Source organism: Malaclemys terrapin, chromosome 6 (assembly GCF_027887155.1).
Source record: "Malaclemys terrapin pileata isolate rMalTer1 chromosome 6, rMalTer1.hap1, whole genome shotgun sequence".
NCBI lineage: Eukaryota > Metazoa > Chordata > Testudines > Emydidae > Malaclemys > Malaclemys terrapin.
Window position 1 is genome coordinate 9,528,240 of NC_071510.1, and position 136,426 is coordinate 9,664,665.

The 136,426-nt window shown below is 45.5% G+C and overlaps 3 protein-coding genes and 1 long non-coding RNA gene across 10 annotated transcripts; 1 reads left to right on the forward strand and 3 right to left on the reverse strand.

The window, feature by feature from the left end:
• The first annotated feature begins 6,895 nt into the window (after positions 1 to 6,895).
• GNE (glucosamine (UDP-N-acetyl)-2-epimerase/N-acetylmannosamine kinase) lies at positions 6,896 to 82,121 on the forward strand. Of its 4 annotated transcripts, XM_054031925.1 has the most exons (13): positions 6,896 to 7,020; positions 36,264 to 36,285; positions 41,607 to 41,809; positions 57,949 to 58,400; positions 60,102 to 60,254; positions 60,954 to 61,166; positions 62,000 to 62,087; positions 62,668 to 62,878; positions 66,439 to 66,568; positions 75,075 to 75,296; positions 76,369 to 76,551; positions 76,791 to 76,907; positions 79,417 to 82,121. In XM_054031925.1, the coding sequence occupies exons 3-13, from the start codon at positions 41,646 to 41,648 to the stop codon at positions 79,650 to 79,652; spliced, it is 2,169 nt and encodes a 722-aa protein (XP_053887900.1). In that variant the 5' UTR covers positions 6,896 to 7,020; positions 36,264 to 36,285; positions 41,607 to 41,645; the 3' UTR covers positions 79,653 to 82,121. The 4 variants fall into 4 exon arrangements, with proteins under 4 accessions (XP_053887900.1, XP_053887897.1, XP_053887898.1 ...); XM_054031922.1 differs by lacking the exon at positions 36,264 to 36,285; XM_054031923.1 differs by lacking the exons at positions 6,896 to 7,020; positions 36,264 to 36,285 and adding an exon at positions 7,140 to 7,205.
• On the reverse strand, positions 46,309 to 47,728 carry LOC128839176 (uncharacterized). The gene is made up of 2 exons (XR_008445379.1): positions 47,469 to 47,728; positions 46,309 to 46,631 (listed from the first exon to the last, which is right to left on the reverse strand). It is a non-coding gene; the product is annotated as an uncharacterized LOC128839176 (long non-coding RNA).
• Positions 82,122 to 85,660: 3,539 nt separating the features above from the next.
• On the reverse strand, positions 85,661 to 107,778 carry CLTA (clathrin light chain A). 4 transcript variants are annotated; one of them, XM_054032149.1, is made up of 7 exons: positions 107,468 to 107,778; positions 96,523 to 96,560; positions 94,120 to 94,237; positions 91,966 to 92,077; positions 88,662 to 88,715; positions 87,188 to 87,223; positions 85,661 to 86,138 (listed from the first exon to the last, which is right to left on the reverse strand). In XM_054032149.1, exons 1-7 carry the CDS (start codon positions 107,691 to 107,693, stop codon positions 85,967 to 85,969), a joined length of 756 nt encoding a protein of 251 aa, XP_053888124.1. In that variant the 5' UTR covers positions 107,694 to 107,778; the 3' UTR covers positions 85,661 to 85,966. The 4 variants fall into 4 exon arrangements, with proteins under 4 accessions (XP_053888124.1, XP_053888126.1, XP_053888125.1 ...); XM_054032151.1 differs by lacking the exon at positions 88,662 to 88,715; XM_054032150.1 differs by lacking the exon at positions 87,188 to 87,223.
• A 6,492-nt stretch (positions 107,779 to 114,270) lies between these two features.
• On the reverse strand, positions 114,271 to 116,092 carry CCIN (calicin). The gene has a single exon (XM_054032868.1). The coding sequence runs from the start codon at positions 116,059 to 116,061 to the stop codon at positions 114,286 to 114,288; it is 1,776 nt and encodes a 591-aa protein (XP_053888843.1). The 5' UTR covers positions 116,062 to 116,092; the 3' UTR covers positions 114,271 to 114,285.
• Positions 116,093 to 136,426: the final 20,334 nt, after the last annotated feature.

Below are 136,426 nucleotides of genomic sequence, written 5' to 3' on the forward strand. Positions count from 1 at the left end.
CCTGCACCAGGAGGCAAGTATCCTGCGCCTGATCTATACCAACAGCTGATTTCTCCCCGGCTTCCCCATGCAGACCAGCTCAGTTGTGCTGGCCTGGCTCCGCCATTGCCCACCCTTTGCACATCCACTCCCCAGCCACCTGTGCAGGAAGGGGAGTAGCAGCCCTACAGAATCTGCTGTCTTCCCTGCACTGGGACCCACTGGGTGCCTAGCCCTTAAATTGGACGGGAATAAGAGGGTGGCCTTCTGCTTCTTTATTTCCCTCCATGGAGCCAGTGTGATGGACCAGCCTGCTGGTAAGTGGGAGTTATTTTTTCCCAACTGACAGTGAAATCTGGCTCCCGGCTGGCAGGTGAGGGTACATCTGGGAGGTGTGATTCCCAGCAGGGGCAGAGGTACCCACTAGCTCTGATCAAGCTAGACTCTGAACCTAGAAATAGCAGCGTGGCCCAGTCAGCATGGGTGGTGGGAGTTATTTTTGGTGAGGGTGTGCTGATGCAGCCCACTGATGAACATGTATGACAGGTCCCCCTCTGCCATTCCACGGAAGATAGGAGTTGTTACAGGCCCCAGTTACAGAGCCTTGGAGGTCACCCGTCCAAACCCTGGTGGACAGTTGTCACACCAAGCCTGTTACCGTCCCATGGCAGGCAGGCAGCCATGCTGCAGGGCCAGCTAGGGTTCCTTCCCTCTCTGCATCTCACCACGCTGGTGGTGAGGGACTCCTGTTCTTCTTTCCTTTGTCCTCCCAGCGCTCTCTCACTGGGACCCAGGAAGCTCTGTTGTTCCACTTGGCTGGTGTTGAGATGAGTTCCTGTCTGCATCCTGTAAAACTTGCCCATACTGGTATTGCCCTGGCCTCTTCTTTTGTCATTCAGTGTTGCACGCATTCTAAAACAATATGCATTTCCTCACTTTTTGGGGGCGAAGCCAGACTTTGAGGCACCTGCTCCCCTACTTGGTGTAAACTTTGCTTGTGCCAATCAGAAACGAACACAAACAGGTTTTGGGCCCCGTCCCCTATGACACTTCTATGATGTCATAGTTGGTACTTTATGGGCCTGCCTGCCATGTGCAGGCAGGGAGAGGAGAAAGAAAAACGAATCCTGTGTATCCTGTGTACACTCGTAACCGAGCCTGATCACCTCGAAGCCTCTCTCTCAGCTCACGTGTTTCAAACAGAGTTTCTACGTTTGCCGGTCGTTATGCGTTGGTTTGTATTTGTAAGTATCAGTTATTACTAAATGCTGCATCTTTGTTTATAAATATTGTTAGTAGATATTTTAGTCATTGTGTGCTTTAAGTTTCATTAACTCTATTAGCTAATCAAACACTGCTCCCTTACCCCTTGTAATTATCCCCAATTAAACTTTAAATTGATTAATTCTAGTTCTGTGTGTGTCTGCAGTTTGCATCGTGACCCATACTCTCCTTGCATCCCTTACCAATATAGTCTATTGCCACGTGCAGCCTGGTAAATAACAGGCCTGCATTTTCTTTCGCCCCTGCGTGCCCGTGGCAATCCACAGCTGGGAGCCCATTGTGCACACGAGGCATATTTTCACTTTCCCCAGCAGAACGGACCCTTCCATGCACAAAACATTCCTCTTCAGTGAGCCTGTAGCCCCTGTCTGAACTGGTTTTACCGTCCGCTGTGAGTGGCCAGCTATTTACAGCTTCCAGTGAGCTACAACCTGTCCTCCTGGACAGTCCATTGGTTTTAAAAATACAGTTTGTCCTTGGGACTCTGCAGAAACGGGTTTTTCTTAATGAACCTCTCCCTGGCTCTTCCTGGAAAAGCACCAGACATGACACGGTGGTGGAGCTGGGATGTACATCCAGGGATGTACACGGGTGGGACGGTGTGAGGAAGCTGGCCCTGGGTTCTCACACTGCACCATTTGCTGGCTAAATAGAAGGCTACATTCTCCAGGCCCACCCATCTAACACCATTCATGGGCAATAAATATACACCACATGTGTCCCTTAAAGAGCAACACTGATATAACTATGGCATGTGTGAAGCGAAGGAAAGCCCAGCTATTACACTGAAAACAAGAAAAGACACAGAACAGAAGCTGGGGCAGGTAGACATCACCTGCAGACACACAAATTTGCCTTGGGCCATTGAATTGTACCTCCAACATTTGTCGGTACTTCTGTTTGTGTGCACATCAGGGGGCACTGCATGTGTGAACAGGTATTAAAGTGTGCAATTCCCCCATCTGCATATACCAAGAGGAGGCTGGTGCAGAGACACAAAAACATGGCTGTGCCTGGTAAGTTTTGCAAAAGCATTTTTTTTTATGCCTGTTCGAAACGCCGTTTGATTGTTTTTGTTCGATGTGAACCTGAGCACATTGAGAAAGAGACTCAATCCATGGCCAGTGCCCTTTGCGTTTCCTTCCCCTGAGTTTTGCTTTTCTTGGATCTTTGCACAGTCATTCCTCTGATTCAAAGAACACCAGGAGGCCTTCTCCAGGTGAGCTCAGGCTAATATGGCACGGCTCCAAGGATCAAGGGCTGAGTCGCTGGCAAACTTACAGGGCAGTGTACATTACGCAAGCATTCAAGACAGATGAAAGAACTTACATTGAGGCAATAACTTCAGACTGATGTAAATCTCCTGTAGGAGACAAATCATTGGAATGGCTGGAACTGAAGTTCCCATTATGTCATATGAACGCTCAGTGACCTTTGGAGAATAGGAGTCTTAACTCTGAGCCAGGGTGGGAAAGTATGTTGATAAATTAGGGCGAATGGGTTTGTTTGTTCCTGTAATGCTCTGCTGGAAAACCTGGGCTTCAGGAGTCCTGAAGTTACTAGATAGATTAAATCATCCTCGTGGTCGAACCGTAATGGACACTTTTTACCAAAAACCCACACTTTTTAATAGATTGTTTGTAATGAGTCTGGGTTCAAATGCAGCTGTAAGTCTATTACACACACACAAAAACTTTTTAAATTACATAAACCTCAAAATACACACATGGGCGTATGTATATGTGATGGGAGGGGGAAAAAACAGGGGTCCTGTACTTGGAGGTGGTGACCTCTAGGAGAGTTGCAGACAGGTGACAGGGGGTCATGAAGCCCTTGCCCTTCCCATATTGCTAAATGGGAGGGCAATCCTGGCTAGATCCAGATAGAAAAGGGGGTTGTGGTATAGAATAAACTGAGAACCACTAAACCTCCCGCAAACATAGGTGCTGGAACTAGGGGTACTGGGGGTGCCACGGCACCCCCTGGCAAGAAGTGGTTTCCATTATATCCAGGGTTTACAGTTTGATTCAGTGGCTCTCAGCACCCCCACTCTACAAACTGTTCCAGCACCCCTGCCTCCAAATCATCGTCCTACAAATCAAAAACTTTCTCTCTTTATGCCGGAGATCCTGGCAGCTAGGTGCAGTTTTACAATGGCTGTTCTACTCTGGGCCAAACTAGCTTTCGCTCATAGGTGAAAGAAGTCTTGGGGCCCCATTGAAATAAAGGGGAGTTTTGCCATTGACTTCAATAGGGGCAGGATTTCACTGAGTGTTGGCAAGAGATCCCCATTGCCTGTTGGTTTGTTGTTGGTTTTTGAGGAACATATTTAAGGATGCTGAGCAAAATACAGTTTTAATGTACACAGTATATTATGGTCTGCCGTCTTAATCTACATAATTAGGTGTGGATTAGTAAGTACTATTCATATGGGATGAAATTCACTGGGCAGAGAGCCCATTCATGTGCACTTAAGCCCCTTTTTTGTAAGGGCTTTAGGATTTAAATGGTGCATTGTATGTAGTATTCATTGCACTACTGACCTTTTCTTGATATGTATTTGTTCTTATATTATGAATAATTCTGTCTATGTTTTATTAAGACCATTAAAAACAAGTGAACAAAGTTAAAGTTTCTCTCTAGCACTTCTTATGAATCCAGATCCTTCGAGAGAAGGGAAACAGGGTTTGTGACATTGGAGCAGATCACATGACTAGTAAATCTGGGATCCTGCCTGGCCTGGTATATTGATACCTCAAAGGAAGAAGATTAAAAAATAATCAACAAGTTCCCAACTCTCACTCAAGTGCATAGTGAGAGAAGGTGATTTCCTATTTATTAGCCTATGCCACAAGGGCTTGCCAAGATAACAGCTGGAAGGACACATGTCATTCACATAAGTACAAGTTATTTCTTATTTGCCACAAGAAAGGAAATCGGTGTGCTCTGCACTACAGCAATGAAGATGTCGAGATGATCAGATGGTTGAACGTTCCGCGACAGGAAATGGAATCAGGTTGTAAGGGGCCTAACCTGGGTTGCTCCAGTTGAAGACAAGTTGAGTGAGGCTAGGTTATGTTGGTATGAGCATATCCAGTGGAGACTGGAGGGTTCTATTAGTAGGATGGTTCTTGCAATGACTCAACAGAAGATGAGCAGGGGGGCACCAAAGACTTGGTACATGGACTGGATATCCAATGTGCACAACAGCCTGGCATATGAGCATGAGTTTTGGAAGAAGGCTATAAAAGTCACTGACGCTGACTGGGTCAGTGGCAAGAAAGAAGAAGACCTATATTGTAGCGTCTAGGAGCTGTAATCATGGACCTGTACTATATGCAGTACAAACACAGAACAAAAAGTCCATGTGATTAATAATCATAAAAATAACCCAGAGACAGAAGTAATAAAGCCCCAGCAAACTATTCCATTAGACTTGGACTGGCTCAAAAGGCCCTAGAACAGCCAATCCAATTCCAGTTCAAAGCTCTCTCTAGTCCACAACAATAATTACTGTTGTCTAATGGTCTCCTGTCAGCGCACAGATCCAAACCCTGCTCCTTTGCACAAAGCTCTGAGTAGCACAAATGGACCATAGCAAGGCATGGGATTGGGAATGGGTCTGAGCCCAGACTTATCAAAATGATTGTCAATCCACACAGTCAAGAAGCATTAGAGCACATATAGCATCTCAGGGCTGTCCAGCTTAGAAGCTCTTAGGAAGAGGAAACAGCTCAGACAATTATACCAAAAATACCCTTTAGCATCCTGATCAATGGCGATTCGAGTTCCTTTTGATGATGGAAAGAGGAAGCAAGACTAGCGCCGTGTGCTATGATCTCACAGTCCTGTCTGCTACTATGGGAGTTGGGAGCCAGGGTGCCTCTATCATTCTGAACATAGTGCCCTGTCTAGAGCAGCTCTAATCAGCGGTATGAAAACAGCGGTGGAGCTGAACTGCTAACAATGCTGGGCATGTCTCATAAACATTTCCCCCAGGTGCATGTGGTCAAAAACATCATGGATTTTCCTTCACAACTCCTTCAGCTTTTCCTGTCGCACCCTGACCAATGAGCTGGTCTCTGCATTCATTGAAAACGTTTGCACAAATGCAAGATCACAGCTGCACACTCAGTAGCTGTAGCTTAGGGTGACCCTATGTCCCGTTTTGGCCTGGACAGTCCCTTTTTTAAGCTCTGTCCCGGCTTTTTTGGCAAAAGTGGACATTTGTCCCGTTTGCTCTTGCTGACTTGATCAGTTGGCAAGAGCAAATGGGACAACTGCCCACTTTTGTCAAAAAAAGTGGAGTGCAGGGTGGAGGGGGTGGCAGGGCTCCAGTGACAGCCTCTTGTGGGGGGCAGGCAGAGTTCCAGCCTTGCGTGGAGGGTGGGGGACTCAGGCCAGCCACAGGGCAGGCTTGGGCCAGCCCCTTCTGGTGTCCCCTTTTCTCTTTAGGAAATATGGTCACCCTATAGCTGTGTGCACACGGGGTAGCTATGCATTCAAATGGCCAGTTAAACATCTAGGTGTCCCTTTGCTGTGTCTGCAGTTGCCTGATTGGCGCATCCTGGTACTGGCTCTGAATGCACAAATGTGGGCGTGTACCTACACATGGAGTGTTGTCTGCAGACCCCCCCACACACATCCTCCATTTTTGAAAATGGGGCGTTTCAGATTTCATTGTCCTCTCCTGGGACAGCCTTGCCTCAAAGGGAGGCACTGTTGCCTAGTGGATAGTGCACTGGATTGGGACTTGGGAAACCTGGGTTCTGTTACTAAGCTACTGTGTGACCTTGGATCACTTGATGATTCCCTGTTCTGTTCATTCCCTCTGGGGCACCTGGCACTGGCCACTGTCGGAAGACAGGACTCTGGGCTAGATGGATCCTTGGTCTGACCCAGTAGGGCCATTTTTATGCTCTTATGTTGAGCCTCACCTCCCTGAGCCTCAGTTACCCATCTGTAAAATGGGGACAATGAAAAGTGCTTTGAGATCTCTGGATAAAAAGTGCTCTGTAAGAACTAGGTATTATTATGGTGTCCTGATGCCCAGCAGAGTATTGTTTTCTCTAGGTTTTTAGACGATTAGAAACATGTGTAACAACTGCTGAAGATTCAACATGCCAACGACAAGCATTGGCCTGGAAGTGGCAGATAGGGCTGAGAAAGGGGGGAAGGGATAGCTCAGTGGTTTGAGCATTGGCCTGCTAAACCCAGAGTTGTGAGCTCAATCCTTGAGGGGGCCACTTAGGGATCTGGGGCAAAAACAGTACTTGGTCCTGCTAGTGAAGGCAGGGGGCTGGACTCAATGACCTTTCAAGGTCCCTTCCAGTTCTAGGAGATAGGCTATCTCCATTAATTAATTTATTTAATGTACAAACCAGGCGTTCTCAGCCAGCCAGCTCTCCGGAAAAGGCAGCCTGGCATGAGTTGCTCCTTGGCAGCTGAAGAAGCTGCAATGATTTCAGTGGAAAAGTAAAATCAGCCTGTTTTTTTTTTTTTTTTTTTTTTCCCCTCCCCAGAATTGGAAGGGGGAAGAAGAGACTGTCCAGCAGGAATCTGTGAATGACTCATAGCCCCAGCCTGGCTGGCAGAGGGGCGGGGCTTCGGGTTCAGGATGGAATTCAGGTGGCAGCTGAAGCCGGAGAGCAACCAGCGGCTCTGCTCAGTGAGTCGGGACGGGGGCACCGAGCCAGGCTCGGCAGCATGGGCTCGAACGTGCATCCTCGCCGGCAGCAGGGCGTCGGAGGGCCGCATGTAAGTGAGAGCTCGCAGGAGCAGAGCGAGCCTGGAGGCGAAGGGGGATGGGGGGCGGGGGACCACAGGATAACGTGGCTTCTCTAGCTTGACTGGGCGGTGGAGCATCTTGCCTTTCTCAGCTATTGCGGGGAATCCAGGGCTGGCATTTGCATTTCTCCAATGGAGGCGGAACGTGTAGAAAGGTTTGGTGGGGGGGGTTTCTTCCCCCGTTTGCAGCCACACTGGCAAGACATGACTGGAGCGGGCTTTGTCTTACTCACTTTCCTCTTCTCAGCCATGTGAGGCAGATCTCTTTCCAAACAAAGGAGCAATGGCCAGGAATATAGATAGATAGATATACTAAAGTAGTGGGATCGCTTTAAAAAAAATACAGGAATTTGGCTTGCTTGTTAAGTTATGCGGCTGCTTTCTGACCCTGGTGTCTTTGCTTTCTTAACTGAGCAAATCTGACACAGGTCACTGGAGTAAATTAATCCCCAGGCTGCAGAAAGGGGAAGCTCTGCCTTGTGCTTTGTGCTGATTTGTGCCGGGTTGTTGTGGGTTGTTATTTTAAAAAAATAGTTTTATTATAATCTGTGGAAAGCAGGAGACTTGGGAAAGTCACCTGTTTTTGTCACAAGCCATTTCCACGCAGCAGCAACAACAAAAAGTCGCAAGCACGAAAAATTCCGAGTGTTGCTGTTGTGTCATCTGTCATTCAGGGAGATACATCTTACGGAAATGTTGTTAGGAAGTGTAAATATTAGGGGAGGAAGGATGGTCCTGTGCTTAAAACACAGGCCTGAGAGCTGGGAGAGATGGATGAAATATCAGCCCTGGTGAATTAAATCAGGTTCCCATTGACTTTCATAGGGCCAGGATTCTGCCCCCGCCTCCCCCCGGCTCCTGTCAGACTTCATGTGTCACTGGCTCCTATCAGACTTCAGGTGTCACCTTGGACAAGTCACTTAGCTTTCGTGTGCCTCCGTTTCTTCATTTGTCATATGGTGACAGTGATTAGCTGCTGTGAGGTTCAAGGTAGCTGGTTTGTAAAGCACATCGAAATCCTTGGAAGAAAGGCACTGTGCATGTGCAAAGTAGTAGTCTTTTTATACAGCATCTATTTCCATCTGTTTTAGTCTATAGCCAGACGTTGGGACATCTGGCAACTTCCTAAAGCTGACATTTTATTTCTTTATCAAATGATTCCCCCCGCCTCTGTACTCCTTGGGTGGAAAAGATTTCAGTTACGTTGCTCTGTTGGTAGCACTTGGAGTGTAGGAGACTCGGATTCCAAGCATGGTGTTAATAATAATAAATAGTAATTATGTTTGTTATGGCAGTGCCTGAGGCAGAATGGGGCCCCATTGTGCCAGGCGCTGCACAATAGTAGATGGTACCTGCCTGGAAAGTTTACAATCAAATTCAACCAGACGGCCCGGGTGGGGAAGGGATAGACAAATCGTGTAAGCTATATTAATGCCACAATTTTGGGGGGTGGGGGTTAGTTCGGAGGAGATCAGTTAAATGGGAAGGGAAGCGGGGTGAGGGGACAGAGGAGAGGAGAAGAAGGTAAGAGAGGCAGGAGTGAAGTCAAGCTGAGATGAAGAGACTGGGGGAAGGGGAAGGAGAGAGTGGGAGCAAACAGCCAGCCAGCAGAGGGCAGAAGTCTTTGGCTGTTCAAGACCCCAAGAGGCATTGCTGTGCCTTCCCTGGGATGGAGGTGCTAGGGCTGGCTCTGCTGCTGTAACACCCGGATACTTCTCTGTGCCACGCACGGTGTGAACTGTACTGTCCTACTGAAACAGACACTGCTGTGCCCACGCTCAGCGGACTGAGGGTGCCATTCCCTCCACCCGTGTAGAGTCTCTGGGCTGGATCCGCAGCTGGTATAAACTGGCATCGCTTCCCTGACATCAGCGGAGCTACACCAGCTGAGGATCTGACCCTAAGTATTCGGGAGCTGTGCGGGGAGGTCAGGGAAGTGACATTCACACCCACCCCTGCAACTCTGTCCTCCCAGAATCTGAATGTTCGAGCCTAGCCCCTGCTCCGTTGCATTAAGAGCATTTTCAGCTCCTATAGTGTCTGGCAATAGCATTGGGAATTTAAGCTAAGACAGCTAATTTGATGTAGGTGTTATACGTCAGCCTCTGGCTAGTGCTTGGAGCAATATTTAGGCCCTCAGGAGAGCTAGGTCCATCCCTTTTCATTCGCAAGCAGGACAACAAAAATACTTAGCATTTTAGGACTGGGGTAGGGAGGAGGCCCAGGAACTCCCAACCTTCCATGAGAAACAAATGCCCCGTATGACATGTGTTCTAACATAAACAAACCGTGTGTCTACGGCCCAGGCTCCCACATCAGAGCCTGTACAGCTGTGGATTTCCACTATATTAACACTAGCCCACTGGAGGATCAGGGCTTATCGTAGGACACGTAGTAAGTCAGGTGGGGGCGTGTCTGCTAAATACCTGCCATTGCAATAATTCTTTTTAAGATCTAAACAAAAACCAATCTTCCTTTAAAAAACAAACAGAAAAGCCTGTTTAACTTGATACCGGCTTTGATGCAAAGGGCTTCAGCAGGGTATCTGTCATACAGGGCTTAATCTGTGCCAGGGCTGAGCCCAGCCCCTAGGGGCCTGGCAGTTCAGAGCCCCGGCCCCTCAGTCCTCAGAACCTACTTTATTTAACATAGAGTATTTCCCGCCAGAAGCATCACCAGCCTCTGTTGTTTTGTTGATATTGAGAAATGTATTACTATTGCTTCATGCTTTATGCTGCAGCTGGACCTAGATTCCTGGTTGGCAGCATGCTCAAAAGATAACACTAAGGTCACTAGCACCAGAGAAGATAAGTACAATTCCACAGAAAAAAGCTCTAATGTGGATTTAAGGTCTGTGATGGCCTGTAGCGTTCCTATTGTTTTCAACATAAAATGAGATTTAATTTTTGAAAAAAAGGTTCATGACCCTCTATTTGTAAAAACTGAACTTCAATGGGAGTACGCACATGCTTAAGTGGTTTGCTGGATTGGGGTCCAAATAGATAAAGGGTAGGGAATGGGATACAACAAAAAGGATATTATTTATTAGGCACAGATCAAGAGCTGCAATCACGGACGTTACGCGGGTGCTGTACAAGCACAGAACAAAAGCAGTAAAATTGAACTGCTTCTTATTAATTCATATTGGAAATAACTTTTTCTTTTTAGAGTAGCAGCCGTGTTAGTCTGTATCCGCAAAAAGAACAGGAGTACTTGTGTGGGCTGTAGTCCACGAAAGCTTATGCTCTAATAAATTTGTTAGTCTCTAAGGTGCCACAAGTACTCCTGTTCTTCTTTTTGTGGCACCTTAGAGACTAACAAATTTATTAGAGCATAAGCTTTCGTGGACTACAGCCCATGCATCCGAAGAAGTGGGCTGTAGCCCACGAAAGCTTATGCTCTAATAAATTTGTTAGTCTCTAAGGTGCCACAAGTACTCCTGTTCTTTTTCTTTTTAGTGTTCCTCTTATGTGAGAGAATAACTTTGAACTCAGTGGAACTATCACATCCATAAAGCTACTCATGTGCTTAAGTTTTTGCCAGATCAAGGTCTTAAGAGACAAATAGCTCTTTATAAAGCATATGGTAATGTTTTTAAATATGTTTTTGAGTTAATTTGTTTTTTAAAAGTCCTGCAGCCTTTCCCCAAGTTCCCATAGAATCTGGGGCAGAAATTCCATACATCCTGCTCCATCTGAAATCAGTGGCACCAATGGATGGAAGATTAGGCCCATTGACTGCAGTCTTGATGCTTTTTAAAAAATAATCACACTTCTTTCTCCATTTTTGACATGCTGTGGTTTTAACCCAAGTCCAAGGACCCTGGTGTCAGACTTCAGGGTGGGCAGCAGAGCACTTTAAGCATATAATGTTGTTCATTTTGAGAGGCAGTGTGTATGATGTAGTGTAGTGTTCAAGATAACAGCAACTGAAAGAAAAATATTTCTGTTTTTCAGTTCTCTTTCCACATTTGACAGCACTCTGTACCGTTAGTTTCACTGATTTTCCTGCGCTGTCAGTTTCCCCTGTTGTGTGACAGACCCTTACGTTCAGCAACGCCCTGTAACCCACTTTTTAAAAAAAAAAACTGACTAGATTCCAACCCGTTCAGTATCGGCTGAAGCACTCCTGCAAGAGACAACCAGTTCAGCAAGAAGTGGAATTAATCACCTGTTTACAAGAGTAATGTCAAACCCTACTGCTGAGCTCAGAAAACAGAGCTGGGACGAATCCCCTGCTTGGATCTGATCTGTACACAAACCCAGCAATTCGCTCAGGTCCATATTCACACAAAAGTCATCTGAAAAAACAAGGATTGATGATGGCCACTGCCATGAGGTGAAAGCCAATATGAAGTATGGTCCAGTTCCTCCCACAATCCCCTCACCTGCCCAGCCTGCTTCCTGCACCCCAACTCCTAGCACTCATCTTCCACCTACCCCCGTCCTTCACCTTAGCACGCATGTTCCCTCCTGCTCCATTGCCGTAACCAGATTAATTTGCTTAGAGAGATGACGTAGATAGCATGCTAGACTGGAACTTAAGAGACCGGAGTTCTATTCCCACTTCACGTCATCTCTTCCCTCCACTTTTTGTCTGTCTTGTGTATTTAGACTGTAATCTTTTGAGGGTGTGGACTATCTCTCTCTGTGTACAGCCCCTAGCACAATGGGGCTATGAACCCAGTTAGGGTCTCTGGGTTCTATTAGAAGCCCCGATTCAGGAAAACACACAAGTATATGCTTACATCTATCTCTGTTCAGCAAAGCACACGCTTAATTTTAATGCTTTGCTGAATAGAGATGGACGTAAGCATATGCTTAAGTGCTTTGTTGAATAAGAATGACATCCTAAACTGCCACAATACCGATAATAATTCTCTTCGCTGATAGATACTGAGGTCTGATATTTGGAATTGGGTAAAGATGATTATCCCACCCCTACTGCATGGACAAGGTCTTGTTGGGTATTTTTGCGGGGGGGCAATCTTAGTGCCAGAGTCCAGGCTACATTATGGATTTTGGGCAATGTTTTAGGTTGTAATCATGTCAGTTTCTCAGAATTGAGTTGTATTAGCATAGAGCTCTTATTTGGCTTTTGTCCACTGCATATATGCTTTGAGTAAGGACAAGTAGCTCCATTCCTTCCTGTGTGGCTGCAACTAAAGATTTATTTTGCGTATGTTTATTTTCTAAGCTGTGTAAATCATAGTTTAAACAATGAAACAAGCAGGAAGTTTTGCTAAGTCAACTGCAGGGTGATGTTCTTGTAGGAGTATACCCTGGTTTGTTAGCCAGGCTTACGTTAGCTGTACCATTCAGGACTGAGCCAGGGTTGTGGATTTTGACTCCTATGTTTACCAAGTTTATTGAAGCTAATGAAAATTGAGGCTCTAAGAATATTGGTGTGGGTCAGGCAGAGTGCAGGCAGGTGCTGTACATCCTTCCTCACAGAGCAGTAGGGTGACCAGATGTCCCGATTTTATAGGCACAGTCCCGATATTCGGGTCTTTTTCTTATATAGGCTCCTATTACTCCCCCCCCCCCCGTCCCGATTGTTCACACTTGTTGTCTGGTCACCCTACAGAGCAGTGCTAATTCACCTCAATAAGTGCAACACACTGGCAGTGCAGTTAAAAAAAAATAAAAAAAATAAAATAAAATTAATGGAGATATCCCATCTCCTAGAACTGGAAGGGACCTTGAAAGGTCATCGAGTCCAGCCCCCTGCCTTCACTAGCAGGACCAAGTACTTGATTTTGCCCCAGATCCCCAAGTGGCCCCCTCAAGGATTGAACTCACAACCCTGGGTTTAGCAGGCCAATGCTCAAACCACTGAGCTATCCCTCCCCCCCAGTTCTACAACACCTCTTGAGCAGATTGGCAGTTCTGTCCAGGTGGGTTTTTGACATGCACAAATGAGGACAGGACACGATAAGACCATCAAATCCATCTTAACTTGTAACCAAATGAGCCAAGGGTTCAGAGCTACATGCCTTGAGTGCAGGGGACTGGACTAGATGACCTATTGAGGTCCCTTCTAGTCCTACACTTCTGTGATTATGGGCCTGATTCACAGCGCAATGGGAGCCTGTTAGCTTCAATGGACTTTGGATCAGGTCTCTATCTCACTCTTCCACCCATGTTAACCCCCACAATCAGGGTCGGCTCCAGGGTTTTGGCCACCCCAAGCAGCCAAAAAAAAAAAAAAGCCGCGATCGCAATTGCGATCTGCGGCGGCAATTCGGCAAGAGGTCCTTTGCTCCCAGTGGAAGCGAGGGACCGTCCGCCGAATTGCCGCCGAATACCTGGACGTGCCGCCCCTCTCCGGAGCGGCCGCCGCAAGCACCTGCTTGCCAGGCTGGTGCATGGAGCCGGCCCTGCCAACAATGGGAGTTGCTTTTTCTTTATGTCCGAATCAAGATGTCACTCTACAGAGTCAGTAAACGCACCTGGCTTCCTTGGATTGTACTTCTGAAATTTTTGATGCTTGACTCAATTTAAAAATTATATTTGATTTATCAAACACTAACACACACTATTTTAATAAAATTCCAAAAACGTCTGATTTTAAAAAAAACATCATGGCCAGATTCTAAAGGAACTGGTGTGATTTGTGAGTTAATGTTTGAATCCAGACTCTCCCTTCTATCTGGGACTTTGATACATCCTGAGACTTTCACTACTGTTTATGCTCTTGTGAGTAAGGGAAAGCGCACACAAAGGGCTCTAGACTAGAGCTGAGCAAAACTTTTTTCAGTGGAAAATGTAGGTTCAGGTTGACTAAAATGTTTTGTGAATTCATGATGATTTTGTCATATTGTTTTGGTTTAAAAAATGATAATATCTTGGGGAGGGGGGAAATCAATGTTTTTGTTTCAACATTCCTAAAACAAAACAAAACACTTGAATTTTTCAGTTGGAAGCAACTTTTCATTTTGAAATTTCTTTTGATTTTATTTTAAAAAATTAAAAATACATCAATGCTCACAATTGAAACACGATTCCCTACTAATATATTTTTTAATTTTCAAAATTTTTGATCAAAGGAAACGGTTTGGTTTTGGGTTGTCCTGAACCAAAAAATCTTATTCCCACAGCGCTAGTCTATACTTTCCTCCTGTTGGCACAGAATACGCCTAGTGCTTAACTTCACTTGTGCCCATGCCTTCCTTGTACTGGAATACAACCCTGTGCAAGGAGTTACAGGATCGATTCTACACTGAGGGTAAGAAGGAATAATCCCAACATCTCCTTTCTACGTGGTGTAGTAAGGCACAAATGGACTTGCATTATCCTTCCCTTCCCTTTCCTCTGAAGCATCACGTATAATCGACTACCAGAGGGGGAATACTGGATGTGACAGACCAGTGCTCTGTTCGGATATGGATAGTTCCTTTGTCATAAACAATTGCTCACTGTTTACCTGGCAGTTTTAACTAGGAAAGAAACCGAAAAATGTATTACAAGATGATCACTTCCCTCCCCGCCCCCCCATTGCATGTGCTTGCTCTAATATTTTTCTTTGGTGTTTATAACAAGTAGTACTTGTTGCTTGGTATGTTTTAGTAAATTCACACAGAGTACATTCATTACAGCGGTAATTCACAGTGACTGTACCCTAGGGACAAGACTTTCAAAAGTGACTAGTGATTTGGTCGCCCAACTTTAGATACCTTGCAGGGGCCTGATTCTTAGACAGTGCTGAGCAGCTGTCCTTTAAAGTTCAGGCCCCTGTTAAGGTGATTTAAGTTGGGCACAGCATAAATGAGGCAGCCAAACATTGCTAGTTGCTTTTAAAAATCTTGGCCTGAATTTTCACATCCCAGTAGTTAGTTAGTTCTCAGTTTCAGTATAAATACACTTAATGCAAAGGAAGAGTTAGTTATACAAAGGAACGTGAAGTAGCTCCATATTAGATGCAGTACATGCTGACAACTGGCTAGTCCTATGCTCTTTACTCAGGCAAAACTCTCAGAGCCCCATAGCGTAAATGAAATATATGTTCAAATCACTTTTATAATATTGTATTTGGCTAGTACAATCAGGGCCGGCTCTAGGTTTTTGGCCGCCCCAAGCAAAAAAATGTTTGGCTGCCCCCTGCCCCAGCCCTGGGTTCTCTCTTCCCCCTCCCACCTGCACCCCCTGCCACCCCAGCCCTGGGCTCTCTCTTCCCCCCACCCACACCCACACCCCCTGCCGCCCCAGCCCTGGGCTCCCCCCACCAGTGATGACTCTGCCCGCTCCCCCTTCACCTCCAGCCGGTCCAATGCTGGCAAGGTCAGGGAAAGCAGCGGGGCTCCTGGGCCGCGCCTCAGCCCAGGGTCCCTCCAGCCAGGGCTCCCGCCTCCAGGACCAGCCGGGATCTGGGAGGGCAGAGCCGGGGGACCGCTCCGGCAGGGGGCTGAGGAGCCGGGGCAGGGTAGCCCCAGAGGCAGCGGAGCCCCGGAGAGCGGGACGCAGGCCCCGCACGACAGCGCCCCGCCCTCTATGGCCCCGCTGCTGCTGGCCGCCATGCCACAGTCCCTGGGGTACTCGGGCCGCTTCACCCAGCCCCGGCTGCAGCACTGGGGGCAACCGCCCTGCGGCACCTGCAGGCGGCTCCGTGTGCCCCGTGGGGTGTCCCCCAGCCTGAGTGTCCCCCGCTCGAAGCCTGCCCGGCCCAGCCACAAGGCGTGGGCGCTGCTTCCCCGTGGCACGAACCGCAGCGCCTACAGGGCGCCCCCCGCGCACAACGCGCTGCTGCTGCCAGGCTCTAGGCGTTTGCTGCCGGAAGCACAAAAAAAAAAAAGGCCAGAATGCTGCCCTTGAAAATGTGCTGCCCCAAGCACGTGCTTGGTTTGCTGGTGCCTAGAGCCGGCCCTGAGTACAATGGTCTCCATAGCCATTAATTATTACTGGTAATACTGTAACTGACCTTATTGAAGATCAGTTGTGGTACTCCCCTAGATGTCTGGTAGCATGCTGAGTTCACCGTGCGCTCTGAGGCACTGGAGTTGTCTATTTTTTTGGGACATATTCCTGAAGGTTTCATCACATGACATAATCTTTAGTTACATATTAATCTTTAATTCCTGGAGATTCCATGACAATCCTAGAGGGATGGCAACCCTATGAAGCACATGCCATTGTAGGTACTCCAACTGCTAGGCCTTTCAGGCTCTGGCCCTCAGTGGGTGCCCATACTCACTTCCCAGAAGCCGATGTTTAACAAAGGAGGCTTTTCTAGGGCTGCTGGAAATAAATACTGCAACTTCCCCAGGCACCACTGCTTTGGGTTACCAACAAAAAATGATACAACCCATAACAGGCCCCAGCCCCTAAGAGCACTCCAGTCCAGTCGGATGAAGGTGGGGGTCTGCCAGCCCAGTGCGAGGGATGCTCAATCCAGGCCACCCCTTGCCCTGGAGGCAATCATGCATCAACCTGCAGCTCCCCTGGACAGAATCCAGTCCTTTTATCCCACATCGGTAGCCTCATTCGGGCCCATCCACACAGCTCTTTATTTGTAGGCTACTAGGTTATCCACCAGCTGCAGCTACCAGGGGCCCCCTTGCCAGCAAAGGGCTGCATCCCAGGTTGGTTCTCAGCCCTTCAGTCCCAGCTCCTAAACTGCCTGGTTTTGTTACTGCTGCTCCCACTCTCTCTGGTGCCAAATCCCCCTAACTCCCCTTTCCCAGCCTGGAGCCGTTATGGAGCTCTCTGCTAACTGGATGTTGCCTGGGGGGGTTAGTGCAGTACCCAGTAAGGAGCCAGCCGTGTTTCATTCACAAAGAGGTAGCTGAATGTAGGTTAACTAGAACAAGTGTAACTTTATTAAGCCCTGTGATGTGATTTGCCACCTCTGAGATACAAACCAATGGGACATCTGGGATGATCCTGAGCTGGACTGCTGGCCATGTGCACTGAGCACCCATTCAGAGGTCCCAGGACAGCTACCTCAAACAGGATGATCCCAGGACAACCTGGACAGGTGGCCATCCCACCTGTGGACTGCCCTGTCCATGTGGCTGAGTTGCTGCCAGCCTAATTCCCCAGGTTCCCTGTTCCACTGGTGTCCTGTCAATAACAGTCCCTCCAGGAAAACTGGCCCTCTTGTCCCCAGTTCCACAGATCATGATACAAGCAGGTTCGTTACGATACTTTTCATATCATTTTCTGCTATGGCTTGTATTAACAAGGAGAGAGAGAGAGAGAGAGTATTCACTGCAAAAAAATTGTGGCTAGGAAAGCTAACATTAGATGACAGGAGCACCCTCCAGTGCCTTTTATCAGTAACATGACAGTGTTTTAGGATGTTAAACTTATTGAATGATGCAAAAATACTGTAGCTGTGTTGGCTCTGCCTCGTGCCAATTGTATTATTTTCAGACTACCTTGGTAAACCTCTTGATTCTCTCTCTCATATAATTTCTGCTGCACTACAGGTCATGGATACTGGACCTGCAGTAAATTAAACAGAGGATTGCCTACTTTGTAATACCAAAACCCCTCTGAGCGACTGGGGGATGCAAATCAAGAACTGGAGAGAAATGTTGCGTAAATAAGGTCCCCACCTCCTGCACTCTCCTATTCCTTGTCCAGAATCTGTCCCTCTTCCCACAACCTCACACTAGGGCTGCAAGAGTTACTACAGCTTTGCATAGGTACAAGAGGGGGAGGAAAAGTCCAACTGTCCTATGTCCTCCCTGAGGCCTCAATCCGTCAGGGAGCCCTGTGATGGCCCCACTGCAGTCAGTTGGGCTCTGCGTGGGCACAGGGGTCCATCTTCACAGAGATCATTACAGATTTGGAGTGACCAAGGCAGGGTAGAGTGTTGCCTCTGTCACTGCCTAATCTTCAGTGGTAATAGCGGGGTTAGCAGGGGCCTGCTCTCAAATGCTGCGGAGATGTGGCGAGAGCTCCCTCAGACTTTGAAGTAGGAGAGGATGCCTTGGTCCACATACCTGATGGGGGGGGGGAGGGGGAGGGCGGCAAAGCAAGAGGGCAAGTGTTCATCCTTATAGGATTCTTTCTTCTTTCTGTTTTAGTATAGGTTGAACTGTGGACTGCTGGAAACATCATTATCGTATAATACCTCTGTAGACAGTAAATTAAAAGGCTAAGGATTCTGCATAAATAAAGCCCTGCAAGTCCGCAGATATCCACGGACCGTTTTTGTGGCGCACAGCTCAGATGCAGATACAAATGTTATATCCACGCAGGGCTCTATGCATAAAGGATCATTAATCCCCAACACACTTTCAATCCAAATTTGCATTTCTTGTGCAGCCATGAGAAACATTCAAAATATATCTTTAAAAAAAAAGGCTAATTAACTCTGAAAGATCATTCAGACTTTTCATTCCAGTAAATGCATTTTCACATACTATTAAAGAAATCATATCAGGGACCTAAGAAATGTGCAAAGGACACAGTGCACTAATCTATAGTGACATTTTAAAACACGCATAGAGTTTTAAATAATGTGCACAATATACATAAGTATTCACTGATGTGCAGAAAATTATGAAAACAGCTTAAGTCTGCCAGGAATTCAGTCCAGGGTCCCTCCCGGCTGCTGCTTCTACCTCCGATCAGCATTTCAAGTTACAATCTCACGGTTGTAATGGTAATCTGAGAAGAGGGCATACTGCAATTATGTATAAGTCACTGGCGCTTTGAGAGGCCATGACTCACTGTTGCAGCACAACCCATTTTGGGGACTTACTGTCTGTCATACAACATTCTTTTGCTTTCCACAAAACTCAGTGAAGTGAGACACTGGAATCTTTCTGAAGACAAACCCTGCAGTCGTTATTCAAGACTGACTCAGGCAAAACTCCCCTTCAAGTAAATAAAGATTGTAACTAAATAAACACTTAATATTTGTCCCGTTAAAGCCTTTATGTTCACAACTGCTAAAAAGTGCACCTGAGAAAGGATAGGTTTCAGAGGGGTAGCCGTGTTAGTCACTACAAAAAATAATTTTCCCTCTGCTAATACTCACACCTTCTTGTCAACATGGGCCACATCTACCATGATTGAATTGGCCTCGTTAGCACTGACCCCCCCACACACACACACTCGGTAAGGCAACTCACATCTTTTCATGTGCTGTATATTTATACCTGCCTACTGTATCTTCCACTCCATGCAGCTGATGAAGTGGGTTATAGCCCACAAAAGCTTATGCCCAAATAAATTGGTTAGTTTCTAAGGTGCCACAAGGACTCCTCGTTGTTGTTGTTTTTTTGAGAAAGGGTATGCTCTTTCCCTCAAAGAAAAGATAAGAATGCGCTGGTCCACATGCTCTCCCTTTACACATGCATCTACCCTTTTCTAGACGCATCAAGCAGCAGGCGCAGAAATTAGTGCTAATATGCTTGTGATGGAAAGAGACAAAAGTGGAGGGGCACAGAGCCTTCCCACTTGCTATATTGATGTGTGTTCATCACTGCAATTTCGCTTGAGAAAATACCCCAGAATGCAAGTACCTGATGCCCACATGCTAGACAGGATTGATATTTCGTTAGGACCAGATCATTTGCCACAGCAAAGCAGACTCTCGGCTCACCTATCAAGTGCAGTAGCCAGCCTTTGGTAAAGGCCAATACGTGATCCATCAAAGGAAGATTCATAATCATAAATACTAATCCTAGCCTACCACACATTCTTTATACATGCAACACAGCAGCAGAAAGATTTTCATGGGGGTTGTCCCCAAAGCAGAATTTTGCAGGACATCGATTATCGTTATTTTAATTACAGTTCCTGCCTAAAGACTCAAACCAAGACCCCATTTTGCTAGGAACTCTACAAACACAGAAGAGACAGTCCCTGCCCCAACTAGTTTATAACTCAAGAAGACAAGACCACTGCAGGAAGTATTATCTCCAGGTTACAAATGAGTAATTGAGGCCCAGCGAGATTAACCACCTGATTCTGCAGTTTTCTTGATTGGGCAGTGTCAAAGTCAGATTCAGGACTCACAATTTGTCAGACCACTCTGTTTATTAGCAAAGCGCTCTGCTAATACACCCAGATAATGTGAGCACCATGCAAGACTCAAACTATCTTATTTATACAGATAAAAGGGTGCGAACTTAAGATAACAAAAGGAAGCAGAACTGATAAGTTTACTTGGGGCTAGATATACATATCTTATTTCCTATTACCGATCTCCTGTTAATGTCCCACCATTAGCTAAGTGGACCCATTGTTTCATACCTTAATGTTTCTCTTCCTGACAACTATATTTCAGCATTTCTTATTCCTGCTTAAAGGAACATACAGCATTTCTTTAATCCATTCTATTTTTACAATATAATTCATTCTATTTTCACAGCAGTTAAGTCCCTTTTAAGTCAATCACATTTAAACATGTGCTTAGGTGTTTTCCTAAATTGGTGCCCAAAGTTATGCAGAAGTTTGTGGCAGAACTAGAAATTGAACCCAGATTTCTTGAGTTCCAGTCCAGTACCTTAATCGAAAGATGCTCAGCTCAAGCGTCTCTCCAGAGTGACTATAGCTCCTTCACCCACTCCTAATTCTGGGACCTTTTTTCATGCGGTGCCTTATGTTTAGTCCTGTGGCCCCAAAGCTGAGCCTGGATCAATTGACTTGGGCTCAAGGAGCTTGGGCTGCAGGGCTAAAAATTGCAGTGTGGACATTGGGGTGACCAGGTGTCCGGTTTTCGACTGGAACACCTGGTCGAAAAGGGATCCTGACAGCTCCAGTCCGCCCCACTGACCGGGCTGTTGACTGTCCGGTTGGCTGCGCTGCGCAACAGGACTGGCAGGCTCCCTGCTAGCCTCCGCACCATGCGGCTCCCGGGAAGCAGCTAACATGTCCCCCTCCAGCTCCTACGCGGAGGGGCAGCCAGGAGGCTCCACACGCTGCCCCTCCCACCCTCCAAACCCTTCGATCCCCTGCCCGGAGCACTCTCCTGCACCCCGAAACCCTCATCCCTCAGCCCCACCTCTGATTCCCCTTCTACCCTCAAAACCCCTCGATCCCAGCCCGGAGCATCCCCTGCACCCCAAACCCCTCAGCCCCAGCCCGGAGCCCCCTCCTGTGTCCCAAATTCCTCATCTCCAGCCCCACATCAGAGCCTGCACCCCCAGCCAGAGCCCCCGCACACCAACCCCTTATCACAACCCCCTGCCCCAGCCCAGAGCCCCTTCCCGCACTCTGAACCCCTCATTTCTGTCCCCATCCCGGAGCTCGTACCCCCAGCCCTCACCCCCTCCAGCCCCCTGAGCCAGCCCGGTGAAAATGAGCGAGTGAGTGAGGGTGGGGAGAGCGAGTGACAGAGGGAGGGGGGATGGAGTGAGCAGGGGCAGGACCTCAGAAGGGGCCTGGGCAGGGCCTCAGAGGAGGGCGGCGCAAGGGTTTTCAGTTTTGTGCAAGTAGAAAGTTGGCAACCCTAGTGGACATTCAGGCTTGGGCTAGAGCAGTGGGTGGGAAAACTACAGCCCGCGGGCCAGATCCGGCCCCTCAGGGTTTTGGATCCGGCCTGCGGATTTGCCACCCCTGTGGTGCCGTGGGCCCTGTGCTGCTCCGGGAAGCGGCTGGCACCACGTCCCTGCGGCCCCTGGGGGAGGGGAGGCAAAAGGACTCTGCGCACTGCTCTTACCTGTGGGTTCCTCCCCCGAAGTGCCCATTGGCTGGGAACGGGGAACTGTGGCCAATGGGAGCTTTGGGGGAGGTACCCACGGGCGCGTGGAGCCCTCTGCCCTCCGTCCCCCAGGGACCGCAGGGATGTGGTGCTGGCCGGTACCTGGAGCGGCGTGGGGCCAGGGCAGGCAGGCACTCCAACCCCCTGCCCTGATCTCCCTGCTGCACCCTGCACCCCAACCCCCTGCCCTGAGCCCCCTCCTGCACTATTGCCCTGAGCCCCCTCCCGCACTGTGAACCCCCTCCTGTACCCCAACCCCCTTCCCTGAGCCCCTTCCTGCACACTGCACTACCTCCGGCACCCCAACCCTCTGCCCCAGCCCTACATTCATGGCCCAGCAAGCAATTTCCCCACCCCAGTGTGGCCCTCGGGCCAAAAAGTTTGCCCACCCCTGGGCTGGAGCATCTGCGCTGCAATTTTTTAGTGCCGCAGCCCGAGACCCAGTCAGCTGACTTGGGCCAGCCATGGCCGTGCCACAGGTCTTTTATTGCAGTGTAGACATACCCTTAAAGTCCAAGCAGTTTCCATGAAGCATTCTTGCTATGCTGAGTATGTCCCCGTGTGTATCGAGCTGTATTCTACCAGCTAGTTATCCAACTTGTAAAATGACAACTATCTGGGGCATTATTCATTCTGTACATTTTGCCGGCTTACTAGCAATGTGAATCTAGTACAAGGTATTCATAATTATTATGAACAGCCCTCCAGCTCCAGCCCCTACCTCCATGGAGATCTTTAAATTAATGCAAGTATCAGGGGGTAGCCGTGTTAGTCTGTATCTACAAAAACAACAAGGAGTCTGGTGGCACCTTAAAGACTAACAGATTTATTTGGGCATAAGCTTTCGTGGGTAAAAACCTTGCATCCGAAGAAGTGAGGTTTTTACTCACGAAAGCTTATGCCCAAATAAATCTGTTAGTCTTTAAGGTGCCACCAGACTCCTTGTTGTTTAAATTAATGCAGTTTCTGTTATCCTACATCACAGAGGTAGAGAGATACAGTAACACCTCAGAGTTACGGACACCTCCGGAATGGAGGCTGTTCATAACTCTGAAATGTTCATAACTCTGAACAAAACGTTATGGTTGTTCTTTCAAACGTTTACAACTGAACATTGACTTAATACAGCTTTGAAACTGTAATATGCAAAAGAAAAACGCTGCTTTTAGCCATCTTAATTTAAATGAAACAAGCACAGAAACAGTTCCCTTAGCTTGTCAAATCTTTTTTTAAGCTTTCCCTTTTTAGTAGTTTATGTTTAACACAATACTGTACTGTATTTGGTGTGGGTTTTTTTGTTTGTTTGTTTCTTTTGGGTCTCTGCTGCCGCCTGCTTGCATACTTCTATTTCCAAACGAGGTGTGTGGTTGACCGGTCAGTTCGTAACTCTGGTGTTCGTAATTCTGAGGTTCTACTATAGATGCTTCTGATACTAAGAAACATATGTACACTATTATTATAAGCATTGGTACAATTTAGGATCCTGATCCTGCAATTTAATCCACTCAAGCAGACCCTGCCAAAGGGCCCAGCCAGGGCCGTCCTTAGGCATACGCAGCTGCGTAGGGCACCATGAAATTTTGGACACCAAATTGCCCCAAATTTCATGGTGCCCTAGGCAGCTGTGTGCTGCATACGCGGCAGCACCAGCCCCGGCGACCAGCCCTATCACCCGGCCGGCACCCCCATGGGCTGCGCCCACTGCAAGGGGCAAGGCCATCCCTATGGGGGTTGTGGGGCCCCACCTCTTACCCTTCCCCCTTTCTCCGCCCCCATTCCACCTCTTCCCCCAGCGACCCGGCACTCACCGGCAGCGGCGAGAAGCGAAGCAACCCGGCCCTAGCCTGCTCCACTCTGCCAGCTCCCAGCTGCGTTGCTCCGCTTCCCGCTGCCGGTGATTGCGGGGAGATTGGGGAAAGGATCGCCCCCCCCCAGCACGGGAAGCAGAGCAACTTGGCCCCAGCCTGCTCCACTTCCCTTGCCTCGGCCCCAGCCGTGTCGCTGGGGGTGGGGGTTAGGGAAAGATTCCCCCTGGACTCACTGGCGGTGGGAAGTGGAGTGCCGTGGCTGGGAGCTGGCGGAATAGAGCGGGCTGGGGCTGGGCTGCTCCACTTCCCGCGCTGCCGGTGAGTGCGGGGCGGGATCCCTTCCCCCAAGACCCTCCCCTGAGTGACACAGCTTGGGCTAGGGCAAGGGAAGCAGAGCAGGCTGCTCCCAGCCCCCCACTAATCCCCCGGGCCCCTCTGGGCCTGTGGGGCTTCCAAAAGTGCCCCCCCCCCCACAGCTCCTGCCTCCCAGACTCTGGTCGAGGGGAGGACTGGACTGCTTAGGACATCCAAATGGCTAGGGATGGCCCCTGGGCCCAGCCCTGTGGATCTAATTGCAGGATCGGGGCAGGGTTGTGCTGCAATGTGGTACAAGCTCATTTTCACCAGGCAGTGGAGAAGGGACTGTAGTGACATCTGCACATGGGCCATCCCCAGGCCTCGGCTTGGTGACTGAGGGTCCTATCTGCACGCCACAAGAGAACGGCCACGTCCTGGGTGACAGGGAGCGTATTGCAGTGGGGGCCTCCTATGACATTGGTGCAGATGGACCCACTCACAGCAACCTGGTGGGCACCAAGGGTTCAAAAATCCTGAGAACCCTGTGATTTTAAACACAGGACAGCTTGGGCTCTTTCTGGCCTCCGGCCTCACAGCCTCTCCCTGGGAGCCACGTTTTCAAGCTTCTCGCCACAGCGGCGAACGCTAGACGCTCTTTTTTAAACTGGGGGCCAGGATTCCCCTGTGAACACAGGACGGCTGGGGCTGGGGCTCTTGGAGGACCAGCAGGGCGAGGGCTGCTGGCCCTGCCAGGGTCCCGTCCAGAGGACAGGGCCTGGGCAGCTGGGCCCCAAGGCTTCAGCGAGGGGGGGGATCACTGCCTGCCCCTCCCCAGCCAGAGACATGGGGGGGGAGGAGCTGGCTTGTGTGTGGAGGGGGGGCTGTGCTCCCCCTGGGAGAGGGAAGTGGGTGAAGGTGGGGGCCCTGTGAGAAGTGTCCCTACCCCTCCCAGCATGTGTGAGGCTGGGGAGGGGGCGTGGGGGGGCGGGGCACCCTTCATAGCCCCTCCCCCTATCTGGAGCTGTGAGAGGACAGGCCGCGCGCCCAGGGCTTGTGGGCGGGGCTAAGCTCCCCCATGCTGGGGGCTGTGAGAGGACAGGCCGCGCGCCCAGGGCTTGTGGGCGGGGCTAAGCTCCCCCATGCTGGGGGCTGTGAGAGGAAAGGCCGCGCGCCCAGGGCTTGTGGGCGGGGCTAAGCTCCCTCATGCTGGGGGCTGTGAGGGGAGGGGCTCTCTGACGAGCCGTCCTCCCCCCTCCCCCCCCGCAAGCCCGGCGGGTCGATGACGCGCGGCGCGCGGCCTGAACGTGCCGAGGGCATCTATCGCGGCCGAGCCGGGCGCCGGGAGCGGGGTCAGAGCAGAGGTGAGGCGCGAGCACGGGCGGGCGGGGAGTGTCCGGGCTCGTTCCCGCCCGCGCTGCGGGGCTCTGGCGCCATCGCAGCCGGGGGCAGGGCCCGTCCCCCGCCGGGAGATAGCCCCTCCCCTGCCACGACGCGTCACGTCACGGCCCCGGGCGGGGGCGGGGAGAGACCCCCACACACGGCGGGGGGAGGGGTCCCAGCCCCTGCCGGGGGGGGGGTGTAAAGCGAATGACCCCCCCACACACATACACACAGGATAGGGGGGATTCAGCCCCTGCTCTGAGGGGAGAGATAAGGGACGCCCACACCCACACAGGATAGGGGGAGGGGACTCAGCCCTGCTCTCAGCGTGTGTGGGGGGGAGATAAAGGGACCCCCCACACACCCACACAGGATAGGGGAGGGGACTCAGCCCTGCTCTCAGCGGGTGGGGGGGAGATAAAGGGACCCCCACACACCCACACAGGATAGGGGAGGGGACTCAGCCCTGCCCTCAGTGTGTGGGGGGGAGATAAGGGGACAGACACACACACTCAGGATTTGGGGGTAGGGGCTGATGTTTCTCCTGGGCCCAGTTTCAGGTTGTCTATTCTTATTTCCAGCGCCCTGGTGTGATTCCAGAGGGCATGAAACTTGCCCCGTTTCCCTCCTGTTTTCTCCCTGGGCTAAAGAGCCACCTGAGTCTCTTCCAGGAGGTAGCGAACCCAATGCAGGATAAAGCACAGCGGGGCTGTCGTTTGTTTGTTTGTTTGTTGAATATTAACAAGGGGGTATCTTTCACTTCCTGATGAAGGCCAACAGGCCCAGACTGGCTGCGGTCAAGGTGGGATGAGCTGATTTCTCACGATGAGTGCTGTCTGACTAGCTCGCCCCGATATTTAAAAGAGGGGGCTCCATTGATCACAGCCTGGAGAGAGAAGTGGTCATTCAGATATGAAGATCCCAAACCGGTGAAGACTACATAGCACAAAGCCAACGCCTTACATTCCACTGTTAATAATTCATTATGAAAGGTGTTATACACTGAAGGCACGGAGTGTCCACCCCTCTACTTGACTTATGTGGAATTGAGCATTTTCAGAATTGAGCATTTAAGACCTATTTAATTCAATGGCAGTTTTCTCATTGATTTCAGTACTGCAGAATAGACACTTAATGCATAAAGTAAAGCTATGTAAGGTAAAGTATAAAGTTTTACAGGTTTTTACCTATGCATCCCCTGCCAAGATAGGTCTACATTCCTTGGCAGAGGTGGCTCCATTTTAATAGTAGGACAGAGAGCTGCTTCAGAGCACAGTGCGAGGAAACAGTTAAAAAGGTTTTTGCCTATATCTTCATTACCAAAAAAGGTGTTTTGTTTTTTGTTTTGTTTTTTTTTACAGAAAGAGAGCTAAGGCACATTAGTTATCTCGCTGTAAAATCCTAATAGAGACAAGGTTCTGGAGTTTTTACCATGGTGGAGCTAGGTGAGGTCAAATCCAGGTAGGGATTATTGTGTTGACCTTGGCTAGCTACATCACAGTAGAAATTTCCTGAGAGAACTTCAAACACACACAAATCAGATCTCAACTCTCATCTCTTTTGAACCTATAAGGGAGAATAAATTCTGTCTGTGCTCTTAAATTGCTCCCTGCAATGTGTCACCCAATTGAAAGATTCTATTTCTTTAGAACTCAGAATCTGAGTACAAGGCCACCACTTACGTACAGACAAGCTTTAACTATACTGACATAGCTGAAGTGGTGCAGCTCACCTAGTATCATTGTACCAATAACTGCCCACATGAGGGTTTGTACTGATACAAGTATATGGGTTAAAAATAATCATACCCCTAACTGAAACAGTTATATCAGTACAAAAAACTGTTCAGATCAGTCCTAATTGTTGTTGTTTCATTGCTGAATCCAAACATGTTACAGAGGTTAAACTCAAAACTAAAAATAATGCTGCTGCGGGTTGATTGAAACTTATTAACACTAAATATAACTAGAATGCTCTTCTACAGTACGAATGCCTTTTGTTTCAGAGCAGGTGTCATAACAATCTGCCTTTGATCTCCACTGATACTTTACAAAACTATTTCTAAGAGGCCATTGCTATAGCAGGCAGTAACTGATCATTAAGTTTAAAATGTGTTGCTCTGCAGATGTGCAATCTGTCTACTTAGTTTTCTACAGGTTGGTAATTATTGTGTATCTCGAGATTCTTTGACTTCTGGCATCCTCAGGGTAAATTCTTTCCTCATCTAGGGTGGGTGATCTTATCTGGATCTTAGTTGAATGGCCTTAGGATATTAAAATACGAGTTTTTTCCAGAAGGGCCTGGAAAGACAGAATACTTAATTGAACCAATACTACTTTTTAAGCCTATTTTGCATAAATAAGCAGATAAAAATCTTGTCTCAAGGGATTTGAGACATCTGATGTTTAGAACACATAACCTGGAATAAGGAGACCTGGGATCTGTTTATGACTTTGCCACTCCTTCTCTCTGTATCCTTGGAAAAGTCGGTTCACTTCTTTGTGCCTCAGTTTCTCCAACTCTAAATAGGGGAATACAGATTCACTTTTATAAATCACTGTGAGATCACTGTTTGAAAGGCTCGATGTATTTGTAATTTATTAGTTAGACCAGAGGTTCTCAACCTTTTTCTTTCTGAGGCCCCCCCAAACATGCTATAAAAACTCCATGGCCCACCTATGCCACAATAACTGATTTTCTGCATATAAAAGCCAGGGCTGGCATGAAGGGGTAGCAAGCAGGGCAATTGCCTGGGGGCCCATGCCACAGGGGCCACCATGAAACTACATTGGTCAGGCTTCAGCTTTAACCCCGGGTGGCAGGGCTCAGGGACCTGGGCTTCAGCCCCATGTGGCTTTCTGCCCTGGGCCCCAGGGAGCCTAATGCAGGCCCTGCTTGGAGGACCCCCTGAAACCTGCTTGAGGCCCCCCAGAGCCCTGTTTGAGAACCACTGAGTTAGACAATATCAGAGATAATCTTGTAATGACTAAAGCGCTTTCATAAAAATTGCAGATTTTGAGCATGTTTTTATTTTTAACTGTGACCTCTGTTTTTCATAGATGAAGGGATGTTGTCCTTCTTAGAAAAAAGTTTATGAGCTGTTAAAAAAAAAAAAAAAAAAACCCAAGAAGGCAGTAGTTCTGTTGTAACAGTGATGTATGAATCAAGTTAATTTATTATACATCTACTAAGCATATAGGAGGAGGAAGAATTAGTCCTTATAGATTTAATTTAGCAATATAGGACTATGTGCTGTATGACCTTGGCAACAGAACAATGTTGCTAGAATTGTTGCAGGGTCCTCCCTCCACATCCTCAAGGAAAGAAGTTCTCAAACATATTATACCTTTAAAAAAGGCATAACTGTTAAAGGAAATTAAATCCAAGACTATGTTTTTACCTTCACTGAGAAATAGTATCGATAGCAAAGATACAGAACTTTGCAGCTGGAGAAAATGACAGTCTTTCTGAAGGATTGGAACCCAAGCTATTAAATTTCTAAAATAGTCATGAATTAATATTTGATTCCTTTTTAAATGGTGATTGGGTGTAACAGTGGTGTCTCAATCCAAATTGAAAGAATATGACTGTGGTACCATTTAATACAGTTCTGAACTTAGTTAGGAATTTATTTTATTTATTAGTGTTTATTGCCCTGATAAAACAAAGCACTGGAGTTCTGTTTAGGTTTTTTTCAGTCATACAGGCCACATCTGTGGCTCTTAATCACATATTTTGTCCCACTGACTTTTCTGCAGGATGGGGCTGTAATTGCTTTAGCATTACATATGTCATACTAAGGCATTTTTGTTCAGTATACACAGGAAAACTTCACTAATGATAGGGGGAAATCCTTGGAAAGTTGCTGAATTTTGTGAATTTGTAAATAAGAGCCTGTACCTGCAAACATTGAACTACCAGAAGTACTGCTTACTGCAGTAAGTAATACCACTGTTGTACTGCACTAAGCAGTGGTAGGAGTAGAAAGCATCAGTACTGTTTGCAGGATCAGGCCCTAAGTGAATGAACACAATGAAAATTATTGTCTAATGAATTGCCAAATGTTCTTTGTTCCCTTATTTTGGCGACTAATTGAGTTTTAGTTATTAATGACACTTAATTGTTCTTTACTTTTTTTAGAAAAGGTCATTTGCATCGTAGCGACTCATTACAGCTTTGCTATTAAATGTTTGCGGAGGGGTTGGGAGAAACTGCTTTTTTTCTTCTGCCAAATATAAATTATGTGCATTAGTGAGCTTCCTTGAATATTGTTTCAGTGTTAGGAGAGCCCTATTTGTGTGAGGTCTTACATTTAAAATGTGGAGGGGGGGAGGGGGAAGGATGGTGCTTCATTGTGTGATGTAGCACAACATTTTGTTCTTCTCCATGAGGAAAAAATTTGAAACCAAGCCTTTTACTTAAACTTGACCATTTTTCCTAGTCAAGTTAGCTGGAACACATCCAGCTAAAATTGAATTAAAGGTATTACCATGCATCTACACTAGGTAAAAGGCTGGGTTTAAATTGGATTTAGCAAGCATGTATGTTTAAACCCAGTTTAAGCAAGACCATTTTTCCTTGTCAAGACAAAGTTTATATAGAGCTTTTAGGCTTGGTTTATCCTTTCTGCATTTGTAAAAGTTGGGCTAAGAGCCTAAGGATATTTTCCAGCCATTACTAAATCATCTCACTCATGTCCTTGATACACATTGTGGCCAATGGCTATTTTTTGTCTGCAGTCCACAGCCTTCTTAGCCCTGGTCTACACTACAGGGTTAGGTCGAATTTAGCCATGGTAGGTTGATTTTAAAGTAACCTCGTTCTGTCGACCTAAAATCGACTTCTGTACTCCTCCCCGGCAAGGGGAGTAGCGCTAAAATCGACCTTGCTGGGTTGAATTTGGGGTAGTGCGGGCACAAATTGACATTATTGGCCTCCGGGAGCTATCCTAGACTGCTCCAATGTGACCGCTCTGAACAGCACTTTCAATTCTGATGCACTAGCCAGGTACTCAGGAAAAGCCCCGGGAACTTTTGAATTTCATTTCCTGTTTGGTCAGCGTGGCGAGCTCAGCAGCACAGGTGACCATGCAGTCCCCCCAGAATCACAAACGAGCTCCAGCATGGAGCGAACGGGAGACACTGGATCTGATTGCTGTATCGGGAGAAGAATGTGTGCAGGCAGAACACCGATCAAAAAGAAGAAATTCTAATATATATGCCAAAATCGCACAGGGCATGATGGACAGAGGCTACAACAGGGACACACAGCAGTGCCGCATGAAAGTCAAGATGCTCAGGCAAGTCTACCAAAAGACAAAAGAGGCAAACGGTTGCTCTGGGTCAGAGCCCCATATGTGCCGCTTCTGTGATCAGCTGCATGGCATTCTAGAGGGGGACACTACCACTACCCCACCACTGACTGTGGACACCTGCAAGGGGGGAGTCTCATGCAACACAGAGGAGGATTTTGTGGATGAGGAAGAGGAGGAGGAGGAGAATGCATAGCAGGCAAGCGGTGAATCCATTCTCCCCAGCAGCCAGGATCTTTTCATCACCTGGAGCCAATACCCTCCCAAGGCGGGATCCCTGAAGGCGGAGAAGGCACCTCTGGTGAGTGCACATTTGTAACTACGTACAGGGTTTAAAAGCAATAGTGTTTAATGTTTCATTTGCCCTGAAGACTTGGGATGCATTCGCGGCCAGTACAGCTACTGGAAAAGTCTGTTAACGTGTCTGGGGATGGAGTGGGAATCCTCTAGGGACATCTCCATGAAGCTCTCCTGGAGGTACTCTGAAAGTCTTTGCAGAAGGTTTCTGGGGAGGGCTGCCTTATTTCGTCCTCCACGGTAGGACACTTTACTGTGCCAAGCCAGTAGCAAGTAGTCTGGAATCATTGTAGCACAAAGCATGGCAGCGAATGGTCCTGGGATTTGGTCGCATTCAAGCAACATTAGGTCTATATCTTTCTGCGTCAGCCTCAGGAGAGTGATCTCATTCATGGTCACCTGGTTGAAATAGGGGAATTTTTGTAAGGGAACAGTAAAAGAACCCCGTTCATGCTGGGCTGTTTGTGCTTGGCTAAAAGGGATCATCCCTGAGAATAGCCACGCGGTGGGGAGAGGGGTGAAGGGATCATCCCAAATAGCCACACGGAGGGGTAGGGGGAGGTGTGTGCTGCACATCCACCCGAAAACCGCAGCCCCTCCTTTTAAATGGCAAACCCAACCAACATTGCTTGCTATGGGAAAGGAGGGTGTTGCAGTTTGAAAGCATTCCCACGTGTTATGAAGGCATTAGAAACCAAACCCGAGTACCCTTTGGCTTACCATGGCTTCCTGGAAACCGAATTCTGTTGCCCAGCCATGTGTGATGTGTCACCATACCGGCAAGGCGCTTAATATAAAAGGCAAAATGCGACCTTGTACCTAAAGCACATGTGCTGTCTGCTGTGAATTGCTTGATTCACTGTGAAAGAGTCTCCCTTTTGTTCTCAGAAATGTATCATCTTAAATTTTACTCTCCCTTTTTATCTCCCTGCAGGTGCAAATGTTTCTATGCTCCCCCTATCATCTCCGTCTTGAGGTTATCGTAGATTAGAAGGCGAAAAAAACACACTTGCGATGACATGTTTTCCGAGCTCATGCAATCCTCCCGCACTGATAGGGCACAGCTGAATGCATGGAGGCATTCAGTGGCAGAGTCCAGGAAAACATTAAGTGAGCGCGATGAGAAGAGGCAGGATGCAATGCTGAGGCTAATGGGGGAGCAATCGGACATGGTCAGGCATCTGGTGAAGCTGCAGGAAAGCCAACAAGAGCACAGACCGCCGCTGCATCCACTGTGCAACCGCCTGCCCTCCTCCCCAAGTTCCATATCCTCCTCACCCAGACACCCAAGAACGTGGAGGGGGAGGCTCCAGGCACCCAACCACTCCACTCCAAAGGATGGCCCAAGCAACAGAAGGCTGTCATTCAAACAGTTTTGATTTGTAGTGTGGCTACAATAAGTAATGTGGTCTTGTCCTTCCCTCCTCCCCCACCCCACCAGGGCTACCTTACATTCTACCACCATTCTGCACTTGTTCAGCCTATAGTTGAACTGCTCCTTACTGCTGTCCAGGCTGCCTGTGTATGGCTTCATGAGCCATGGGAGCAAGGGGTAGGCTGGGTCCCCAAGGATAACTATTGGCATTTCAACATCCCCAACAGTAATTTTCTGGTCTGGGAAGTAAATCCCTTCTTGCAGCTGCTCAAACAGCCGGGAGTTCCTAAAGATGTGAGCATCATGCACCTTTCCTGACCATCCCACGTTGATATTGGTGAAACGTCCCTTGTGATCCACCAGTGCTTGCAGCATCATTTAGAAGTACCCCTTCCGGTTTATGTACTGGTTGGCAAGGTGGTCTGGTGCCAAGATAGGGATATGCGTTCTGTCTATCGCCCCACCACAGTTAGGGGTTGCAGCAAAGCCATCCACTATGACCTGCACATTTCCCAGAGTCACTACCCTTGTTAGCAGAACGTCAGTGATTGCATTGGCTACTTGAATCACAGCAGTCCCCACGATAGATTTGCTCACTCCAAATTGATTCCCGACTGACCGGTAGCAGTCAGGCGTTGCAAGCTCCCACAGGGCTATCGCCATTCGCTTCTCAACTGTCAGGTCAGCTCTCATCTTGGTATTCCTGCGCTTCAGGGTGGGAGAAAGCAACTTGCAGAGTTCCAGGAAAGTTTCGCAGCCACTGGGAATCATCCCATACCTGCAACACTATGGTCCCACCAGTCTGTGCTTGTTTGCTGGGCCCAGAATCGGCGTTCCACTGTATCAACCAGCCCCACTGCTGCCATGATGTCCCAATTCCCACAGCCTGTGCTTTCAGGAACATCTGTGTCCATGTTCTCCTCACAATTGTCCTCATGCTGCCATCTCTTAGCCAGGTTCTGCACATACTACAGTATAATGCGCGAGGTGTTTACAATGCTTGCAACAGCAGCAGTGAGCTGAGCGGGCTCCATGCTTGCCGTGCTATGGCGTCTGCACGGGTAACCCAGGAAAAAAGGGGCGAAATGATTGTCTGCAGTTGCTTTCACGGAAGGAGGGAGGGAGGGGAGGCTGACGACATGTACCCAAAACCACCCATGACAATGTTTTTGCCCCATCAGGCATTGGGAGCTTAACCCAGAATTCCAATGGGCAGCGGAGACTGCGGGAACTGTGGGATAGCTTCCCACAATGCACCACTCCGTGAGTCAATGCTAGCCACGGTAGTGAGGACGCACTCTGCCGACTTAATGAGCTTAGTAGGGACATACACAATCGACTATAAAATCGATTTCTAAAAATCGACTTCTATAAAATCGACCTAATTTCGTAGTGTAGACCTACCCTTAGTAGTGTGGGAGGTCCCATCACCGCTCTGCTGTCACAGTATAGTTAAAACAGGTACCCTGCTGGCTTTCAGAACAATGCTAGCTAGGTTGCATCAAGCTCTCAAGAGTAGGGGTTATCTTTGTTACTTCTCTGTACTGTGCCTGAGGGGATCATATCATTGATTGCGGTTCCCAGGTTCTACCCTAACACAAATAACTAGAAAATTCCCTAGGGCTATCTTCTTGCTGCTGAAGTAGGAGCCCTGATGAGTGCTTCTGATTGCTCACCAGGAAAACAAGAAGCAGAGAGGGCAAGGATGGAGTAGTGGCCCTGAGACTTGGTCCAAAAGAGGTTATTGGTGGTATTGATGATAGTGATTTCAGATTTGGAAAAGATGGAAAGCAGACTGGAAAGGATCCAGGATGGAGTTGAAGGAGAGAGATTTAAGGCAAAAGTTGTAGATGGGGGGAGAGTGTGTGTGTGTGGGGGGGGGGGTGTCCATGAGTTTGGATTTGAAGGGAGATAAGGCAGTAGTTGGAGTCAGTGAGAGAGCCTTTTTGAGGATGAGAACGCTCCTGGTCCCTGTAAATTCCCAAATTGCAGGATTTGCTGTGAATCTGCATCTTGCGATAGCATTGTGGTCCTGAATCTTAACTTTTATTTAAATGAAATGTTCCTTTCCTCATATTTACAAAGATATACTTGGGTCATGTTTTCAAGGTTAAACCAATAGAGCGTTGCCTTTCTAAGTATGCAGATAGCTTGAAACATTATCGGAGAGTTACGAACTGCTCGATTCCTCTCAGTGGAGCAGCGTTTCATTGGAAACCTAATGACAATTTAGTGTTAGCACTATTTCGTTGCTGATCATTTTTGCACAAAGATGTAGTTGGTGTGCTTATCGCAATCCCAGACAGCCGCCTTCAACTCTACAGTTGCTAAAAGCCCCCGCTATTTCTTATTCATTCTCCCTTGACAACTTCTACAATGGAATTAAGTATTGTCAGTAGAAATATCTGCAGCACATTGAAAATGTGGGGATGGCATAAACTAAATTCAGGTTTCAGAGTAGCAGCCGTGTTAGTCTGTATCCACAAAAAGAACAGGAGTACTTGTGGCACCTTAGAGACTAACACATTTATTAGAGCATAAGCTTTCGTGGACTACAGCCCACTTCTTCGGATGCATATAGAGTGGAATAAATATTGAGGAGATATATATACACACATACAGAGAGCATGAACAAGTGGGAGTTGTCTTACCAACTCTGAGAGGCCAATTAAGTAAGAGAAAAAAACTTTTGAAGTGATAATCAAGATAGCCCAGTACAGACAGTTTGATAAGAAGTGTGAGAATACTTACAAGGGGAGATAGATTCAATGTTTGTAATGGCTCAGCCATTTGGGAAGACCAGACCATACTTAATTGGCCTCTCAGAGTTGGTAAGACAACTCCCACCTGTTTATGCTCTCTGTATGTGTGTATATATATCTCCTCAATATTTATTCCACTCTATATGCATCCGAAGAAGTGGGCTGTAGTCCATGAAAGCTTATGCTCTAATAAATTTGTTAGTCTCTAAGGTGCCACAAGTACTCCTGTTCATAAACTAAATTAAATTTAGTATCAAGGTTTATAAAAGGGACTACTTTGCTGTGTCTATTCATATTTATATTTCCTTCCTGTTTTAAAAAGGGGAATATTTAATAATGAAGTTACCACAAACTTTGCAGTCAGTTGCAGAACTTAAATTGAGTTTGCTACAGGTACATGGAGCCTTTGGGAAGACCAGACCATACTTGTATTCTGAGAGGAGAGAACCAGAGGGGGTAGCGAGGCTAAGGAGGGGTTAAGAGTGAGGTCATGAAATAGGAGGGGGGAAGGGGACTCTGGAGCAGGTGACAGGGCTAGGGGAGAAGCCTTGCTGTTAGTGATGAGTCCTCTGAGTAGTAGGATTACTAAACTCAACTAATCAGCTGTAGAAGGTAGAATTAATGTCCAGCTGAGAAGATAATAGGCTACTGCTGCTTTAGAAATAGTGGAAATGTCTGTGACTGTAAGTGGTCCCTTTTAGTATTGCTTTGCTTGCTCAAAACTTGGGGCAAACTTTCCCATCCCCTCCACTTGGGCTCATCTGACTTACTCTTGACTCATGCAGTCTGGCTAGGGCTATTATCTGCTTGTTCAGAATATAGCTCCAGCAGTAATCTCAATATTAACCTGCACACAAATCTGGATTGTAGAGGGAATATATAATGGTTAAAAACAAAACAACCCAGGAGATTAAATCTGGTGCAGGATGCCCATTAGATAAGACATTAAAGGCAATCCATTGTAACGTAATGAGATGTATTGTACCCTTGACATAACTTGGCCCACAGAGTACTGGACGTTAGCTCTTTGTTTTGTTAGGTATTATGCTGTTTTACCTGAGAGTTAGAAACCAGTCCGTGCAGTGATTCAGGAGTTAAACATGATTTACAGGTTCTTTTAAAAAAAAAAAAAAAAAGAGCAGGGGTTGGAATTAGCCAGTGGTAGATAGGAGAGCTACTTCTTATACATTAATATTTAATCCTCTTTTACCTTCACTGCCGTTTGTGTAGAGGAAGTGAAAAGTTGGTGGAGTTAGCCAATGGAAGATAGCATAGCTTCTTTTTTCATATATATTAATATTTAATCCTTTTTACCTTCACTGCAGTTTGCGCAGAGGAAAGCGAAAGGTAAGGTTTCTAATTGTATAAAAGAGAAAATAGATTTGTCATGCTGGAGACATAATACATGGGTAGCAGTGGTAACCCCTTTCTGGCACGAGGGGAAGTAGAGCTCCTGTTTTGGGGCTTAATTGACCAGGTCAGGTCTCTTATCCCATAACTAGTTTGAAGTCTTGAGTTTAAAGCACTGAAATGCCTGAAGGAAACTAGTTCCTGACTGACGGATAGTATCTTGCAGCTGGCATAGTCAAAGCCTCTACATGTCACACGTGTGGTTTTTCAGGGGAAACTCGGTGCAATTGCTCTATAAAATTCCAGTTTGAGAAATGTTTCTGAGAAACATATTGAAAAAAGCTAATTGAACTGGCCTGTTGTGTTTTGCTTAAACTTACAGGAATAGGTTTAAAAATAAATCCTAGATTTGGTAGCCTGGTGTGTTCTAGCATTTTCCATTACCCTTTTAATAAAAGGAACTGACTTTATTGCCAAGTAAATGATATAATGTCTACCACTGACAGCCTGTGTTGTAAAGTTGCTCAGTTCATTTTTATTTTTCTACTTCATGTTTGTTTAAATGTGATAGCTTTTCATATGTGTCTTTGAATGGTCAAACTTTGTAAACACAGAAAACTTTTCCAGCTGCACTTGAAATTGGGCAAGAAGAAATCTAATTCTTAAGACTCTAAAGAATTTCAGAAGGATAGTAAAAGTCTACTTTGAAGGATTGCATAACGCTAGCTTATTGCACCAAGCTGCCAAATGGAGGATCAGAGTTTGAATCCCATTGCCTTTCATTTAATTGATCAGGGAGTGGTGGTAACATTCTTAACTCTTGTGGGTAGTGCTTTGTGCTACTGACATGGAGCCCCTAAGCAATGCTCTGGAGGGGGTCTGAAATTCCTGCCATTACATAATTAAGGAATCTGACCTGGAGAAGGACTGGTGCTTGTGCCCAGATAGATAGCAGAGATATTCGGTTTGGCAGAAGGAAGCAGTCTTTCAAAAGTGAGTGTAAAATCAGTCCTGCTCTGGTGCGGTGAGATTAAAGGCTCTGTCTGCCTGGGAACTCACTGCCTGGCTCTTAAAAGGGCCCAACCATAGGGGTAGTATGTGTGAGAGAAGCCACAGAAGGAAGTTAATTGGCATACCTGTATAGCTGTACATGCCCAGTTGTTCACCTATTTATCAAAACGGAACAAAAATGTTTTTTAAAATGTATTCTGTTTGTGATTCAGTTAAAGTTGAACAGTCTGTTTCTGGATCATTCTGGAAAAGTGAAACTTTTTGTTTGACGTGTTATTACACAAAAATGAAACACTGAGAAATGTAGGAGATTTAGAGTTCCTAGTTTTCATAATTTGTCAAAAGGACATTATCATTTTAAAAGCTATCCAGTTTCAAGAAGTGTGTTAAAAGTAGCTTTCAGGTGGTGCACCTGTTACCAAGTTTCCCCTGCCTATTTTTGTGTTTTCACAACCACAGTTTTCTATTTCTACAAAGTATGTCTCCTCTGTTGCTGTGTGTAATATCCACACAAACAGCAGGGCAAACTGACCAATGAACTCTTATGAGGAAACAGTGAAACTGAGGCTATGTCTGCACTCCTACTTTTGATAGTATAATTTATGTTGCTCAGAGGTGTGAAAAAACACCCTTCTGAGCGACATGAGTTACACCAGTGGTTCTTAACCTTTACTGCAGCCTGCACCCCTTTGGTTCTCAAAATATGTTCTTGCACCCCTTCTCAAAAATCATTGAAGTAGGTCAATTCTTTAAACCTAGATATATCATAACTATATATATATATATATATATGCGCCACATCATCATCTGTGCATGCATCAAGAAATACCCTGCAACGTGGCGGTACACTGTATTTTGTAGCGAGATAATTTCACTACAATTCGTTTAAAAACGTGAAAATAATTTTTTTGTTTGTATATTACAGTAATCGTTAAAAAACGCATAATAATAAATAGATAAGTTTGATGAAACAAAGTAGTTGTACTTACGTGCCTGTGCTTAATTTGTGTTTTTGATGATTTACCTTCTAAAAAAATCTGGCCTGTCTCGCACCCCCAGAAAGGGCATCTCACGCCCCCAGGAGGTGCGTGCACCCCAGGTTAAGAACCACTGAGTTACACCGAGAGAAGCGCCGGTGTGGTCAGCGCTATATCTGCGGCAGAGCATTTCCCACCGACAAAGCTACCGCTTCTCATTGGGGTGGTTTAATTATGTCGAGGGGAGAGCCTACTCCTATCCGTATTGAGCGGCTACACAAGAGACCTTACAGCGGTGCAGCTGCATTGGTACAGCTGTGCTGCTGTGAGGTCTCTAGTGTAGACCTATAAAGTGGTATGCATCGGCAGTACAGTATTTGACTGCATTTACAGAGAGCCTCTGCACAGTAACTGAAAACTAAACTCTTCATTCAGGATTTTAGGAAACTGTAGGGACTCAAACTAAGGTTGGGAAAAGCCATCTTGTCTGCCAATGAAGATAAACTTTAAAAGGCAGCAACTTCAGATGAAGAAATGGCTTTGCTAGAAGCAAGTCTGCTGATCTTAATTTCATTAGTGATGAAACCAGCAAGAACTCAGTTTCTATGAGCGTTCTGATCTAATTAGCTTGATGTTATACTGTGAGTGTTCATGAACTATCAGGAGTGAGTGCTCTCAGGACTCAAATTAACAGAAGCGGGATTTGATATGGAGCAGTGAGGAAAAGAGGTCTGCGACACCTCAGGAAGGCATAATAGAAGGAAGTATTTACCTAATATGTTAGTATGAAGCCACGAAAACTGAGTCACTTCTGTAGGAGGATATAACTTCCTTATTTGGCTATTAGTTAGCAAGAGATTGAAACGATGTTAGAGTTTCTGGGGAGGAGGAGATTTATTGAGCAATGTGCGCACAGTGAAACTCTGAGGACAAAAAGAGATCACTCTTCTAATGTAATGTAAATATGACAGACTTCCCAATATTTGTTCTGTAGTTTGGAAGTGACAAGTGACCTTTTGACAACAAGAGACTAATGGTGTGTAGGTGCGGGCAGAAAACATTCAGGGCCTGATCCCACAGCCCTTTAACTCTTCGTTAACTTTTCAGGCCCTTGGTAAGCATTTAATTAAATATACATGCCTATTACAAGTTGACTCCTTTAAAGCACTCATGACCTAGGTGGCCAGGTACACTGTGTGCAGTGATGTGAATTCAAGCATCTTGTAGATTTTTTCCTTTCATGACTTCTAGCGTTATGCCTTTATTTTTCTCCTCTGTGTCAACACTTCTGCATCAAACTGTGAGCTGGCACCTTTCTCAGCCCTGTTCTACAGACATTCACTGAAGGTTTCCTGCCTCAGGACTGCTCAGCCTTTACCTCTCCCCAGAGGCCACTCCTGCCTCCTTTATATCCAGATTGGGGTAACAAGAGTCTTCAGTGGATTTGACTAACACACTGAACCCTTTCCCAGCAGGCTCAACACCTGCTAACAAGGTGAGGGGGGTTGGGTAAACCCTACCAGCCTGTTGTGTGTGAGACGGAAACTCAGATTTCCCTCTCTGTGTTTCCTGTGGATGGTTTTCCCATGGGATGAGAAGGAGGCTCAGCCCCTAAACCCAATAGAGCCCCAAGATCTGAGTTCCACACTGTCTTTGGAGCCTCTGGCCCACTCCTGTTCACTCCGGTCTCCACAGCAGCGCAGCTCCAATGGAGAATGAGCGGAAAATGCCTGTCGCCTTTTGCTCACCCTCATGGATCTGTGGAAGCCCACTGTGGAGATCCAGTTCCGCAAGTGTTTCCTTTCCCCAGTCCAGAAGTTCACTGTGTTTTCATCCCCTTTGCTTACATGGATGATTCCTGGCTAGTGTGTTCTGGTGTTAAAGATTCTGGAAACTTTCTGAGGCTATCTCCTCTACTGTAAATTTAAAATGTGAGCTAGAATAAGGGTCAGAAGATTTCTGATATATGAAGATCTCTGAACTGAGCCCCAGTCAGTGAGCTGACACTTAACTGATCTTCCTTTTCTGTTGTGAAGGGGAGGTTCAGAGTAGGAAAATTAGTGGTACAAAATTTGTCTTGTTTTGTGAAGCTTGTCATTTAAACTCATAAAATACTCCATTACAACGTTACACCAGTATAAGGAATAATCCGATCATTCTTTTTACTTTGTCTTGTTCGTGAAGCTTGAACATCTGTTTAAAAAAAAAAAAGATCAGATGTAATGCCAGTTTATTATATACAATAAAGTTAGGGGACTGTGTCCTGTACTTGCACGTGTGTGTCAGGGGAAATAGGAGAGAACTGAGTATCTAGTAGTAGCTGAAGATTGATAAGAATCATGATGTTTTAGAGCCTGATTCTGACCGCAAGCTGGTTTTACACTGGTGTAATTGCATTGACTTCAGTGGAATCACTTCTAACTTACATCAATGCAAATGAGATCACACTCAGAGTTATAAGCCTGGTTTAGTGGCAGCCCCTCACTGACATAGTGTTTCTGCGCTGCTCATAAAGGAGTTGATGCCTCATTTTTAGGAGCTACTTTCTTCTGGTGGTCACACAGTGTCTTTGTTAGTGTAGCCCTGGGTATCTCCCAAGAGTCCTTTCCATTATGGGGTTTTGGGATATGACTGTCACCCAGGAAGATAATATTAACTTTGCACTTAATCTGACCATTTCAAAGCATTTTGCAGGCTTTTAATTGCAATTGAACCTCACAATGTGTTTGCATCATTATCTCCATTTTAAAGTCAGGTAAACTAAGGTTCAGAGGTATTAAAACCTAAATTTTTCACAAGCGTCCACAAATTTTGGATGCCTCAATTTTTGAATGCCCAACTTGAGACTTTTTGGGCCTGATATTGAACAGAACTGAGCCTCCACAGCTCCCATTTTAAATCAGGATAGCGCCACATCTCTGAAAATCAGACTTTACATCACTCAAACTGGGCATCCAAAATTAGTGGAAAATGTAGGCCTTCATGACTTCCCCAAAGTTACATATCAAGTCTGTGTCAGAGCTAGGAATAGAACCCAGGAGTCCTGACGTTCAGCTCCTTGCTTTAATCACTAAACATCTGTTTCCTTTGTGAAAGCACATATGCGCGTGTGTGAACACACACACAATCTGAGATTATACCTATAATTGAAAGCATGTTTTTCCCAGCCAGGTACCTGTTATCTAAATGGTAATCTTTTGATCAGTTAGCACTTGTCCAAATTTCCACGCTGGAATTAGCATAGCATTCTGCCTCATGTCTTTCATTATTTAAGCATGCAATTTTATGGCCGTACAGAAAAATATTAATCTTTGCTTTTTGTTGTTTCAGGAACTGTATTTCAAGAATCTTTCCAGACAAAAACAAATCATGGAGAAGAATGGGAACAACCGAAAACTTCGGGTTTGCGTTGCTACTTGCAACCGAGCTGATTATTCAAAATTAGCTCCTATTATGTTTGGCATTAAGGCGGAACCACAGTTCTTTGAGCTTGATGTCGTGGTGCTTGGCTCCCATCTGATTGATGACTATGGGTAAGATGGAAACTTGCATCTCTGCCATGTTGTTAGTGGCAAATCCTTGCCAACTTGAGATCCCGTATAAAGAATGGTACGTTAGTTATCGCTTAGAGAAGCAGGAAATGTTCATCCTTAGGACTGGATTTTGGGACCCACGTATGTTCAACCAAGTATTGTTTCAGATCTGATACATTAGATCGTGTTATCCATTAACATTCGGTAAAAGGGAAAATGTCCTTGTTAGGGTGCTCATTCCTCTTTCAAATCAATCATTAATAATACCAAACTTAGTACTTACTTAGCGCCTCCTAACTGAGGATCTGAGCACTTGGGCCAGGGTTTTCCAAGATGACTGAAAGTCACTGGGAATTGAGCCCAACTCTCTCAGGCTACATCTACACTACAGCACCTACTTCGGTGCAGCTGCACCTCTGTAGAGCTTGTGGTGGTGACATTCTAAGTCGACAGGAGAGAGTTCTCCCGTTGGCTTAATAACTCCTGCCTGCATGAGAGACAGAAGAGCTTTTCCTGCCAACATAGCGCTGTCCACACTGGCGCTTAGGTCGGTGCAACTTGCGTCGCTCAGGGGTGTGGATTATTCACCTACCTGAGCAGTAGAAGTTATAACGAAGTAACCTGCAGTGTGGACAAAGTCTTAGGCTTCTATGAAAATCCCAGCCTGAATAAATGTAAATTAATTAAAATTACTCGTCTTCCTGGAAATGATTTACCTTCTGTTGTAACAAGTAACAGTTATGGTTACTGTAATATTGTTCTCCATCTTTTCCAGTTTATTTTGAGCATATTGTATCCCTTTTATCAGTTTCTAAGCTAACAGAGCTAGAGCCATGCAAACACTCTTGAGTACACACCAGTCCTAAATCCCATTTTTGAAGGTAACTTAGGCATGATGGAGACTAAATTTCATCGACTTTCAGTCTGACATAGGCTCCCAGGTGCCTAAGCCACAATTGAAAATAGGACTTTGGCTCCCAAGTCACTTAAGTGCTTTGGAAATCTTTACCTAAAGTCTGTTAGAAAACAATAATTTTGTCTGAGAAAGTTAACTTTGTCCAGACAGCCCACATCTATTTCTAATGGGAGTCCCAGGTTCTTGTATTCATCTGGTGGCACGAAGGGTTAATCCTATGGACTGGGCAGGTGACTCTTGATTTGGTATTACTAGGGCTCGACAGCACACTTACACTTCAGATCACTTCTGTGCCCCTCAGCAAGCGAGAGGCATCTGTAGGGTATGTGGCCTTTCCTGCACAACCACTTAGGAAGGCTTCTTCCAAACAAAGACATTCTTGTAGATCGAAACACTAAAAACTAGGGCTGTCAAACGATTAAAAAAAATCACAATTATGAGATTAAAAAAAAGTCGTAATTAATCAGTTTTAATCACACTGTTAAACAATAATAGAATACCAATTTACATTTATTTATTATATGCATGTTCTTCTACATTTTCAAATATACGGATTTCAGTTACAACACAGGATACAAAGTGTACAGTGCTCACTTTATATTATTTCTGATGACAAATATTTGCACTGTACAAAAGATAAACAAAAAATAGTATTTTTCAATTCACCTCATACAAGTACTGTAGTGAAATCTCTTTATCATGAAAGTGCAATTTACAAATGTAGATTTCTTTTTTTTTACATAATTGCACTCAAAAACGAAACAATGTAAAACTTTAGCGCCTACAAGTCGGAGCATGAAAGATCATATGAATGTTTAAAGAACAGGAGTACTTGTGGCACCTTAGAGACTAACAAATTTATTAGAGCATAAGCTTTCGTGGGCTACTGCCCACTTCTTCGGATGCATACAGAGTGGAATAAATATTGAGGAGATATATATACACACATACAGAGAGCATAAACAGGTGGGAGTTGTCTTACCAACTCTGAGAGGCCAATTAAGTAAGAGAAAAAAAACTTTTGAAGTGATAATCAAGATAGCCCAGTACAGACAGTTTGATAAGAAGTGTGAGAATACTTACAAGGGGAGATAGATTCAATGTTTGTAATGGCTCAGCCATTCCCAGTCTTTATTCAATCCTGAGTTGATTGTGTCTAGTTTGCATATCAATTCCAGCTCAGCAGTCTCTCGTTGGAGTCTGTTTTTGAAGTTTTTCTGTTGTAAGATAGCCACCCGCAGGTCTGACATTGAATGGCCAGACAGGTTAAAGACAAACCAGTGTTCTCCCACTGGTTTTTGAGTATTATGATTCCTGATGTCAGATTTGTGTCCATTAATTCTTTTGCCTAGAGACTGTCCGGTTTGGCCAATGTACATGGCAGAGGGGCATTGCTGGCACATGATGGCATATATCACATTGGTAGATGTGCAGGTGAACGAGCCCCTGATGGTATGGCTGATGTGATTAGGTCCTGTGATGATGTCACTTGAATAGATATGTGGACAGAGTTGGCATCGGGCTTTGTTACAAGGATAGGTTCCTGGGTCAGTGGTTCTTCTTCGAGAGATGTCCCTGTGGGTGCTCCACTACAGGTGTTGGTGCGTCCCTGCGCCTTCGCCCGGAGATTTTTGCAGCAGTACTCATAGCGGCCACGCATGCTCAGAATCTGCCCCCCCGCTGTGACTCTAGGGTAATAGAACGCATGCGTGGCCGGTCTCCTCAGTTCCTTCTCAACCGTCCCCGGCCTGAGACGGAGCTCAGCAGACTCATTAGAGAATCCTTCACTATTGCCTTAATTATCCTTTAGAAACCATTTTTTTCTGTCAGTTTTCTCTGTTAAAATAGTTACTTACCCAGTTTATCTTAAAAAAAAAAAAAAAAAAAAATTTCCTGTCAGCCGCGGCTATGCCAGGCTCCACCGGTTTCAAGCGCTGTGCTATTTGTAAGGAAGCTATCCCGTCATCGGACGGGCACTCAAAGTGTATAAAATGTTTGGGGGAAGCTCACATTCCCCAAAAATGTGCCCACTGCTGTAAACTCAGCTCCAGGGCACGGAAAGACAGGGAGCTTAAACTCAAACTGCTCCTGCTTCAAAAATCTATCGGGTCAGTTTCAGACCCAGGCATTGAAGCCGGCTCCGCTACCCGACACAGCCCCCCCCACCCTCAAAAAAGCTCAAGAAGTCTACGAAAAAGGGGCACCTTTCCTCACCGAGCAAGACTATGAGGCATAAAGTTTCTCCAGGCAGATCAACGATCTCTCTGCCTGTGATTCCTCGCCTCAGCAATTTTCACGAGCCAGGCTCCTCCGGAACAGCGCAAAAGCCGCCTGAGGCTTCAGCGCCGCCGAGAAGCTCCGGTGCCGAGGCATCAGGCTTCCAGTTGCCTGCCTCAGGGACGGCACCGTTCGGCACCGCGAATGAGACGGTGCCGACATTCTACAGCACGCCTCACCCGAGGCAGCCCGACATTTCTCGCCCGGCACCGACCGCGGCACCGACGCCTGCGGGGCATTCTGACACACAGATCACAGCCAGAAGCCCCGATCGCAGGAATGCTCTTGTGCAGCAGCCTCTGTCGGCTCAGCTTTCATCTCCCGCAGGAGCTGCTTTCACTCATTTTACCCAGACAGCTGATCTGCTAGTATCACCTACCTTGCAGTCTCCGCTCATGAATGCATATTCTGTTTCGATGCCTGAGTCAGGATCTGAGCAGTTTTCCTCCAGTGAGGAGGAAGCAGATCCACAGGGAGTTTTTTCCCCATATCATGACTCCCAGCCCCGGACCCAGAGCAATAAGGGCTATGGAAATACTACCTCATCCCACTCTCAGGACCCTGCCCCTTGGGGGATGAACCCCTGGATGGCACCACCTATGCCCTACCCGCCACCATGGCAATACTGGACACCATGGACATCATACCCTCGGGAACACATGCCCCGTGGCCATTCGACCAGGCGCAACACTGATCCAGTGCCGTCTCCTAATGCATATGCTAGTGACACGAGGCGCCTGGCAACACAGCCACGTTCCCAGGATAAACCTAGCCCTTCTCCTGGTCCAACAGATCCGGAGTTAGTACCGGAGGAAGCATTACTTCCCCTTCCTCCCACTCCCTCTGATGAATATACAAAATTCCAGGACCTCTTTAAGAGAGTTGCTAGTAACCTGAACATTAACTTGGAAGTGGTTCCCGAACAACAGCATGAGCTAACGAACATCCTACAGCCCCCTTCTTCCTCCAGAGTGGCACTTCCAATTAACGCAGCCCTTTTAGAACCCGCTAAGTCCATCTGGCAGACTCCAGCGACAAGCCTACCTACCTGCAAGCAAGCAGACAAGAAGTATTTTATTTCTCCAAAGGACTCTGAATTCCTTTTTACCCACCCAGCACCAAACTCATTGGTAGTGGACGCTGCGAACCAGAGGGCCAGACAACAGTATTCTCGTTCTGCCCCACCTAACAAGGATAGCAAACGACTGGACCTGTTTGGTCGCAAGGTCTATGCATCCTCCACCCTCCAATTTCGCATAGCTAATTATACTGCAGTCCTGGCAAAATACGACCATAAAAACTATAATAAGTTAATGGACTTTATTGATGACATTCCAGAACAAAGAAAACAACAGTTCAGAGCTATAGTTTCTGAGGGCCAAGCCATTTCACGCACCGCTCTCCAAGCAGCCCTCGATGTAGCCAACACAGCGGCAAGATCTACCGCTACAGCGATAGTCATGCGACGGGGCTCATGGCTCTCCTCTTCCTTTTTTCCTCGCGAAGTTCAGAACACAATTGAAGATCTTCCCTTCGACGGTGACAAACTCTTTGCTGCTAACACGAATGAAGTGCTTCATTCAATGAAAGACTCCAGAACAACCCTCCGGTCTTTAGGTCTCCAGACACCTACGGCAAGAAGACGACAATATCGATACCAACCATACCACCGGCCACGTTATCCCGCATTTACACAACCTTCCCATAGACCGCAGGAACAGCAACAGCCGCAACGTCCACGACCAAGATTCCAGCGACGTCGCCCAAACTCTACAGGGGCGCCTCAACCCCCACCAGCTAATAGGCAGATTTGAAAACTTGGTCGAGGGTTTAGAAAGCAATGCCCTCACTTCAGCCGGCACACCAATCTTTGGACACCGCCTACGACCTTTTTTCCAACAATGGAGGAAGATTACCTCCGACAAGTGGGTCTTAGAGGTAGTTACAATTGGATACGTCATCCCCTTCCTCTCCTTACCTCCCACCCACCCACCCTCCCCGTCCCTCTTCAGGGACCCTTCTCACGAGCAGCTACTCCTCCAAGAGGTGCAACATCTCCTTCATCTGGGAGCAGTAGAAATCGTGCCAGAGCGACACAGAGGGAAGGGTTTTTACTCCCATTATTTCTTAACGGAGAAGAAAAATGGGGGATGGCGACCAATCCTCGATCTCAGGCGGCTCAACAGATTCATCAAAAAGCAAAAGTTCAAGATGGTGACCCTCAATACCATAATCCCAGCGCTGGAGCAGGGCGACTGGTTTTCTGCCCTCGACCTACAAGATGCCTATTTCCACGTCACTATACATCCGGCCCACAGACGTTTCCTCCGATTTACCCTTGGTTCCACACATTTCCAATACAGGGTACTCCCCTTCGGACTATCTACAGCCCCCCGTGCTTTTTCCAAACTTCTAGCCGTAGTCACTGCTCACCTCAGGAGACAAGGGGTAATAATATTTCCGTACCTCGACGATTGCCTCCTCAAAGCTTCAACATTCGACGAGGCGCTCCGGTTCACACGACTCACAGTCGAGTGCTTTCTTTCTCTCGGCCTACAAATAAACAGAGACAAATCCACATTACGCCCCACCCAGCACCTTCAGTTCATAGGCGCAGACCTCGACTCTCGGACCGGGCTAGCATCGCTCCCACCCGATCGCTACAATTCCATAAAACAACTGACCACAACTATTCGCAACAGCCCTCAGGTAACTGCCCGAGACTGCCTGCAACTGCTAGGTCACAATCAACTCCCCCCGGCTCCTAGCGCCTCCCACCCACTGACAGCCACGCCAATCAGCGCCTCCCCTTTCCTCCCCATCAGCTGTTTCATGGCGTGCAGGAGGCTTTAGGGGGGGATGGGGGAGGAGCGAGGGCACTGCAGGCTCCGGGGAGGGGGCGGGAAGGGGTGGAATGGGGGCAGGGCCTGTGGCAGAGCCAGGGGTTGAGCAGTGAGCACCCCCTGGCACTTAGAAAGTTGGCGCTTGTAGCTCCAGCCTCGGAGTCGGTGCCTATACGAGGAGTTGCTTATTAACTTCTGAAGAGCTGCATGTGGCTCTGGAGCCACAGGTTGGCCACCCCTGCTCTAATAGATTCCCCTTCACAGGATCACCATCATTCCTGCATTGCTCAAGGTGTAGGGGGACTTTGGGCATTGAACCATGAAAAAGATTGCAGCCACCACCATTGCTGCTGCCGATTGCTAGGTATCAGTGAGGAAGGCACTCACAGAATGTCCTAAAGCTATTGAATATGAGGATGCAGTGGTGAGCAGAGGTTAGCTGTAAACAGAGCCAAAAACAAAATGCAGAGGAAGCTATTTAAAGTTAGCAGGTTGAAAGACAGTTTTTCGGGAATAGTATCAGCTCTGAACAAATCATGTAGGAGGTCACTGGCCAAGATTTATCCTGCATGCACTTGTAGTAAGAGGAATTTGGGAGTGGCAAGATTGGCTCTCTGGAGCTCAACAGAAGAATGGTTTCCTCCCCTCCGGAGGCTGAGCTTTTTGCTGTGCTTGTAACCATTGCTCTGCCACCACGCTTGCCAGCCACGATTTTTAACTTGCAACGTGCAAGTGATTCGCCAAGCGTTAAATCTGACAAAATCCTATCGGGAAGTTTGCTCCTTTCCACTAAGGAGGGTGAATGGATCAGTTCTCTTAAGGAAAAGAATTAGAACCCTTTAATTTCTCATCTCTCATTCCAACCAGAGAGTCTGGAACATTTATAAGGTCAAGTATAATGAATATGGTATGTAAGTGCATCACTATACACTTGTAATCAGAACAGCCATCTTTTCTCCTATTATCCTGCCTCTTGTCCTTCACCCCAATTATAGATTACAAGTGTGTTTGTGCAGGTGATAATGAATCTAGCATATCAGAAATATTACGGCTTTCCCATTGTGGGTGTAAGCTGCTATTAGTACTTGTCATCTCAGCAGCATAAAATGAACCCTCTCTCTGTGGCATTGCTGCGCCTCCTGCAGCAACTATTCAAGGTCTTATAACTGTCTTCATTTGTTCCTGGACTTAGTTAGCTTTGTGTTAGTTTTAATATAATTCATAACATACTCTAGAGAGCTGAAGAACTGCTTGGTCAGGCAGTAAATTGGAATTATTATATTGACAGTAGTGGCCGTTCAGCTGCATAGCAATGGGAAAAATACCAGGGGAAAAAAATGCAAACAGCCTTGCAGCTGCTGCCCCTAGTGCAGGGATCTCAAACTCAAATCACCACGGGGGCCACATGAGGACTGGTACATTGGCCCGAGGGCTGCATCACTGAAATCTTTTCATACAACAATACAAAGGTATAGTCAAAAATGAAGAGTAATATAGTATGCTATTCAAAGTCAATGTATTAACTTTTTTAAAACTGTAATGCGAAAAGTCAGTGCTGATTTTGACAGTCATTTCATTTTTGGCCACTTAGCTGGCAGCGTTTTGCATCAACCAGAGCATCAGTATTAGGTTTGATAGCCTGAGACGAAACCAATCTCAGTGTTGCTTTCAAATGTTCATCAGTGAGCCTTGCCTTAACACAGATTTGTTAATCTTCATGGAAGAGAAAAACTGTTCACATATATATATGTACTTCCAAACATTGCCATTACCCTTGCGAAAGCAGAGAATAACATGGGAAGTCTTTCTTGTGAAAGAAACCGGTAGAATTCTGGTATTCCAGCATCTGTATACTTCTGCTTCAAAATGGTATCACACTGAAGCTCCACTAACTCCATCTGCATTTCCTCTGCAACATTGTCAATTTCCACAGTAAATGGTGTGGAAAAAAGTTGAAAATGTGGTTCAAGTGCCTTGAAATCTTTAAACCATACATCAAACTGTTTGTCTAAGTTAGAAATGATATCTGCATATTCTTTCAAGGATTTGGGTTCAACTATTCCTAAGGAATTCTGAGTTGAACAATGGACCAAATTGCTAGCAGTCAGCTGTTTCCCCCACAAAGTAAGCTTGACTTTGAATGACTTAACACTGTCATACATCTGCATCACCTGTTTTCTACCCTGAAGCTTCAAGTTCAGTGCATTCAGGCGATCAGTTACATCGACTAGAAAAGCAAGGTTGCAGATAAAAATGGAATCAGCAAGCTGTGGAACCTCCTTGTTTTTCATTTTCATGAAGGAATCAATCTCCCCTCTAAGTGCAAAAAAATGCTTCAGAACATCTCCACGACTCAGCCATCTAACTTGAGTGTGATGCAGAAGTTCCCCATATTCGCTGTCCATACTTGCTAGAAAAGAAGTGAACTGTCTGTGATTCAGCCCTCGTGCACATATAAAATTAACGGTTTTAACAACTACATCGATAACTTCCTTCATTTGTAGACTTTTACTACACAGAGCTTCTTGGTTCAAAATGCAATGTATGCTGGTGAAGCTAATTCCTGGTATATTGAGGCTGTTCAGTTTGGTCTTCAATAATCCAACCACACCAATGTTTTCAGAGCACATTGATGACGGACCATCCATAGCCAAAGATACGAGTTTGTTCCATGGCGGCGCAGCTTTTTCAATGCACTCTTCCAGTCCTTGAAATATGTCACGTCCCGTTGTGGTACCCTTTAGTGGCATTAAGTCTAGCAATTCCTCAGTTATATTCAAATTGCAGTCCACACCTCTAATGAACACTGCACACTGTGCGATATCTGATACATCTGTTGTGACAAAGTTCCTCCTCTGTCTTGGTGGGTCCTGCGCTTAGTGGCAGATTTTCTTGCCTCAGAGATTCACCATGTGGGTTGGGGAACAGCCCAGAGACCTTCCCCTCTGGAAGAACCCACAGTCCAGGTCAATTGGGAGATTTGGGGGGAACCCGGGCCCGCCCTCTACTTCAGGTTCCAGCCCAGGGCCCTGTGGACTGCAGCTGTCTATAGTGCCTCCTGTAACAGCTGCATGACAGCTACAACTCCCTGGGCTACTTCCCCATGGCCTCCTCCAAACACCTTCCTTATTCTCACCACAGGACCTTCCTTCTGGTGTCTGATAACGCTTGTGCTCCTCAGTCCTCCAGCAGCACACCCTCTCACTCTCAACTCCTTGCGCCTCTTGCTCCCAGCTCCTCACACTCGCACCACAAACTGAAATAAGCTCCTTTTTAAAACCCAGGTGCCCTGATTAGCCTGCCTTAATTGATTATAGCAGCTTCTTATTAATTGGCTCCATGTGTCCTAATTAGCCTGCCTGCTTTAACTGGTTCTAGCAGGTTCCTGATTACTCTCGTGCAGCCCCTGCTCTGGTCACTCAGGGAACAGAAAACTACTCATCCAGTGACCAGTATATTTGCCCTCTACCAGACTCCTGTACCCCTCTGGTCTGGGTCTGTCACACTGTACTCTCATCAAGAGCAATTGAAAATGCTTAGAAGTCTTTTGCCATTTGAATCAGTTGTTTTTGCACATTATCTACTAAATCCGTTATCCTGCAGGCAATTGTATTGGCAGATAAGCTTATGCCTTCAAAAACTTTCTTCCTATAAGGACATAAAATTTCGCTGGCCTTCACAAGACGTTCTTTTATTAATAGGCCTTCTGTAAAAGGTTGTGATGATTTAGCTATCATTTTGCTTATCACAAAACTTGCTTTAACTGAATCTTCGCTAGACTTGTTAATCTCAGAAAAGAAATTTCTTTGCTTGTCAAATGCTGCTTTACGTTGCCGAATTTCTTCCTCTCGGATTTTTCCGGTGAATGCATCATATTGTTCACGGTGCATCGTATCGTAGTGCTGATGCACATTATACTCCATGAGAACAGCAATCATTTGCTGACAAATAAGGCATTGAATTTTATCTTTTACCTCTGAAAAAATATAAATTCTCCCATTTGTCTTGGAAAACTCTCTTTTCTTCCATGAGTGTTCTTTTTTTTTGACGAAGTCATTTCCGAGGGGTTTTAATAAAATATAAACACTCAGTAATACACCTCACTCAAAGGACAAAACATGCACTGACTTCTAGAATTAGTTCTGTTAAAGCTCAACCCCGCCCCCACTCCACCCCTTCCATGAGGCCCCACCCCTGCCCTGCCTCTTCCCACCCCTTCCCTGCTACTATTCCAACCCCTTCCCCAAATCCCCGCCCTGACCCCATCTCTTCTCCACCTCCTCCCCTGAGCGCGCGGCTCCCCGCTCCTCCCCACTCCCTCTTGGAAAGCCCTAAGCGCTTGGAAGCACTTGGAGGTAGGCAGAGGAGTGGAGACATGGCGTGCTGGGGGGGGAGGAGGAGAGAGATGGGGAGAGGAGCTTGGCGGCCACAGGAAATAACTCTGCAGGCCGCATGCAGCCCACGTGTTTGAGACCCCTGTCCTAGGCCTTGGCTACACTTGAGAGTTACAGCGCTGTAAAGCCGCCCCCAGCGCTGTAACTCACTCCCTGTCCACACTGGCAAGGCATTTGCAGCGCTGTATCTCCATGGTTGCAGCGCTGCATGTACTCCAACTCCCTGAGAGGAATAGCGAGTATTGCGCTGCCGCTGCGGCGCCAGTGTGGCCGCCCAATGCGCTGTGAATGGCCTCCAGAATTATTCGGCAGTATCCCACAATGCCTGTTCTGGTCATGAGTTCAAACTCTACTGCCCTGGCCTCAGGTAACCAACCATGTGACCCACCCTTTACATTCCCCGGGAATTTTAAAAATCCCCTTCCTGTTTGCTCAGCCCGGCATGGCATGGAGTGCTATCAGCGAATCTTTCCAGGTGACCATGTCTCCATGCGCCAAGCGAGCCCCAGCATGGAGCAATAGCGAGTTGCTGGACCTCATCAGTGTTTGGGGGGGAGGAAGCTGTACAGTCCCAGCTGCGCTCCAGCCGTAGAAATTACGATACCTTCGGGAAGGTATCAAAGGACATGATGGAAAGGAGCCATGACCGGGATGCCCTGCAGTGCAGGATTAAAGTGAAGGTGCTGCAGAGTGCCTACCACAAAGCCCGCGACACAAACGGCCGCTCGGGTGCTCCCCCCGTGACCTGCCAATTCTACAAAGAGCTGGATGCGATACTTGGGGTTAACCCCACCTCCACTCTGAGCACCACCATGGACACTTCAGAGCCGGTGGGGGGGGAGGGAAGGAAGAGGAGGAAGAGGAGGAAAACGGGAGTGATGGTGGCAGGCCGGATGGAGACACCCCGGAATCCCTGGAGGCATGCAGCCAGGAGCTCTTTTCAAGCCAGGAGGAAGGTAGCCAGTCGCAGCGGCCGTACTTGGTGGAGGACAAACAGAAGAGCAGGTTCCTGGTAAGCGTTTTTTTTTTTTTTTCCAGGAAGGAATTTTTTCAGTGCAGGCTCTTTGGGAGAGGAGGGTTAGGCATGCATGCCTAGGTGCGGAATAGTGCATTGATGTGGTTTATCACATCGCGGTAATCAGCCTCGGTAATCTCCTTGAATGTCTCATCCAGAATGTGTGCAATGTGCTTGCGCAGGTTTATCGGGAGAGCCACCATGGTCCTTGTCCCAGCCAGGCTAACGTGTCCGCGCCACTGTGCCGCGAGGGGCGGGGGGACCATTGCTGCACACAGGCAAGTTGCATATGGGCCAGGGCAAAAGCCGCATTGCAGTAGAAGACCCTCCCTTGCTTCCCAGGTCACCCTCAGCAGCAAGATATCGTCCAGGACGAACTCCTGTGGAAAATGTTGGGACAATGTTCAGTGTAGGTGCCCCCTGAAGCTGTTGGCTCTCCACAAGGCACAGAAACCCAGAGGACAGTGCAACCCTGAAATAATCAGTCCCCCTTACTCACCATTTTGAGGCTCCCGTGGGATATGTGTGCTCTGTTTCGGACGGGAAAATTATGCTATTGTGTAGACCCTGTGTGTTTTTCTACTCCTTAAGTGCGGGGGGAATCATTACTCTGTCTGGTATAAACAATGCTGCCTCTGTTAAATGTTGCATTTTGCCTATACAGCTGCATTAACCTTGAGACCTCAGCCATCCCTCTTATCGCCTGCTCAGAGACTGCAAAGACTCAGGAAGAGACCACGAAAAAGCAAAGAAGACATGCTTCAAGAAGTGATGCAGCAATCTATTAAAGAGAATGAGAAAGCACAGAACTGGAGGGAGAAAGAAAGCAGGATCCGCCAGGAAAATGCAGCACACCAGCGGCAAAGCACCGAGCACCGGCAGCAAAGCACGGATCGGCTCAAGCATCCTGGAGCGCCAAGCAGACGCTATCCAGGAGCTCGTAGCCATGCAGAAAGAGGAGCAGTACCGCAAACGCAAACGCCCCCCCCCCAGCCCTTGTCCCAAAACTCTTTCCGTTGTGCCCCACTGTCACCTCCAACCCACTTTCCCCAACTTCCGTGTTCTTCACACCACCTGCTGCCTCCAACACCAGTATCTTCACCACCCAGCCCTGAAACCCACGACCCTTACCCTCTGCACTCAACCCCCATCACCATGCAGTATAGCTATCCTGAAGTGCAGCACTCACTGCACAGCACACCAGACAGGACATACGCAAATCTGTGATTGTACCGTTACCCACTCCACCCCCTTGTTTCTTTTCAATAAATAATTTTTTTTTCTTTTCAATAAATGGATTTTTTGGCTTTGAAAACATTCTTTATTATTGCATAAAGTAAAAGACTCCTTAGCCCAGGAAATAAACAGGCACTGCAAGTCTGCTTGTCTGCTTAGCAAAAACTGATTCCTAAAGATTGGAACTACTGCACTTCACTCCCAAGCAGGGCACCAGATATCACTGCTGGTTTTCAGCCTCAAATTGCTCCCTCAAGGCATCCCTAATCCTTGCAGCCCTGCGTTGGGCCTCTGTAATAGCCCTGCTCTCTGGCTATGTAAATTCAGCCTCCAGGTGTTGAACCTCAGAGGTCCATGCCTGAGTGAAGCTTTTACCCTTCCCTTCACAAATATTATGGAGGGCACAGCACGCGGATATAACCGCGGGGATGCTGTTTTCGGCCAAGTCCAGCTTCCCATACAGAGATCGCCAGCGGGCCTTTAAACGGCCAAAGGCACACTCCACAGTCATTCAGCACCGGCTCAGCCTGTAGTTGAACCATTCCTTGCTGCTGTCAAGGCTCCCGGTGTAGGGTTTCATGAGCTACGGCATTAACGGGTAAGCGGGATCTCCAAGGATCACAATGGGCATTTCAACTTCCCCTACAGTGATCCTCCGCTCTGGGAAAAAAGTCCCGGCCTGCATCTTCCTGAACAGCCAAGTGTTCCGAAAGATGCGTGCGTCATGCATCTTTCTGGGCCAGCCTGTGTTAATGTCAATGAAAAGCCCACGGTGATCCACAAGCGCCTGGAGAACCATAGAGAAATACCCCTTCCGATTAACGTACTCGGATCCTAGGTGGGGTGGTGCTAGAATAGGAATGTGTGTCCCATCTATCGCCCCTCCACAGTTAGGGAACCCCATTTGTGCAAAGCCATCCACTATTTCCTGCACGTTACCCAGAGTCATGGTTCTTCTGAGTAGGATGCGATTAATGGCCTTGCAAACTTGCATCAACACGATTCCAACGGTTGACTTTCCCACTCCAAACTGGTTTGCGACCGACCGGTAGCTGTCTGGAGTTGCCAGCTTCCAGATTGCAATAGCCACCCGCTTCTCCACTGGCAGGGCAGCTCTCAATCTCGTGTCCTTGCGCCGCAGGGTGGGGGCGAGCTCCTCACACAATCCCATGAAAGTGGCTTTTCTCATCCGAAAGTTCTGCAGCCACTGCTCGTCATCCCAGACTTCCATGACAATGTGATCCCACCTCTCGGTGCTTGTTTCCGAAGCCCAAAAGTGGCGTTCCACGGTGCTGAGCATGTCCGTGAATGCCACAAGCAATTTCGTGTCGTACGCGTTACGTGGCTCGATAGCATCGTCGGACTCCTCACTCTCACTGTCACTTTGGATCTTAAGGAATAGTTGGACAGCCAAACGTGACGTGCTGGCGAGACTTGTCAGCATACGCCTCAGCAGTTTGGGCTCCATTTCCCGCAGACAGATTGCGCTGCACAGAAACCATTGAAAGATGGCGCCAAAGGTGGACGGAAACCAAGGGATTTCTGGGATGTGAAGCAATGCATCACAGGGTGTTGGGACAGGACCCAGAATGCCCCGCACCTACGCCCCCTTCCCACAACTCATGGCGTCAGAATGGGAAGAGGTGCTCTGTGGGATAGCGGCCCATAATGCACCGCTCCCAATAGCGCTGCAGTTGCCGCAACTGTGGCCACGACAGTGCGCTGGGCAGCTGTCAGTGTGGACAGACTGCAGCGCTTTCCCTACTCAGCTGCACAAAGTCAGGTTTAACTCACAGCGCTGTACATCTGCAAGTGTAGCCAAGGCCCTAGTGTATATGCAGTACTCAGGTTTGCATCCTAGCTATCGGTGGTCCTGATGCTTGGTAGCCCTCTTGAAGCCTTTCCCATGTAATTTAAACTACAGAGATGTGATGGAGAAGTCTACTAACTAAACTTGCTTTTAAGTCCCCCGCACCCACGAACTCTATTCCGTGGAAGAAGCTCAACATTTTCCTCTGCTACCCAGCCTGTGTAACAACTTGGTTCAAGTCTATTGGAAAAAAGACTTTGGTAGAGCTGTGCTAACTAAATGTCTGGTGGTGATTAAAATATGTTCTGCAGCTTAAAGTAAATAGCTTATGGTTAAAGAGTCTTTGCTTTTTCTGGGCTTGTGATATTTAATACAGGCTTTAAAATATGTGAAGTCTAGTAAGTATTTAAAAAAACAGGTGCTTACAGCCTTTGTGTGACTCCTTTTAAAAATCTGGTTTCTTTGTGCTGGAAACCCAACCTGACTTGGATTACTTGTTTTTTGTAATCTGTAAGGTGCTGCTTTGGGCTGGTCTACACTGCGGGGGGGGATCGATCCAAGATACGCAACGTCAGCTACGCGAATAGCATAGCTGAAGTCGAAGTATCTTGAATCGAATTACCTGGGGTCCACACGGCGCGGGATCGACGGCCACGGCTGCCCCGTCGACTGCACTACCGCCGCTCGCTCTGGTGGAGTTCCAGAGTCGACGGTGAGTGCGTTCGGGGATCGATATATCGTGTCTTAATGAGACGCGATATATCGATCCGGATAAATTGATTGCTACCTGCCGATATGACGGGTAGTGAAGACATACCCTTTGATTGCATGCTGTAGAAAGCAGGTCAGTGCTTTCAAACTAGGCTGCTTAAAGTTAGGCCCCTAAATCAAAATGGCCTGGTTGTCAGAGGTGCTAAGTAGCCACAGTTCCCACTGGAGTCAGCGGGAGCTATGGGTGCTCAAGCACACTGCCAATCAGGCACATCTACGCAGGTGCCCAAGCATAGCATCAAGTACTATCTTAGGGGCTGGTCCACACTAACCCCCCACTTCGAACTAAGATACGCAACTTCAGCTACGTGAATAACGTAGCTGAAGTCGAAGTATCTTAGTTTGAACTTAAAGGTACTTACCGCGGGTCCACACGCAGCAGGCAGGCTCCCCCGTCGACTCCGCCTACTCCTCTCGGGGAGCAGGATTACTGGCGTTGACGGCGAGCACTTCCGGGATCGATTTATCGCATCTAGACAAGACGCGATAAATCGATCCCAGAAGATCGATTGCTTGCCGCCAAACCAGCGGGTAAGTATAGACGTAGTATAGAAGTATAGGCACCCTCGTTGGAAAATGTTGGCCTCAGTGAACAAGGATCATTAAAAATTTGAAAAGGTGTCTCCCACAGAGAGAGAGAATCTAGCTGCTTCCTCAAAGTTAGTTAATGGGCATGTTCAGTTGGGGATTGGTCCTGATTTGAGCAGGGGGTTGGACTAGATGACCTCCTGAGGTCCCTTCCAACCCTGATATTCTATGATTCTATGAAACTGGTAATGAAATGCTTGTGGGCGGTTCTGCTGTCATAAGATACGTCAGTGTGAAAGCAAGCAGTATTGCCGTTTGAGCATTTCTTTTCTTTTGCTTCTTTCTTCAGTAACACCTACCGTATGATTGAACAAGACGACTTTGACATTCACACGCGGTTGCACACCATAGTGAGAGGCGAGGATGAGGCAGCCATGGTGGAGTCAGTAGGCCTTGCGTTAGTAAAGCTACCGGATGTCCTCAACCGTCTGAAACCTGACATAGTGATCGTTCATGGGGACAGATTTGATGCTCTGGCACTAGCCACATCTGCAGCCTTGATGAATATTCGGATTCTTCATATTGAAGGCGGGGAAGTCAGTGGGACCATAGATGACTCAATCAGACATGCCATAACCAAACTGGCTCATTTCCATGTGTGTTGCACAAGAAGTGCAGAGCAGCATTTGATATCCATGTGCGAAGATCATGATCGCATCCTCTTGGCTGGCTGTCCTTCATATGACAAGCTTCTCTCCTCCAAAAATAAAGACTACATGAGTATTATACGTATGTGGATAGGTGTGTATTGCACTTCTGTTCAAAGTTCATAAGATTTCTGTAACAGGCAGACATGCCTTTTTGTTGGCATTCTCATGAAGCTGAGACAGGATTTTATGAAGGGTATAAGCACATTTTGACAGTGCTCTTCTATCCTCTATCTCCCACCACAGAAATACATATAGACCCAGCAAACACAGACGTAACTGAAAACCTTAATATGCTGTTTTTCAATACAATGTTATTCCCTATGTCTTTTCCCCTGCTCTTCTGAAAGCAAAATATCCATGTCCTCTGCCTTTTACACTTTAAGGAAATGTGCCTATTATTTTGAGAACAAAAGCTCTTGGTAAACCAAAAGGAGGAAAAACAACATAAAACTTTCAAATGTTATCATACCACAATAGTCTGTTTCCAGGGCAAGATTAATAACAAGGCCAATTGGTCTGTAGCCTGGAAGACAGAGAAATAGAGGCTCCAACCTCACATATTATTTAACATAATTACATCCCATCAAATATCAGATGTAATGCTTAAATATTCAGGGGCCCCTTTCTCTCTAGAAACCCAAATGTCACATTTTGACTGTGTTGGTTTCTTCAAGAAACTCCTTCATTTCTATAATTTCCGTTCTCGTATTTTTAGTCAGGAGAAAGTAACCCTACATGACCAAAGAAAGTGTAGTCAGAGATTGTCTTTAACATCTAAAACCCTATTGCTGAGTAAAAAACAAGAGTCAAATTTGCTGAGTTCTTTGTTAAAAAATAAATTAGAACTCAGAGCTATTTCTTTGATATACAGAGGTTCAGAATCTTGTTCATATCCTTTATAACCAAACAGCTGGGAGCAGGTCTGACCTAATAATGTTAGAGATTGTGCATGGAGCTAATTTGCAGAAAATCAAGGGAATTTACATGCTGTACATTGTTTCCTGCACAGTACAATACAGTAGCATGATATATTTCAGAGACTTGTGTTATATGTCATCCGTTTACTTTCAGATCATTCCATATAAATCAGCATATCTTGTTGGTGTTTGACAGGAAAAATTCTTCAGCCCCTGTCAATTGGGAACTGGGTTCTTGTTAGTTCAGTAGTTTAGTCATTTTCAGAATAAAGTAAAATGAACCTGCTACTCTTTATAACAAGTGAAGTATTTATGGTGGTCACTCTCTCATTTCTTTTAAGCAAATGGTGAAAAATCCATCCCTTAAGGCACAGAAGACTCTCAGGAAACCTGAATAGACTAATGGATTGAAAGGAATACATGATCACAATGAAAATCTCAATCAGATCTGCCTGTTTGCTGTTGTGCCACAGCCTCAGGGTCAAATTCTGCCCTCATTTACAATAGTGTAAATCCAGAATACGTTAATTGGCTTCAACTGAGTTAATCCAGTTTTATGCTGGTGTAACTAGGGGCCTCGGTCTGCGCTCAAAGAACTCTTATAAAGTTTTAGGACCCAGTACTGCAGTTGACTCTGTGCTGTAGCCTTAGACAATAGCAATTGTTCAAAGTCTTACTTACAGTGGTAAACTTCAAACCCATATTCTCCTGTCACTCCCTTATGATCTCTTGTAGTATTGGAATTCATTGTGCTAGAAATCAGATTTGCTGTCTAGAACTTGAGGAGGTTTTTGTTTTAGTGGCTTCAGAATCATTCTCCCACCACAACCACCACGCTGCTAATAAAACAGTTCTTTTGGGCTCCCTTTAAACAGGTGAAGATGTAAAACCAAGAGATTATATAGTCGCTCTGCAGCACCCTGTGACCACGGATATTAAACATTCCATAAAGATGTTTGAACTAACGTTGGATGCACTCATCTCCTTTAACAAAAGGACGCTAGTTCTGTTCCCAAACATCGATGCAGGTGAGTGAAACAGGTATTTTGTATAAGTGGTTTGGTTTTTGTTTTAGACTGGTGAAGAATTGCCCTCCAGATTTTCAGAACTCTCCATGGAGTCACTTCACCCTCTGTCTCACTCACAGACCTCTTAATCCACCTGCTTCCATCCTTGTTCAGTGCAGCCCTCCCATCTGACTTCCTCTTTCCTCTCTGCATCTTCACTTGTGCTACTTCATCTACCCACATGGAGGTTGCTTAGTGATCTAGGTATAATGTTTGAACTCACTGGAACTGTGTGCTGAATGCAGGATCACCTTCACCCTTCAATCTTCTGAGGAAGATAAAGGGAAAGCATTGCAATTTCGGGGTGACAGACAGACAAGCTATTTTGCTTGCCCACGGGCTCTAAAATGTTTAAAAATATAATAGTAATGGAGAATAGTTGGATCTCAGACTCACAGCTGGAACCCTATGCTCAATGACACAGCTGTGAAGAGTCCTGTGGAGGGCGGGTGAGCAAAGAGTGGTTGGGAACACGTACACAGAGCTGGTGGGGGCAGTCCTAGGAATACCAGTCCGGCTGTTTTCACAGTACTTCTGTGTTGGCATCAATGACAGCAACTAACATGTCATTACAGTGTATACAGTGGCCCCTTCAGTAGCCACAGTGAAAATTCAACTATCAGTTAACATTTTGTTCTCAATTGTTGGCTTTTTCCATAGGAAGCAAAGAGATGGTTCGGGTGATGAGGAAGAAGGGCATTGAGCATCATCCCAATTTTCGAGCAGTAAAGCATGTTCCGTTTGAGCAGTTCATCCAGTTAGTGGCACATGCTGGCTGTGTGATTGGTAACAGCAGCTGTGGTGTTCGAGAGGTGGGAGCGTTTGGAACTCCTGTCATCAATCTGGGAACACGTCAAATAGGAAGAGAAACAGGTATGTGTTTGCTGCTAAGTTCTCTGCTCAATTAACTTCCTGGGTGTTGGGTATGGTCATGTGCTTGCATCATGACAGAAGGTAAAGTCAGAGTTTAACAAGCATGTCAGTTTTATTTTGAATGGACATTATCACAGCAGGGACATTTTGACCCATCCGAATAACTTCATTGATCTGTTCCTTCTGTCCTGATGATTTTGGTAGAAAAGCCTTTTATCTATAGTCCAACTAAAATAAATATATACAGTGGCTTCCACCTGCCCGAATAAACCACTGCACATGTTTTCTTTATGGGTGTAGGTACATGTGACAGGCATAAAACTATGCACTCTGGAATGATCCTGCAATTTTAATATACACATACACCACAACCAGCAGCAGGTATAAAAAGCAAATGTCTAGTTTTTTTTCACAATCACACAGGTGCCTCAGATAAGACATGAATAACAGTTTACCCTCCTGTTCTTCTCTGTGTTGTTCTTATATGTGGGAATTACACTGGAGTTAATAAGAATTCTGTTCTCTAAGTGCTTCGCAGGGAGGATACTGTATCCTGACAATGTTGCTATTGATTTCAGTGGGAGCAGGTCCTAACAGAGCAATGTCAGCGTAGCATCTGCATGTAAGAAGATGACACATACAGAAGTAGGGGCACTATGTGCACATAGGTCATGTTCCTTTTGAGTAGGTGTGAGGCCTTAACACATTTTGCCAGGACACACAAGTAATTGCTTGTTCATTTCAAATTCTGTTCTCCATTCTCTTCCCCTCCCCCCATTATTTATCAAGTAGCGGGCATGCACTAGAATGACATTGCATTTTTGATTATCTAGGTGAAAATGTTCTTCATGTTCGTGATGCTGACACACAGGACAAAATACTACAAGCTTTGCATCTCCAGTTTGGACAACAGTATCCTTGGTAAGTACATATATCCGCGCATTACTCTTCAGGGGACCAGAGGAAAGTCCCTTAGTTAGTACTGGGGTGGAGAATAGACTTCACCACATTTATCCAAGGTTAGCTCCCCACTCTAGGAAGAAATAATCATCTTAGATGTCTTATTACATACAAAGGAAAGCGGTCTGTGAATCTCAGAATCATTGTACAATGTTGGCAGCTTGGAACTCATACAGCAAAGCTCTGCTGCTTGATGTCTAGGATTCAGTGTCAATGTCTAGAATTCTTTACGAAAAAAACAAATAATGCTGTAACCTCACGGAACATGGTTAAATGAGAGCCCAGGGCAAAAAATGATGGTAATTCCACCCTTGTGCTACCTGTAGCTGGATAGCCCTTAACCCATTCCAGATTGCTAAAGCATCCAACACATCCTGTTGCACACTCACAGAGACTTGAAATGCATTATTATCATGGCAGATAACATGTTATAGTTATTAATAACCTTTGAGATGTGAAATATTGTGGCCTTCTATTTTATAAGTGCTGTACAGACTTGCTGTTTTACTTACACTATAATTGGTGCTTTTTTATATTACAGCTCAAAAATATATGGGGATGGTAATGCTGTCCCAAGAATTCTGAAGTTCCTCAAATCTATTGACCTCAAAGAGCCACTGCAGAAGAAGTTCTGCTTCCCTCCTGTAAAGGAGAACATCTCACAAGATATTGACCATATCCTAGAAACTCAGAGTGCCTTGGCTGTGGATCTAGGTGGAACAAATCTCCGGGTAGCGATAGTCAGTATGAAGGTAAGTACTATTCTATGCCTTTAATAATGTCTGTAGACACCACTGTATTAGATGGGAAAGTACTGCATTGGGGATAGTGCAATGCAGTACTGTCCCAGGGGGAGATCCTAGGTGCGCCGATGAAGTGTGCCTGCTGCTGTGCTCCTTTATGGACTGTGCAGCTGGCCAGGTCTACTGGCCAACGTGGAGCAAGGCAAAGCCATGATCCCACTGGCTCCTTCTGTCTGAGGGGCCATGCACCCACAGGGGAATAGGCAGGGAGCAGTTCCTGCGCTTCCCTGAGCACAGGGACTACAATTCAGCTTGTGCCTTTATATAGACCACACACAAGGGGAGAGACTCCTGGTGCCATTTTCCTCACTTCCCACACCACCCCCTCATATACCTTAGTAATGGACATGCAGAGTATCTGAAAAAAAGAAAGAAACTAGACTCCAAGGATAATTCACTGAAGAAGGAACGGATAGTTCAGGTCATGTGATAGGGAGTTTTTCACCTCTGTCACCAATGAAAACACAGCTAGGCCAAAAGTTGTTACTTTCTGATAGCTGTTGGACCAACAGCAGGTGATAGTTGTTCTCCATTTGATACCTGAGAACAGGAGCCCAGCACTCTAAACCATCATCAGAATAGAAGGCAATTGGCACCCAGGTTGGAATTCTCAGAGAAACCCAGGACTGCGTGAGACTAACCAACCCCTTTCTCTGCTAAAAGTGATTGTTCCAGAACACATTGAGGCATGTTGTGGGGTAGTGTGGGGAAACGTGCACCATCACAGCCTGCGTGGTAGATGTTCTGTGAATAAAAGACTTCAGTCTCCAGGGCTGTCAGCCCATCATCTTTCACCACCAAAGAATTCATGGAGCGTAGAACATTTTTCTTTGGCCTAGAGTTGCGTGGCTTGTACACAGCTAGCTCATTTAAGTGAAGTTTCCCAGAGTGGGCGGTATGCCCCTGGGGCTGGCATAAAGAACTAGGCGGGGAAGCACAAATAGGCCTCTCAGTTGTTTCCCAGAAACTTTAGCATTAATTAAAAAAAAAAAAAAAAGTGTCTAGCTGTTCTGATTGTGAAGAAAACCTTGAAAATGTGATCCAGGCGTAACTGATGAAGAGATGTTTGCAAAAAGCCTGAAACAAGAGCTTGGAGGTGTTAACTGCCTCATTCACTTGACTGGGTACAACTCAGGCACCAATAATGATCCTTTAAATTTGGTCACCATTGTTAACGATTTCACCACTCAAAGCATCTAAGACAGGAGAGAGAGTGTTATAATGCGAAGATGTACGCAATCTAGTCTGATCTACTGTAAGGGTATGTCTAAGCTAAGGAGACCACACTAGGATAGCTATGTCCCTGTAGCTACAGCGGCATAACCCTATAGTGTGGATGCAGCCTACACGGACACAATGAGTTTTTCCATTAGTGTCGGAACACCGCCTCCCTGAGCGATGGCGACTACGTCAACTCCTCTATCAACGTAGCACATTTACCCTGGGGTTAGGTTGGCATCGCTACAGTGCTCAGGAGTGTTTGGTTTGGTTTTGGGTTTTTTCGCACGCCTGGCAGATGTAGTTATGTTGATCTAGCCCTAAATGTAGACCAGACCTGAGCGACACCCTGTTTTTGAATAGGCATTTAACAACAGATGGCAGAGCTGAAGGTGCAGTTGGTTTAGTTTCCCTGAAGGGTGGGACTCAGTTTCTGAAAGTTTGGAAACCACTGCTTTCAAAGAGCTTTCAAGCTCTTCTGGCAAAGCCAGAACAAAGAGATTACCTTTAAAAACTTCTCTAGTTACTTTTTTTATTTGTTCCTGAAAAAACAAAAACTGGTGAAGGAAACTAAATGAAGATTAAAGGAAAATAAAACGCCATCATTGATGTAATGCTGACATTTGAGTGAGAACCAGCACTCAAATGTCAGGAAATTCCCAAAGCTGAAGTTGCTTTGGTAACGTTAAGTCAATCATATGGTATATATGCAGCATGGTCTATTCCTTTTCCCCTTGTTAAATGTAAACCACAGTGCAATATACTGCAACCAGAAAATACACAGGATTAGGGTTACCATACGTCCGGTTTTTCCCGGACATGTCCGGCTTTTCGGCAATCAAACCCCCGTCCAGGAGGAATTGCCAAAAAGCCGAACATGTCTGGGAAAATGCCGGCCGGGCACTTCCCCTCCTGCAGCTGCTCTGCTCCTCCCCTGACTCTTCGGCTCTGTTTAAGAGCCGAGCGCTACGGGCTTTGGGCAGCCCCCATGCCTCCGGACCCTGCGCCGCCGGAGCCCGGGAGGGGAAGTGCCCGGCCGGGGGCGCAGGGTCCGGAGGCATAGGGGCTGCCTGAAGCCCAAGCGCTCCCGGCTTCACGGTTTGCCGGGCAGCCTCCAGACCCTGCGCCCCCGGCTGGGCGCTTCCCCTCCCGGGCTCCAGCTGTGCTGGGGAAGCGCCAGCCGGGGGCGCAGGGTCTGGGGGCTGCCCGGCAAACCGTGAAGCCGGTAGCGCTCAGGCAGCCCTTTTCGTGTGGCTGGGAGTGGGAGGGAGGAGGGGGTGGGGTTGGGGCAGGGAAGGGGCGGAGTTGGGGCAGGGCTGGGATGGGAAATGGGCAGAGCCAGGACCCAGTGGAGGGTCCTCTTTTTTTATTTGTTAAATATAGTAACCCTACACAGGATGTGCTTTGTGACAGAGATAACATCACCAGGGCATACCTTCACTTTGAAATGTATTCACTTCTTAGTGTTTGATCTTGCAAGCTTAACATTGCATTAACTTTCGTTTTCCCCCCGCATCCACACATAATGAATGCTTCCATTGTTTTATGAGTGTTAGGTTATAAAAATCCTCCCCTCCGTCATCCCCCACACAAACAGACGTCGGAGATTACATTACTGCAAAAAAATGTTTCAAAGACTGATATTCAGAGTCAGCATTGCTGTGTAAGAAACAATATTTATAACAGATGACCTTTAAATTCTCCTAACAAGCTTGATAAGACTAATTCCTGCGTCTGAATTCCAAGCATGTGTGTCTACTTAAGTTTCCTGTTGCCAGTAAAATAGCAATATTTATGACACCAAACAAACTTTTGTTTAATTGTATTTAAAACTAAAAAACACTTCATTTTTAATCCAGCCACTGATCATGAAGCTATTTGAGTTGTCCCTTCCTCCCCTTCAATGCTGGGACAGAGCAAAACCTTCAGCATATCACATTATGGGTTGCTGTTTGCAGCAACTTTATGACAGCCTGTGGCATATTCTGTTGCCAGCTTCAAAGTCCTTGTCTTAGATGTATGTTGTATTTCAACTAGTAGGGCTTGATTGCAGAAACCAGTGTAGGGCCCCACATGGGTGCAAAGGGCCTGCCCACACAGATAATCTTGCAGGGTCAGGGCCTAAAACTTGTATCTTCTTTTTTCTTCCCAGTTGGAGGTAGAGCTGTGGCCCTTTGCAAATATAAAATTGTTTTTAAAGCTGACGGGTCTGTAATTTAAACAGAAGAGAAGTCATTCATTTTGCAGGGCATTTAAATAAGTGGACATGCCTGACCGTTTTTCCCTCTTAGGGTGAAATAGTGAAGAAATATACCCAGCTCAATCCTAAAACCTATGAGGACAGAATAGGATTGATTCTCAAGATGTGTATGGAGGCTGCATCAGAAGCTGTAAATCTGAACTGCAGAATTTTGGGAGTGGGTAAGTTAATGAATATTGAATTTTTCTTCCAAGACTGTAAACACTAAACGAGATTGTTCCAGTTGTGTTAAAAAATTGATCCCGGGCATTTTTCACAGCTTTTATATTGACAGTTTTGTTCCTTTATTTAGTGCATATGATAAGGGATGCTTTTTAAATGCATGTGAAAATGAGGGGCTGGAAACACAGCCTAGAGTCAGCCCTCTCTGAGTAGAAACTGTGCAAGCTATCCACAAAGCTATGCCAATGTACCTCAGTCCCAACCTACAACCCCACAGTATTTCCAGAACTGGTCATTTCCTAAGAAGAACTTGTCATTCCTGCTGATTTCTGTGGCGTTTGATTCTAGGGCCATGATTCTGAATAGCACTGCCTGGCTGGTGTTGCTGAGGAGATACAGCCCTGAGGGTGGTGGGTGGTAAAGGTTGTTTTTTAACCTACCTTGACGTGGGGGCCCAGCCCCAGAATTTGAAAAGCGTAAGTTAGAGCAGCCCCTGAAACTGCCACCGCTGACAGACCCTTCCTACAGCTGTCTGTGGCGAATAACTTGGGTGCCAAGCCCCTTGTCTCACCAGAGCAGCATAAAGAGGCCAAAACACAGTCCAGAAGGGATGCGTATGTCCACAGAGCTGGAAGGCAAGATAGTTTTTCATTTGCTATTTCAATTACACTGTAGCAGAAACCCATTTTAAATTATTTTGTTTATACTGTAACCGGTCCCAGCTTCATTCTGCTTAATGACTGACTAAAAGCTTTGTTCTGAAACATTTATTTTAGTGGAAAGGATTCTGTTTAACCAGAATATTAGAACCTCATTCCATTTTGGCCAAAGACAAGTTTTGCTCTAAAACCTAAATTCTGATTAAATCACATGGTAGAAAAATATTACTGTCAACTCTTGAAAATTCTTTGCCATAATGAGCCTGGAAAAACTTCAGTGGTGAGTACATAAAAGCAAAAGAAGCAATGTACACGTGTGTGATCCAGATCCCTGAACTGAAGTATTACAAAAGGGCAATTTATAAATTCTTTATTGCCAGAGAGAACTTTTTTGAGAAAATTCCATCTTAAATTATTATACTACTACATTAAATAATGGAATCTTTCAGAATAATGTCAGTGAACAAAAGGTCCTGTTTGACATCTGATGTTTCATTTGGACTAAAAGTTTTCTGTACTTGGCCTCAGAGAATTAGTTTGTGCTGAAGAATTCACTTTAATATAAAACAGTTGTGAGGAATCATTGAGAAGTCATCATTCTTAAGAAAATAAAATGCTATTTTTCTACACATGACAATCCCAAAGAAAGAGATGTATTTTGTACTTCAGTTCAGTACTTTGTTCTCAGTCACCAAGTTCAAATGAGCCTTGATGTAACTTTGGAGCTGTTGTAATCTGAATGATGATTTTTGTTGTTTTGTCATTTATTACAATAAAATTGGAAATAAAAAAATTCAAACAACTTGTTAGCTGTGACGTGAAATCGAAAGAATTATAGAACACCTGCAAGGATGTTTTTGGGATATTCTGACTTCCATTTAAACAAATGGCAAAGGGACATTAGAGTTACTTTTCAGGTTATGGAGTGCACACTTCTGAGTTCACCTCAGCTATTCAGGTAATAATACATGCCACCCACAGCAGTAAGCTACAAGGCAAGGCCTCTCTGCTTCTGGTATTGCAAAGTGTTTTCAAAGTTCTTATTAGATCTTCTCTTATAACCTACACAATATAAATATCATCAGTCACTTAAAAAAATAAATGCACAGTGAGTTAATTCCTGCGCAGTTACAGCTGTGTATCCTTCACTGAACTTAACTTGGTTGCATAGATGGTAACTGAGAGCAGAATTCTTTGCAATGTTGGAAAAACAGGACTTACCTGAAAAGTATCCTCCAGTGCTATTTATGGTTGATGTGATGTCACCAGCACAATGCCTGCCGGGCCATCACGCCAAGATGGCTGGCCATTTGCGAACATGAAAAATGGTAACTTGTTGAAATGCCCTAAAGGGAATCGTAACTTTTTTCAGAACATATTTGTGAATCACCTTTCTGGCAGACACTGTGAACCAAATTCTAGGCTGACTTACTCCCCGTGTACTGGGAGTTCATGTGGATGTAAGTCCATGTAGAATTTACCCCTGTATCTATAACTCCTTATTTTGTACTTAAATACTGCAGTGCAAAAGATCACACATTAAGTGAGACTATCCAAGACACAGCCAGATTCAGCCCTGCTGTTATCTTACTGATGTTTGACCTTAGGGATGAATTTGGTCCAGCAGGACAAACAGAGACCAGGTGTAAATAGGTCCAGCACCTCTGGAAGTCTCCTGGCCAAATTCAGCAATGACTTAAACAGTGGCAAAGTTCCGACGTTGAGTGTAAGGTGGTCAGATATTAGGTGTTAGTGACCAAATGGTGCGACTTGCATGGGTGTGGCATTCAGTGGGTGTGCAAGAGACGTGTAATTTACATGCTGAAAGGGAGGAGAGATGTTAGAAATAGCATCTTATAAGATAAAAGGGTTAATTTCTCCCATGCTGTTTGCCTTCTCACCCTGCACACCTGTGCAGTGTGTGTGTCAGATGCTACCAGATCAGAGTGGTATTGTGGTACATCCACTTCATTCAGGTGCAAATGATGACCCAAGGTGCAGGGCAGTGGAAAATCAGACTGTGGGCCTGATTCTTCTCTTCCACTTGTGGTTGGCTCTGTGTGTGTGAGAGGCTATTTTATTTTATCTCCTCCTCTTAGTTGCATTTCCTGCTACATTTCCCTTTCCTCCTCCTTGTGCAAGTTGTACTCATTTTGCACAGCTACTGAATATTAACCCAGTGCATGCTGCACTATGTACACCTATTTGTTTGTGATGAGACTTGCACAGCTGCTTATGTCACTGCTGAATTGGACACAGAATCATAGCTGTAATGGTGAGTTTAGTTGACTTGTCATGTGGCTTTTTGTAACTTTTTTTTATCCTTATTGGACTGATTTTTCAGAGGTGCTCAACAATCAAACCACATGTGAATTTGTAATCCTGGTCTGTAGATTTCTGGACGATACCATTTTTGGAGTGTTCTAATTCATCAAAATTAAATAAACCCTTATAATAATAGAAAGCTGTCCTTTCCCCTTTCATCCTACAACTCTCAGTAGAGGGACTGTTGCAAAGGGTAGTGTGGACGTTGATGGAAGTGAGCACTCCAGCGTTTAACAAAACCTTTGGATATTTTCCCCAAGTAGGAACTATTTAAACAAACCTGTTGGGCCTGATTCTGATGTAACTCCATTGATTTCTGTGGGTCACTCCTGACTTACATAGGGGAGAGATCAAAATCAGGCCCATTAAACTTTTAATTGGCGACTTAAATATTATTAGCTACCAAAGACCCTATTGTCCTTGCACAAATTAACTATCATAGTGAGTTATCTTTGCTCAATATCTGACTAATGACTTTCTGTTGAACGTTACTTTCCTGTACAATGCATGAATTTATACCCGTGACTTAACTCTTAATCCTTGTATCGAGTGGTTCCTGCTGTGTTACGTGTGTGAATGGATTCTGCACTGATTAAATAATGGATTTTCTGTGCCAAGCAAATCTGTTTTCTGAAGCTGCATTCCAGGGTAACCAAGTTAACTGGCTAACATAACCCCAGCAAAATACTAGTCTTAGTGTGAGTTTACGAAACAGGACATCATAAATTAATGCAGGTGCTAAACATCATTAAAATTTAACAATATAAAAATTTTGCATACTGCAGCTACTTAAAATGTTACTAGCTGTTGAATTCATTGCGTATAACACTTGGCTGTTTTGGGAGTATGGTTACATATTCTGCTGTATGCATTGTACTGTGGTGAAGAAAATGTAAGTAGTAGTTTGAAAATTTTTGTAGCTTTCAAGCAATTTCTTCTGCATATCTGCATGCTGTAACAAGACATGTTCCCTCTAATTGGGTAGTTTTAGATAAGCATTTTTGTTGGCTTTCTACTACACCCAGCGCCAGTCTGTCTCTGCTGGATATGTTGGAAATCAATAATAACCTTGGCCATAAAGTATGCCTTCTCTCAGCTAAAGCCCTCTTTCATGCATAATGGGGAACATTTATATTTGGCCTTATGACCAAGTTTCAACCAGTTGGATTTGATTTAAAAAACCCACACACCATATATGTATAGTGGTGGGAACCAGGTGATAAATGGATGCATGATTCTTTTCCCTATCCATTTGACTGCCTCACCTGCACTCTGCCCACTATTCCAACACTGGCAGGACTATTTTATTATTTCATTACATTACAGTCCCAACTAGCCTGCCTAATCAGTGTTAGGGCCCCATTGAACGAGTTGCCATACCTTCCAAACCTCTGAGCAGCTCCAAGCAACTTCTTTTTTTAGTATAACAGAATACCTTTGCAGAGATATGTTTCTGCCTTCCCTTGACAGAAAAGCTGAATTTCTCCCTCAGTTACACTAGTCTAAGGACCAGGGTCATCAGGAAGTATTCAGCTGTGCACCAGTGATAGGTTCATGATCCAGTACTTTGTAACGTATCAGAGCTAACAGTGGGAGCTTTATTTCATTAGGAAGATTAAAAAAAACAAACTCCATTTTCCAGTAAGATGTCAGATGTTGAAATCCAGATACTGTGATCTATGGAAGTAAAAATGCAAATTTAAGTAATTTTAGAGCTTTCTGTCTTAATTATAATTATCCTGTCCATCCAAAGTCTGGGGTGTGAAATAAGAGGAATAATTTTAAAAAAATTAACCATCAAGCACTTCTAAAATAATTTTTCTGTAAAACGTGTGGCATATTCCAAACCCATGATTAGTGGTATAAATGTTTATTTGCACTCGTTAAGGCTGACCTGTATAACTCACTCTTGTCATTGCCACTCATGAGGAATTCAGCTATTCCAAACTCATGCTGATATCACCTTTATATCATGCCACACCCTCATGCATTCTCTGTATAAAAGCAGTGACCAAAATGTTTATACTTGCGTATCTTAAGCTAGTCACCCTAGTATTTATTTAGACACCTCAGTAAGTGGACCCACTTTCCGAGGTGCTTTGCACTCACGTTCCCACTGACTTCAGGAGTTTTCATCTGAGTATAACCATTGTCTTCTCAATATAAACTTGACTAATAACTGTTTACTCTGTGTATTGTTCTCCAGGACAAGTCCCATTCAGACAAGTACTTTGATACTTTACTATCCAAGTTCCACTGTTTAGCTTTCATTCATCCTAAATGTATGTTTATCCACTTTCAGCAGATTTTACTGATCATAGAATCGTAGGACTGGAAGGGACCTCGAGGTTATCTAGTCCAGTCCCCTGCACTCATGGCAGGACTAAGTACTATCTAAACCATCCCTGACAGGGGTTTGTCTAACCTGCTCTTAAAAGTCTTCTATGATGGAGATTCCACAACCTCCCTAGGGAATTTTTTCCAGTGCTTAACCACCCTGACAATTAGGAAGTTTTTCCTTATGTCCAACCTAAACCTCCCTTGCTGCAATTTTAGCCCATTATTTCTGGTCCTATCCTCAGAGGTTAAGGAGAACAATTTTTCTCCCTCCTCCTTGTAACAACCTTTTATATACTTGAAAACAGTTATCACTTCCTCTCTGTCTTCTCTTCTGCAGACTAAACAAACCTAATTTTTTCAGTCTTCCCTCATAGGTCATGTTTTCTAGACTTTTAATCATTTTTGTTGCTCTTCTCTGGACTTTCTCCAGTTTGTTCACATCTTTCCTGAATGTAGTGACCAGAACTGGACACAATACTCCAGTTGAGGCCTAATCAGCGCAGAGTAGAGTGGAATAATTTTTTGTCATGTCTTGCTTACAACACTCTCGATAGTACATCCCAAAACTGTTTGCTTTTTTTTTTTTTTTTTTTGCAGTAGTGTTATACTCTTGACTCATATTTAGCTTGTGATCCACTCTGACCCCCAGATCCCTTTCTGCAGTACTCCTTCCTAGGCAGTCATTTCCCATTTTGTATGTGTGCAACAGATTGTTCCTTCCTGGATGGAGTACTTTGCATTTGTCCTTATTGAATTTCATCCTATTGACTTCAGACCATTTCTCCAGTTTGTCCAGATCATTTTGAATTTTAATACTATTCTCCAAAGCACTTGCAAGCCCTCCCAGTTTGGTATCGTCCACACACTTAATAAGTGTACTCTGTATGCCATTATCTAAATCATTGATGAAGATATTGAACAGAACCAGAACTGATCCCTGCGGGACCCCACTCGTTATGGCCTTCCAACTTGACTGTGAACCACTGATAACTACTCTCTGGGAACGGTTTTTCCAACCAGTTTTGCACCCACCTTATAGTAGTTCCATCAAGGTTGTATTTCTCTAGTTTGTTTATGAGAAGGTCATGTGAGAAGTATCAAAAGCTTTACTAAAGTCAAGATATACCACAGCTACCACTTCTCCCCTATCCACAAGGCTTGTTACCCTGTCAAAGAAAGCTATCAGGTTGCTTTGACATAATTTGTTCTTGACAAACCCATGTTGACTGTTACTTATCACCTTATTATCTTCTAGGTGTTTGCAAATTGATTGCTTAATTATTTGCTCTATTATCTTTGCGGGTACAGAAGTTAAGCTGACTGATCTGTAATTCCCCGGGTTGTCCTTATTTCCCTTTTTATAGATTTGCCCTTTTCCAGTCCTCTGGAATGTCTCCCGTCTTCCATGACTTTTCGAAGATAATTCTAATGGCTCAGATATCTCCTCAGTCACCTCCTTGAATTTCATCAGGCCCTGGTGACTTGAAGACATCTAACTTGTCTAAGACTTTGTCTACATTACCACTTTTGTTGGTAAAACTTCTGTCTGTCAGGATCGTGAAAAAAACACCCCCCGACTTATATAAGTTTCACCAGCATAAGCGCTGGTATGGACAGCGCTATGTCGGCAGGAGAGGCTTTCCTGCCGACATAGCTAACACTGCTCATTGGGCGTGATTTAATTATGCTGGCAGGAGAGCTGTTACACGGGAGACCTTAACAGCGGCCTAGCTGTAGTGGTAAAGCTGTGTTGCTGCAAGGTCCGTAATATACACACAGCCTAAGTAATTTTTAACTTGTTCTTTCCCTAGTTTAGTCTCTGATCCTATCTCATTTTCACTGGCATTCACTACATCCAGTTGCTACTAACCTTTTTGGTGAAAACTGAAACAAAAAAAGTCATTTAGCACCTCTGCCATTTCCACATTTTCTGTTATTGTCGTCCCCCCCCCCAATTGAGTAACGGGCTTACCCTCTCCTTGGTCTTCCTCTTGCTTCTCATGTATTTGTGGAATGTTTTCTTGTTACCCTTTATGTCTCTAGCTAGTTGAATCTTGTTTTGTGCCTTGGCCTTTCTTATTTTGTCCCTACATACTTGTGTTATTTGTTTATATTCATCCTTTGTAATTTGACCTCATTTCCACTTTTTGTAGGTCTCTTTTTAGTTTCAGATCATTGACGATCTCCTGGTTAAGCCAGGGTGGTCTCTTGCCATTCTTTCCTTCGCAGTGGGATAGTTGGCTCTTAATAATGTCTCTTGAAAAACTGCCAACTCTCTGGAATTGTTTTTTCCCCCTAGACATGCTTCCCATGGGATCTTTCCTACCAACTCCCTGAGTTTGCTAAAGTCTGACTTCTTGAAATCCATTATCTTTATTGTGCTGTTTTCCCTCCTACCATTCCTTAGAATCATGAACTCAACCATTTCATAGTCTTTCACCTAAGCTGCCTTCCACTTCCAAATTCTCAGCCATTTCCTTCCTGTTTGTCAAAATCAAATCTAGAACAGCCTCTCCCCTAGTAACTTTCTCTGCCTTCTGAAATAAAAAATTGTCTACAATACATTCCAAGAACTTGTTGGATAATCTGTGCCCTGAATTGCTGTGTTTCCAACAGATGTCTGAGTAGTTGAAGTCCCCCATCACCACCAAGTCCCATGCTTTGGATTATTTTGTTAGTTGTTTAAAAAAAGACTCATACACCTCTTCTTCCTGGTTAGATGGTCTGTAGTAGACCCCCTTCAATGACATCACCCTTGTTTTTTACCCCTTTTATCCTTACCCAGAGACTTTCAACAAGTCTGGGTTGCTTGACACTTATTTAAGATGGACAACTCCTTGGTATTATACAGGGTTTTTTTTATATATGGCTAAGAAGAATCACAGAAGGGTTAAGCAACTTACCCAACACCGCCTAAAATAAGAAATTGAATTTTCAGCTGGTTAGCTGGGACACTGAGCACATATTGATAAGGATGCTAGAATTCTGTTAATTCTCGTTTCATATCATAACTGATGTAATATATTGCAAGTGAGTTTTTAGGACTGTTTTTGTTTAGATTCAGAAATATATCATTTTGTGTTAAAAATAAAAATCCTTTTCTTCACAAGGAGCAAATAAATTGTAGTTCTAGAGTTATTTAGCCTTAGCCTTGATTTTTCTCTCGTGTTTTGGGGCTCAGGTATTTCTACAGGTGGACGAGTGAATCCCCGAGAAGGAATTGTGCTTCATTCCACAAAGCTCATTCAGGAGTGGAGTTCTGTTGATCTGAGGACCCCGATATCTGATGCTCTGCACTTGCCAGTCTGGGTGGACAATGACGGCAACTGTGCTGCTCTGGCAGAGAGGAAATTTGGGCATGGAAAAGGAGTGGAAAATTTTGTAACGCTAATCACTGGTACAGGTAAATGTGAACACAGAAATCAAAGCACTGAATTCCTGCTGTCTTTATGTCACAAAACAGTTGCATTAGTGGGGACCGTCCTCCAGTTCCAACACTGTAATATAATTCCCTTCCAGCTGCAGAAAATGTAGGTCTGATCTGGAGCTGTATGTAGTAGCTAAATGAGGAGCTCAGCTTGACACATCATCCTAGTAGCACATTGTGGCACTTTGATGGTGGGTCTGACATACTTGTTTGATTAAAAAGATATGGACCATTTACACGGGTGTCAATCACCTCAGCTGAAGAATCCTCACTTGTTAAAAACAACAACAACAAAAAACCCAACCCAAACCATACTTGCATATGCATGGCTAGTTTGTCTCTGCTAGTGTAGACTAGATGTTAAAAGACATAATCTGGGCTGATCTTGAGCTAAGGAACCTGACTTCACACATCCAGTATCACCACCGCTGCATTGCGACATCCAGGCCTGCCCACTGCCATCCGAAATAGCAAGGGAAGAATGCGAATGAATAATAAACAATAGTTTGTAATGCAAACCACAATTCTATACTAGATCTAGGACAAGAATTCTAGATGCACCACATCTGAAGGATGTGATTGACTTCTGCTGTTTTACTTTTAGTATTTACAAGTTTTGATGAGATTTTGCTTCTTAAGCATGAATTAAATATTTGTTTCGTGCATCAAGAATTTAGGACTACTATGACAGGAGTTATGAACTCGCAGGCTGAGACATAATGTCTACATGTGCCCCTCAATAACCCTCTTTGACTAAATATCTCATGAATAAATTATATCATGACATGACCAATGAACTATGCATTATAGGTGTAAGTTCACCTTACCATCCGGGGGCTGGGGAGGCTTATGCATTTACTTGCACCAAGTGCATTAAGCAGAGAAGAGATTTGTAATGACTACTCCTTTATTTGGTCCTAATACAGTGATGCACACATACATGTATTTAACTCCTTCCCTTTTAAGATAAGGACATGTAAGTGCCCTGCTGAATCAAGGCCATTATGTGACTGTTCTTTTACTGTCAGAAATTTGTATATGCTTATAGGAATTGGAGGTGGAATCATTCATCAACATGAATTGATCCATGGAAGTTCCTTTTGTGCTGCTGAACTTGGACACATTGTGGTGTCTCTAGAAGGACCAGAGTGCCTGTGTGGGAGCCATGGATGTATAGAAGCATATGCCTCTGGAATAGCCTTGCAGAGAGAAGCTAAAAAACTACATGATGGTAGGTGTATTTTTTACCCTCTTTTTAATGTAATTGTTCCATCTTCTATAATGCAGCTGGCAAATGCAAAGAGCGTTCAGCCTAAAATGGCATTTTAGGCATGCCACTGGGGCAGCCTTAAAAGTTACCTTCCTTTTTACAGTTCAGTAACATAAATTCACACACTCTGTTGTATCGTTAGTCCAACTGCAGATTTGTTATTAACGTTTCCCTCCGGGCTTTCTCTTCACCCCAAACAGAGGATCTGTTGTTAGTGGGCGGAATGTCAGTGAAGACGGAAGAGACCATTAGTGCTGTGCATCTCATTCAGGCAGCTAAACTTGGGAATGCAAAGGCTGACAGCATTCTCAGAACAGGTAAGAACCTAGACCTAGGGTGGGAAGCCCACTTAGAACGAGAGAGAAATTCCCAGAGCTGTAGAATTGGTATTTCACCACAGCAGGACCAAATCCTCAGCGCAGCTGTGATGGTTTCTACAGAACTACACGTGAGTGAGGGATCTGGCCCTTTAGGCGTGGCACTCATGGATAGGAGCGGTACCAATGACTAGTGGGGAATTGTGAAGAGAATGGGCTAGTGATCCTGTCCTGTCTCCAACAAACTGCATTCTGGGACCGTGTTAGAGACTTGGTTAAACGGATTACAGATTGCATGGTCATGGGACCCTTCGCTATTTCTTTTGGGATTTCCTGCTCCAGGGGATTAGAATATTAAAAAATCATGCTTTTCCTTTTCTTGTGGCAAGCAAAATAGCTCTGGCTTCACACTGAAAAAAAGGTCAGGTTCTGATAATTCAGTATTGGTATGGGAAATTATGGGACACTTCAGTGACGGGCCAATAAATATATATGCTAGGCAGCCAAAATGAAATGGTTTCTATGAAGCGTTGTTCCAGTTTATACAATACTTTACAATGCACAGTTTTTCTGAGTTTTCAAAAGAAGCATTAAATATAACCAGTTTCCTTACAGGTTTCAGAGTAGCAGCCGTGTTAGTCTGTATCCGCAAAAAGAACAGGAGTACTTGTGGCACCTTAGAGACTAACAAATGTATTTGAGCATAAGCTTTCGTGGGCTACAGCCCACTTCATCGGATGCATAGACTGGAACATACAGCAAGAAGATATTTAAGAAGTTTCCTTACGTGTAACCAATATAGCAGAAGGAGGTAGAATAGCATTTTCTTTCCTTTGTTTCCCCAAGCACAGCAATATGTGTTGACTTACCTCTCTCGTCTATATCATGGTATAACGTTACCTGGCTATAAACCATTGAATTTTTCTTTTACTCTCGAAAGAAAAGAGGATGATGAGCCCAAGTGTCCCAGCGAGCTGTCCTAGTATTATACACTAATACTTTCTCTCAAGAAAAGGAATACATTCTGTTGTAATTCTAGTGTTCTGGGCAGAAAATCATAAACGTCTGCCATATGGAATTAAAAGCTTTCCTGACCACAGTATTAATTACTCCTGAGGGAATTCTGCACCAAAAAAGTTAAAAATTCTGCTCACAATATTTTTTAAATTCTGCAAATTTCATTTTGTCAATAAATAAATGTGGAGGCTCCAGCATGGCAGGGGGAGCACAGGCCACTGGCTGCACAGAGGTGGGAGATCACCCTGCAGGGTCTCCCCTCCCCCCAACACCTCCTTGGAACATGAACTTGGCAGTGAGATTGCACCTGACTCTGAGACAGCGCAAGGGCCGGGCCTGCCCCAGAAACACCCCGGGGGCCTGCCCCTCCATGCCTGGCACACCAGTATCCAAGTGTGGAGGGGCTTAGTATGGGGAGATCCAGATGTGGGGTGAGAGGATTCTGTGTGGCCCAATCTCAATGCACAGGGGCTCATTGGGGTGTTCCGGGTGCAAGGGCAATGGGACGCTGCAGTGGGGTCCAGGTGAAGGTGGTTGGGGCTCAACAGGTTTGGTCTAGGTCTGGGTGTAAGGGGCTCAGTGGGGGTTGGGTGCTGGGGGAGTAGGGCTTAGTGGGGTTTGGGTCCAGGTACTGCTGTTTGGGGCTCAGTGTGGTGGGGGTTTGGGTGCAGGAGGCTCGTCAGGGTGTGTGGGGTGGTCTGGGTGCAGGGGTGAGGGTCCTGATGCAAGGGGTGAGGCTTGGTGGGATGGGGGTTCAGGTGTAGGGTGACCAGATAGCAAGTGTGAAAAATTGGGACAGGGGGTGAGGGGTAATAGGCGCCTATATAAGAAAAAGCCCCGAATATCGGGACTGTCCCTATAAAATCGGGAGATCTGGTCATCTTATGTAGGGGACTCATGGGGGGTGTCTTGCTACAGAGGGGGTGATGCTCGTCAGGGAGGTCTGGGTATAGGGGGGGTCTGGATGCACCAGAGTTGGGCGGACCAGGGAGCAGCTCCCCATACAGTGACCCCTCCCACTGTGGCTGAGAAGGGATGGGGACGGGAAGCATGGGTGGGGTGTGTGGAGCGTCCTGTAGCCTGGAGAGGTTTCTGGGGGTGGGTCCTTGCAGGGAAAGAGGAGTTGAGACTAGCCCAGCATAGGAGCCACCTGCCAAGGTGTCCCTAGCCCTGCCCCTGTCCCCCGCTCCCTCCCCCACAGTGATTTACCTCTCCAACAGCTGCTCCGGGTGCCTGAAACAACATGCCCGCACTGCTGGAGAGAGGTGCGTGACTGCTCCTGCAGTTTCCCATTGCTTCCCTGTCAGAAAGTCATTTTTCTGCAGGGAAGCAAAGAAATCTGTGGGGGACATAAATTCTGTGCACATGCAGTGGCGCAGAATTCCCCCAGGAGTAATTAATGTGTTTAGAGACACTAGGTCAGACCCTGATGTTCAGATTCTTCTGTGATATTGTCTTTTTGCTGTAATGGCTCTTTCCTTTGTTTTCACAGCTGGGACAGCTCTAGGCCTTGGAGTGATGAATATCCTGCACACCATGAACCCCTCTCTAGTGATCCTTTCTGGAGTTTTAGCAGGCCATTACGTTAACATCGTCAAAGACGTGATCCGTCGGCAGGCTTTGTTCTCTGCTGAGACAGTGGATGTAGTTGTCTCAAATCTGGCGGACCCTGCTCTGCTTGGAGCTGCTAGCCTGGTGCTAGATTACAGTACACGCCGAATATACTAGGTACCTGGGGAAGTTCCAGAAATGGACAGTCCAGCTGTATAACTGTTCTGGGGGGCGGGGGAAATACTGTGCCCAGAGTATTTCCTGCTGACCATCAGCTTTATCTTCTGTAGTAAAGCAGACTAGTGTTTTAGGTAGTTAGTTACTACTTCAGTATTTCCTTATTGTAGTAATACCTCTTTGTATTTTTTTCTACATTTTAGCCAAGTTCAAATGAAGTAATGTGCATTTCCATTTTTTTGTTCACCTCTGTAGTTTGGGAGCTCAGGTGTTGCTTAAGCGATGCTAGAAAGACTTATCCATAAGCACATTCCAGTGTTCTCCCGGGATATATTTGGTGAGGTGTGCCAAGTTCTAGACAACACTTGGGAACCTTGGTCCTGTCTCGTAACTCTGTGAAACTAGAAAAGCCTGCAAACAAGTACTGGTTTGGTCTGACTCAGCTTTGAATTTCCTCGCCCTCACGCACAAGTGGATGTGCTGCAATCCGAACCCATAGGGCGTTAGGGTGACCAGATGTCCCGATTTTAGAGGGACAGTCACGATTTTGGGGTCTTTTTCTTATATAGGCTCCTATTACCCCCCAACCCCTGTCCCGATTTTTCCTATGGGTTATGATTTGCTGTCTGGTCACCCTATAGGGCGTCATCCCGCTGGGTGGAAACAACACAGAGGTTGCCTCTCAGGAGATAACCCTGGCAGCCAGAGCTCCTCTCAGAGAAGGATTCTTTTTGTTGTTATTTATTTGTATTGTTGATGCCGAGGGGTCCCAGTCAGGGATCGGGGCCCCGTTTGTGCAAAAGGAAAGACTGTCCCTGTCCGTATAAGCTTACACGATGCAACATGTGGCCAGACAAACGGGGGAGTGTGGGAGCAAGGTAGCAGAGTGTCATCTGTGCCTCCTCAGCAATTGCTTTTGGCAGTGACCAGCAGTGAGTTATTTGAATTTGACCTGTTCCACTACTGTGGATGGAGGTTGGGGTGGATTTCAGTTTCTCCGGGTTACTGGTCTGCCACAGCATGAGTCTGTCCCGTGTTAGCATGCCAGGATTATTCACGCCTTTCGGCTGGACTACAGCGGTGCAATAGCCCTGGGCAGGAAGCCATCAGCACTCAGGAAACTCCAGCTGGTACAGAACACTGCAGCCCATCTCCTTGGAAACCCAGGCTACCCACAAGCACATCCGCCCTGCCCTCTGCTTCCTAAACCAGCTTCCTGGTAGGGAATACTCAATCATGTTCAAGGTCGTGGCCCTTATCTTCAAGGTGCTCTGTGGCTTGAGCCCAAGGTGTCTAAAAGACGGCCTAAAGTTCTGGTATGAAGATCATGATTGACAACTGCGCTCCTCTGGCACAATGAAGCTTTCAACCCTACATATCAAGCTTATCTGAGCAGCAGACACAGCCTTCTCACGAGCCGGCCAGAGATTGGAACAGACTCTACAAGAGCTGAGACTATCACAAACCTCCCCACCTTCCGCTCCAAGCAGCAGAGGCATTTCTTGGACCATGTCTTCTCTAACATAAACATGCACACACACACACACACCCCGCAACCTTTTCCAGTATATCAGTGTGTATGCTAGTATAAAACTTCCAGAACAAAACACACTTCTCCGCATCAAGGGGGGTGAGAAAACCGCCATGTGACAGAGGTTAGTCCCCTGGCTTAATGCACTGCTGGAAGGGGTGCAGTCAAGCCCCTAGGAGCCAGGCATGTGACGTGAGCGCTGAACACCAGAGCAAAGAGAACAGTTGCTGCCCAGTTAAACATTCAACACAAGAATATGGCACTGAGCCTTTAGACTCCAACCCAAGGCTCGGGTGCGTTGCAGAGGTGCTGAGTTCTGTTCTCTCTCTGACCACCAGTATCTATCCCAGAATGACACCAGACTTGCCCAGTGATGGGCACTGTTCTCTGTGAAGGAAACCATCAAGATTCTACACCTTCTTCCAGTGAGAGTGAGGTCCTTGCAGGGCCCAGTGTGGCCTCCAACCCTGGTGGGGTTCTTCTTCCCCCATGGCCTTTTTTTTAATAGCAAGAGGACACTTAGCAGAGGGGGGCGGTGCTGTGCAATTCCCTTGGAGCATCCCCTTGACAAACAGTGCTGCTGTGAACGGGGGAGAAATGGCTGCGTGGGAGATCCTGCCTGCTCTTCACCAAAGTCCCCTCTCAGCTGCAGCTTGATGGGCACAGGGGGCTCAGTGTCACTCAGAGCTACAAGCGAGAGGGCTTGGCTTCCACTGAGAGCTGGGTAGCCCAGGCTGTTGCAGACCAGAACCTCCATGAGGAACTTGTTCAGAGTAAGGTCCCTCCCAACATGGGTGGTTTCACTGCCATTACTCAGGCTTGCTGCATATCTAGCTGGGTAAGGCATAGCTAGAGCACATCGGAACTAAAGCCAAAGAAGGAGCCCTGGAGTTTAGTGAGTGTATGGGACCAAACAAAGAAAAAACTGGAAGGGGAGGGAGGGTCAAAACAAGAGCATGGGTTGGGGACACCGAGCAGAGAAGCTTGTGTAGCACCCACCACTGCAAGGAGTCTATAGTGTCAGGGGACACCGCACTAAGCTGTGGGATAGGCAGGCTCCACTCACAGAGAATATCCCTGGCAGTGGCGTAGCCAGGTCCTAAGTGCAGGGGGAGCAAACCTAAAAAAGGCACCCCCCCCCTTGGCTCCTCCTTCGGCTGCTCCACCCCCCATCCACTGGAGCCGGCGCTGCTGGGTTCCCCCCCTCCAGCTTACCTGCTGCTGCTGGCCTGCCCCTGCTTGTTTTCAGACTTCCCGTGAACATTTGATTCGTGGGGAGCAGGGGGCAGAGCCTTCAGGGGAGGGGAGGAGGGGGAAGTGAGCTAGGGGAGAGGTGGACAGCTGCAGGGCCCTTTTAGGTGTGGCCGGCCCTGCTCAGGTGCTGCTTTTGAAAAAAATGTGCTGAGGGGAAGCGGCTTGTGCCTGCAGCATGGTGTGCACAGATGAGGAGAGGTGGGGAGTCAGAACCTCAGCAGGAGGAGCCACAGAGGGGGAAGTGTTGGGACTCAGTGAGCCACACCCAGGCCATGTCTGGGCTCATGGCTCCAAGGAGTTGCTGATTTATGCGCCTGGCAGGCCAGGGAAGCCAGTTGGAAAGACAGCACTTACTGCAAGATGGGCCCTCAACCTGGAGCACCAGCCATCCTATCATCCTTAAACCAGCCTTGCAAAAGCACCCTGCAAACACATGGGCCAAGGCACAAAATGGCCTGCCCTCTGCCCAATGCTTAGGAACGGAGAAGCTGCCAGGACCATCTGTTCCTGTCTGACTCTCAGGGGCGTGGGAGGTAGGAGTTGCAAGGCTGCTTTAAGCGTTCAGTCAGGCCCTTTGTGTTAGCTTGAGTGTAATTTCTGGGTCCAGTTGTACTAGAGGAGGATACAGTGGTGGTAGCCCTAGGAGTGGGGGCGGGAGAGCCCAATGGTGCTCCATAGTGCCACCTGCTGCTGGGCCAGGAATAGCAGCCAAAGGGTTCCTACCTAAGGGGTAGTTATGATGGCAAAAGAGAAGATGTTATTTCATAAAAGGGGAGGATAAGGGCTGAAGAAAGGTTTGATCAGACCTGGGATTTCTTGACACCCCCCCCCTCCCCACAAAGTTTCTTCCCTTTTGGTGAACCTACTGAAGGGGTATTGCTGGGCAGCACTAGGGAATACGCACAGTGGCATGCTCGTAAAGATCCAACATCTCAAAAGTGCCTAAATCCCATTGATTTCAATACTAGTGAGGGGCCTAGGTGCTTTAGAAAATCCCGCCTGCTATCTGGCTCATCAGGAACCTAAATACCTTTAAAAATCTGGCCCCCAGTGACTTGGGCATATTCAAAAATGGGACTTAGATGCCTTTGGAACTGTTACTTTCTGTGGTGATTGGGTCCCTAGCACCTCCACTGAGCAGGATCTATTATGTCAGTGCAGCTCCCTTTAGAAATCACTGATGTTGCACAAAAAAAGTCTCTTCACGTCAATAATTGGGTGGGGCTTTGCTCTAACAAGATGGTTCAGCTTTTGAATGGTCTTCAAGTACTTTCCAAGGACTTGCCAATCTAGTATGCCTGAATTACAGCACAGAGCGCATTGTTGCACTTGAATAAAAAACAAAAAAAAGGTATAAAGCTCACAACCCTCAGCAAGTAACATGGGGACAAGTTTTCTCTTTGTTCTCTTGTGAAATGTCATGTCTGTTGGGTGGGATGCTGTGGAGTAGTCTGTGCACTGTGACAAACTAGCTGCATGTGTATCTTCATAGAATTTTCAAGCAGTTGCAGGTAAAGTCCTTAGTCAACAATGTTATAGAGAACTATTGATGCTACACTGAACTTCTACAAGGAACGTTCTTTTTTTAGACCAGCACCAGCGTTCTGTAGTAAAAATGCAGTAGGAGCGCCTGTGCAAACACAGAAGACAAACATGGCCCTTGTCTATTTAGAGCTGTTTTAAACAGGTAAGCCATCTGTAACTTAATTGGTAATGAGAATCTAATTTATTCTCATTAAGGCACCTCCTACAAATGGTAGCAGTATGTACCAGTCCTTGCAGAACATGGTACTTTTACCCCACACTGTTTCTGTATAGCAACGCTGTTGAAAATGGGTTTAGGAGGATTGCTCACTCATACTGAGCAAGATGAGTGGATTTACTCATTCACACCAGTTATCATCCTACTGCTTTTTGTAATTATACTGTAGGTTTCTGGGTACTTGTTAAACTTTTAGTTGTTGGCTGGATAGTTCACACATTTCAGTTGTAAAGTTGCATGAACTGGCACTGTGCCAGAGCTGTACTTTGTGACAGACTGCTTGGATATTCAAAATGAAGTTTTAAATGAAAACACATGGACTTTTTAAAGTTTTTTTTTAATTGCTTAATAAAGAGATTAAGCATTAGCCTTTCTTGTGTCTCACTTTTTCTGCTTGCCCCATGAACCTCTCTTCTCCTAAGAAAAGGGCGGTGGTTGAGCGCACCTGTACTCAGCTACCACCACTACCTAGTTCACTTGCCTTCCAGCTGTTCTACAAGGCAGTGGAAAGAACCAGCACTAGCTTGAGCTCTCAGTAATCACTTCCACATAAGGAAGCGAACATGGTTGGCAGTTGCAGTAGATCCAGACATCCTGCCAGAGACAGAACAGTATGAATGAATCAGTGTATATGCTTAAGGTGAATGACAGTTTCTCCACCCTGCCCCTTTTATCATCTACATTTGGGCAGTCTTAGGGAGCAATTGAAAATATTGGGAATTTTCCTCCAAAAGGCAAACAAGAGGGACTTGATGCAGTGATAAACTCTTGCTCTACATATCACACAAACTAGGGGCACTCAACACAACTGACAAGTGCTTTTCCATAGATTATTCTCCCCATCCCCACAGTATCTGCACACTTCAATGTTTAATGCCCTTATCCTACCACCACCCTGGTAAGGTCACCCCCTCACTCCCTTTCCTCAGCCACCCCAGCTGTGCCTACAGGACACAGAAGCATGAAGAGCAAGCCTACCAACCTGCCCTTTCCCTATTGCTGGCAAGCAGCTGTCTCTGAAGGGGCAGGAAGGGAAAATAGGCAGGGCTTCAATGTTAGATCAGCAGATTGTCTGTGGGCAGCATGGCTCTATAGCTGTACCTTTCCCCCGGCACTTCCATCGGGCATGGTAGTTAGCTCCATCCTGGCTCATGGCTAATGTTCCCAAATCAGTTTCAACTGGCAATTGCAGGGAAGTTCTTAACTTCTTGAGATTAGAGCCATAGGGGGCTTTAAAGTGCAGTCATTGCCATCAGGCAGCAAGGTGGATGTCCTCCTGCACAGCCATCTGTCACATCACTAATTCCACCCACACTGGGTGAGGCTAGTGCTTTAGATTTTCTTCAGCTGCCACTATAATGAGGCTAGAAGTTTGCTCCTGGACACTCTCTGGATTGAAAATGTCTCCTTTAGAAGGGAAGGTGGGAAAGCTACCTCTGTCTATGAAAGAGGACACACGTAACTGTTTAACAGACCTTTAATATCAGTACAGTTGAAAGTGACATCTCAGTGCACAAGAGTACAGAGAGACTACAGTTCTGGAGGTTCTCTCCTCCCATTTGGGACAGAGGAAGGAAACATGAGGAAGAACATGCAATCACAAACAATGATCAACTCTAGATACTTCATGAGGTTTGGTCCAAAAAAAAAAAAAAACAAAAAAACAAAAACCCACATTTAAACATAATTAATCCAATTACTGCAAACACAGCTTCTCTGAGTAAGGTTAAGATATTGCATTTGTAGTGTTTCCATTGTGCTTTTCCTTCAGCGAACCAGCGGAGCCTGCTTGAGTGAAATAAGGATGGAGCGCATGCGGGACACATCTTTTGCCTGCTTACTAGACTTGGGATTAAAGTCACAGAGCCGAGCCACACGTTCCCACTCTGTGCCTGGGGAAGTTTCTTCCACATCATTCACAAAGGCTTCTTCAGCTGCCCTAGAAGCAATGCAATACTACATGTTAATGTCGGATCTGTACACCCCCCAGAAGCCACTCCTTTCCCTCCATAGACTGTGGTTCAATTTTACACGTTTCATAGGAGAACGTAACCTGACAGCTGCTTGAGAACATTAAGGCTTGTTAAGCTCCCCTACCCCAACCTTGGAGATGAACAGGTTGCAGTAATCTGCTATGCACAAGCAGTGCAGAAAATTGCTGTGTAAAATGTTGGAATACAGGTGTTTGGTTTAAGCGTAGTTATTCAATCGTGGCCTAAGTACGCACACAAGTAAAAGTTTCAGGCACTCCGACGTAGGCATTTAATTTAAAGCAATGCCTTGGTACGTTAACTATTGTTTTTAAGCCTTCAACTCTTATCAGTTTGCTTTGGATATTTGCCAACTGGAAGTTTACCATCTACTGAAGTGCAAGATGGAGGAATAACTTCCATTTGGTTTACAGATACTCCCAGGCGTGCAGGCCATCGTAAAACTGTGTGCGGATGGTTCCCAATGGTGTAGAGAAGCAGCGTGGATCAAAGAGGAATTTAAGTCATAGCTCCCATGCTTGCGTCTGCTATAGACTTACGAGGCACGTTTTGGCAAAGGGGAGGGTTACACAGAGTTCAGCTAAAAGGATAACCGTTCCCCTTCTTTTACCCCAGATGTACTCATGGAATTCTTTCCAACATGTAGGTTAGCAAACCATAAGCATCAGCGTTATCCTTTTGGCATCCCTGTGCTGCCAGCAGCATTGCTCCAAGGCACATGTAACCCTTTGATGCCTGGATTAAGCAAATTGTGGGTCTCTGGTAGCCGCATAAGGGCGAGCGCAGTAAGCACTTTGAGAGAAATCAAACCAAATCCATCTACTCCAACAAGCCGTACAGAGAAAGCAATGACCGTGATCATCCTATGGAAGGGAAGGGGCAGCGCTGGGCCCAGGGATGATTGGAGTACAAACACCACTGAAGACAAGGGTCACTACAACACTGCTACTTCATGTGACAAGACACTTAAGGGGGGCAGTGAAGATTTTTACTTAACTGTTCTAGGCTGTAGCAAGGATGGTTTATGTTTGTGCTTAAAGGTGAAGAGAAGAAAAGAAACAAGGAGAGAAAGTTTAAGTCAGATATAGAAAATGAGAATGAGCTTAATGCAGATGATAAGCTAGCCGGACATGCACTAGCAGTTCAGTCTACAGTCAGGAAACATGCTGCCAGTTTTAGTCTGCAGCCGTTACACGGCACGTTTCCTTTCGCATTGGCTACATGGAGACTGGTACAGGAAACAAGTGCTTTAACGCCACGGCTTTCAGTGGAAACTTCGGAACAAGATCAACCACCACCTGTAAATCCAGCATTTCACAAGTCTCGGCTTACAGTTAGTCATCAATTCCACACTGGAACGTCAATCTGAATTCCCTCAGACAAAGCCATACTACTGTTCTCACCAGTACACCTTTAAAAGGGGCTTTAGTATCTGAAATGGTCATCTTTGAATTCAAGTCTATAAACGTAAAGGAAGAAATTAAAGCATATGAACAAGCCAAAAAAGCCGCATTGTAATCCTTAAATCCATTAGCGAAAATACCCATCCATTCCTTGGGGGTTGGAGACCAGGGCTTTCACTTTGAAAAGCAGAGCTAGATTGAAAGGCCCATGGGCTTACTTGTCTGTCTGCACACACAGCATTGTTCTCCAATGTTCTGGCTGTCTGGTTTCATATGCTGCATGTAATGGAGCTGTCACCACTCTATCCTTTGGGAGATTACCCAAATGGGAATAATACACAGATGAAACTGGGCAAACAATCCTAACTTCCTCCCCACCACCCTGATTGCATATTAAGGCCTACTTTTTCCATAGTTGAGTGCACGGAGTTAAGCACTAAAGAACTGGCCTGATTTTCAGAGGTGCTGAGCATCTGATGTTCTCGCTGACTTCGACAGGCACTCTAAGTGCTCAGCACCTTGGACAGGCAAATTAAATCCTTTTATACCTCCCTCAAATCAAGCCTTCCAGCCTCAAGTGTTAGTTCATAGAAAAGCAACTTTCCTATTTAACATCTTGTCTGTAGAGGTGGTTAGGGCCAAAAGCAGCATCTGTGTGAGAAAGCACCACCACCAGAGAGGTTTGTTACCTCTGTGCTCATAATACACCTTAGTGTGCAGCCAAGCTTCCACTGGCCTGGAAGCAGAGTTTAGTCTTGCTGTCATTTAGCTGGTATTATGCTTTACCAGCAGTGTATTATTGGTGGTATGCATGCTGCATGGGTTAGTACAAGTGGCATCCAGGAGGTCTCAGGTGACCCTCTACAGATCAAGGTGACATTTCACTTCAGTATTGCAGCTCAAATACCACACTGTATTGTAGGAAGAACTACTATATATACCCCCATCAGCCTTTGACAGTGGACTCCAAATACTCTGTTTAATGTAGTCACCAAATAGAATGTTAACTGTCTCTGAAGGATACAAAGAGGATCAGACAGACAGACAATTAGTAGTTAAGCAACATACACATAACCAATCATGTCAGCGAAGGGTTGTTTGTAGAAAGCTTCATCTGCCACCCTAGGCAGCAAGTAGTCCAAGAGGAAGGCAAGCAGGTAGGAGAAAAGAGAGAAGGATGAGAAGCAGAGAATATAGCGGAAGACAGGTTAGGTAAAACAAGAGAACGGTATTAAACTATACACCCCATCAGACTGAATCTGTAGTTAGAGGAAATACACTGAGCTGGAAAGTGACTAATATTCAGTTGCATGTTCTGCATCAAGGTTTCCCCATGGAGGAACAGCTCGACAAGCTTTGAGATACCTAGCTGTAGACAACTAGTTCAGGAAGTTAGATCATCTGGGTGGACTCATTTAAATCAAAGCTGTTTAAAATCAGAAGGAAACTTTGATTTAAGTGAATTTAATTGTTTTCATTTGTACTTTAATTAATTTTCATAGAATCATGGACATGTAGGGCTGGAAGTGACCTTGAGGGGTCATCTAGTCCAGCCCCCTGCTCTGAGGAAAGACCAAGTAAACACAGACCATCCCTGACAGATATTTGTCCAATCTGTTCTTTAAACCTCCAATGATGGGGATTCCCTTGGAGCCAATTCCAATACTTAGCTACTTTTGAACTGTAAGGATAGTCAACTTAAATCTCCCTTGCAGCTGATTACCAAAGGTAGGACAAAAAGTTATACGTGTAAACATGGAGAACTGATCACCATCCTCTCTTTAACTGCTACTAGATTCTCTCCCACCCAGAAAGTCTTCAAGACTAAACATGCCCTTTTTCTGGCCTTCCCTCACAGGTCATGCTTTCTAAAGCTTATTTTTTTGCTGCTCTGTGAGTCCCAAAGGTTGATGGCCATTAAAACATTTTGATGGCTAAATTATAGCCTTTAGACTAGATTTGGTGCTTTCTTTGGCAAGTACTGAGAATATAATGCATCTATACATCTTTATAGAAGCAACTATATAGTTTAACATGATTACATTTTTTTAAAAAATGTATCACCAATAATATACTAGATTAAGAAAATTACTTGTGACATGTCAAGCTCTATCTAGATGGAAATTCAAAAATAATTAGAAGTGCACAAAAACAGCATTTTTTACTAAATAAAACTACCTGAAGTTTGCTAACATAAGAAAAACCATCAAAAAGCCTAATCAAAACGTTTGCATTTCAAACTTATTTATTAAACAGGAGGGATTTGTAGTCCATGAACTATTTCTAGTCACCAGGCCCTTTGAGATTTTAGAGCTAGTAGACCCTTGCACATCTAGTTTTTATTCATAGATCGGAAGATAAACAAAAACTTTCCTGCTTTTTCCACTCTCAATTGGTTTCTTAACTTTGAATGAACTAGTCCTTGCACTGAACTAATAGAATCTCTCTTTTCAGTTTGGTCTCCCCGCACCCGCAAAAGACAACTGCTGATGCCGCACTTCAACAGATTCTGGTTTCAAGTACTCAGCCAGTGACTTCCACCAGCTCAGTGATTTGACTCTTTAAAACCTGGCAAATAGGTTCTAGATTTTTGTATTTAAATTATTTACTAGATCTATGTTAGGGCCTAAGCTTAGTTTAATTAAAAAAGTTTAAATCAGATTTTTAACCACCCCACACTTCAGCATGTACATCCACCATCTTGGAGACCTGTTTGGGATCATTGACAGTTACTACTTTTCCACTTGGAAGTCTTACAGAAGAGCCATCCCAAGGCTGTAAAGACTGTCAATCACACCCATTTCGGCCAATGCTCTTCCGAGTTCACCATTACCACAATGGAGGAGGGGAATGAATGCCTCTTCCTACACTGTGAGCTCATCCCCCAGCAGTTACAAGCAGTTCACATCAGATAACTGATGGTTTAACAGTACCTGAACTCCAGGACTGAGCTAAACGAGAGGCTTTTGATGACATTCTGAACTTCACTGTCAGTCTACTCAGAAATGTGTTACTCCTACCGTCAGCCGCAAGATGTGGAAATTTCATTTGCATGAGACATGAAGAGTAGGGGTGTTGCCAGAGTCTGGAGGGGAAGTCCCAAGCCCACCATTTGATTAGTACAAAAATATTACTCTTCCCAACCCCATGGGAGCTTCAGCTCCCCTTCCACCTCAAAGGACCAGGCCTGCCTCTCTTGCTCCCATTATGCAGAGGCTTCTCACCTGGGAGCAATGGTTAGGTGATGGAGAGATAAGGAGTTAGATTGACCCCTTCCAATGAGGGAGTTGCCCCAGGAAACTCACAAGTTTAAAGAGACCAAGTGGACCATTTGACAAGGCCCTGTACTTCCAACATAGTTTTTCTATCTAGTGGGCAAACCATTGGCTGGTATGAGATGTTTATTCTTAATTTTTAAAATGACTATATAAGTCAGGTTAAGACCATAGTAATGACTTTATTTAGCATTGTTCAGCAGCCAAGAAGAGATTACAGATCAGCATTCACGTCTCATTCCCAGTCAGTACCTGGCCCAAACCAGGGAAGCTAATGATGGACCAGATTCAGCGATGAATCCTGGTCATGTGCCCCCTGATGCACGCAACACATAGGCAGAGAGAAACAGAGAGGTTAAGAATTACTGGCCAGGTTTACAGCAAGTCAGTGCTGGGTTCTGCTCCCAGCTTTAAGACTCATCTCCCTGCTCCAGCCTTTAGAACATGGCTACAAATTCAAGAGGTCAGAATTATAATCAGAGAGTCAGATTTTGGGTCAAAGTCTGCCACACCACCATGAATCTTGTCACTAGAATGTTATCTAGGATAGGAGGTCACCCCTCACTTGGGTATTGACACCTTCCATTATCAAAAAAAAATAATGGAGTCTCTACCCACCCAGTTGTCAAGAACAAGATGATTAATTGTTGGGATTTGTTTAACCTATCCTGTGGGGGTGCCGAGGTATTGAGAGGTTGTTGTGGGAAAGCCAAAGATGTTGTTGCCAGCGAGGTTGAGCAGACCATTCAGCCCAAGTTAAAAATCTTACTCTTGCTAATTATGCTGGCTCTAACTACACTGATACACTAGGCCACATTAAGCAAGGTCACATCTCCAGGTACCAAGAACATCCTCCTGGAACTTACCATAAGATCTCTGATAAGATGAAGAAACCCACTTACAACTAAGAACCATTTTCACAAATCGATCTCTTACTGAATAAGAAGGCCAGTTTCCCTGGTGGTCCAAAAGCACTGGTGTATCTTTAGTCGGACAATGGATATAGACAAGTATACAAGATGCCAACAGCACTCTGGCTATGTTTTGATTCCTTCCACAAACCTCAACCACTCCAAAGAGCTACAGAAAATCCTTACCTGTTGTTGACTTTTGTTTTCTGTAGTTGTTCATCTTGCCTTGCATACCATTCTTCCAACTCCTTTATCGCCTTCTCTTTCCATTCTGCTTCCTGCTTTCGAGAGTTAGCATCTGAAGATTTAAGAGACACCGTAACACTGCTTGTAAGCCAACGTCATGCATTTTGGGGGTCTTACAGTGTTTGAGACCCAGGAACCTCATGTGATGATTAAAATGGTGCACCAGTTAAACGGTACTGTGACCAAATCTGATCAGACAAGGGAAGTGTAAAGATGTTAGGCATCTCCCTTGACATCTCCACACCACAGAACCCTTCAAGGAAGGAGTACCTTGTGCTACTGAGCCAGGCTAGTGAAGGCATGCTGCAAGAGTGGCCACATGCGATAGCCTTGTATTAATCCTATTTGCAGACTAGCTAAACTCTATTCCCTATGCTCCCAACAAGTCTACTCATACACAGCTAATCTGAAGCTGGATGCAATTTGGCTGATTACTGCATTTACTTTTTTTGATAAAGTATTTCCCCAAAGGGTATAAAGTAATGCAGTTGTCTTGCCTAATGCATTTCCCCAACTTCTCCTGCGTCAGCTGTACCAGCACCAGAATGGTACTTATTGGGCATCAGTGAAGCAGAAGCTGGCCACTATAGATCTTTGTGGGGCTTAGAATTTAGAAGAGCAAGTTCAGTGAACGTGCCAGGGGCTTTCATCTGGTCGGTATCTACTGAAGAGAACAATTCCATTAGCAGGCCACTTTAAAAACCCAAGATGGTACTTGTCACTTTCCTAAACTAGGTTCTCAAAAACCTGGTTGCTAGCCATACTTCTGGCAAGCAGCCAAGGCAGAGAACAGTGCCAGCCAGGCAGTGAGGGGGTGAGCCCCTTTTATCTCTCTATGCTGCTAACAGCGTTCCTTAAGTCAAATACCTCTTCAATGCCCAGAGAAGCAAACTCTGGGGCCCTGGTACTTGCAAAAAGCCTAAAAGAGGCACACACTTATCTTTCAGATAAGGCAACTCCATCCACCCCAACAAGTAGTGCAGAAAAAGCAATGATATTATCCCACTGAAGGCAAGGGTTGCTACACCACCGACTTCAGTAGCTCTCCTGGTATCTCATGAAGTACACCACATTCTCCCCTGCTTGAAGTGAGAAGCTGGTCAGGTTGACCTGCCTGTAGATTCTTTGCATGCCTAGGTGATAGCATTCACATTGCTTGGAAGGAATTCCTCAGTCAGTTGACAGATCACTAGTTGATACATCATTTTGTTTAACTAGTTTTAACCCAACCGCTAAGATCCTTTTGGTAATAAATGACTTCAGTGCTCTATTAAAGACTGGGCAAATAGAGTAAATGGTAATGAGAGGCAACTGGCACTATGCTCACCACCATTTCTTGCTGGCAGAAGGGAGGCTGGATTTGTTTTCCTTTTGACACCCGTTAAAACACGAGGCAGGTCACCAAGATGTGTTAGCTTCAGTTGAACTCCTTATGAAATTTGATCCAGCAACAGACCCCCAAGAGAGAGACAGCAAGGGGGTGGTCCATGTTTAGCTAACCTATATAAACCACACTTACACCATACTCAGTATTTAGAGGCAAGGCCTTTGTCTTCCCATTGCTGTTGGGCAGGGCTGAAGTCTAAAGCAGATCCTTCCACCTGTCACCCCAGAGGTTCTGGCATGTAGCAGTGCAGAAACCCCTTCCAGGCAGGCTGGAGAAAGAGGCTGAGCAGAGGTCCCTCTGCTCTTCACTATCCTTTCAGTAGGGTTCTCTCCATGACAGGTTTCAGGCACAAGGGTGCTGCTGTGTGCAGGACACCATTCAAGTCTCCAGACGCCAATATGAAGGTCACTATTGGTTAAGAAGGAGCAGTTTTGTATTGGCCAGGTTTTCCAGCTTTAAACAGAGCTGGAAATCTCAGATGCCTAAGCAACTGGGAGATTTTCCCCTCTAGTGGGCAGCATCAAGCCAGCTCCCCATTAACAGGGAGTCTGATTGGGTAGCGTGTTTGTCAACAAGAACTGAGGGTTAAGAATTTAAGATGGCAGATAGGCAAGTGATACTTAAATTCAACTCTTGTATAAAGGAATCAAGGTAGAATTTGAACAACAAGCCCTGCAGAGAGACAGAAACCTCATGCTTTTCCTTACCAAGGACTTCTAGGCGTTCCTTTTGCTCCTCTCTCCATTTACGGATACTCTCTGGTTCTGACTGCAGTCGATCCACATGTGAAATAGCGGCATAGCAGTCTGTTGGCCCATTGCTCTCCTTAAAAAGAGGAAACAATTGGAAAGGCTCATACAAGAATATGAACACGATTTTAAATACCCTAAACACAAATGTAACGTGTGCCTTAGCACTTGAGAAGGCTATTCTTGGGTGTTTCTAACAGGGCATGCCAGCAACAGATGCTTCTAGTGGATTATGAACAAGGGTAACTAGCAAGGAGAGGTTTGCAGTAGGATTAGTGCTTTACTGGAAAAAGCAGCTAGAATCTTAGGCTAGGGAGAAGATATTTGTACAGTCAATTACAAAATTACGGTGGACAAGGATCTATTGACTACTTTGATCAAAATGGAGTTTGGACAAGGGGTTGGGCATGGTGGGGGGGGGGCGCGCATGACTAAAGAGGATAAACAAGCAATTAGTGAAGTTTCCTTGGCTGCTTTTCTTGCTAAGAGAAGTTAATTAACATGTTCAAAGTTCTGCAAATACCATTCATCCTCTATACCTGGGTGGTGTTCCCATTGTACACAAGGGGGAAAAATTCCTTCCAAGGGTACAGTGAGCGATTAGGACTCAAGAGATCTCATTTTGCATCTCAGCCACGTTGCACATAAAGGCCGGTTAGTATTTTAGCTTTCCCACTGCCAGACAATAAAAAGTCCACAGAGATCAGTTCTACATTTACTTTGGAGCCTCAAGCAACATTGAGAAATGGAGTGTTCACCTAGGATGGAAGTGGCAGAAACTGAAGTGGCTAGACCAAAGGCCAACCGCTCATCTGAACAGGGTCATCTCACAAATCCTTTGCCCCATGAAGCAACAGCATCAACAACTTGGACATTTGAAATTAACCACCAAGACAATTTTAGGTTACAATGAAGTTTAAGTAGACTTAGAACATTCTTATCAAACCCGTACCAGAGACTTTTTAAAGCGGTTTTGTGGAGTGGTTTAGCCAGCCATATGCACTACTGTCCCTATTTAGGAGAGAGTCTTAGCAATATCTGTTCTGCTTTGCCACTTGATAAAGCGGTGGCCATTAGAATTCTCATCTACTGGACAGTAATGGACTATTTGGCTAGTGGTTCAGAACTCTGCTCACAGCTGTCACCCAAGCTATTTTAAAGCATAGTAAACATAAGGAGTTTGGATTGGATAATGCAGCGAGCATACGATACAGACTGGGTTTTATGTTATAAGGAACTGTTTAATGTTAAGATACTTGTGTCTTGTCAAGTGTTCTCTAGGCTTAGAAGGACTGGATTTGTAATAAGCAAATATTGGTAAACAGATATACATACACACACAAATTGACAAATGTTTTCATTGATAACTGAAGTTAATAGATGGACAAAGAAAAACTAAAATTCTCAAGTAACATTTTCTAAGGATATTTACTTTGCATATTTTGACATGTGATGTCAGTGCTTTAATGGTGATCAAGCTTTAACTTGTTGAATCTCAACATCTATGGTCATTAAATAATTGTCTGACACACACCCCATAAGTCCCCACAACTGTGAAAATTTTAATTGTTTCAGCATTTAAGTTATAAAACAAAACACTGAATTCTGCCCAAATGATTCTCCCCTGCTCTTTATGGAACACCACAGAATCTTTAGCTTGTGCCTAGTCAATGCTGACCATGATTAAACTTGTTAGTCGAAGCACATCACATCTAGTAACGCAGTGCCAGCCTTAAGTATCAACTCAAGTCCTAACATGGGACCTGAGTACATGGCAGTCTTCCCAGAGGAAGGCATGTTACCAATTAAAATATGATGTCAACATGGATTTTTGCTGTAATTTGTCTTCCACCCAAAGATGGGAGTGTACTCTAATTGCCTGGCAGCTATGGAATCTCACAGGAGTATTACAAGATTAGAGACTGGATTAGTTTTTCCCTTCATTAATAAGTCAGGAGATTTAAGTCTAGTAAAAAGGCAAACAACGGGGAACATTTCTATTTAGATTAAGATGGTTAACCTATGAGTAACCCTACTGTAAGAGGCTAGAAACAGCTTTTGAGAACACACTTAACATTTAGGAGGTACAGGTCTGTCGCATCTTACGCGCATTTAACATGCACAATTTCAGCTTTACGCAGTTGGCAAAACAACAACAACAACAACAGAGAAAAACAATTTTACTACTGTTCCTGTAGTGCGGGCAATTCCGCCCGCCATTGAACTCAATGGAATTTTGACTATACGCGGTTTTCGCTTTATGTGCTGACCACGGAACGGAACCCCCGCGTAAGATGAGACAGACTAATCTAATTTCACTCAACAGGTTTTTATTGTTCAAGATAGATATCCTTTCATTACCTGATAGAGCTCTCCATTCATCACCCCATCAACAGCATCTGTAAGGTAATGGTGACTGTAGGTTAGACAGGTCTTGGAGCAAAAATTTAAATCACAATACCTAAGCCTTAATAAATATGATTAGGCTCATTGGTTGTAACATTTGCAGACAATACAAAATTACTCAAGACAGTTAAGTCCAAAGCTGACTAGGATGAGTTACAAAGGGATCTTGCAAAACGGCAGATGAAATTCAGTGTGGATAAATGCAATACTAGTACTCCCAACTATACATACAAAATGACAGGGTCTAAATTAGCCGTTGCCACTCAAGAAAGATATTTTAGAGTGATTGTCAATAGTTCTCTGTAAACATCTGCTCAATGTGCAGCAACAGTCAAAAAAAGGTTAGGAACCCTTAGGAAAGGGATAGAAGATAATGTTTTCACCCCTCAGCTCAATAAGACAGAAAATAGCCTCATCTCCAAAATTAGAATCGGAAAAGGTACTGAGGATAAACAAAGTGATTAGAGGTCTGGAACAGCTTCCATATGAGAAGAGATTAAAAAGACCGGGACTGTTCAGTTTAGGGGAGGGGAAGGAAAAAAAAAAAAAAAAAAAAAAACACTAGTGGGGGGATAGGATAGAGGTCTATAAAATCATGACTGGTGTGGAGAAATTGAATAAGGAAGTATTATTGATCCCTTCACATAAATTCATTTCAGGAATCAATTCCAATGGAATTAACAAGCAGGTTTAAAAAAAAAAGTATTTCTTCACACACAGTTAATCTGTGGAACTCTGTGCCAAGGAATGGTGTGAAAGCCAAAATATATATAACTAAATTCATGGAGGATAGGTCCAATCAATGGCTATTAGCCAAGATGGTCAGGGACACAACCCCATGCTCTGGTTGTCCCTAAACCTCTGACTGCCAGATACTGGGACTGGATGACAGGAAATGGATCTATCGATAAATTGCCCTGTCCATTCCCTCTCAAGCATCGGGCACCAACCACTGTCGGAAGACAGTATACTGGGCTAGACGGACAATGGGTGAGACCCAGCACTGCCATTCTTATGTTCTAAGATATAAGAAAGGAGGTAAGGAGTTGCTTAAAGTTTTGCTATAGTGTTGTTGAAATGTGTGTATGGTGATTCATGTGATCCTTAATATGCAAGTTTTGCAAGGAATTTCTGTTCTCAATAGCTACCATTCAGTGAGCTAACAAGGCAGGGGTCCTGTGGAACATGTGATCATGTAATTACATACGCATTAGAGAGCCAATTAAGGTTGCACAAGCAACCTTAAACCTGGAGTTTAACTTATGAATGCTCAACTTTGCAATTTTAGCATTTTTAGTGTAGCTTTATAAGATGTCATTGTATATTAGAGAGAGACTTTAAAGGTCACTACAGCACCTAGATACTATGGAGAGGAGCATTTTGAGTGCATATATTGAAAACTGCAGTTTTTATGTATAATTACACTGTTGCAGAAACAGATGGCCTCTGCAGATGAATTTCAATACTATACATTAGTTAATATTGCTGACTAGAACTATGAACAGAATGTCCCCAAGAAGGATGTACATGCACCGTTGCATTTCAGAACTATTTTTGTGCCTAGACATTGTAAAGCAATCCTCTTAGCATTAGAAAGCAGTGAAAATGGTAGTAAGTTACTTTCTGCATGTTAGTTCTTTGAGCTTCTCAAAATTTGCGACGGGAATACAAAGTCAGCATACTGATCCCCATCTCATCCAGGCATACCACCATTACCTTTTCTGTATATGGTACCAATATTCACCACAAGCCAACACAAAAGCACTAAAATAGAAGCAGTACTAGAAGCCAAGCATTCTCTTATTGCAACTTTATTCAGGTAGAGTGTTTGCATAATTCAGTATCAGTGGTTTGGAATAAGTGTCTGCTTGCCAGCCTTGGGCCCAGTACAAATAAAGCTGAGTTGTGCAGCAGACAGCCTTTGCTCCGGAAACATGAAGAGTCTGTCTGCTTTCCTTAGCAGAAAAGCTTAAATATATCCTGCCTGGAAGCCTTTCCATCAGCCAAGAACAATACCAAAGCCGCTCAGTGGCTTTGGAGCCAGTGGCAGATTTAGACAGACAGGCTACAAGAACTGCCTGGGCCATTGCATCCTGAAGAACTTCCAGTAACCAATCCTGTTGTGCATACTGGCACCTTGAGGGACCTGACGTCTCCAAGTTGAGACTGTTACAGCAAGGTGGAGATCTGACACTCTGGTATGCAATGCATTTTGAGATGTAACAAATGAACCCCACAGTCAATTAAATGTTAGTGGATGTGGGCTGTAGAAGACAGTGGCAAAGCCTGAAGAAAAACACTCGAAGCTCTGAGAGGCTGGAGTTAGGGAGGAAGAGAACTCTCTTAGATGTCCCAGTATGTGGTTGGGGGAGAAAGGAGAGAGTGTGCAGGAAATGAGTCTTAAGAGCCCTGAAGAATTTCTTCTGCACATTTCAGAGGTCAGCAGCATATGCTAGGAAAGAGACAAAGGCCAAATGAAAATATAGGGCTAGCTTAAAGAGGGGAGGAAACACAGGTCCTGAAAGAGACTTAGGGAGAAAACACCTCTACTCCGATATAATGCGACCTGATATAACACAAATTTGGATAGAACATGGTAAAGCAGTGCTCCGGGGGTGGGGTGGGGCAGGGCTGCGCACTCCGGTGGATCAAAGCAAGTTCGATATAACGTGGTTTCACCTATAAACGCGGTACGATTTTTTGGCTCCCGAGGACAGCGTTATATCGAGGTAGAGGTGTATTTTAATTCAGATTGCAACAAACAGGCATCTAGAAGAGCACAAGCAAAGCAAGGAAATGTCTCTAATGTTGGCTATCCCAGCCCAGCCTCTGGGGCAGCTCAAATCTGATTTGCACATTTGAGAGTTAAGGCTATGTCGTCACATGGGGCAGTTTAAAAGAGTCAAAGGCTCTTCACGTAGGGCACCAGATACCCCAAGGTAAGGCCCAATTGGTAGATCAAGGATCTCTTCACGGACAACAGTTCAGAACCAATTTCATCGTGTTTCTCTTTAGTATGACACCCTGCTCAATTATGGACACAAAACCACATACTGTTAGCACTAACTGGCATGGACTCATGACATCAACTCCCACTCAGCTTTGTCATGCCCTAGTGACAATTAGTATTTAATCCAATTACTTCCAAAGTGTTCAGTGCAGTGCTCTTAATTTAGCCCATCCCTGACTAATCAGGGTGGTTTTCCACAGCACTGTCCAATGTGTCAAACACTATACTCAAGACTTCACACATACAGCTCAGATTTAACATTTTTCCAACTTTTGTTCCATTACTCTTAATTGCAGCTGCCTTGAATACTCCTTTCCTTGCGGGGTTACTCTTTTGAATACCTGTTCTAATCCCCACTCCAATCTCTTAATCTATCGTTCCCCTTCATTACACAGGGAAGCCCCACAGCACATGAAGTGATTCTGTGGCATGCTCTCCTAGCAAGAGGATGAGCAGCTTTCATATGAAAGGACTTCAAGTGGGTCTCTACACATTCAGGAAGGGAAGGGTACTACAGCCACTCACTGTCCTTCTGAAAAAGGGACAGGGGTTACCTACATCAGCAAACCATCCTATTCTTCACACACCCCCAGGGCTTGCTGCCAATTTAGGAAAGCAGCCCCCTCAGGGACCATGGCAGTGAACCCAGGATGACATACAGTAATTTGTCAGATGGCCATGGCTTCTAACAGGTGTTCACAAGATTTGCATAGAACCCAAGATTTCTACAAGTTTAGGGATTTGAAACCCCACCAGTACTGAGGCAACCCACTCAAGAACAGAGGCAGGTGAGGAGACTAGGTGGCAACTTCAAGTTTCCTGTCCTTTAGGCAAGTTAGTCTGCTACCCAGTTTTTCTGAGTAAGACATCTTTTTACAGTTATCTGAACCTTCCTGTCTAGTGTACTTCTAGTTGGGGGAACTCTTAGATTTTGCAGGTTTATTATTAATTTAAACAGAAGTAGCAAAACAAGGGTTTCATTTTCTGACCAATTCCTTAAGAAAGCTGAAATAGTTGTTTAAATGTTTTAAAAAAGCCAAGAGAAGTCACCACCATGTTACCCTAAGGCCTGTGAAGTGCGAGTGTAGTCGCGCCGCCAGCGCTGAGAGAGCTCTCTCGCAGCGCTGCAAGTACTCCACCTCTCCAAGGGGAATAGCGTGCAGCGCTGCGAGCGAGCAACACTGCGAGCACTGATTACACTGGTGCTTTACAACGCTGCACGGCGTTTTCACACCCTTGAGCGCAGCAAGTTGCAGCGCTGTACAGCACCAGTGTAGCCAAGGCCTAAGTAATTGGCAGAATTTAAGCAACTGTGGTAGGAACACACGAGACCTGTTTTCCTACCCAAGCTGTATGAAAGAGCTAGAGCTCATCCCCCCTACAGAGGGGCACTGCCACAGAGAGCTCAGAAGCTCTGTTTAATGACGCCATCTCATTTCCCCTTCTGAGATGTATTCGTTTGATTGTGAAAACTTGACACTATTTAGAGGACTGGAATTCCTTTGAAGGGCTACAATGGAACCTACCCAGCTGATACACCTAATGTTAGACAGTTCTCTTTGCGGTCATGCTGTCAGACTACTCTGTTTACAGTATTAACTGGCTGGCTCCTTCCTAGGAGTGCGCATTGCTGGGTAAACTATCTGCAGTGAGGATGTTCTCCTCACTACAGCAAGTCAACGCAAGGGCTGACTAGTTAAAGGACAGACAACACTGAACAGTAGCTTTTGGAGATGGGCCTTTCCACTTGGTCAATGTCCCATTTAAAAGTATTATCTAATTAACATGGTTGAACTGTTTTTCCTTCCTTGCAAATTACAATAGTTAATAGAACATACAAATTTACTCAAGTGTGATGGATGTTAAGCTGTAACCCAATGCCCAGTAAACCTGCAAGCACCAGAAGTGTTAGAGATTCTAGAAAAGGTCAGCTCAAACACCCAGAGACTCTTGCACTCTAACAGTGACACCTTTGCATTAACCCCAGATCAGCTTCATTGTCATGGGGTAGGGGAACTGGTAAATGCACTTGCAAAATAGTGCATTTGGGATATGCTCTTAGGAACACTTGATTTTTGTTTTATTCCACGCCTCCCCCCCTCTCCCCCCCAACTTGCTTCATCTCAGCCAGCATTGACGAGTTGCAGTAACAGAAGAGCAAACAAGCCAGACAACAGCCCAAATCAAGGCTATCCCACCTCACCCCCTACACAAGCTTCCACTAGCGCCTCCATTTCTTTTCTTTCAGTTTTTTTTAAGACGCTTTATTCTTGGTAGGCTGCAACATAATACCCGCTCCACAAGATTCTCTCCTGTGGAAGAGGTAATGAAGTGCAGACTCAAGTATCCCAGCCACACAGTCAGTCATTTAGGAGGGAGCCCACCTGAAACCTTCTGCTTTCTCTGCCCCCCCAAACTTCCAATTTCAGTTATGCCTCTTTTTCCTGCTACTAAAGATAACTGCAAGCAGAGAGTTTACAAAGTAGATTCCAGACCCTGCTCTCTCCCCAGAGAACAGTGAGTTACCCTTCAGATCCCATTAACTCTTACCAGGTTTTCAAATACAACCCTTAACTCATAAGAGGGCAACTGGAAGTCCACTGCTGGCCCCCTCCTCTTCCAAATGTTTACAGAGGCGGTGGAGGGAGGTTACCCAGACACTCCCAAATAGCAGGAGTGTGTAATATACACACACTCCTACAGTAGTATAGTGCACACTGTAGTTTAACTTTACAATTGCAAAAGATAGGTCTAAGTTGAGAAAAAATTAAGTCTAAAGCATTATTTGCAGTTGCTTCTGCAGACAAAAAAAGGGTGTGTGTTAAGCGGCTATTGTCCCCTTAAGCACCCTGCAAGCTATATCAGAATTACAACCTATCATACAGGAACAGCCACCTTACATTGCCTTGCAGCCTGAAGATAAGCATACAATTTACTGCCTAAATTAAGCATTCCACCAACTTCAAGCCACATCATTATGCAACAGTTCCGGAATAGTCACTTCACACTCAAAGAACAGTAATGGGGTAGTCCAACTCCCTGTGAAAACCGTGAAAGTGACTGGAAAGAAGATTAGCAACCAGAGAGTGCCCACATAGCCTTCTTTAGACACCACTGACATCCACAGTAGGGCACACCAGTAAGCAGTTTGCCCAACTCTGCAAGTAATCATGTTATAGTTACTATTCTCCCATTAACTGAGTAGCAACGGTTTTAGAATGCACTGTACATGAGTAAAGCTAAGATTTTGGTCATGGATATTTTTAGTAAGTGATTGACAGGTTATGGGCAATAATAAAAAATTCACAGATGCCCATGACCTGCCCCTGACTTTTACTAAAAATATTCATGACAAAATGGGGAGCCTGGGCATCTGCCATGGGCTGGGAGCTACAGGGGCCCCCAGCACACATGAGGGCCCAGAACTACAGGGTCCCCCTCCTACAGCAGCTCCCAGCTGCAGGGCCCCTATCATCCAGGGGCTCCTGCCACCTGGGGTACCCCACAGCTCCCTGCCTCCACAGGCAGCAGGGGACCCTGCAGCTCCCAGCTGAGGCTGGCTGAAGTCAGAGGCCTCTGGAAGTCATGGATTCCATACCTAAATCGCAACCTTATGCATGAGCACCAATATAGCTTAGCCTGCTGTTGGTTTCCACAGTGTCTCTTATGGAAAGAAAAAACATGCTGACATGTTGATGCAGTTAACTTCTATAGCAAGAAAAGATCAATATCCAGGTAGTTTATTTTCATAACCTGAACTGTACTTAAAAAAAAAAAAGCAAGTCTTTACCCTTTGTTCTACTGGAAGGTCTTTGCAACCTTGGAAGACAGGAGACATCAACTTATGAAGAGTAGCTTGCTCTATGGAAAACTAAAGGTTAATTCTCGCTGGAGCTCTCCACAGATAACCAGGCAGTTACTGCAGTTCAGCTGCCAGTGCTCAAATGGATAACAGTGAATCCTTTTGTTGCTTTAACCCTTTCCCTGTTATGTTCCTATGGCAGAGGAAGTCTAAAGCAGGGACCAACACCCAGCTGGCCTAGCTGTGGGAACAACTAGTAGATGGGGATGCGGTGACCTGGGGAACCAGGGAGAGAGTGGTGTGGATTGTACGATTCCACACAGAAAAATAGGCACAGGCCTGCCTACCAAGAGACATAACGAGGGTCAAAATTGGTCAGAAGTTTGATATGGCTCCATTTTTACACTTGTCCCGTGTCTTGAGAAATCTTGTCATGTTCCACCTTTCCACTGGTTTGATTTTTAACTGAGCAAGACTGAACACAACACTAAAGTGGAATTTCTTTCACATGCCTGAGCAGACAGCCGAACACTGCGCTATTATTTAAAAGCGCACTTAAGCTGCTCCAGCATATCCTTTCACAAACACCCAAGCTGAAGCTGGTAATTACTTTTCACTGCATAATTTCATTTCTTACACTGTAGTTTGTTATTTCCAATGGAGGTACCTATAACTTCATTTCATGACTATTCTATAAAGTCAGATTTTACTCTGGTAATACAGTGTCTTACATAGAACTCATCCTATTTGGTATGATCGGTAAATAAGGCAGTTCAAATGGTTAAAGTTAAAAAAAGTAAATCCACAAATCCCCTGCTGCTGCGCTTAAGCATTTCAAATTTACACAGTGCAAAAAGCAGTTTGCTAATTACTTCTATTGTGTATTGTACAAAACTATTACATCTCACCAAGAAGAATTTGACAGCTGTCCTGATACACCTTTTGTTGCAACCTTTATGCAATTTTATAGTCAGAGGTAGAACTAAGGATTCCGAGTAACCTCACCTCCCAGAGAAGCAGGTCAGTAGGAAGGTTCAAATTCTTGGCATCATCAGAACTAATTACAGCAGCTCACACTGAAAGTCAGCCTTCTGTACTGGATTTCGGGGAAAGAACACCTATTACATTTAATTCAAGTGGAACTGAATGACCAATATTCCCAGCGAAAATATGAAGTTCTACTTTATAATCCTCTGGTCTACTCATTTGCTCTAGAATCTATTAGCAACAGAATTTTGTCTTTTCTATATGGATGTCAGAAATGTGAATTTGTCATTTAAAAAGAGAAGCTTACTAAAAAATTAGAGTTTTTCCATGTCAAGCCAAATTAATTTTGGAAGGTTCAGCAGGTTCTCTGTATTAGAGAAGGAATCATAACAGTGAGATGGCCACACTATGGATGTGGAGCAGAAGTTGACTTTAGATCTATTTATTTCAGAGTTGCTCTGCTGGAGACAGGAAAGATTGTAGGGGACATGAGGAAGCTTCCCATAGGGGAAGTACTTTTCTGTAAAAATAAAGAAACTGTTTCTTGCTTTTTAAAGAAGTCACTTAGGCTGGGAAGAAGTTACGGCTGTATGTCATTTAGAGATCTACTCATTCTAAGACATTAAAATCTATGCTTACATCAAGTGGGTTACCAAAGACTTCATGATAAAAAACAAAGTGCATGCTCCTTATAAATTCATCTGCTGCTTACTCCTGGTTGAAGTCGGAGTGCTCTGTGAAGTCGCTCATCTATACATGCACTAACGGCTATCAGAGCAGGATGGACTTGGGGCAGGAAATAGAAAACAGGACCAAACACCAGAGCTCAGGAAGTTACTCCCATGTAAACATCCCTAGTAGAAAGTTGTTAGAATACTCTACACAGAAGAGTTTATGCTCCATTATGAATACTGACAAAGAAAGGCTGCACCCATGACTAGCTTAGAAGTAGCCCTTAATGGAATAGTAAGCACCATGGAAGCTTTACGTTTGGAAGTCTCATGCTCTTCCAGTCCACCTAGTCATCCCAGCTAGACTCTATAGTGTCTTCAGAGTAGAAGTGTTCAGTTAAGGGACTATACGAGATAAGAAAAAAAGCAAACTTGATCATTCAGTAAATCTCCAACTTCAAAGCTATAAAAAAAATCCTATTTCTGTATATTTGAGATGTTTTAATCCATCAAGTACTTAAAAAAGAGGAATTACATTATTCAACTTAATGTATGGAAACAAGTAGCAAGTCTAGCAGAGTTGGAGTATCCATAAATATGTAATTGAGAAAAATAGACACAAGGTGGGCAAGGTCATCTCTTTTATTGGACCAACATCTGTTGGTGAGAAGGTGGTCACCTGAAGAACTCTGTGTGGCTCAAAAGCTTGTCTCTCTCACCATAACCTCTCCCACCTTGTCTCTCTACTATCCTGAGAGAGACACAGAGCTACACTGCATACATACATGTAGAAATGTGTAAGACCAACATACTCAATATAACTAATATGTGAACAATTTTTAGCTTGCTAAGAAATACAAAGAGCACCTTTCCTTGAAGAAAAAGCAGCATGTATTATGCAAAGGCAATTTTTCTAAGTTAGAAAGAGGTACAAAGGTTACTAAGAAACAATGACTGAAGGCTACATAAATTAAATATTAGCCCAGTGGCTAAAAAACACCATACTGAAAGAGGCGCTCACAAATGCTTCAGAGCTTAGCTTGTCCTTGGTGGAAAGGATATAGTATATACTGGGTCAGTCAGTCTCATCTACATTTTTCAGACAAGCTCATCAGCTTCTGTTTGTGCACCTAAATGAAATGGCCAGATTTTCATAAGTGCTCAACAGGAACTGCTCTTTTCTACATCTGGTTCAAAGCCTCCACTTCTCATTTAAAGAAGAATGTACAACTAAACCTGGAGGTGCAACTCCAGTATTGGAGGTAATACTGGAGCTTGTCATAGTATCAGAGCTTCCTCCGTTAAATCTTTTCAACTTTACAGAAGGTATTAATTTAGTGACATCAAGCCTGCAACTTCTATGCATCCTTCAGCTAATCTCAGGGTTCCAAGATCCATGGTACATTGGTCTATTTCTGTGTCAAGAATCCTGACCAGTTAGAGTAAAGCTAAAGATTCACAAAATTAAGACTGAAGTGTTAAATACCATACAGGACCATCATGTTGTTTTAAGCAGCAAATATTTTGGTTTGCAAGTCCATAAACTGAGGCTAATAATGGTTCTTTCAACCCAATCACAAATAGATGGAGAAAGTACTGTTATTAAGCTATAGGTATAGCACTGAAGAATTTGTTTTGCAAGATAAGGAAAGTTAAGATATTCTTAAAATATTAAGCAGAATTCACTATTCATTTTAAAGCAATACTAGCAAACCAGAAATTTACAATGTTCGGTTTAATTTGTAATTGCTAAACTTCATTGATTTAGTAATTTTAAAAAGGTACTATTTTCAACACTTGCAGGAGAGAGGAGAATATGAAAAACAGTGCAACATACTGAAGTGAAGGGCTAAACAGACATTTTTTCAGGACAGGGCGTCTGCCTACAGACTACTTTTCCCTGTGAAATTCTGCTTTATCAACGATGCCTATGCATGCAGTGTACAGCCACCACACGAAGCCAGCCACGTTGCAACGACTGCCACTCTAATACGGGGAGTGAGGTTATTAGCCAAACACAGGGTTAATCCGTTCAGCTAGAGAATCGGATGGGCAATTAGGAAGCTCCCGCCGTAGCTAGCGGGATGTAACAGCGGTCGCCCTCCTTCGGCCCTCGGCTACTCCAATGCAACCAGGGCTACCACGGAAGAGATGAAGAGGCCCAGAGAACTGAAGATGTCGGAGCCCCCCCCCCGAGAAGCCACATGCCCTGCGCCGCTGGGGCTGGGGTGGCTTGGGCAGGCCCCGGCTCCCGGGTGCCACGTCTCAAGCTCCGCTACAGAGCGGCCCGTTTGAGGGCGGTGGAGGGGGCCCCTGGCCCGGCCACCAGGGAAGGGCCGGACGCGGCTCGGCCCAGGCGCGCCGGAGACCCACCAGCCGCCCGGCCCCGCGGGAATCGCCCCCCCCGCGGAGCCGGAAGAGGGGCCCTACCCGGCGCGGGCCCGCCGTGGCCCTGCAGCCCCGCCGGCACCTCGCCGCTCTCCAGGATGCTGAAGCCCTCGTCGTTCTCGATGCCCGCGATCTCGCTCTCCTGCTGGGCCAGGAAGGCGGCGGCCGGGTCCTCCTCGCCGCCGCTCAGCGCCCCGTTCCCCACGCCGGGGCTGTCCGCGGCCGGCGGCTGGGCGGGCGGCGCGCCGAACAGATCGAACTCGGCCATGGCAGCAACGGACACGGAGCGCGACGGGCAACGGCCGGGGCGCGAGCGAGGACAACTTCCGGTGCGAGACCGACACTTCCCCTTCGCTCCCCCGGAAATCTAACGCCGGGGAGGGCCCGGCGGGGACTGAGGGCGCCGCTCACCAATGAGCTGAGAGCACAGAGGAAACACTCAGCCAATCAGCGAGAGGCAGGAGCGGGGGGGGGGGGAATGACAAACCCGCACGTGACTCCAGCAGCGCCCTGAGACGGGTGAGGCAGGGACGTGAGTGGCGCTGGAGCCAATCAGCATCCCCCACTCCATTCCATTCCCCCCTCCCCTCTCCCGCTAGGAGTAGGGGCGGGTGACTGTGTGGCGCTGTGTGTGTTCGTGCGCCCGCAGGGGCATTGCACAACTGTCTTGTGTCTACACGTGTCCTCTGTGGGGGTTACATTGTCTGTATTCCGTGTGGCCGTGTGCTCTGTGTAAATATGCGTATGCACTCTGCTTGCACGCGCGTGTGAAACGCGGTGTGTCTGTTACATTGTGCATTAGAGACAGAGGCGTCGGAGGGCCGGTTCTCCAGCTGTGTACGGCTCCAATGCTGTTCCAAACTGCCCGTGTAGGGATAGCCACACAGCTAAAAACAAAACTGTGGAAGTAGGGTGCCTGCCTCCCTTGTGAGTTTGTTAAAATGGGACAACTAGTATGTTGTGATGTCATCACATACCATCAAAATGTCATCACCCGCCCAAAGGAAATGCAGACTGACCATTCCCTCCTGCTTCAGATGTGTTTTACTAGGAAATAAGTCAGTAAACACCGGGGCCAGTACAGCAGAAGAGTTTTCCCCAAAAGTGTAATAAACAAGTATTACACGTTCTGGTGCCTGCTGTGGAAAGTCAGAGACAACAATGCAAGATGCTACATTTGCTAGAGGTTTTGCAATTCAACTCCAACGTGAAGTCAGAACAAGGATGCATTTCTTTTAAAAATAATCTTGTGAAGACAATAAAATAAAAATAATAATTCCCATTTCTTATATATAACACTTTTCATCCATAGAACTCAACGCACAATACAAAGGAGGTAACAAAGTTCAATGGAGTGTATTCCATGTTCCTCTTGGAGTCCTAAGTGACCCTACCATATAGTTTGTTCTCCCTTCACAATTCCACCCTTTTAAGGTCTCATCCACCATTCTTTCATTCCTAATACCTTCCCTTAACCAGCTAGAGTGTTCAGCCTTCCTCTCTCTCTTTCTCCTGATGTCCTGTCTCTCTGAGAGAAACTGCTGGCTCTACACCACTGTGTATTTCTTTGGAAATGATTGCATTCTCACAAACAACATGATTGTGAGGAGTCAAGATCAGGAAAAGAAGAATTCTTAAGAAGATCCTGATTTCTTGCAAATGCTTCTAACAACAAAGAATAGGGAAGATGGAACTATATAACAAATAACCAGAACTGTCTCTAAATACGTTTTGCATAATGTTGGTGTCATTAGGCATAACCCTAGGTAACTCGGGAGGGTGGAAGACCACGAGTGTCGATGAAGCCTTCCTGCACTAGGCCTAAATGAACCAAACTCCTTCCATGTCTAGACTCTAATCAACCTCAAAAGCCAGATGCAGAAATTGGAATGTGTAGCAGACAGTTATCAGGTGTAGCACCGCTCATACCGGTGCCAAGCGGTAATAATGAGGCCTGCATACTTCTGGCTGAAAGGCAAAATAACAAATCAAAGGAAAGGGACAAGATAATAATTCAAAAAGAAGTTACTAACAAGCTGGACTTATAGCCGCCAAGATGACTTAACTGCTTAAATGTAATTGCTTGCTACTTGCTTAATGTAAACTATTATGGGGGGGGGTGGGAAGAAGGGAAAAAGCTTAGCTGCAAAATGTATAAAAAGAGAAAAAGCTGCTTATGATGGGGTGCTTGATCTGAAACGTGCCAGTCTCCTTGCACCGCTTTGAGATCTCAAATAAACTTTGATTGCTTCTCCACCCTGGTGTGTTCATTGGCGCGAAGCACACCGGGCAACGAACCCCGCTGTTGCTTTCCTCGGGCACTCTGTGCCGGCAACAATAAGATGCCAGTGAATCTTTGAATAGTTTTCACATTTAGAGCACAGGATAATTGCTATCTCATCTACATCAGAATGGCTTAAATTAATCTGTGGTTTAAAAATTGATGCTCTGTGAGGGGGTGATGAAGAATCCCCTCCATAAATGATCTGACATGACCCAGGGCTGAAGGATGCAAGTGGAAACATCTCAAATTCAGATGCATCTTGAAATATTTTTTGCATCATTTTAACAACCAACTTCTGCTTTTGCTGTCCCAAAGATAAGTGATTTGGGAGGTGCACTCCATCTCCATTGCTGACAGTTGGGCCCCCCTTCTTCTTACATCCACTTATATTTCACACTCGCAGGCAAAGCTTTGTTCAGGCAGGTCAAATGAGTAACTCTCAATAATATAAATAGTAATTGAGCAACTATATTCTTCAGGCATCTCTGAGAATGTGGGATTTGTAAACATGTGCCCACTCTCACTAGAAAGACATTGTGTCGATGAAGTCTTTATTTAATGTTTCTGGCAGCGGCCAGAGCCCCGGGCCCTTTAAATCACCACCAGAGCCCCGGGCGGCGCAGGCTGGGCAGCGTGGAAGGGCTGTCAGGGGGAGGCTGATCCCCCCGGTCCCAGCCCTTCCACCTGAGGCCCCGCCCCTTCTGGGAGCCCAGAGCTGGGCCCCCGTACTGGTAACTAATTTTTCTTACTTTCACCCCTGCCTACAGCTGGCATTTATCTAGAAAATGACTGGCATTGGCAGAACTGTAATGCACAAGAGATGGGGGGGTACAGAAATCAAAAACTGATGACAGTTAATGTTAAGTGGGCATGGGTGACTAGGGTCTGATCCAAAGCCTATTGAAGTCAATGGAAAGATTCCTACGGTCTTCCATGGACTATAGATTATACTCCTAATCCTCATCTTTTTTAAAATCTGTGACAACTAATTTGCAACAGAGGGTCCTGTGGCATCTTTAAGACTAACAGAAGTATTGGAGCATAAGCTTTTGTGGGTGAAGGCCCACTTCATCAGACGCAAGGCAGTGGGCATTCACCCACGAAAGCTTATGCTCCAATACTTCTGTTAGTCTTAAAGGTGCCACAGGACCCTCTGTTGCTTTTTACAGATTCAAACTAACACGGCTACCCCTCTGATAACTAATTTGCATATATTCCCCAGTTTAGCTAGAGCCATTTGATACATACTTTGAAAAAGATGAGACTCTTTGTTTATATCAGATTTTCTTTCTTTTTTTTTTTGGAAACTTTTTATTAAAGCAAAGATACAATATAATGTTAACATACATAATATATAGCATATATTCCTTATTACTTATTCAGAATCAGGTTAATATTCAATGAATCTGGCTAAAGATTCTAGATTCTCTGAGTACGCTTAAAAGAGTGATCCAATTTCTAAATACCTATCCTCTTTGGCACATCTCTTACGTATGTACTTGCTGTGAAAGATTTTCCGTTACAAGGACAGTCCATATTTTACTTACCACACAATTCTTTTAAATCCGTTTCTTTCCACTACAATTCCTCTTCCTGCTCCAGTGGACCTGGATATAACTCAACTTTTCAGATAGATTTGTCATCTTGAGAGTTAATTAAATGTAGATGACTAAGGTGGAGTGGAGAGAAGGGTGTGTCTAAACCTCTCAGTCACTATTCTCTGTTTCTCACAGTGCCTACAATGTGCTAATCACTTTCCAAAGATAAAAGGCACAGTTCCTACTCAAAAGAACTCACATGGATGGAAGGTGGAAAAAGAAGGATAACATACAAATAAGTAAAAGAGCGTTATGGTTGTAAGCAACATTTTGATAGTACTAAGTGATCCAGGGTGGGGGTATGGTCTTTCTTTTTGGCATAGACATGTAGACTATCCCAAATAACTCTGTACCCTTGCTGTTGTTATAAACTGGTTAGGTTTTGGTAGTGGTAACAATAACAGTGGGTTTTCAGGAGGTATGCGAATGAGGAGAAAGAAGTGGTTCTGTGGACCAGCTCAGAAAGGGCATTCCATGCACGAGGGGTGGTGTGGAAAAAAGCACAGAGATAAGCAGTCAAGTGGCACCAGCAGCAACAGGGAGGGAAGGGGGGTGATGTGAAAAGAGGCCAGGAAGAATAAGTAAAGAGGGTTTTGAAGGCAAGGACAACAAGTTTGAAGTAATGGAATAGAGTCAGGGAAGCTAGTGGATGAGTCACAGAGGGAGTGACATTGTTTCCTTGCCCGGTAGTTTCACAATCTTAACAGCTGTTCTGTGACTGGACTGGAAGAGGCCAATGTGAGTGTTTGGGCATGCAGAGCGAGTTACAGTAACTTTATATAAAACGCTATCAGCTTGAAATAAATATCTACTAAGAAACAAGAGCAAGTTACCTGTTTGCAACCATACCTGAAGCACTTTTTCAAGTAAAGCAAACGATCTCTTCCTCAGGGGAAAGGCTGCATTATAAAAAATAAAAGTACTAACTGGGGAATGTAAGCAACTTCAAATTCCCATCTAAATAGACTTACTTTATCCCCAACCCCACAATAGGAAAGAATGCACAACACCAGTGAATCTAAATATTGACAGTGACATGGAAATACTTCCTTATTGACGAGTTAGTGAATTAAATCCAGAAAAGATAACACTGAGGCCCCATTCAGCAAAGCACTTACATACATGCTTATCTTTACACATGTGAGTAGTCCTATTGATATCAGTGGCCTGAGTAACAACAGTGAAGACTGAAGTTCTCCAGCTAAAGGCTGGCCTGCCAACTTGCTTCAACCTTGACCTGAGTGGGAGAGTCATTCTCCATAGCATTCAGTTCTTGGGGTCTCTGCTGCAGCTGCTAATCACAGTGCTGGTGGTTTCTGATGTAAGTACCTATCTACTAGTAACAGGACTGATACCTCAACTCATGTCACGTAATCCAGTGCCCAGCCGGCAGAGAGTAAAGAATAAAACTCCATCTACATTGGGAAACTGGCCCATTCCTGCCAACACTTGTCTGCAATGGAACCTTCTGAACTGGTGATGAAAAGGGTTTTACTTCTAGTGTATGTAGGATAAGAGCAATTTGAGCACCACTGCAAATAACTGCGTATTGCTTTATTTCCATCTCTTTTAGGGTATGCCTTCACGGGATCTGGAGGTGTAATTTCCAACACGAGAAGACATACCAGCTAAAACAGAAGTGTAGCCACAGCAGCAGGAGGAACTCACCACCTTGCATACCTAGGGTCTCAGATGGGATTGTACGTGGGACTGCTACACTTCCATTTTTAGCACATTAGCTTGATCACACCTAGCGCGGGTATGTCTCCTCAAGCTGGAAATTACATCTTCCAGCTCTATGGTAGACATGCCCTTACTTTCAGCCTTACGTCCGCCTCAATAATGTAAGCAAAAATCCTCATCAATCCACCTACCATACTCCTTCTAGGTCTCTAAAATTATTCCTGAGTCCATCAAAGCCTCAAATATTCTTGGTAAGTCTCAATCCCACCTTCTGTAACTGTGAGGAAAACAGTTCTGTACCATCGACACTAGCCATGAAAGCATTCTCAACATTCGTTCAGGAAGATCCATTGCTGGCAGCCATCATCACTTTGTAGCATAGACGAGGCTCTTGAGTCACTTCAGGACCCTCGGTCAAGCTAATGACACACTCCATATCCCTGTACCACGCTCTGGCCACCACTGTATTTTTTAAACTCTGAGTTTTCCCTGACTACCCAACCATATCAACTAAATATACCTCTTTTGAATATTAACATATCTTCTAACCCCCGACCTGATCCTACTTCCATGTAAGTCAATGGCTAAGCATAAGAACATAAGAATGGCTATACTGGGTCAGTCCATCTAGCCCAGTATCCTGTCTTCCAACAGTGGCCAATGCTCCAGAGGGAATGAACAGAACAAGTAATCAACTAGTGATCCATTCCTGGTCGCCCATTCCCAGCTTCTGGCAAACAGAGGCTAGGGACACCATCCCTGCCCATTCTGGCTAATAGCCATTGATGGACCTATCCTCCATGAATTTATCTAGGTTTTTTTTTTTAAGCAACTATTGACTTCCTTGGGAACAAGAGCAGGCCTTTGATTTGTAAATCGATGTAGATATCCTTTGTTGCACAGCATTCTTTTGCACCTGGCCAGACCCAAATATGGAATGCAACGTGTGACCGAGACCCAAAATGAGGGGCACCCAAAAAATATTCATGCATGCAATTTAAAACACCGTCAGACTCCTTTCAGTTTAAGAACTCTTTCTATAATCTCAGGCCCATGATTCTCTATTGCTGAAATAAAGAATCTTCAAAGTGAAGGAACATCAAATTTGTAATTTTGGGATACAAATAAGTGACTGTTCCTTGGAACGAGGGACCACTGATGGGCATGCTAAATAGTAACATCCACTGGAATCTGCTATGACATAAAGAAACAAAGTGAATTAATAATGTATCATTTGTTTGTATCAGCGATTCAATCATTCTTTATTGCTAGGAATTGTATTTGTTTTTTCCAAATTAACTTATTACAATTTTTCGGAGAATCTTGCAAGGTAGTTTAACTGTACAGCAAGCTGGGCAATCCAGAGCTTCCGGAGGATTGGACAAAACTTTCCATTCCCCTGTCTTTTTATCTAACAGGTAGGCATTTGGATTGACAGAATAATCTTCAGGACGCTTGTCACCTGCACAAATGATGCCTCCACACACGAACACCTTGTTGTCACCAATAGAGCATACTGCATGAGACAAATCCAAAGTATAATTATTTGGCAAGAGAGGCACAGTATTCGTGGACTTGTTGGCTTTAGGCTTCTGCAGGTTTATGTTCAGACTTTGTTTGTGGCTCTGTATGCTCAGGATGTTGTCCTGTTGAAAAGACAACAGAGGTTTGTGATTGAATTCAATGGGAAAGGTGAGGTACTGTACCACTTCTCCTGTCTGAGTGTCAAAACAATCCACCATTCCTACTCGGGAGAATCGCCCATTGACCAGGCATCTTCCCGTCACAATATAAATAGACTTGTCTTCCTTTGTGATCAATGCAGTTGCATCCATAGGAATGCTCATCTTCCCAGCCAGTGTCCACTTCTCTTTCCTCTCGTCATACTTGTAGATGTTAGAGACATATTTTCTTGGGGCTGTGCTGCCTCCTACAGAGTACACCACTCCCCCACACGTCACCATGGTATGGAAGACCAAACCTATGGGCAGATCAGGCAGTTTAGTCCAGGAGTTGTTATCTATATCATACCTCCAGGCAGTCTTTAAGCCAGATATCTGCTCTGTTGTTCCTCCAGAGACGTAGATGTACCTCCCTACTGCAGCTGCACTGAGAGCGGCTGCTTTATACGGCATCTCCGTTAGTTTTAGCCACATGTTCTCCTCAATAATATAAGCAAAAACCCCATCATTGAATCTACCATGCTCTTTCTGGCCTCCTAAAATCACCACTGAGTCCATTAAGGCCCCCTTTCTTTGGAAAAGCAGCAGACTTTGAGGAGTTTCTTGCTTTCTGTCACTCAAAATGGTCTCCATCTGGGCCAGGGGGCCAGAGTGACTCTCAAACAGCAGCACTTCGCGGCTGGCAGCCAGCAGCGTCTTGGTCGAGACACCAGTTAAATGAATGTAGGGGAAAAACTTTTTGAAATACTTATCTCTTTCTCCCCGTTTGTGTTTCACCCACTGGAGCAGGGCAAGGAAGGCTTGATCCTCATTCTGCACGTGAAGGTTCTCGTCCTTTAGCAGTTTGCCAAAGATCTGGTGGGGGCAGTGCAGGAGGTCTGAAATTCCCTCTGGGCCCGACCAGTAGTGGAAGTTGTCACGGATACCAGCGTAGGCACTGTTTGCCACCTCTTTCAGCTCATAAGTGTTGGCTAGAAACAGGTAGCACAGGCAGTTGTTCTTCTTGAGGGACCTAAGGAGGAAGTCAGAGCAGTGGGCTCTTAGAGACTCCGAGTTGAAGTAGTTAGCCCCCTTCAGCAACTCCTCCACATTCTTCTCAGACACCAACACCTTACCAGTGTAGAAATAGTCCAGCAGCTGCTCCACCAAGGTAGGATTCAGGAAATTAGCATCGATGATGATAAAGAGCTCATCACCAATCTTCATGTCATTGCTTGAGATCAGATTCTTCACATGGGTAGACACAGCTGCCAAGACATTGAGGTGAGCAGAGAAGACCTGCTGGTCCACGCTGAGTACCACGTCGCAGAACTCCCTATTCTTTCTCTGCTTGTTGAGGGCCTGCAGGACCAAGCTGTTGTGGTTCTTTTCTGTGAACTGCATCCTCATGTTCTTAGTATGGTTGGGCAAGAAACAGGGATGAGAGTGCAAGCTGTAGGAGGACTACTTGTCAGGTGTTATGAAAGCCCCACTCGGTGACAGAGGAGTGATGTCATCAAGTATAGCGGCCAGGTCACAATTCAGCACCTGTGACATGTAGAAAAAGAGTCTTTTAACAATCTGGCTAGCTGTGATATAGAGAGAGTATGACTTGCTGTAGTATCCAGGCATGGAAATAGTAAAATAAGAGAGGCACAAGACAAACCAGACTGGGCTCTTCTCTCACCTACCTGAGGTAAGAGCTATATATGCATTTATATAAAATCATTTTTGCCCCATCACTATGGCTAGGTTAGATGTTTGCAGGAACATGCATTTTGCACTGAGCTTTCAAGGTGGTGGATCTGGAATGCATTCTGGTCTCCCCTGGTAGATTATTTCGCTGTGTAGGGTCCAGTACCCAATTCACCCTGCCTTCAGCTGCCAATATTCTTACTCTAGGAGGATCTGTGTCCCCAAGAAGCACTGTGGTCTTATGAGCAGGTAACCTGGCTCCAGCCCATTAAAGACTTTGAGGTTAGGACCGGATATTGAAGTGGGCCCATTCCCAGAAGGGGAATGTGGAACTCTGGTGTCATGTGTTTCTTGCAACTCAGTAACAGGCTGCTGCCAAGTGAAAAAGCTGGAGTTTTGGGTTGGCCCTCATCGATCACCCCAAGTGGAGGGAATTACAGTCACACGATCTAGAGGTGACAAACATGGATTGTGAGATCTTTGTCTGATCAAAGAGGTGAAGTCTCCTGTATCTGCAGAGGTGGAAGAAGGCATTCCTGGTATTGTTGTTACCTGGTTCCCAAGAAGCAGGGATGAGTCTTGCAGTGCTCCAATGCTTCATGTTACCTGGGTAATCTTGACAGGTGCCTTTGGTGGTCATGTTTTTTTAAGATCTTCAGATTGTTTACCTCTTCCTACCAGCTATCACTTCTGTCTCACCTGGACTGAGCTTCAGTCAGGGGCTTGTCTCCTGTAGGCATTGTGATGTCTGTGTCTCATCTGTGGGCTTATCTCACATAGGCTTTGTGACACCAGCACTGCTGAGAATGAGCTGTAAAGCCTGTTGTTGACATGAGCATATTGATAGCACTGGAGTCTATGATGCCTAATGATTTTTCCGAAGGTTGTTGAAAAGGAGAGGGCAGGACTGATCCCTGTGTGAGGGCTTGGAGACAAGGAGCTGTTGCCCATCACTACTCTCTGATCTGTTGGAGAGAAGCGACTGGATCTAGATTTGAATTATACTGCTCACCCACACAGGTGATGAAAGCAGGTCAGTAAGACCTTGCAGCTGACGCCTGTGAATCAGTCAAGAAGTATGAGCATGGAGGTTTCAGCTCCGTCCACAACAACAAGGAGACCATAAGTGCAACGAAACCCATTTCTGTATTGTGACCTGCTCTGAACCCTGCTCGTGAAGGTTCTTGGATGCTGGCAAATGTACATTCTATTGGAGTTACATCATTGATAACGCAGTTTCTCCTCCCTTGGTGTTCACACCTCAACTGCTAGCAGAGCACCTCACCCTCCCTGATTGAACTAACCTCATTATCTCCATACTGATTTATACCTGCCCCTGGACATTTCTGAAGAAGTGAGGTTCTTACCCACGAAAGCTTATGCTCCCAATACTTCTGTTAGTCTCAAAGGTGCCACAGGACCCTCTGTTGATCATTGATAATGTTTGTATGATTTTACTTAGGTAGGGCAGGTGGTGAGCTGTGAGACTGTTGTTGTCCAAAGCTGGTTTCTGGAAAACTGGCTGGACTATTAGATGCTACTGGAATGTGGGCAGATGGCCTTCCCTGTTAAAAATTTTGACTTAGATAGTTTTTGCTGGATTTCACCAGCCATGATGAGTAGGGATATGATTTCTGGAAGTCTTTCAGAGTTTCTAGTGTAACCGTGGTCCAGAATGCTTGCTATCCTGGCATAGTTCTATTAACTTCAGTAGGATTACATTCCATAGTAAGCACTAGGCCTCGGAGTAAGTAGTTGCAGGACTGGGTCCTAATTTTGTCCATTCACATTTGCAATCAAAGAGTCTACTTACATGAGTACGGTGAGCAGGACGTGGCCCACTCTCTGTCACTAGGCTTCATACCTGCTGGAGAAGCTCACACGATTCATTTCTGTGTCTCTACAAAATAGTGGCTATTTTTAAAATAAGAGATGTATAGATTAGTGGATTTACAAAATAGATAGATAGATAGATAATTTAAAATTCCCCTCTGCTTTCTTTTTCTTTTTCCAGGATCTGGTCTCTTTCACACGTGATCGCTCTCTCTTCTTTCTCTGTTTTTGCCCCACCTCTTTCTTTCTGCTCTGAAATACTAAGGCTCTTCTTCCATGATAAAATGTCTACAGTTTTGAAATCTCAGTTCTTCAAGTAACTGAAGATTTATAGTGATCCCTTTTAATATGATTTGTTCAATATGTACATTAGCTTGTAAGCTAGCCTTTCTCAGGACAGACAAATCAGCAGTATTGTTCTCTCTTGACCCTTCACCTAGTCTCCCAACTTCATGTCTCTTCCCCCTCCTGCTACACTATGAAAACCTCAGCATTTTTGGAGATTGCAACATCAGAAATAAATCAGCCAATCATCACATTCCCCTTCTTCTTCTCTCTTCCCAAATTGCTGCCTCCCCTGTGGGATTCTGACATCAGAAACAAGTCAGATAACAATGTTGTAATATTGAGGCAAGACATCCAATCATCACCCGGGTCTCTATTCCTTCTCTTCTCCTCCTATTCATAGTGTCTTCTGATCCTTTGCACACTTCAATCCATCTGTCTCACATTTAACCTTTCTTTACAACACAAAGGCCTCGCCCTGCAACCCTTGTTCACAAGAGCTGTCTCCTTGGCCTCAGAGCAGTAAGGAATAATCACCTGAGTAAGGGTCTGTGGGCTGGCGCCCCCCCAGTGTGTCAGGGCCCCACTTTGGACAGACAGGGCGTTGTGCAGAGTCTGCTCAGAACAGAGTAGGAGGTCAGTTCACCATTCTTGTTTGAGTCTTTGTAGGCCTGTTCTGAAGGCAAGGATGTTAATTCCTGTCCCACTGGGTAAGGGGGTGGGTGCAGACTTCCCTTCTGTTTATCTAGGCCTGGAACCCCTTTTGCTCTTAACTCTCTGTTAAGGAGTAAGTAGGGGAACCCAGCCCCCCCCCCCAACTCCACTGGGTTCCAGCTCAGGGCCCCTAAACCAGGGAGGCAGAATCAGTCCTCTACAATTCTCCTGCTTTCCCCTGAGCTCCTTCCTTCCTCTGTTGGTTCTGTAGGCTTCTGCAGCCTGTGGCTCTGGTCGGCTCTTCTCTGGGTCTTTGTCACTGTGCGGCAGCTGGTTACCAGCGTCTTTCTCTGGCCTGTTTGTTCCTCTGGTAGCCGCCTTTCTGCTTCCCAGCTCTTTTGTTCTCCGAGTTTCTGGGAGGCTACCCATCAGCACTGGACAGCAGTTTGACACCCTGGCACCCCCTTATTCACCACTGTCATGTAATTAGGATATGTTTTGTACAAAGTATGCCTTGTGAGGTATCATTCTAAAAGTCTTGCTCTGCTAGACATTAATATCTCATTGGATTGTATGTGCTATCATCATATGTGAAGTTATGAGGTTTGGCTATGTATGTGTTACTGAAACATGTGAGGTTGAAAACACCCACAAGCCTTTCAGGTACACCAGCAAAAAGGCCAAACAATGTTAATGGCTCATTGAGAAAATGCACACAAACACAAGGATTACCCCAGGAGCTGTGTACAATAGAAACCTCTCAGAGATAGCACTACACAATGGGAACTGTTTGATCCAGGTCATAGAATCACAGAATATCAGGGTTGGAAGGGACCTCAGGAGGTCATCTAGTCCAACCCCCAGGTCACAGCAAAAGAGCTTTCCAGCAAGTGGGGAGAAGATATCAAAGGGGGAAAATGACATCACGATGGTACCTCACTCTCCCTACAACACACCTGGAAACACTCGAGGAACAAAGACTGAACGGGGATTCCTGGCCTGTGTATGAAAACCTGGGAAACCCAAGCTGCAAAGCAAAGGCAGCTTGTGCCTTAAGAATCTGCTAGCCTGTTTCTCACTCAGGGTGAGAATTTGCTAATTCATATCCTACCAATCTAGTATATTAAGCTCAGTTTACGGTTTTGTTTATTTAATAGGTAATCTGCTTTTATCTGTTTGCTATCACTTATAATCACTTAAAATCTATCCCTTTGTAGTTAATAAACTTACTTTATGTTTTAATCCAAACCAGTGTGCGTTTGACTAAGGTGTCTGGGGAAAATCTCAGCTTGGTTATCACAAGTGTGCATGGTCCTCTTCACATTGAGGGAGAGGCGGAACGGGCATTAAACCCATCTACTGTCCAGATTTGACCAGGGCAGGACGGTACTGCTCTGGGGTCCTAGGCTGGTGGTTAGAGCGCCTGCATGTAACTGCAGCTGGGTGTGTCCCTACCTGTGTGAATGCTGGTGAAAGTGTCAGCTTGGAGGGTTTTGCAGCTTGTCACAGCAACACTGTATCAGAGGGAGCCCAGACTGGTGGGTCAGAGGGCTCAGTGGTACCCCTGTTCCAGATGGCACCCCGTAGGCAACCCATCACAAACAGTACCTGCATTAACCTCTTGGTTGCCATGCCAGCCTGGGATATACACACCCCATTGCAGGATTGGGCCCCAAATCTTTGCTCCACCTTTTTTGATGCCCACGTATCTCTGCATAAATATACAAATTGATTTACCTTCTACTTGTCCAAATCAGATCAGAGGAGACATAGTTTGCTGCAGAGAGAAATATACAAAACAGATCCATAACGGAACACACAATAAACAGGGCATGCCAGTTTGTGTGACCAGTGGAAATTGCAGATAAAAACATTTTCTCCTTCAGGTGATGATTCAGATTAAGAACGTTGTTATAACTATGTTCTAATGGAACATGGAAAAAGATTGCATGACAGATCATCCTCAAGGTGTATTCACAGATTGTTAATCTGCCCATGATTACTTTTTGATATGGGGTAGCATTAATGCTCAGGATGAATTACCGAATTATAGAAGTCCCACATCTCTGAAATCAGACTGTGCTGGGTGACAGGTGACACCACTAGTCAGGACAATCAACAGACCAAAGCACAGTCATTCAGACCAGCACAAGAGGCAAACAGCTGTGGCGGTGAAGAAGCTTATTGGGGTGATTAGATGTAAAGGTGGAACAAACAGGATGCAAACCTGTTTAACCACAGATTGAGGAATAGATCCAATGGAAAAAATAGCATGTGATCACGTAATTGAAGACTTTATCATAATGCATATGTGCATACTGCTTAGCCAGTCCCAGTCTCCCACCCCTGGCTTCTTGCCTAATCTGTCTCTCTGCTGCCCACTGGCTCCCAGTCCATTCCCATATCCTGCCTCGCTCTCAGTCCCAGTCTCCTTGCCCAGACAGTCCCAGTCTCCCCCATCCCAACTCCCAGTTTCCCTCTCCCTCCCCAACCAGCATCCAGGCTCAATCTCCTCGCTTGTCCCTTCTGCATTTGAATCAGGCAGCTTCCTCCTTCATGCTTTCTGGTAGGTCACTGAGAGCATAGGAGAGAAAGGCTCCCTGTTTTCTATTACAGTTCCAGACCCAGCATGGCCTGGCACAGTCCAGAGCAACAATTGCAGGGAAAGTCCAGCTCAACCACCGGCTGGAGCATGCTGAGTGTGGATGGAATTTTCAGAGAATTTAGCTTCTAAAATCTAAGTCTGTAAAGAGCACGTGCAAACTGTGATTTTTCAAAGGCCACATTTGAGCAGATTTTCACAGAAGCAAAAGTCACATTCCAGACACTAAGGCCACCTCCCTGTCAAATGTCAAGTTCCTGCTCCAAAACATGGTGGCACTAGATCATTTCAAAGGAAAAGTCCCCAAAACCTTTTAACGTGAGCTAAACATCATATTTTTCCCTAGCCTCAGTCTCAGAAACAGCTGAACTATTTTGGCTAAAATTTTCCACAAAAATTCACCCGGAGGCAGACACCCAGCATGGAAAATTTTGCCCAAATGGTTGAAGTTTGGTAAAGTTATAAGCACCTAAAAACAGAGTCTTTGAATGGGAAGTGACAGAGAAGCTTAATAGCACCTATAATTTCTAATCGGAGAAGGGAAGGTCCAGGGGGTAGGGTGCTAACCTAGGATTCAGGAGAAATGGGGTCAAGTCCACAGGCTCCTTTATGTGACCTTGGTCAAATCACTTCGTGTGTCTGCCACAGTTACCCATCTGTAACATAGCACCTGCCTAGGCACAGGGCTTTGTAAAGATAAATACACGATAGGATGTGAGGCACTCAGATTCTATGGCAATGGAGGCTATATAAGTACCTTAGAATGTCTTGTTTTCCATTAAGTCTTAGGCTGTTGCTTAAAGAATTTCATACAGACTGTCCTGGTGAGTGAAACCACCTCCAGCCTCTAACAAGAGGCAAGAAAGGATGATGTATGGAACCTAATCAAAACTCAGGATTCTTGGCCTGACTGCCACAATCGAGGAAGTCCTCTCCTCTGAGGTACGAGTTTGCAAGGCTGCAGTCTGATGGACTTAAGGGAAACACCTACGGATGTCAGACCTGAGCTGAATATATGGGGAAAAAGAAGATGGGGGAAATGAGTCCCAGCTACAGCTGCTCTGCTAGTGCTATCAGGTAGAGAGCTACATCCGAGACAGCCACCTTGATCCTAGGCAATGATCTTCAGAGGCAATGTTCAAACAGGCTTTTGCAATGGGGGGGAAAAAATCAAACTCAGCCTCACACTTTCTCCTCTAAGCAGTTAGAAAAGATTTCACAACTCCCATGAGACTGCAAAAGCCTGTACCTAACCATGTGCATCCATCAAAGGCTTTAGGAATCTTTGAATTGCTAGAAAGTATTAAAGCTTTAAAAGAGCTCCAGTATTTGACTTGCAGTCAAACTGTACTGATAAAAGTGCACAGAGTGAAACATGGACACGACATTCTCATAGCCTCAGGTCACACATTGGCAGAATTTGGGTGGGATCTAATGACAGGGACAATTTCCAGCTGTAACATGAAGGGACAATATTGCCTGCGATTCTTGTACTGTTATCACTAAAGGTAAAGGCTTAAAGGTATATGTGTGTTCAGATTGTACACACACACACAGAAATACTGGCAATACATATTAAGTGAAAACCCAGTCCACCTGAAATCAAAGGCAAAATTCCCATTGACTTCAACGAGGGTCAGGATTTCACCCATTGCATATAGCGTTCATCAAAAAGCAATTGCACAATTGCTATTGCAAAGTACTTATTAGGGATTCTACAACTTGGAAGAGTTGAAAAACTACTGGTTCTGGAGCTCTGTAATTCATAGAAATCGGGAATTCATGTTCTCGAGGCATCTTTTACCTACTTACTTAACTGACAGGGTTGGGCAGGAAACTTGCCTCAAGCACAGGGTGTGCGCTAGTTCTGTGGAGGTGTGAAGAACTTGGCGTGTCTGTATGGGAAGAACTTGGCGTGTCTAATGATCCTCTAGGAAAGGAGGCACGGCATCGCCAGCCTATAATGCAGTAGCACACGCAGTCAAGTCAACGTCCTTAAAGGCTGATAGCTCTGCATCTGTCAAGACACAATGGAGAAGGACTTCATGGTGTATTAAAACTATGAAGGTCAATACATGTAGATTAGCTGCAGTGAGGACCAGTGGGTAGTTTTTATATGACAGAACCTGAACAAGAGACTAACCATATCAGACAACTTCCTTAAGAAACCGCTCCAAATATCACAATGTTTGGAGCACGGTTCTGCTCCATCTTTATTAAATGGTGTTTAATAAAGGTGCTTTAATTAGTTGCTCTGTTAATCAATTAAATTGTGTTGAGCCCCTCACTGTAATTATTTACATAGTTCCAAGCATACTTTGTATTAAGTTTACATTTGTAAATGATTTATCTAGAATTAAATGATTAAAAGATGTTTTAATAAATGTTTAATCAATTGTTATAGAGTCGAACACATCAATAGGTTGCTTATAACTGTCTATAATCCTTTCAAATGATGGGCTTATAACCATCTATAATACATATTACTTACATCTGTAACATGCTTAGAACATCTACCAATATTTTACTAACCCTCTATGAACTATTTATAAATGTAACCTTAATATACAGTGTAACCATTCCTCCTATATACAAAAGGGCCAGATTCTCAAGCAGATGTCAACTCAGCCTCTCTTTCTGAAGTGGCAGTTCTGCACCCACAAATAATTATGTCTTATTTTGTTCTCACACTCTTTTGCAGGCACAACTAATGGTAGTTTTGATGTCTAACTACTTGACATATCAGCAAAAACAAGTAGTATGTGGCTAATTACCCAGGAATTGTCATGGGCACAAAATAGCATGCCCAAATCACTAACAAATTAGATCCAGAAAGTGTGTGCTTCTATAATGGGTGTATGTACAGAAGTATTCCTATTTTTATACATTTGCTGGCTTCTTTACTTAGTATGTATTGTTAAGTACTAGAGACAGCACTAAACTTATCTTTTAATTTCCCCTTGTCTTGTGACTGATTATTCACAGTTTCCAGAGATTATAACCTGGAGGCTTTTAGCCTAATAATACGACCCTTAAGACAATACTCTGGTACAGCTAATATAGAAGGCTTATGGAAATAACCATCTGTTCTGCATGGCTTATACAAACAAATCAAATAATAATAATACTTAGCATCTGTACCATGTTTTCCATCATCCATACATCTTGGTGCATTACAAAATTAGGAAGCCATTATTATCTTCAGATGGGGGAACGGAAGCACAGCGTTCCATTCTGGCAAGGGTATTCGCAGTTTATAAAACATACCGAAAGTATTTCTTAGGCCTTGTCTACACACAGTCTTTTGTACCAGTAGAACTATTTTGATTAGGGATGTGATTTCTCTAATGATATAATTATACCAGTACATCTTCTAGTGTGACTACAGTCATACTGGTAAAAAGGTGCCGTATGGTAATACAGGTTATTCCCCTTCCCTCTGGGTATTGCTATACTGGCATAAGGCACCATTAGACTAATACAAGTGTGTCCACAGTAGGGTGTGTGCGTATAGACAAGGGCTTTTGTGACAAAGACTTGAGTTTAGACAATAACTTGGTGAACCAAGCCCAGACTCTGCAGAGGTATGTGCCACAACTAACAAGAGGTGCTGACTGCTCCTATTTTGACCCCTTCAAAACTTCACAGACTGGAAGGAGTCTTTCGGAATGTGATACCAATATTTATGTGCCTGCAATCCTTGCCCCTCTGTGCACAGCCGATTCCTACTCCTAGTAGAAATAGGTTCGACAAAGAAGCTCTATTTGGGAGTTGGTCAGAACAAGGTATACATCAATACTGCTTTCGCAGCACATGCCTGGGCCTGTTTGGGACTTGATACCAGGAGCTAACCAGAACAGGATGCTAATTTTAGGTCCTCATGTATGTTGACTTTCACTGAAGCGTATTGGAACGCAGAATGGGATACAGATAATACAGACACTCTGGTCCTCACAAATAACATACTGTAGACCTCTATGAACACTGTGTCTCTGATCCATGAAGATATTTTTACAGTGAAATAATGTTCCTTTTCCCCCAGCTTCAAGCCCACAGGCTTCCTGCAGCCCGGGGTGCTTTCTGGGCTGAACAATCTAATGTGATTTAATGTGTATTTTCGTATTAGCATGACAAAAATGCAAAACTATATCGTTTTACAGCATTGTCATGGAAAAGCTAAACATGAAAACCAAGCTGACTCAACTCATGGAGTGTCAAATTCAGTTCGCCCAGGAAATCTATTTCCTTTTAAAATTAGCATATCGCCACCTAATGGAACAAGGAGGAAAACATTCAAAACCAGGAAATAAGGTGTACATTTTTAATAGTGGGGCAATATTTTCCCCTAGGTTTTAAAAAAAGCAATCTGAAAAAAAAAAACAGAAATTCCATCACGTGTTGTGTGAGGAGTGGGCTCTAGTGGTTCCAGACCCTTCTGCCACTGCACCCCACAAGCCTCACCCTTTCAGCCCCATCCCCTCTAGCTTGTCCTTATTCCAGTCCCAGCCTCCCCCCGTCCTACACTTGACTCCATGACCCAAGTTCAGTCTCCCCTTACCCCACCTCGGTTCTTTGGCCCAGTCTCCCTATATCCCTACTCCATGCAGGGCCCTAGGTGCTTTGTTGCCCAGGGGAGAAAATGTTTTCAGCACTGCCCCCTACCACCCAAAAGGGCTCCTACTCCCCCCCAACACCTCACCTTGTTGATGATTTGGTGCTCCCAAATGTTGGCTCCCTGATTGCCTGCCCCTATGACCAGCCCTGTCATGGGTCCAATCTCCCCTCCCCCCTCCCCAGAGCCATCCCTTGGGTAGGGCAAATCGGGGCGACCACTCCGAGCCCCTCGCTTTGGGGGACCCCACAGGCTGGTGCGATTGGTTGGCATGGTTGGTCCCAGGAGAGACTAATCTGTCACTTCTGCTCTGGGCCCTGCACTTTGGGGGGGGCCGTGGGCCGGTACGATTGGCTGGTGCAGTCGGTCCCGGAAGAGACTAATCCGTCACTTCTGCCCCAGGCCCTGCACTTTGGGGGGGCCCTGTGGGCCGGTACGATTGGCCGGCGTGGTCGGTCCTGGAAGAGACTAATCTGTCACTTCTGCCCCAGGCACCCCTAGGGACGGCCCTACCCCTCCCTGGCTACTTGTCCTAGTCCCAGTCTCCCCCATCACCACTCAGTGCCACATACCATTCCAGACCCCCCAGCATTTTCACATGCCAGTCCCCACCCCACCCCCTCATCTGAGTCCCAGTCCCTCCCACCTCAGCTTCCTATCCCAATCCCTGTCCCCCAGTTCCTCCTTCTCCTTGTTACTCCCTGGGCTGTGGGCACCAAGGTCTCCTTGTGTCCAGCACCACAGTAACTCCTGGCTATAGAGGAACTGCAGGGAAAGTCCTATTCCACCATCACAGTCTAAGACACCGAGGAGCTGTGATGGGATGGAGCATGCTCAGTGCAAATGGACTCTTTGGAGAATTTAGCTGTCAAACACTAACATGTCTCCGCTGAGCATGTGCAAACCGAGATTTTTCAGAGGCTCAAAACTTGGCCAGTTTTGAGCGTTTTTTCATAGGAAAAGCAAAAAGCACACCCCTGACATGAAAGCGACGCGCCAGCCAATTTTCAAGTCCTGCTTGAAAGCATGGAAGTGCCATAGTTGCTCAATGAAACAACTGTAAGACTTTTTTAACATGGGCAAAATAATGTATTTTCCCTAATCTTGTTCTGAGAAATGGCTGGTTTTTACTGTTATTCTGAAAAATAACTGAGCTTGAGGCAGACACCCAGCTTGGGAAATTTCAGCCCGAACAGATGAAGTTTAACAAAGTTATAAACAACTGAAAACAGGGTCTTTTAAGAAAAGTGTCAGACAACCTTAACTATGGGCAACCTTAACTGCCTGCGCTGTCTATAATGTGCGTGAAAGGTGACAAATTAACATCCCCGAAGAATAAATGCTTCTATCTGGGTCTGATCTTGGGAGGTCCTGAGCATTCTCATTTCCAGGAGACTTTAATGGGAGTTGAAGGTGTTTAGCTTTTCGCAGGATCCAGAGACTCTGAGCAATATGTGCAGTGGCAATGCAAGCTGCCCCATGAACACCCTTTGGAAAGCGAAATGGTTTCCAACCTGGCCCCATATCACTATTTCCAAGATTAGCCTCACTATGAATGTCAGGTTTCAGCAGCTTTAACAGACACTTCATGGTGTGCCCTTGTTTCCACCCTAAGGGCCTGATCTGACTCCCAGGGAAATCAGTGGGAGTCTTTTCAGTGACGCCGGTGGTTGTTGGATTGGGCCTTACATAAGTGAATTACATTTGGCCTTTGCTTAGTGAGATATCAGAAACCTTCAACATTACACCTCTACCTCGATAAAACGCTGTCCTCGGGAACCAAAAAATCTTACCGTGTTATAGGTGAAACCGTGTTATATTGAACTTGTTTTGATCCGCTGGAGTGCGCAGACCCGCCCCCCCGGAGTGCTGCTTTACCGCGTTATATCCGAATTCGTGTTATATCGGGTCACGTTATATCGAGGTAGAGGTGTATTTTCCTGGTTGGTTCCATTAGAACAGGGGTCTCAAACTCCCGGCCCGCGGGCCATCTGCGGCCCCAGAACCTCCCCACTGCGGCCCGCGGAGGAGAGACGCAGGCAGACACGCTGCCGGAAATGTCTGCTGTAGGCGCTGCCCCCTGTGGCTCCCGTTGGCTGGGGGAGAGGGACAGAGATATCATCGTTAGTTGCCGGGCAGAGTCAGCATCACTGGTTGCCAGGCAGAGTCAGCCATGGAGGCAGCATCACTTTTTTCCACAATGAATATAAACAAGTCAAAATACCGAACACAACTATCTGACGCTCACCTTGCTGCAATCCTGAAGGTTTCAACTGCTCAGTCATGGAAGCCAGACATCAACAAACTGACAGAACTGAAGCGTTGCCAGGTGTCTGGCAAACACTAAAAACTCTCTGGCAGGCGAAGAATTGTATAAAGTTGTATGACAGTTTTATTATTTCTAAGAAAATCAAAATAAAAAATACAATATCAACATTTTAATTTTTTTTAGTCAAGATTTCACTGCCCTTGCCTGCACTGGTTCATCTCCCCCTGCTACACTTTACTAGCAGTTTGTGTCAGCCAGCCGCTCGTGTCTGTGGCTTGGCATCCAGATGTTCTCATTTACTTATCACAGAGGGGAGTAGATGAACTACCTCGTTAAAGACAATTAATAACAGTCTTCCAAATTTTCATTAAAAGGAGAGAGCGGCAGTAATTAATCGTATGCAGGTGGGTTCCACTGCATGGAGTGTGGCTACTATCACACATCTCCCAGTACTGCCAACTCCAAGCCTTTGAAAATTGTGAGTCAGATCTCAAAAAATTATGAGCTTTTTTGAAAAAAGTCATATTGTTTCTCATGTGCTTTCTGGCTTTTTTCACCTAGGGGAAGCCTCACACCCTCAATTTGTGTGTGACTGTCTCGGGTTCAAAATTCAAGCTTCAATACCTTCTCAAAAATGCAGATGTCCCTATTGCATGCTCCGAGAGGACTGTGCTTACTTTCTGTATCCTCTGGGTATGGAGGGTTGCCAACCTTAACAATTTTCCTGGTGTCTCCAGGATTTAAAGATTATATCATGTGATGAAACCTCCAGGAATACATCCACCCAAAACTGGCAACTCTGGGGAGCTGCCATTCTATGCCCTTCCTCCCCCTCCCTCTCTAGACAAGGCAGGAAGCTTCACATTCACCTGCCATGTTCCCCAACAGTCTCTTATTCCCTCCTACTTCCTACATTCACCTACCCCCATGTTTCCTTCCTTCCCCCTCACATTCCCCTACCCATCACTCTCCGCCATGCCACATTGCCCTGCAATCCCCTCAGTCTGCCCCCCCATGCCCCACATTCCCCTGCACCCCTCAGTCTGCCCCCCATGCTCCACAGTCCCCTGCACCTCTCAGCCTGCCTCCCACTCCCCAATTTCCCCTGCACCCCTCAGCCTGCCTCCCACTCCCCACATTCACCTGCATCTCTCTCCCTCTGCCTCCCGCTATCCAAACTCTGACTGGGATACATTCCTGCCTAGTTTCCTAACACATTCCCCTTCCTGGCATCTCATTCTTGGCACCTCCACATTCTCCTGTTCCCTATCTGGCCCTTACAGGGTGATTAAAAAGCCACCATGTTCCCTGAAGCCAGCCTGGGTCCCACCCTGTACTGAAAACAATGGGAGATGGAGGCCATCTCTACTGGGAACAGCTTTGCTTTCCCCTGAAAGGTCAAAGGGACATGGCAGCCATCTTGGCCATCCTCAGGGATAGACTGTGGCTTTAGTTCTAAAGGTAGGAATAGATGGCTGACATTTTGGATAAAAACAAAACTACACACTGTAGTAAGATGAGGCCCTGAAACATAAACTCTTGTACCAAGGCCCAGTCTGAGGCCTGAAGCCTGAACCAAAGTACTTCCAGGCATTGCTAAGCAAAAGCTGGGCTGTGAGCCAGAGGCAGGTCCCACTCACAGAAGTTGGCAAGAAGAGGGCTGCTAGAAGCAGGTGCATCCACATATAAGTGATAATAAGAGGAATTTGTGCCAAGATGGCACCTGGACATCCCGATACGAGGACACTCCACACAGAATAACAAGGAACAGGCAGGTGCATCTTAAAGACAGGGTCAAAAGGACAGCATGATGGATAGATCTGTTTGTTTGAAACAACATGGTCAAAGGGGGAGACAGCACCCTAATGAGTCAAGGGGCTGTACCTCAATACATCAGTAGGGATGAGTAATCTGTCCTGTAACTGTATAAAAAGAGGTCCCGGAGTGCACATCTTTGTCTGGCCTAGGGGGCAGTGGAAAGTCCCGCCACTGACTGAGCCGGCCAGGGGGCACAAATTCGTAGTATGTCTTGTAGAGTCTACGGGAAACCATTACTGTGCTTCGTTTGACAATAAACCTAGCTCAGGTTCCTTCGTACCTTACTAGAGTCTGTGGTCTTTGGGGGTTCTCTCGGGGGTCTGCTGTGTCAACTATCAGCGCAGAGCCGGGGCAGCACACAGAGGGAACACGCACGCAGCCGACTGTTATCATCATCAAACAAGGGCAGAGCATGTCACCGGTAGCTACTGACAACACACACTATTGAAGAAATCCATGAGAACCCTTGAAAAAAGAATATTGCCAGATTCACTGTTGTGTCTTTTGCTCTTTACATAATAAACATGCTATACAGGAATTACACGGGTAGTGCAGGGTCCAGATAACTGTGTTCAAGGCCGCGCTGCATATACACGCTACTGCTCTGGCTGGTTTCTGGCAGCTTCTAAAACATGCAAAATGGTGAGGCTCACAAACTATTTAAATGGCTACTAGCCTATTCTTACACACTATAGTCCCAATAAAATCATGAATGTGGGCTACATTGGGGTGCTGAACCTTTACACAGCAAGAGTTTCTCTATTTATGCCACTTCCACCTCTATAAGCCAAATTCATCTCTGGTTTAAGTAGGCAAGACTTCTGTTGATTTCATTGGAAGTTGCACCTGCTTACACAGCGGGGCTTAATTTGGTCCAGTATATTTTAAAGTTGTCAAGGTAACATAGACACCAAGATCTCTTTTATATTGCTGATATAATGCAGCCTGTTGAAGGCTGAACAATTTGGGCAACATACCCACCTATGCCCCCATTATCAACATAAAAAAGTGTAATGTATAACACAAGCTGAATTTTATATTCAACAGCACTATTCTTTAAAGCAGAAATCCCCAGTCTGTGCGTCGATCTCCCACAGGGAGGCACGAAAGAACATTTGGCAGGGGCGTGGCTGGGGCCTGGGTAGGGTGACCAGATGTCCCGATTTTATAGGGACAGTCCCGATATTTGGGGCTTTGTGTTATATAGGTATCTATTACCCCTAACCTCCTGTCTCTATTTTTCACACTTGCTGTCTGGTCACCGTAGGCCAGCTCCCACAGGGTCAGGGAGGGAGCACTACCCAGCTCCGCTCCTGGCCCTGGCTGCTGGCCCCATGCCCGAAGTCCCAGCTGCTGGTCCTGCTCCCGGGGTTCCACTCGCAGCCGTGGCTGCCGGACCTGCGCCCAAAGTACCGGCTGCTGGCCCTACGCCTGTGACTCCGACTGATGGCCCTGCTCCCGGGGTCCTCGCTGCCTGCCCCATGCCTGTGGATCTGACTGCCGGCCCTGCTCCCAGGGTCCTGGCTGCCTGCCCCACGCCTGTGGATCCGACTGCCAGCCCTGCTCCCGGGGTCCTGGCTGCCTGCCCCACGCCTGTGGCTCCGACTGCCGGCCCTGCTCCCAGGGTCCTGGCTGCCTGTCCCATGCCTGAGGATCTGGCTGCTGGCCCTGCTCCCGGGGTCCTGGCTGCCTGCCCCACGCCTATGGCTCTGACTGCCGGCCCTGCTCCCGGGGTCCTGGCTGCCTGTCCCACGCCTGTGGCTCCGACTGCCGGCCCTGCTCCCGGGGTCCTGGCTGCCTGTCCCACGCCTGTGGATCTGACTGCCGGCCCTGCTCCCGGGATTCTGGCTGCCTGTCCCATGCCTGGGGATCTGGCTGCTGGTCCCACTCCCGCTTCCGGCTGCAGCTGCCAGCCCCAGCCCTGCACCTGGGGCACCGGCTGCTGGCCTCAGCCCCCAGCCGAGGCTCGGCTCCCGCCCCTGCCTCCAGCTATGGCCCCAGCCTCAGCCCTCTTACCCGTGTCTGCGTACCCCTTCCCAGAGCCATGACCCTGCTCCTGGCCCCACCTCCGGGAGCGGGGAGTGTGCAGGTGGGGGTGGGGGAGGCATGAGGTAAAAAGTTTAGGGACCACTGCTTTAAAGAATAGCAATTCTGCATACATAACAGAAACAAGTAGAGGTAACATAAATCCAGAGACTAACAAATGTATTTGGGCATAAGCTTTCGTGGGCTAAAACCCACTTCATCAGATGCATGGAGTGGAAAATACAGTAGGCAGGTATAAATATACAGCACATGAAAAGATGGGAGTTGCCTTACCGAGTGGGGGGGGGTCAGTGCTAACAAGGCCAATTCACATCCACATCCACCCTAATTGAATTGGCCTCGTTACCACTGACCCCCCCCCACTCGGAAAGGCAACTCCCATCTTTTCATATGCTGTGTATTTATACCTGTCTACTGTATTTTCACTCCATCCATCTGATGAAGTGGGTTATAGCCCACGAAAGCTTATGCCCAAATACATTTGTTAGTCTCTGGATTTATGTTAAATAAATAAATTAATGGAGATATCCTATCTCCTAGAACTGGAAGGGATCTTGAAAGGTCATTGAGTCCAGCCCCCTGACTTCATTAGCAGGACCAAGTACTGATTTTGCCCCAGATCCCTAAGTGGTCCCCTCAAGGATTGAACTCACAACCCTGGGTTTAGCAGGCCAATGCTCAAACCATTGAGCTATCCCTCCCTTACCACTACTTGTTTCCATTTGTTAGTCTCTAAGGTGCCACAAGGATTCCTTGTTGTTTTTATTTAAAACAGAGTATTTCATAGAAAATAAAAGAATCAGAGATTAAAGGGAGTGAATTAACAATTCCACATCTTACAGTCACACAAAGTTCAATCAAGGATGAAGTTGAGAGCGGGATCATTCATCAAACAGAGATTCCAAGTGCCCACACTTTAACAAGCATATCATTTTTTTATCCCAATTAAAAGATGTTCTTTTGTACTGAATGATCGATGACACGTTAATTTTTCCTGAGGTTAAAATGCAGTAAATGCCAGTAAAACACTACCACACCCAACAAATGCAAATATACTGCTCATTATTTCTCTTGTTAACATAGCTGACGTGAATATCTGACTTGTGTTGACACAGAAACCTGCTGTACAAATATAGCAATCAGCTTTTTATCTCACTAATGCAAATGCCTACCACAACGTCATCATTCTTTAAAATTTTGGGTGGAAAGTCAGTTAGACATTAGTATTTTCTCTTGCTACATTCTGAATGGTGAATCCTCATGGAAGAGGATCATTTTCCTTACATCGCCTTTGCTTCTGAAATAAAGCCTTCACACATTGGTAGAAAAGAGCTTTGGTACTAAATCTGCAAATAAAGAGCCCAGCCTGGAATTACTGGACCTAAAATACTTGGAGACCTGCAGGGGCAGAGTAAAATGGAATAGGGCCCAGCTCCCTCAATATGTTAGGCTTCCTTACTCTCCTTTCCCTCCCAATTCACTCGGCTGGAAAAACTACACAAAGTTCAAGGCAGTGGAGAATCAGGGCCCAGGGGCAGCTCAGGCAGCCCATGTGCCAGTCACATCGGCCACTACTGGGGCAATCTCGGGCCACCGCCCCTCCCACCCCAGCAGCAGCAGAGTTTGGGTGTCGGAGGGGGCACGGAATGGGGTGAGGTGTGCTCTGGGTGGCGCTTACCTGGGGGGGCTCCCCGGAAGTGGCGACATCCCCCTTGCTGGGAAACATTAAATAAAACACAAACCGAAAACAAAGGGCCTTATTCATGACTGACAAGATATTTGAAATTTCAGAAACATACGATGTGAAGAATCTTATCTAATATTTCTGAGGTGCTAGGTTCCAGCAACAACAGGTGTTTTAAACCATGCTTCGTCAAGATTAGAGTGGGATGTTTGGGGTAGAAAGGTATGTATGGGAATGTGCCATCCATGTATCAGGAGACCCCATCTAGTAGCTTGTTTGGACTATCTGCAAATATCTTTAGGAAATGCAGATAGATCACAAGTGGTTCAATTACCAAAGTGTGTGTGCGTGTATGTGGGAGGGGGGTTTAAACAAATTCCAATGGAATGTTTCCATTCATATTATTTCATATAATTTGATCATGCCCCTTATTAACAATTCTGTCCCCTTTAGCTAACAATTCTGATTATGACATGTGAGCCAGAAAAGAATCCAGATGGCTCTCCCATAGCTGCATTACCTTTCCAGGAGAAAGTAGTAAAGTCCTTTTGTGACTAAAGTAAGCAGCCAGGACTCTGAACACATACTGGGAGTGGGGCTAGTGAGTTAGATGACACCATTTCAATAGTCACTTGCCTGAGCACAAATAGTTCCTACCTAGGGTGACCAGATAGCAAATGTGAAAAATCGGGACGGGGGTGGGAGGTAATAGGAACCCATATAAAAAAAAGCCCCAAATATCGGGGCTGTCCCTATAAAATCAGGACATCTGGTCACCCTATTCCCACTCCCATCCCCCAAAGGAACTTGACAATGGGAGGGGAGGCTAAGAGTGGGGACCAAGTGGAGGGTGGGTGGGGCATTAAGTGTTTAAATTGCCTGGCTCACTGGTGGTGTCAGTGCTGTCAACCGCAAACATTAAAAATCATGTCAGCCTCCCTCTGCCCAAGAAATCATGAGACTGGCTTTAAAAAATCATCCATTGCTGCATGGGTAATCCTTGCTACCACAGGCGCCGATTCTGTGGGTGCTCCAGGGCACCCACATCCTCCAGGGCAGGAGCACCCACGGGGAAAAATTAGTGGGTGCTCTGCACCCACCGGCAGCCAAGCTCCCCTCACCCCCCGCCCCACCTCCTCCTCCCCGTGAGCACACCGCGTCCCCTCTCCCTCGCCTACCTCCCAGCGCTTCCTACCCGGCTGCCACCAAATAGCTGGTGGCGCTGGCACGCTCCCGGGGGGTGGAAGGGTGGAGGAGCGGGAACGTGGTGTGCTCGGGGAGGAGGCAAGGAAGAGGCGGTGCCAGGGCAGGGATTTGGGGAAGGAGTTGGAATGGGGGCGGGGTGGGAAGAGGCGGGGCAAGGGCGGGGCCTCGTGGAAGGGGTGGAGTGGGGACGGGACAGGGACCGGGGGGCGGGGAGGTGGTCCACTTACCCAGGGAAAAGAGGGGAAGTCGGCGCCTATGCTTGCTACCATGGATGTCATGTCTCTATACACCAATGATAGTGTAGCTGCCGGCCTCAAATATTTACAAAACAACGGACAACCCTCCAATATCCACCCCAAACACATTGCCAGACTCATCCATTTCATCCTCACCCATAACAATTTTACATTCAACAACAAACAGTTTGTCAAAACCACGGGTAAGGGTTCCCCAATAGGCCAACCTCTTCATGGATCACTGTCATAACTATAAAGGGAAGGGTAACAGCCCTCCTGTGTACAATACTATAAAATCCCTCCGGGCCAGAGACTCCAAAATCCTTTTTACCTGTAAAGGGTTAAGAAGCTCAGGTAACCTGGCTGACACCTGACCCAAAGGACCAATAAGGGGACAAGATACTTTCAAATCTTGGTGGGGGGAAGGCTTTTGTTTGTGCTCTTTGTTTTGGGGGTTGTTCGCTCTTGGGACTAAGAGAGACCAGACATCAATCCAGGCTCTCCAAATCTTCTGAACAAGTCTCTCATATTTCAAACTTGTAAGTAACAGCCAGGCAAGGCGTGTTAGGTTTATCTTTGTTTTCTCAACTTGTAAATGTACCTTTTGCTAGAGGGTTTACCTCTGTTCGCTGTAACTTTGAACCTAAGGCTAGAGGGGGTTCCTCCGGGCTCTTTGAATTTGATTACCCATAAAGTTATTTTCCATCCTGATTTTACAGAGATGATTTTTACCTCTTTTTAATTAAAAGCCTTCTTTTTAAGAACCTGATTGATTTTTCCTTGTTTTAAGATCCAAGGGGATTGGATCTGGACTCACCAGGAATTGGTGGGGGGA

Coding starts and splice junctions, on each gene's coding strand:
- CLTA (XM_054032149.1), bottom strand. CDS start 107,693: ATGGCCGAGTTCGATCTGTTCGGCGCGCCGCCCGCCCAGCCGCCGGCC. Junction 88,716..91,965: donor AAAACAAAAGTCAACAACAG/GTAAGGATTTTC, acceptor CTTGCTGCCTAG/GGTGGCAGATGAAGCTTTCT. Junction 86,139..87,187: donor CCTTGCTACAGCCTAGAACA/GTTAAGTAAAAA, acceptor CATTGCTTCTAG/GGCAGCTGAAGAAGCCTTTG.
- GNE (XM_054031922.1), top strand. CDS start 6,970: ATGGGCTCGAACGTGCATCCTCGCCGGCAGCAGGGCGTCGGAGGGCCG. Junction 58,401..60,101: donor TATTATACGTATGTGGATAG/GTGTGTATTGCA, acceptor CCCTTTAAACAG/GTGAAGATGTAAAACCAAGA. Junction 75,297..76,368: donor AACGCTAATCACTGGTACAG/GTAAATGTGAAC, acceptor ATATGCTTATAG/GAATTGGAGGTGGAATCATT.
- CCIN (XM_054032868.1), bottom strand. CDS start 116,061: ATGAGGATGCAGTTCACAGAAAAGAACCACAACAGCTTGGTCCTGCAG.